The sequence below is a fragment of the Ascaphus truei genome, chromosome 1 (assembly GCF_040206685.1).
Source record: "Ascaphus truei isolate aAscTru1 chromosome 1, aAscTru1.hap1, whole genome shotgun sequence".
NCBI lineage: Eukaryota > Metazoa > Chordata > Amphibia > Anura > Ascaphidae > Ascaphus > Ascaphus truei.
This window is the reverse complement of record NC_134483.1, coordinates 471,068,309-471,212,487: the sequence shown is the minus strand read 5'-3', so window position 1 is coordinate 471,212,487 and position 144,179 is coordinate 471,068,309.

Below are 144,179 nucleotides of genomic sequence, written 5' to 3'. Positions count from 1 at the left end.
TTAACCTTGCCATTTTGATTTTTTTATAACTCCTAAATGACATTACATCATTACAGTGTATACATATACATACACACACACACTATATATATATATATATATATATATATATATATATATATATATATATATATATATATATATATATATTGGATATTACTCTGACAAACCCCACTGACATTGCAAATGCATTCAATGATTACTTTGTGGGGTGTGCCACTAACTTATTAGCTAAACGCAGCACAAACCCCAAACCTGAATCTTATCCTGGGAGTACCCCTATAGTCCCACCCTCTCCCAACACTGCCCACAATTTTCAATTTAGCCCAGTATCTGAAGAGGAGATTACACAAGCGCTCCTCAAACTAAAACTAAGCAGCCAATGTGGACCCGACTTACTACAATCTAGGTTCCTACGACTTGGTGCCCCAGCCATTGCCAAACCAATTGCGTCCATAGTCAACTCTATCCTGTCTGCAGGCCATATCCCTAAGACCTGGAAAACTGCCAGAGTTGTCCCAATCTTCAAAAGTGGGGACAAAAACACTGTCTCAAACTACAGGCCAATCTCACTTCTCCCAATTCTATCCAAAGTTATGGAAAAATGTGTCCACTCCCAATTAAGCGATTTCTACACCAAGACAAATTTCCCTAGCCAATTCCAGTCTGGGTTTCGTCCCAAACACTCCACCGTAACTACCCTGCTAAAAGTTTCAAATGAAATCCAGTGTGGAATGGAACAGGGACAACTCACTGGTGCAGTATTCCTAGATTTTGCAAAGGCTTTTGACACAGTTGATCATGTTATCCTGCTTAACAAACTCCAGAGCTCTGGAATAGGGAAACATGCTTTAAACTGGTTTCAGTCCTACCTATCAGGAAGATCCCAACATGTGTCCATCTCAGGCTCTAACTCCAACCCCCTGGATATCACCTGTGGTGTCCCGCAAGGCTCTGTTCTGGGGCCCCTACTCTTCTCAGTGTTCATTAATGATCTTCCCACAGCTTGTAAGGAAGCCTCAATACACATGTATGCAGATGACACAATCCTGTATGCACACAGCCATAGCCTCTCTGACCTTCAACACATACTTCAGTCTGACTTTTTGAGACTCGAAAACTGGATTTCCCAAAACAAACTGTTTTTAAACACTGACAAGACTGTAACAATGGTATTTGGGACCAAGACTAAATTTGTAAAGCTTCCAGTAGAGCTCCTGTAGAGCTCCTGATAAGAACCAACGCTAAAACTACCCTAACACCTGTCACTAGTTTTAAATACCTGGGCTTATGGTTTGACTCCCACTTAACATTCGGGATGCACATTGATACCCTGACAACCAAGACCTATGCCAAACTAGGGGTACTTTACAGGAACAAATCCTCCCTAAGTCTCCTGGTCAGAAAGCGTATTGCACAGCAGATGCTAATGCCAATTATTGACTATGGAGACATACTGTAGAATATGGCTCGGCTCCTCAAACCCACCTTAGCAAACTTGACACCCTCTACAATTCAATTTGTCGTTTTGTTCTCCAATGCAACTACAACACACATCACTGCGAAATGCTCAAAGAACTAGATTGGTCATCACTAGAGTCTAGGCGCAAAGTTCACCTTTCCTGTCTCACCCTCAAATACTTTCTGGGCAAGCTACCCAGCTACCTGAACAAGCTCCTCACCCCTACCACATGCAGTACCTATCACCTGAGATCAGACTCCAAAAGACTATTCATGGTCCCAAGACTTAACAAAGTATCCGGACGTTCCTCCTTCTCCTTCCGTGCACCCCAAAACTGGAACAACCTACCAGAGACTCTCATATCCACCACCAGCTTAAGTTCTTTCAAATCTAAGGCTGTCTCACACTTTAATCTGGTCTGTAACTGTTTCATACGCTCATAATATATATTTTCTTTAACTGTGCATGCAATGTCTTGTATATAATGTACACCTTGTTCATTTATGTAACTGTATTTGTAACCATGTATTATTTTGTTTTACTCTGTGCCCAGGACAAACTTGAAAACGAGAGGTAACTCTCAATGTATTACTTTCTGGTAAAATATTTTATAAATAAATATATATATATATATATATATATATACATGTATCTGTAACATACTGTATTGTATCAAATCAATTACAATATACTGATGATGTATACAGCAGCGGCAGCTCTTATTCGAGCAAAAGCCGCTGGCTGTATGTGGCTGGGAAGCGGGTAGCCGCGGCGCGTGGCGGCGCACTGTGACGTCACAGTCACAAGCGCGCCCGGCTTCCCCGTCTTCCCTGGCTTCCCCAGGCTTCCCCGACACCCCTGGAGATCAAATCAAGGTAAGCGGGGGTGCGGGGAAGCAGAGGGGCAGAGCAGAAGCCGGGCTCGGGGTCCGGAAGCATAGTAAATTGCGCGCGAGTTGGAGGGGGGGTGCGTGGGGGAAACGCGGCGGCGCGCGGTTATTACTGGCGGCAGCTGGGGTAGATCCCGGCATGCCGCCGGCATTTAGTGCGATAAAGTATGTCGCTACTGTACCTAATTAAAATAGATGTTACTTTGAATGGAAGTGTATCATTTGTATTACTTTAATGTTTACTATATGTAGTCATGCATAACAATGCCTACAGCCATCTCTCCTGCTGGCAGCAAAACCTGGTAAGTTACAGGAATGCCAGCAGTAATTATGGAGGTTTTCCCTCACACCCTGGTGAGGTGCCTGTGTATGGAGTCCCATGCTCTGAGTCCCTAGTAGTGACATCAGAGATGTGCCTGCTTCCTGAGGTATATAAGGCACTGCACTGCCTAAAGTTAGTGTGGTTGCTGCGGGTTGATGTTACAAGGTGAAGCAGCAAGTTCAAGGTGCCCACTAGTGCAGTAACTAGTGGCACCAGTCGATCTCCAGCCAAAGAAGGCCATCTGTGTCCAGGGACATGGCACAGAGGTGATCTCCCTGCGGGGAGAGGGAATCCCACTTCATTGGGAGGGCGTACCTTTTAAATGTGCAGCTGAGACAATGACTGTGAGGGGCAGCTGGCCCTTATCACCATGCACAATAAAAATGGCTTGTTCAACGAGAACCCCATGGTGTGTCTGCAATTACTCTCAAGGGGCCCTCACCACCAAGAAGGAGTTCCTCATCGGGACCATCTACCTGCATACGCATAGATCCTGATGAGGTGGAGGCGCTGCATGTGATGTAAGTAAGACTCGCACCCACTACCTCAGATACCTGTCTGGCGTGACATCCCCGAATACCATCATGTGGGAGACTCAGGAGTCCTGTTGCCTACAGGTGCACCACCAGACACAGACATGTAATGGGGCTGGATAGACCACAGGGGCCAATGTGATTTTGGGTGGGTCAGACCAGACATGAACACCCGTTACATATATTTAATAGTAAGTCAGAATACTTTAGACTCCAGGGTCTTAAATAGAAGCCAGTTACTCCCAGCCAATGCCTGAGAAAAGTATTCTAACCTTTGTAATCCCAGACCCGGTCTGTTTTGTTCCAGTGTTCAGTACTATTTCTCTGACCTTTAGAACCGTGACCCCAACTGCACAGCTGTCTCTTACCCTGACCTTTAGATCCGTGATTCCGACTTCGCTGCCTCACCATGCCCACGATCCCGGAATCTAACCTGACTATTCTTTCCTATCTAGGATACAGATCAAAGGTCAAGGGTAATTTATTATACTCCTTACCACTTACCTGCGGGTCCGTCTCCAAGACTTCAGTTAGTAACGTACACAAACATTAAATATTGAGAATATGCTCATGAATTCGCACTTTTATTTTCCTTTTAGTTCATCCCACATACGTAATACCAAAAGGTTCACTCCAAAAGATAAACTACAAATGTAGATGAGCATTTACGAAACTGTTTTATATCAAACGCTTTCTACTCGTTACTTCGATAAAACTTCTTATTGTCTGTATCCCGCTTAATTAATCCTACAGGGTCACCACCAGACTCGAAGAGCTGGTCAGAGACAAAAAAGAGAACATTCCCTCTTTCCGTGTCTCCCCACATAGCTTGGACTTCTTCACATAATGTTGCTGAGGATCATTGCGTCATGGGGCAAGAGGTGGATGAATGGACATCCCAGCAAAGGTAAGAAACACATGGATTGTATTTTATTTATTTGTGCATTTTTTTCTTTGGATCTTAATTGACTAGCATTGTGTTTATCTATGCCCCTTTCAGTGTATAGATAAGAACATTTACAAGCGATGTATTTATTGGCAAATTATTGTTTTAATGTATATGTCATGTCTTTTATTTGCTGGATATTTATTTTAGATTATCCATGTATTACCATTTTTGCAATCAATGCACATAATGCACATATTGACAATCAATGGGTTCATTGGCAGATGATTGCTTTTATTGAATTGTACTGTAATGTATTTTATTTTGTGGTTTTTTTTTTTTAGGTTGCTAAGTCATTGATATTGTGATAGCTTCACACACAACATGACTTCTATAATGTTGTAATCAGTATGGGGCCCATGAACAACTTAATGAAGGGAAAAGCCAGGCAGCAGAAACAAGCAGAAACAGGAACCAAAAAAGACAAAGCACTACTTTCCAGCAGGTAGAAATTATCAAAAAAGCAGGGAGAGCGTTCCCAAAGTGAAAAACAGAGCTAATTTATTAGCATGGATACATACTGTACAGTATACACAGACAAAAAAAAGCCTTCACCTGCAGTACATGTTTCAAGCATTAGCTCTTTATCAAGGTGATTGAGATATGAAATAATATAACAGCATTTATACTTACTATGAGTGCCAGCATCACCAATCCCCTTCACTTCCTGGTTTGGTAAAAAAAACAACAACAACAAATTTATTTAAACTGTGTGTACAAACAACACAGTATCCTATGTTGGAATTGAGTACAGTATAGCCAGCCCTTCCATTACTTCCCCGCCTACAAGGGACTAACCCTTGTGCAATGTGCAAGGAGTGACGACAAGCATGATGTCAGCACATAACAATAACAACTATGGGCCTCATGCACTAAGCGCCGAAAAAGTGCAATCACCAAGTGTCCCCTATCGGCATGATTTTGGCGATTTGCCCTCGCAGTATTAACCGCTACGGTCGTGAAGGGGTTAAGCCCTCCCGCTACCCATCCGCAAGCCCTAAAAAACCACCATTGGGGCCAAATACCCCCTTCACCCACCCCCGCTACCCCCAATAAACATGCCACGGCGGGTTAACCCATTCATTGCCTTAGCGGTTAGCCGCTAAGGTAATGAAGTGGGCTTTACTTGCTTTACTTGCATTTTTCCTGCCTCGGATGCATGCCGGGGGGCTCCGGTGCTGGTATTAATGGGTATCAGCTCCGGAGACCTCCGGTATCAATCCCAGGCAGGAAAAAGGCCTGATATTTTCTAAGTGTCGACCTTGCCGATGCTTATACACTACCAACAGTTGGCGTTAAATTCTCAATTCGGGAGTGCCGATCAGCAGCGAAAAGCTGATCAGGGTTACCTGAATTCAGCCGAGTTCAAAAAGTGCCGATAAGTGGCTTATCGGCACCCGGCTGCCGATAATTTTTTATCGGGAACAAAAATTGTCGATTCTTTCCACTTATCGGCGCTTACTGAATCAGGAAGGCATTTTTGTCGAGAAAATGGCGATAAAACGCTTTACGTCGCTTAGTGCATGAGGCCCTATATTCAACTAGTACAAAACCAATACAGTACTCTGTGTTTGAGGTAGGAAAACTGGTTACAAGACTATAAGGAAGTGATTATGTTGTAAGAAAAGTGGTGATCTCACCCACTGAATCTAGGAAACTTTATCAACAAACAATATGAACAAATGCATATATAAAATAAAATATCTCAAAATATGTTAAAACCCAAAAACAATTTTTTTATTAACTCAATAAAATAAAAACATGATAAAAAATGAAAAATAAAGAAGTATAATACAATATCTGAAAACAAATCAACATATGGAATGTATTACAACTAAACTCTAGATAAATCATATATTAAAATAAAAAACTGCAAACTGTAAAATCTTTTTAAACAATTCTAACAAATATGTGTATGTCTGAAGAGAGGAAAACCTATAATAAAAATGAGATGTAAATAACTTTGAAAACCTATAAACTGTCTGAGTCACAAGAGGTCCTAATCAAAGGACTAATCAGAATCCTAACCCACAAAAAATGGTGAAACCAAGTAACTGCTCTATCATGTAAACATCAAAGGAACAAGATTTCTAACAATAGTTAACTTATGCATATTGATTGAATCTTTTGCATATTGATTTAATATTGCAAAAATGGGCTAAGTTCCCAATCAGAATTACATTAAGACCCTCAGGAATTCTAGTTCTCAAGGTAAATATCCAATTAAGTTCACGTTTATCTAGAATATTAGTTCTATTAATAGCGTGACCAGTCGTCCCGATTTAGCCGGGACAGTACCGTTTTTTCATGTGCTGTCTCGGTTTTTTATGTGCTGTCCTGGTTTTCAATTGATTCTCAAAATGTCCCGGTTCTTACTTGGGGTCCCGGCTTTTGGGCTTGCGGGGAGAGGAGGTTGCTGGGAGAGGAGGATGCTGGCTGCCCTCCCAAGCAGGCGGGCGGGGGGGGTTGGTTGGGGAGAAGCAGGAGAATGCCGGCTGTGATTGTTGGAGAATGCCGGTAGGGGGCGGAGTTTTGACGATGTGCTGCAAGCCGGGCCCTTCCCTCAGCACTTCCCCCCTCCCTTCTCTCCTACAGTAATGCCTTGTCCTCCCATTCCTTAGACTCTGCCCCTCTGTCCCTCCCTTTAAGCTCCACGGGCCTGCCAGCCTCATCTGCACACTGGCTACCTATGCTGCTCCAGCAGCCCATCCACGGGCCCCAGGTAACCCACATGCCCCTTATACCCCCTCCCAGGCACCTTACCCACCCCAAGGGGGGAGAGGTCTTATTTTTGTGTGTTTTTGCAGAGGTGGGCTGATTGTGTCTGTGTGTGTATAACTGTGTGTGTGTGTCACTGTGTGTGTTTGTCACTGTGTGTGTGGGTGTGGGTGTGTGTGTCACTGTGTGTGTCACTGCCTGTTGGTTTGTGTGTCACTGCCTGTGTGTGTGTGTCACTGCCTGTGTGTGTGTCACTGTCTGTCTGTGTGTGTCACTGTCTGTGTGTGTGTGTGTGTGTGTGTGTATGTCACTGTCTGTCTGTGTGTGTGTCACTGTGTGTGTGAGCCACTGTCTGTGTGTGTGTCACTGTGTGTGTGTGTGTGTGTGTGTGTCACTGTCTGTGTGTGTGTGTGTGTGTGTGTGTGTGTGTGTGTGTGTGTGTGTGTGTGTGTGTGTGTGTGTGTGTGTGTGTGTGTGTGTGTCACTGTCTGTGTGTGTGTGTGTGTGTGTGTGTGTGTGTGTGTGTGTGTGTGTGTGTGTGTGTGTGTGTGTGTGTCACTGTCTGTCTGTGTGTGTGTGTGTGTATGTGTATGTCACAGTCTGTGTGTGTGAGTCACTGTCTGTGTGTGTGTCACTGTGTGTGTGTGTGTGTGTGTGTCACTATCTGTCTGTGTGTGTGTGTGTCACTGTCTATCTGTGTGTGTGCATAACTGTCTGTGTGTGTGTGTGTGTGTGTGTGTGAGTGTGTGTGTGTGTGTGTGTGTGTGTGTGTGTGTGTGTGTGTGTGTGTGTCATTGTCTGTGTGTGTGTGTGTGTGTGTGTGTGTGTGTGTGTGTGTGTGTGTGTGTGTGTGTGTGTGTCACTGTCTGTCTGTGTGTGTGTGTGTGTGTGTGTGTGTGTCACTGTGTATCACTGTGTCTCTGTGTGTGTGTCACTGTGTCACTGTGTGTGTGTGTCACTGTCTATCTGTGTGTGTCACTGTCTGTCTGTGTGTGTCACTGTCTGTGTGTGTGTGTCACTGTCTGTCTGTGTGTGTCACTGTCTGTCTGTGTATCACTGTCTGTCTGTGTTACTGTCTGTCTGTGTGTGTGTGTGTCACTGTCTGTGTGTCACTGTCTGTGTGTCACTGTCTGTGTGTCACTGTGTGTGCGTGTGTGTGTGTGTGTCTGTGTCTGTGTCACTGTCACTGTGTTTGTGTGTCACTGTCTCTGTGTGTGTGGCTGTATCCTCCCCTCCAAATTCCATCAACATGGCTGCGCGACATCACATAATGCACATTGCTATAACAACGAGACACTCCATGACGTCACGCGGCATCCAGTTGACATGACAACGGGACATATTATGGCGCTGAGGCATCATGTGATGCCACATTGTCATGGCAACATGTCACCGCCTGACGTCAGTGTCTCGTTGTCATGGCAACGGGGTGCGTCACGTGATGTAATTTGTTTTATAAATTATTTTTTAATGTGTCCCGGTTTTTCATTTTGAAAATCTGGTCACCCTATCTATTTCCCCCTCTAATGAGCATAGGGATGTGCTCAAGTCCTATATAAGAAAAATTATTAATGTCACCTGAACTGCAATTGGTAAAATGGTTTGCTTCTGGATGAGTTAGATCCTTCTTAACAATTAGTCGCATATGCTCCATGATACGGGTTTTCAGAGCTCTTGTAGTCCATCCTACATTTTGTTTACCACATCCGCAGTTTAATAAATAAACCACGAATGTGGTAAAACAGTTGATGAAGGACTTACAGTAATGTCATATTGAAAACCCGTAATCATGGAGCTAAATTGAGACTAAGGCCCAGGCCATAGAGCACTCAGGCATGCTGAGGCGTGCTGAGCCGCACTGAACAGATGCAAAAAGCCCCTGTATCTGTTATCAGCGCGGCTATAGTTTCTCCCTGCTCATGCACGCTGATGCACGCTAAGGAGCAGAAACTCTTCCCCGAGCGCCAAACTGATATTTGGTGCTCGGGGAAGCGGAGGAGCGGTCACGTGACCGCTCCCATCCAATGGGGCTGCAGCCGGTTCCCTACAGAGCCGCCATTACCAGACAGAAGGCATTGTGTGTTGTGTGTGTTGTGTGTGTTGTGTGTATGTGTGTGTGTGTAGGAGGGGGGGGAGAGGGTGATGCCCCGATCGCTGCCCCCCTTCTGCTCCGGTCCCTGCCCCCCTTCTGCTCCGGTCCCTGCCCCCCTTCTGCTCCGGTCCCTGTCTCCTGTGTGTGTGTTGTGTGTGTGTCTGTGTGTGCATTGTGTGCCTTGTGTGCGTGTGCTTGCATTGTGTGTGTATGTGTATGCATGTATATGCATGTGTGTGTATGTGTATGCATGTGTATGCATGTGTATGCATGTGTGTGTATGTGTGCATGTGTGTGTGTCTGTGTGTGCATATGTGAGTATGCATGTGTATGCATGTGTGTGTATGTGTATGCATGTGTATGCATGTGTATGCATGTGTATGCATGTGTGTGTATGTGTGCATGTGTGTGTGTCTGTGTGTGCATATGTGTGTATGTGTGTGTGTGTGTGTTTGCATTGTGTGCATTGTGTGTGTGTGTGTGTGTGTGTGTGTGCATTGTGTGCATTGTGTGTGTGTGTGTGTGTGTGTGTATGCATGTTCATGCATGTGTGTGTATGTGTGCATGCGTGTGTGCATCTGTGTGTGTGTGTGTGTGTGTGTGTGTGTGTGTGTGTCTGTGTATGCATTGTGTGTGTGTGTGTGTGTGTGTGTGTGTGTGTGTGTGTGTGTGTGTGTGTGTGTGTGTGTGTGTGTGTGTGTGTGTGTGTGTGTGTGTGTGTGTGTGTGTGTGTGTGTGTGTGTGTGTGTGTGTGTATGTATATATATATATATATATATATATGTGTGTATATATAATGTGTATATATAATGTGTGTGTGTGTGTGTATATATATATATATATATATATATATATATATATAATGTGTGTGTGCATGTGTGTGTGTATGTGTATGTGTGTGTCTCCCTTCTGCTCCGGTCCCTGCCCCCCTTCTGCTCCGGTCCCTGCCCCTCTTCTGCTCCGGTCCCTGCCCCCCTTCTGCTCCGGTCCCTGCCCCCCTTCTGCTCCGGTCCCTGTCTCCTGTGTGTGTGTTGTGTGTGTGTCTGTGTGTGCCTTGTGTGTGTGTGTGTTTGCATTGTGTGTGCATGTGTGTGTCTGTGTGTGCATATGTGTGTATGCATGTATGCATGTGTGTGTGTGTGTGCATTGTGTGCCGTGTGTGTGTGTGTGTTTGCATTGTGTGCATTGTGTGTGTGTATGTGTATGCATGTGTATGCATGTGTGTGTATGTGTGCATGTGTGTGTGCATCTGTGTGTGTGTGTGTCTGTGTGTGCATATGTGTGTGTGCATTGCGTATGTGTATGCATGTGTGTATGTGTGTGTGTGTGCATTGTGTGCATTGTGTATGTGTATGCATGTGTATGCATGTGTATGCATGTGTGTGCATGTGTGTGCATGTGTGTGTATATGTGGGTGTATATATAATGTGTATTTGTGTGTGTGTGTGTGTGTGTGTATATATATATATACAGTGTTCGACAAATCACCCAAAAATCTACTCGCCCAACCAAAAAATCTACTCGCCACCTAAAATAAAAAATATATAAATAAAATACATTTAATAAATTCCTAGTCAGAACAACATTCGTTTTTGACATAAATGTATTTATTGTATTACATTATACTACAATTAGTCGTGTGTGTGTGTCAATGTCGGATCTAGAAATAAAAGCCAGATGTGAATGACTAGTTTCCTGAACCCCTTAACCAGTGTCTGGACGTCGGCGCTTCACAGAGAGAGACAGAGAGAGACAGACAGACAGACACCCACACACACACAGAGAGCGGCACACCCACACAGAGAGAAAGAGAGACACACAGAGAAAGAGACACACAGAGAAAGAGAGAGAATGAGAGACACACACAGTGAGAGAATGAGAGACAAAGAGAGAGTGCGACAGAGAGAGTGCGACAGAGAGAGGGAGAGGGTGACAGAGAGAGGGAGAGGGTGACAGAGAGAGGGAGAGGGTGACAGAAAGAGGGTGACAGAGAGAAGGAGAGGGCGACACAGGGAGAGGGCGACACAGGGAGAGGGTGGGTGACACAAGGAGAGGGTGGGTGACACAGGGAGAGGGAGAGGGTGACACAGGGAGAGGGAGACACAGGGACAGGGAGAGGGTGACACAGGGAGAGGGAGGGTGACAGGGAGAGGGAGGGTGACACAGGGAGAGGGAGAGGGTGACACAGGGAGAGGGAGAGAGAGGGTGACACAGGGAGAGGGAGAGGGTGACACAGGGAGAGGGTGACACAGGGAGAGGGAGAGGGTGACAGGGAGAGGGAGGGTGACACAGGGAGAGGGTGACACAGGGAGAGAGGGAGACACAGGGAGGGAGGGAGAGGTTGACACAGGGAGAGGGAGGGTGACACGGGGAGGGTGACACGGAGAGGGTGACACAGGGAGAGGGTGACACAGGGAGAGGGAGAGGGTGGGTGACACAGGGAGAGGGAGGGTGACACAAAGAGAGGGAGAGGGTGGGTGACACAGGGAGAGGGAGGGTGACACAGGGAGAGGGAGGGTGACACAGGGAGAGGGAGGGTGACACAGGGAGAGGGAGGGTGACAGGGAGGGTGACACGGAGAGGGAGAGGGTGACACAGAGACAGGGAGAGGGTGACACAAGGAGAGGGTGACACAGGGAGAGGGTGACACAGGGAGAGGGAGAGAGAGGGTGACACAGGGAGAGGGAGAGGGTGACACAGGGAGAGGGAGAGGGTGACACAGGGAGAGGGAGGGTGACACAGGGAGAGGGTGACACAGGGAGAGGGTGACACAGGGAGGGAGGGAGAGGGTGACACAGGGAGAGGGTGACACAGGGAGAGGGAGGGTGATACGGAGAGGGAGGGTGACACGGAGAGGGAGGGTGACACGGAGAGGGTGACACAGGGAGAGGGTGACACAGGGAGAGGGTGACACAGGGAGAGGGTGACACATGGAGAGGGTGACACATGGAGAGGGTGACACATGGAGAGGGTGACACAGGGAGAGGGTGACACAGGGAGAGGGAGGGAGAGAGAGGGTGACACAGGGAGAGGGAGACACAGGGAGAGGGTGACACAGGGAGAGGGAGAGGGTGACACAGGGTGAGGGTGACACAGGGAGAGGGAGAGGGTGATACAGGGAGAGGGAGAGGGTGACACAGGGAGAGGGTGACACAGGGAGAGGGTGAGAGGGTGACACACTCACAGACACAGACACCCACTCTCACTCAGACAAACACACACACACACACACACACACACACACACACACACACACACACACACACACACACACACACACACACACACACACAGTCTGTCACTCACACACACAAACACTCACCCGCAAGGCAGGGGGTCGCACATGGCAGCGGGGGCCTCCGCACAGCAGGAGGGCCTCTGCAAGGGGCCGCGACCCCTCCAGAGGGGGACGCCGACACCGCAGTATCCTGCTTAGACCGAGCAGTGACTGATGGGAGGGGGTGGTGGATGGCGCCCGATGGGAGGGAGGGGGGGGGCGGATGGCCCAATGGGAGGGAGGGGGGGGGCGGATGGCCCGATGGGAGGGAGGGGGGGGCGGATGGCCCGATGGGAGGGAGGGGGGGGCGGATGGCCCAATGGGAGGGAGGGGGGGGGGCGGACGGCCCGATGGGAGGGAGGGGGGGGGCGGATGGCCCGATGGGAGGGAGGGGGGGGCGGATGGCCCGATGGGAGGGAGGGGGGGTGACAGATGGCCCTGCAGGGGCCTGAGGCAGACAGGCGTGGAAGGGGCTGGCTGGCGGAAGGGGGAGGAGTGGAAGAGCTGAGGAGGGGAAGTTGCTGAGAGGCGGGGAGGAGCGAAGGCAGTGATCAGAGAGCTGGCTTTTTTTTTTTTCTCCAGCGCGAGCGCGGGAAATTTAAAAAATACACGTGTGCTGCTTGTGCCAATATTTACTCGCCCGGGGGTTAAATCCACCCGCCCCGGGCGAGTAAATGTATACAATTGTCGAACACTGTATATATATATATATATATATATATATATATATATATATACACACACACACACACAAATACATATATATATATATATATATATATATAACATATGAACCAGCCCAAAGACCAGTAAAGAGACAGCAACCAGCAAGGGGTAATCCAAAATAATCTGTATTGAAGTAAACAGCTACACGAAAGCCAACGTTTCGGTCTCACAGGGAGACCTTCCTCAGGGCCGTGCAAACACCAAACTAACAGTGACCATACTTATATACCCACACCCCAAGTGCAAACAATTAAAACATAACCAATCACTAGCAACCTGTCATTAGTGTGGGTATATAAGTATGGTAAAAACAAAAAACAAAACTGTGCGCTACTACCTAACTACCTATAAAGTCTAAATGTATAAATATATACAGTGCAGTGACTATACCGTCAATTTAGTGATAAAAATTTTTATAAAAAATTAAACCACAACTCCCACAGTGAGATAATTATACATTAAATAATAAGTGCCACATAACCGTGTTGGGGATAATGGCGTCTGCAGCTGTAAACGCAGGGGTGGCTCAACACCCCACACACACTAAGAGAATGGAAACAAAAGAAAACAGCGCACAACGCCAAATAGTGAAGCAAATTCAACAATATATTATAGAATTAAAAAGGGGGTAATATATCTGCGTACATGAAAAAAGTTGGTAAAAGGCATGTAGTGTGTATCACACTGTTTACCACTCGGCAGCTGTTAACTGTAGAATCGGGTGCTTGCTTCCCTCTGCTGATGCAGCTCAGTTGATTCTGGGGCAGGACGTCAGTCTTTCACTCCCAAGGGGATTTCCCTTCATGCAGCCAGGTTCAGCAGCTGGTACTGGGGCTCGGTGAAATCGCTCCTGCTTCCTGGCCGATATGAAGCTGCTCCTGTACCTCGGCAGGTGTATCCTCTGCACAGAGGTTAAAACACAGCTTGCTGGGGTGCCCTCAGCGTGCCACGATGCCGCTCCGTCGCGGGACGCTGTGTAGTGACGTCACTGTCTACACAGCAGTGGTGGATTCAATAGGGAAGTTTGAACAGTCTTACAAAGTCTCTCACAAGTGTCCAAAACAGCACACAGGATGAAATAAAAACAGGACAGGCCAAAACATAGACAAAGGCCAATGTAGGCAGATATAAGGCAATAGAATGTTACATCCAACTAGTTTCGTAGAATTAACTACTTCTTCAGGGAATAATTAGGCCATTACCCAGAGGTCTTAAATACCTCACATAGATACCTTATTGGTCAACCAATTAGGGATAGACCAATCATCTATAATAGGTAATGGTCTGCGTGATAGGGAAGATGTGTAGTTTACTTTTAAAACAACAACTTTATTAACAAAAAAAAACAAAACAATACCTATTTAATATAAACTTACATATAGACAAAACCTAGCATAAATACTTAAAAACATGCTGGAATAAAAGAAACACAATATTAGTCGACTTAAAATAGACACCATCATTACTTGCATAAAAAGATGTAACTAGAAAAAAGCGTAGGATAAAGAAAGGAAAACAGAGATACAGAGATAAATGATACATCCCCTAGGTACAGAGGGGTGGTGAGCTAAAGATTCAATAAAGTGCCCAAATATCCACATCCTCATTTAACCCCTTAGGGGACATAGGGCCTCATGCAGAGAGCATCGTTATTTCAAAACTCGCCATTTTTTGTTCAATTTCCTTCAGAAAACGGCATAAAATGGCGAGTTGCGAAAAACGCGCCATTTTTTTATTTCTATGTTTAAAACTCGCCTCGCGGCTGGCGAGAACCTCCATCGCGCCATTTTTAAAACTCTCCGAATGCAGAGAGGTGCGAACGGCAAGTAGCGGCTGTTCGCGCCAAAAAAGGCGCGATTCTCGCATTTTTGCCGCGCCACGAAAATATGGCAAGATGGCGCTGGCCGCCTATAGTAAAGGGGAAAAAAAGGCGCGAATTTGTTTTTACACGTTTCTGAAGCGCGCATCTCGCCAATTTAAACTCGCCACACGCATCCATGTTAAACATAGCAGAATTCGCACTTTTCTGCATATGGAGAATAAAACTCTCCAAAAAAAGCTACTTTTTATGAAATTCGCCATTTTTAAAATTCTATGCTCTCTGCATGAGGCCCATAGTATCTAACTTATGTATCCAATATGTCTCTTTAGAAGACAATGTTTTAACTCTGTCCCCTCCTCTTCTATTTACAGGAATCAACTGAATCCCCTTAAAAGTGAGACTTGACGGATCTTTATTATGGTGTATCAGGAAGTGTCTAGATACACTATGTTTTTCAAAACCATTTTTAATATTTCTGACATGTTCCTGAATCCGAACTTTAAGGCTGCGTTTGGTTCTGCCTACATATTGATACCCACACGCACATTCCAATAGGTATACAATATGTGTAGAGGTACATAGAATAAAGTCATCAATATTAAAAACTTCCTTTGTTATTTGTGAATAAAAAGTGTGTTTGTCAGGATGTTGGTATTTACAAATCGTGCAATTACCACAGATATAGGGCCTCATGCAGAGAGCAGCGAATTTTAAAATTGGCGAATTTAATAAAAAGGAGCTTTTTTGGAAAGTTATAGGGGCCTATGCAGAGAGCAGCGAATTTGAAAAATGGCGAATTTATTAAAAAGTAGCTTTTTTGGAGAGTTTTATTCTCCATATGCAGAAAAGTGCGAATTCTGCTATGTTTAACATGGATGCGTCTGGCGAGTTTAAATTGGCGAGATGCGCGCTTCAGAAACTTGTAAAAACAAATGCGCGCCTTTTTTTTTCCCTTTGCAATGGCCGCGAGCGGCCGCTTCTTGCCAATTTTTTCTGGCGAGGGAAAAATGAGACAATAGCGCCATTTTATTGGCGCGAACAGCCGCTAGATGCCGTTCGCAGCTCTCTGCATTAGGATATTTGTAAAACTGGCGAGATTGAGGTTTTCGCCAGCCGCGAGGCGAGTTTTACAAATAGAAAAGAAAAATTGGCGCGTTTTTCGGAAATCTCCATTTTCTGCTGTTTTCTGCGCGATTATCTCCAAAAAATGGCGAATTTCGAAAATTCGCTGCTCTCTGCATAGGCCCCTTAATCTCCATATGCAGAAAAGTGCGAATTCTGCTATGTTTAACATGGATGCGTCTGGCGAGTTTAAATTGGCGAGATGCGCGCTTCAGAAATGTGTTAAAACAAATTCGCGCCTTTTTTTTCCCCTTTGCAATGGCCGCGAGCGGCAGTTTTTTTTGGCGAGGCAAAACGGAGACAATCGCGCCATTTTATTGGCGCGAACAGCCGCTAGATGCCGTTCGCGCCTCTCTGCATACGGATATTTTTTAAACTGGCGAGATTGCGGTTCTCGCCAGCCGCGAGGCGAGTTTTACAAATAGAAAAGAAAAATTGGCGCGTTTTTCGGAAATCTCCATTTTCTGCTGTTTTCTGGCGATTATCTCCAAAAAATGGCGAATTTCGAAAATTCGCAGCTCTCTGCATAGGCCCCTAAGTTGCCTTTTGGTTTAGGCCCTAGCCAATTCTTTTTCGATGTAGTATTGCTCTTACTTATACAAACATCACTAGGAGCTAACAAGTTTTGGATATTTTTTGCTCTCCTGTAAATAAACCGTGGTTTGACGTCAAGATGTGATCCCAAAATGGGATCATTGCACAATATACCCCAGTGTTTGTTAAAAACCTTTTCAATGTCTCTATGAACCGAATTAAAGTCTGTAATGAAAGCTACATTAAGAGTGTCCTTTTTTGTGTTTTGACCTTCTTTATTTTTTATCGTGGATCTATTTTGAACTAACATATCCTTACGATCCATATTACGTACCCTTATGATCTCTCTTTCTAGAAGTTCCTTAGGATATCCCCTCTCTCTAAATCTCCAAAATAATTTGTTAGCCTGTTGGTTGAAAACCTCTAAACTACTACAGTTACGTCTGAGTCTCACAAATTGCCCCCCTGGTATGTTGTTTATCCATGTCTTTTTGTGATTACTATTCGCCATCAGCACATTGCTGGTATCCACCTCCTTAAAGAAGGTCTCAGTCTCCACGGTGCCATCCATTTTGGAAGTTAGTCTTAAGTCCAAAAAGTCTATCTGGGTGGCATCCACCTTGTGTGTGAACTCAAGGTTGTAGTCATTCCTATTAAGGTTGGCTACAAATGCACTGGCTGAATCGTAATCACCATCCCACACACACAGGATGTCGTCTATGTAGCGTCTCCACACAACGACATTCCTGTGGTATGGTTGGTCGGGCATGATAAACTGAGACTCCCACCTTCCCACGTACAGGTTTGCGAAGCTGGGGGCAAACCTAGTACCCATTGCAGTTCCGCAAACCTGTAGGTAGAAAGTGGAGAGAAACAGAAAATAATTATGTTTCAATATGAAACTGATAGACTCTAGAATAAATTCCCTATTTAATGGATGCAAATCAGAGTCTGATTCCAGAAAGGAATTAACAGCATCCAACCCTTTCTGGTGAGGTATATTAGTATACAGGGATTTTATGTCACATGTAATCCATACATATGAACTTTTCCATTCAAAATCTTCAAATAAGTTTAGAACTGCTGTAGAGTCCTTCAAATAAGAGGTTAATTTTCCAACATACGGTTGGAGAAAAAAAATCCACATATTGACTAAGGTTGGCTAACATAGATTGTATACCTGACACAATTGGGCGTCCAGGTGGGTCAACCAGAGCCTTATGAATTTTCGGCAGGTGGTAGAATATGGGTATCCTAGGAAATTCAGAAAAAAGAAAAGCAAACTCTGTTGTGTTGATGACGGACAGGGCTACTGCGTTGTCTAATAGTGCTTTAAGCCTATTATTGGCCTGTCCTGTTTTTATTTCATCCTGTGTGCTGTTTTGGACACTTGTGAGAGACTTTGTAAGACTGTTCAAACTTCCCTATTGAATCCACCACTGCTGTGTAGACAGTGATGTCACTACACAGCGTCCCGCGACGGAGCGGCATCGCGGCACGCTGAGGGCACCCCAGCAAGCTGTGTTTTAACCTCTGTGCAGAGGATACACCTGCCGAGGTACAGGAGCAGCTTCATATCGGCCAGGAAGCAGGAGCGATTTCACCGAGCCCCAGTACCAGCTGCTGAACCTGGCTGCATGAAGGGAAATCCCCTTGGGAGTGAAAGACTGACGTCCTGCCCCAGAATCAACTGAGCTGCATCAGCAGAGGGAAGCAAGCACCCGATTCTACAGTTAACAGCTGCCGAGTGGTAAACAGTGTGATATACACTACATGCCTTTTACCAACTTTTTTCATGTACGCAGATATATTACCCCCTTTTTAATTCTATAATATATTGTTGAATTTGCTTCACTATTTGGCGTTGTGCGCTGTTTTCTTTTGTTTCCATATAAGTATGGTCACTGTTAGTTTGGTGTTTGCACGGCCCTGAGGAAGGTCTCCCTGTGAGACCGAAACGTTGGCTTTCGTGTATCTGTTTACTTCAATACAGATTATTTTGGATTACCCCTTGCTGGTTGCTGTCTCTTTACTGGTCTTTGGGCTGGTTCATATGTTATGTGGATTCCTATGGGACTAGCAACTGCCTTTTGCCTTACATTAGAGTGCTGACTGCTTGTTTTATATATATATATATATATATATATATATATATATATATATATATATATATATATGTATATATTATGTGTGTATATATAATGTGTGTGTATATATAATGTGTGTGTGCATCTGTGTGCATCTGTGTGTATGCATGTGTGTGTATGTGTGCATTGTGTGTGTGTGCCTAAGGCCTCGGACATAGTGCACTGAGCGTCGCTGAGCAGTGCTCTCGCTTGCTGACGCTCGCGCTACCAGGAGCTTTTTGCTGTCCTGACAGAGGAGACAGCAAGCGCGCTTGGGAGGCGGGTGTGTGTGTGTGTGTCACTATGAAGTGTTCTGTGTGTTTGTGTGTCACTGGGGAACGTGTGTGTGTGTGTGTGTGTGTGTGTGTTTATATTATATAATATTTTAAAAATGTAAAAAAAAAGACATGTGGTGAGAATAAATTATTTATTAACATTGTGCAACATTGATAAATATATTCACGCACGCACGCAAACACACACATACACATACACATACACAAACACACATGCATACACATGCATACACACATTATGTATATATATATATATATACACACACACACACACACACACACACACACACACACACACACACACACACATACATTATATATACACATATATACACACACACACACACATACACATTATATATACACACACACACACACACACATATATACACACACACAATGCACACACACATGCACACATACACACACATGCATACACACAGATACAGATGCACACACACATACACACACACATTATATATACACACATATATATATATATATATATATATATATATATATATATATATATATATATATGCAAATATAACTGTATGCTCATCTGCATGTCTTAGGCAGGTCTGCAACCCCGCCTTTCCCCATTATCACCCAGCATACAGCACTTCCACTGCAGCAAGGGATTCTGGGAAATGACATGCAAATGAGCACACAGTGTCACTTTTTGCCTCAATAACCATTTTTAACATGGTTCCCTATAGGCTTAAGCTTGCTGCATGGTCACAGCTTTGAGCACAGCCAGGGTTAAGGTGCATACCCAGAAAACCACCCACAGACAGCCGTTTCGACCTTGATGGGTCTCATCAGTGTGGGGTTGATTTTACTGGGAATGCAAGAGAGGCTATGGGATAGGCTAAACCATAATACTGAGTTAAGTTATGGTGAGTAAAAAAAAGTGACACTGTGTGCTCATTTGCATGTCATTTCCCAGAATCCCTTGCTGCAGTGGAAGTGCTGTATGCTGGGTGATAATGGGGAAAGGCGGGGTTGCAGACCTGCCTAAGACATGCAGATGAGCATACAGTTATATTTGCATACTGCTGCGGCACAGTTTATTCGAGCATTTGCCCGTTCTGTGCCGCAGCAGTAGCCTGGCGCGCGCCCGAGTGTGACGGGCGCGCGCCGAAGCAGCGGAAGAGCGCCCTCCGATCGGGGCGCTCTCCATCCCGCTGCCGGGTCCGCCGGGTCCCCCGGAACCCCCTGCCGCCGTCCCGCAGATCGCGGGACACCAGGGCTCCCTCGGGGAGCCCTGGACGCGCGTGCAGGGGGCGCAGGCTCCCGAAGACGCGTGACCGCGCGTCTATGACGCGCGGCACGCCGAGGGGCGGCCACTAGCAAGCCGGGAAATCTCCCGGCTTGCGGATCTGGCCGCACTGCGATTAAGTGTGTCGCCAGTGTATTTGCTTTCCTGTGGAGGGTTTTTGTCACTTTTTTTACTCACCATAACTTAACTCAGTATTATGGTTTATATATATGTATATATATATATATTGTGACAAACGCCCCTCTTTTGTAGTGCTGACGTCTGTCTGGGTTCTTCCCGACACAGTCTTCTAGGGTTATTTAATACAAAAACAGGATCATGCAAAGTATTAAGCTGCTTAACTCAGGCTTCTGCCTGCTTTATTTTCATCCAAGTAAGGTACTGCAGCTTTAACATGTGTAGGTTAGAGGTACTCAGATACTTTCATTCAGCAGTTCACTCATTTCATTGTTACAGTATTTCCCACACTGTTATTTCAAGTAAAAAGAAACCAAATTATATAAACAAAATCCTATCCCTTTCAGGGATCTAACTACACATAGAATCAGTCTCTCTAACAGCTGCTGGCCAACTAAACTGGTTCCCCAGCTTAAAACAATGCTCTCTCATTTAGGGTCACTTAGATACAGCACAGTCTTTTAGCAACAGCAGTAAACATTTGTTTGGTCTTATCTGTTCGTGGTGGGAACTCGGTCCCGTGTCCAGGCAAATCCTCTGGTACTGTGATACGTGGAGGGGCCGTCAACCCCGATACTGGATGCAGGGGAGCAGCGATACCCCCAGCCTCCAGGCTCCAAGGAGAGAGAGAGAGAAATGCAAAACCTCTCTGCTCTAAATACCTGTGCATGTGATTAGAAGAGCAGGTGAGGGAGAACTAGAGCCATGGTAATCTGTGGTCTGGATTTTCCATCCAGCTGCCTGAGTTAATGGGAAGCTGTGGAACGGATCATTTGTAACTATTCCTGCACTTTCTGCTCTAAAATGGGGCAGAAAGCTGCCTAACATCTTTGGACTATGTCACATATCCCCCTCCCCAGCTCACACCTACTGGGGTGAGCGGCCATGGACCTCACTGGGGTGAGCATCCTACCTGAAATACTTGAGCTAACTCCTCAGTACAACATTAAGTATTCACATGACACGAATATGAACTTTTTCCACGGCAATTATGGACAATAGGTTTCGTCATAAGAGACTATACTTGGCAAACATATTTTTTTGTTGCTCTCTATTAGGGAACTATTTTGAAAAATAAATGTCTAGCACACATTCTTGCAACCCAGGATCTGCTAAATATATTCACAAAACCAGACAATTTCTATTACCTCCCTGGGTTTTTCTACTCTAGAATATGAACCTCATTATAAATTTACCAACCGAAAAGGGCATTTTTTTTTTTTTTTTTTTTTCCCATATTGTAAGCAACCAATATTTTTTTTTTTTTTTCTTATACTACAGCCTTGTAATCTTAAGGGCCATCAACCCTGTATATTAATTTGTAGTTTAGCTACATTTTCAACACAGAGAACCAATATAACATTGTAATATTGACAAAAATGCTTATTTGCAAAGTTAAGTGTCCGTGACATAGTCCACACGTGTAATAAAAAAAATAAATCGGTCAGTTCCCCCAAACATTTTTTTTTTTTTTTTTTTGACTTCCAGTCTATTGCATCCTTTGACTTTATTTCATAGTCCGCTGCAACCTGCAAATGACTGGACTGTTTCTTTAGCTTCTGATGAGACCCTTGGACCGGATTCTCCTTGGCTCCACAGTGTGGTCCAGATTGGTGAGATATGGAACTATTCAGGCGCCGTGTTAACCTTCGTTGTTTTTTCTTTTCAATCTTTGATTTCCCTTTTGTGGCCATTATCAGGCCTTTGGGTTTTGGAGACCTAGTTGCCTCTGTACAAACGTAGTCCATATTAACCATGTCATCAGGATCTGTCAACAAGTTTGTGTTTTCAGGAACTGCCACCCACTTGGCTAAAACATCTTCTGTGGTGTCCTGGGTGTGTCCACTGGTTTGATAATCTTCTGGACAACGTAAATGAAATTGAGGATCTGGATTTTTGAATCCCAGATCAGGGAGAATATTCTCAGGAGGGTGCCTATCTGTTTCTGGAATAACAGCAGCACAATCAAAGTCAATTCTTTCTCCTTCCTCCTTGTCATCAGTGAGGGCATTGAGTTTACGTTCCCTGGTCTCCTTTTGTGACCGTGTCTCTTTTAGCCTTGGAATCTCTTTCTCCAACTTCATCTTTATAGCAAATCGTAATATTGCAACAGCATTGAAGATACACGTATAGGAACGTACAGCTTGCTTGGTTAGGAGGTAGGATTGATAGCCCGACTGAACCACTTTAGCCGCTTCTCCCATGTCCGTCATCTGTTTCAGAGCGAGGTTTAACTCTGTTTCGTTTTCTCTATTCTTGACCTGCAGCTGCAGGTGCTCCTTCCGGGTCTTGTCCAGCTCCAGCTGCAGCCGGGCCCCCTCATTTGCCGTGTGGTCCAGCTGCTTGTAGATATCGGCCATCTCGCTTTTATAGCGCAGTGTCAGGCAAACCACCTGACGGACGGACACCTCCTCTCTCTTGGCGCACTGTATCTCGCGCTCAGCCATCTGCTTCTGCAGCTCTTCAACCTGATCGTGCCAGACCTCCCTCAGGGTCTTCACCTCTTTCTGGTGCTTGCTCTGGGTTTGCATCAGCGCCTCCATTTTTTGGAGCTCTGCAGTTTGTGTCGCCTGGATCTCCGCTGATTCTGTATTCTGCAGTGCTTCCTGCATTTCTAACTTTTCCTGGATCAATTGCTTCTCCACTTTTTCTGCTTGGTGAAGCTTCTCATCACCTTCACTGATCTGGTCAGTCAAGTCTGAATTTTTCTGTGTCAGACTTACATTCTCTCTTTTTACAGTCTCTAAATTACTCAGGGTATTCTCAAAGGTTTTCTTCAATGTACACAGCTCTGTGCTGCGAGCGTAGACCTCATGGCGTGAGAGTTCCAGCTCTGCTTTAAGCGCGCTAGCCTCTTGCCGAGAAACCCCCAACTCTGTGATGAAGTTTTGCACATCTTTCTGGGACATCTCATAGCATAGTTTCCAGTCAGTTCTTGTTTTCTTTGATTCGCTTGGCTCTCTGCCTATGATGGTAGCAGTAGCCTTTGTCATCTCTAGGCGTGTCGTCATTCCTGGGACGATTGCGCCAGGCCCTATGGGCTGTTGCTCATCTCGGCGCCTTTCTGACGCATGTCCTGACAGTGCAGGTTCAAGTGGCTCGGTCACTTCCCCTGTGACTTGAGGAACAGTTTTCTTTCTTTTTGCTTTATTAGCTCCAGAGATATCAGTGGTCCTGGGCACACACTCACTGTTATCAGCTTCCACATCTTGCTTGCACTCACAGGGCGTTGCTTGCTTTTGCAGCTGTTTGTCTTTGAAAATTTTGGGGCACACATCTTCCATGTGACCTACTTCACGACAGGCCCAGCATACTAAATTCATCTGTGGGTACGGCTCTCCTCCAGGGTCGTGATCATAGTATGGCCTGAAGGGACACTGTTTTGTATGGTTACGTACATTACACAACAAACATTTCACGTCGGCCATTTTAGAAACCCGGCAGGGACAATTTGCTAGCTGCAATTTCACTTACTTCAGCAGCTTACATACAGCACTTGCTAGCTGCAAATTCACTCACTTCAGCAAAAGGCATAAGCTTTACAAACAGCGCTTGCTAGATGCAAATTTTTTTTTTTTTTTTTTCATCAGCAAAACATTTTGGTTTTCTGTTTGGGTTCAGGGTGCTATTGCATCCACACTTCGCACATTCTCTGTGTATGCTAGAAGCACAACTGATATACACAGCGGGACAGACTTCACTCATAGCATCTGTACTTTAGTTCAGCTGGGCGGCCATTTTAACCCCCCGCATTTATTTGCAAACCCACAGACTTTTTAGTGTCTGCCCGCATTCTCCACCATATGTGACAAACGCCCCTCTTTTGTAGTGCTGACGTCTGTCTGGGTTCTTCCCGACACAGTCTTCTAGGGTTATTTAATACAAAAACAGGATCATGCAAAGTATTAAGCTGCTTAACTCAGGCTTCTGCCTGCTTTATTTTCATCCAAGTAAGGTACTGCAGCTTTAACATGTGTAGGTTAGAGGTACTCAGATACTTTCATTCAGCAGTTCACTCATTTCATTGTTACAGTATTTCCCACACTGTTATTTCAAGTAAAAAGAAACCAAATTATATAAACAAAATCCTATCCCTTTCAGGGATCTAACTACACATAGAATCAGTCTCTCTAACAGCTGCTGGCCAACTAACCTGGTTCCCCAGCTTAAAACAATGCTCTCTCATTTAGGGTCACTTAGATACAGCACAGTCTTTTAGCAACAGCAGTAAACATTTGTTTGGTCTTATCTGTTCGTGGTGGGAACTCGGTCCCGTGTCCAGGCAAATCCTCTGGTACTGTGATACGTGGAGGGGCCGTCAACCCCGATACTGGATGCAGGGGAGCAGCGATACCCCCAGCCTCCAGGCTCCAAGGAGAGAGAGAGAGAAATGCAAAACCTCTCTGCTCTAAATACCTGTGCATGTGATTAGAAGAGCAGGTGAGGGAGAACTAGAGCCATGGTAATCTGTGGTCTGGATTTTCCATCCAGCTGCCTGAGTTAATGGGAAGCTGTGGAACGGATCATTTGTAACTATTCCTGCACTTTCTGCTCTAAAATGGGGCAGAAAGCTGCCTAACATCTTTGGACTATGTCACAATATATATATTGTGACACACGGCTTACTCCGGGGCTCCGTCGTTTGTCCGGGACTGTTTAGAACACGGTCTTTTAGGGTAGGTTAAATGATGAGGCGTCACGTACTGTTCCTTTAAACAGGCTATGCCTGGTTTATTCAGTCCCAGGAACTGAGACTGCCACAGTGCATACAACAGAAAACAGATCAAAACAAAAGCTGCTCACCTGAGCGATAACTTAACTTAGATATCCCTGACTCAGGGTTGGAAGTGGCTTTTCCACTTCCAACATCAAAACACTGTACTTTTGCAGTCTTACACAAATGAACAGAAAGATTGAACCTGTTTGGGGAAGAGGCTTCTCCCCTCTGTAGTTCAGCAGCCTTCCAGCCTCCTGGCTCTTGTGGGGAAACCAGAGCAAACAGGAAATCAGTCTTTCATACCTGATTCCTAATTAGCATGACAGGTGACAGAAATCAGGCAGCAGACAAACTCTGGTCTGGATCTCTCATCCCTCAGTTCCAGCGCTTGCCAAACTGTGGGATGGAGTGTATGTATTATAAGGCTGCACTCCCAGGCCAAACAGGATAGAAACTGTCTAGTATGCTGGGAGCCCTATATACGGAATTTATTACCATGCCCTGGTTTCTGTCACATATCCTCCCCCCCAGCTCAGACCTCGAGGGATGAGCGACCATGGATATTAGGGAGTGCATCCTTGACAACCCGTCAGCATTGCCATGTTTGTGCCCTGACCTGTGTTCCACAGAAAATGTAAAGGGTTGTAGGCTTAGGAACCACCTGGTCACTCTAGCATTCTTTTCCCTGTTTTGACACATCCAGGTAAGGGGTGCATGATCTGTGACCAACCGGAATTTTCTCCCCAACAGGTAGTATTTGAGCGTCTCTACAGCCCACTTTATTGCGAGACACTCTTTCTCTACTATGGAGTAATTTTTCTCCTGGGGATTTAGTTTCCTACTTAAATAAAGGATGGGGTGCTCCTCACCTTGAGACTCCTGGGAGAGTACCGCCCCCAGCCCTACCTCAGATGCGTCGGTTTGGACTACGAACTCTTTGGAGAAGTCAGGTGTGACCAACACTGGTTGGGCACAGAGAGCTTCTTTCAGGCTTCTAAAGGCCTGTTCGGTTTCGGGGGACCACTTTACCATTAGCGGTCCTCTTGCTTTTGTGAGGTCAGTTAGTGGGGTTGCCTTAGTTGCAAAATTGGGAATAAACCTTCTATAGTACCCAATTAACCCCAAAAAGGTCCTTACTTGTTTTTTTGTAACTGGCCTTGGCCAATTTTGTATCGCCTCCACTTTGAGTGTTTGGGGTTTGAGTAAACCTCTGCCAATAGAATATCCCAGATACTTGGCCTCCTCCAGACCAATAGTGCATTTAGCGGGGTTAGCAGTTAGTCCAGCAGACCGGACTGCGTCAAGCACAGCTTGGACCTTTGGAAGGTGGGATTGCCAATCTTCACTATGGATTACCACATCATCCAGGTAGGCGGCAGCATACCGAGCATGTGGTTTTAAAATTTTATCCATCATTCTTTGGAATGTGGCGGGAGCTCCATGTAAGCCAAAAGGCAACACCTTATACTGAAAGAGGCCGTCTGGGGTTGAGAAGGCTGTCTTTTCTTTTGCCCTTTCTGTGAGGGGAACCTGCCAGTACCCTTTTGTTAGGTCTAGGGTTGTGAGATATCGGGCTTTGCCCAGTCTCTCTACAAGTTCATCTACCCTGGGCATAGGATAAGTATCAAATTTTGACACCGCGTTTAGTTTCCGGTAGTCATTACAAAACCTTGTTGTACCATCTGGCTTTGGGACTAAGACTATAGGGCTGTTCCACCCACTTTGGGATTCCTCAATTACACCTAGTTTTAGCATTTTTTTAACCTCTAAACTTATAGCCTTTCTTTTGGCCTCTGGGATTCGGTACGGTTTAAGGTTAACTCGGACCCCCGGTTCAGAGACTAGGTCATGTTCAATTACGCTAGTTCTACCTGGCCGTATAGAGAAGATTTCTTTGTTTCTTCTCACTAAATTCTGAACCTCTCGTTTCTGATGAACAGACAGGGTTTCAGCTATGCTAACCTCTGGGTCAGTTTCTTGATTATCTGACGGACCTGGGGGTACTAGGGTTAACAAGACTTCTCTATCTTTCCAGGGCTTGAGTAGGTTTATATGGTAAATTTGCTCAGGTTGCCTCCTACCTGGCTGTCTTACCTTATAATTTACTTCTCCCACTCTTTCCAAGACCTCATATGGCCCATGCCATTTAGCAAGGAATTTACTCTCCACGGTGGGAACCAGAACTAGTACCCTATCACCTGGAAAAAAAATTCTGACCCTAGCACCCTTATTATACGTATTCCTCTGTGCTTCTTGAGCTTTCTCCATGTGTTCCCTCACTATGGGTAGGACTGCAGCAATGCGGTCCTGCATCTGGGCAACATGCTCTATTACACTTCTGTAAGGGGTAACCTCGTGTTCCCAAGTCTCTTTGGCTATATCCAGTAAGCCCCTTGGGTGTCGGCCATACAATAGTTCAAACGGGGAGAAGCCTGTGGATGATTGGGGAACTTCCCTAATGGCAAATAACAGGTACGGTAACAAACAATCCCAGTTTTTCCCATCTTTATCAACCGCCCGGCGTAACATGCTCTTTAAGGTTTTATTGAACCTTTCCACTAAACCATCTGTTTGTGGATGATAGACTGAGGTTCTGAGATGCTTGATTTTTAGGAGTTTACATAGCTCTTTTGTTACTTGGGACATAAATGGTGTTCCCTGGTCAGATAGAATCTCTTTAGGAATCCCGACCCGGGAAAACAGAACTACTAACTCTTTTGCTATGTTTTTAGCTGAGGTGCTACGTAGGGGAACTGCCTCCGGATATCGGGTGGCATAATCTAATATTACCAATATATGCTGATGTCCCCTAGCAGACTTTATTAGGGGTCCTACTAGATCCATAGCAATCCGGTCAAATGGTACCTCTATTATGGGAAGGGGTACCAATGGGCTGCGGTATGCCTTGAACGGGGCGGTGATCTGACTTTCTGGGCATGAGGAACAATAATTCGTAATTTCTGCCAGAACCCCAGGCCAATAGAAGCTTCGGAGAACCTTTTCTTTTGTCTTTTCCACCCCTAGGTGTCCCCCCAATGGATGACTATGTGCGAGGTGTAATACTACGTTACGGAATGTCCGTGGTACCAACAACTGTTTAGTTGTAACTGATTTCCTTTTATCAACCCGATAAACTAGGTCGTTCTCTACCTCGAAGTAGGGGTAAGCAAGTGACCTATCTGGTTGGCCAGGAGTACTATTCTGGTCCCGTATATTTCCCCTTGCTACCGCTAATGTGGGGTCCTCCCACTGGGCCTTCTTAAAACTCCCAGGACTGACCTCTACTGCACCGACACACTTTATTCGAGCAAATACCCGGTATGTACCTGGCAGATACCTGGAATGCGCCACTCCTCACCTCTGACAAGCCCCGTTGCATTTGCCTTCCCAGCCTGGGTTCATGCCTGGCTGATTGGCGGCTGATCTGTTAAATGATAATGATTAGGATTTAATAGGCTGCAATGCTTCGCGTGTCTACCAGATGGCATAAATTCATGAATTGTAATGCAGTTTATATATCTATACTGTGCAGTATTGCAGCCAGCGGGAATAAAATGCTTCAATCCCTGCTTGGAAAATAACTCAATGCACTCGGGCAGAAAACAGTCACAAACCTCAATACACCCGGGTATACCCGAATTCGTGGGACTAGCCAAGCTCGAATAAAGTGTGTCGCCAGTGTAGGTCAGCGAGGGTCTTATCCGGTTCTGGGGTGGTAAGTGTCTGCTCAACATCTTGATTTGGGGTATTCCCTACCAAAGTAGTGATGGGGAAGGGAATTTTACAGCACTCCTCCTTTTCCCCCTTCTTATTTGGGCCCTCGTCAACCTCCATTTCTGAAAAAGGGAAAGGATTTGTTTCTTCTAATACTTCGTTATGGTCCGCTATTGAACTCTGGGCGCTATTCTGAGCGGGGGACCACATTTTTAGAAAATGGGGAAAGTCGGTCCCTATTAACACATCATGTGCCAGTTTGGGTACAATACCCACCTTGAAATCTAAAGAACCAAACTCTGTTTCAAAAAAAACATCAACAGTGGAATATTCATGATTATCCCCATGTATACAACAAATTGCCACTCTTTGTGAACTGTTTCCCTGTTTCTTCTTAATGGGCAAGAGGTATTCAGACACTAGTGTGACCATGCTCCCAGAGTCAAGAAGTGCCCGAACCCTCTTACCATTAACCTTTACAAATGCCCACAGATGGTTATTCAAGGGGTCCTCTGGGCTAGGGCCCATACATTGGGACAACAGCGAATAAGGTTCCACGCTGTTGCATTGCATGGGCTCATCATTTAGTGGGCAGATTTTTGCTGTGTGGCCCCTCTCATGACAATTTACACATTTAGGTACATAGTCTGTTGCTGGTTTGCATTCGCCTGTTGCTGGTTTGCATTCGCCTGCTGCTGGTTTGCATTAGTTTCTTGCTGGGCTATTAACAGCTGTTGCTGGGTTTCATTCGTGTCTTTCTGGGCAGCGACATTGCGTACCAGCGCACCCACCACGTCTTCCATCTTGTTTGCAGAGGATGAAAAAAAAACTTTTTTTTTTTTTTTTTTTCTTTCAAAGTTCTTCAACCCGCAGACCCCCTAGTGCTCTGCCCGCATTCTCCACCATATGTGACACACGGCTTACTCCGGGGCTCCGTCGTTTGTCCGGGACTGTTTAGAACACGGTCTTTTAGGGTAGGTTAAATGATGAGGCGTCACGTACTGTTCCTTTAAACAGGCTATGCCTGGTTTATTCAGTCCCAGGCACTGAGACTGCCACAGTGCATACAACAGAAAACAGATCAAAACAAAAGCTGCTCACCTGAGCGATAACTTAACTTAGATATCCCTGACTCAGGGTTGGAAGTGGCTTTTCCACTTCCAACATCAAAACACGGTACTTTTGCAGTCTTACACAAATGAACAGAAAGATTGAACCTGTTTGGGGAAGAGGCTTCTCCCCTCTGTAGTTCAGCAGCCTTCCAGCCTCCTGGCTCTTGTGGGGAGACCAGAGCAAACAGGAAATCAGTCTTTCATACCTGATTCCTAATTAGCATGACAGGTGACAGAAATCAGGCAGCAGACAAACTCTGGTCTGGATCTCTCATCCCTCAGTTCCAGCGCTTGCCAAACTGTGGGATGGAGTGTATGTATTATAAGGCTGCACTCCCAGGCCAAACAGGATAGAAACTGTCTAGTATCCTGGGAGCCCTATATACAGAATTTATTACCATGCCCTGGTTTCTGTCACAATATATATATATATATACACACACACACACACACACACACACAAATACACATTATATATACACAATGCACACACACACACGCATACACATACACAATGCACACACACATATGCACACACAGATGCACACACACATGCACACATACACACACATACACACACACACACACACACACACACACACACACACACACACACACACACACACATGGCACACAATGCACACACACACACACACACACACATGCATACATGCATACACACATATGCACACACAGACACACACACATGCACACACAATGCAAACACACACACACACACACACACACACAAGACACACACAGACACACACACAACACACACACAGGAGACAGGGACCGGAGCAGAAGGGGGGCAGGGACCGGAGCAGAAGGGGGGGCAGGGACCAGAGCAGAAGGGGGGCAGGGACCGGAGCAGAAGGGGGACAGGGACCGGAGCAGAAGGGGGGCAGGGACCGGAGCAGAAGGGGGTAGGGACCGGAGCAGAAGGGGGGTAGGGACCGGAGCAGAAGGGGGGTAGGGACCGGAGCAGAAGAGGGGCAGGGACCGGAGCAGAAGGGGGGCAGGGACCGGAGCAGAAGAGAGACAGCGATCGGGTCATCACCCTCTCCCCCCCCTCCTACACACACACACACACACAACACACACAACACACACAACACACACAACACACACAACACACACAACACACAACACACACAACACACACAACACACACAACGCCTTCTGTCTGGTAATGGCGGCTCTGTAGGGAACTGGCTGCAGCCCCATTGGATGGGAGCGGTCACATGACCGCTCCTCCGCTGCCCCGAGCACCAAATATCAGTTTGGCGCTCGGGGAAGAGTTTCTCCTCCTCAGCGCGCATTAGCGCGCATGAGCAGGGAGAAACAATAGCCGCGCTGATAACAGATGCAGGGGCTTTCTGCATCTGTTCAGCGCGGTTCAGTACGCCTCAGCACGCCTGAGTGCTCTATGGCCCGGGCCTTAGATATCATGTCTACAAGATCGACAATGTAGGCATTTGAAACTCCCTTTTGGTAACATTCTATCAACAGTATCCTTAGATTGAAATAAACTTCTAAAGACAAAGTTGTCCACAGTTTTGGCCCTCTTAAAAATGAATCGGGGACCTTCCAAATAGATCTTACTAAGGGCTGGATCAAATGCAAGTACCCCCCAATATTTTTTACAATATTTTTAATTTGTTGACTCTGTGTGTTGTATTGTGTAACAAACATTGGGGCCCCTGCTATGTTAATCCGATGGGCCATTAGGAATCTCACTGAAATGTTGAGGCATGTTGAGGCATTTACTATGAGATTGCCCCAGATTTTCCAAGGCAAATGATCTAATACTGGTGGCTGCATCTGTAAGTGGTGGGTGGCAGTGAGTATGGAGGGGCTTGGTGAGTGTGTTGGGTTGGTATGTGTATGTGTGGGGGTGGTGGAGGTTGTTGGCTGTTGATCGGGTTGTGGCAGGTAGTGCTGGGGAAATAGGCTAGGGGGAGAGGGATTGGTGAATTTTGGGTGGCGGCGGTGATGAAGGATTGGTGAGTGTTGGGTGGCAGTGGGAAGGGAGGGAGATTTTTGTGGAAACGTAGTCAATAACATTTATATGTAATGTTAATAACCTGTAAATTAAATTGTAATAAACATTTATGAAAATTTGAATGAATGAAAGAAACTGTTCATTTACACATGTGGACCAGTATTAACCCAATAGTATATATAAACATAAATGAGCATCCTTTTTTAAACTGGCACCAACACTGATTGGAATAGTAATAATTCTCAGAAAAATTATTCTTTGGATTATTTCTCACAGTAATATCAATACTAATAATACATGCTGCTAAATATTCTAGTTTATATACTACAATCACAGTAACATGTGCACCCGGAGGGCCAGAGGCAGACCACACTTTACTGAAAATCCAGTTATTCATTGCTGGTTATTTGTTAATTCCTACTTGTTGTTTAATGGTTCAGATAGGTACTCATTATCTTGGGTATATACCAAGGTATACTTTTTAAACTATACATTTGTTTTATTAGTGTAACAAAGCATTAAAGCAGCACCATTTGTCAATTGCCAATGTACAAGTAGAAAATGATGATGGAAAATAAATCTGTAGTACAGCACTGGATATATAATACCTTAGTGTCCTTGCCAAACAATTGTCAGTTACAATTAAACTATTCAGGAAGCTTAATAATTATTCTTGGGTCTATTTTTCCAGTAATATCAATAGTAATAACTGCTGCTCCTATATTCATGTTTCTATACTACAACCACAGTAGTAAGGTGAGCATGAGGGCCAGAGCCCACTTCACTGAAAGTTCAATCACAGCAGGTTAAAAATGCAAAAACTATCATTATGTAAATTATTGTTTTCTTTATAAGCTATAATAGTACAGGAGCAACATACATCCTAACAAACCCCCAGCTAAACCCTTAAACAAATGGCTTCAGTTTGAGACTGCACCTTGAAAATAAACATGTAGTATCCAGTATGTGAAAATACAGATTCTTTGTTCCAATAATTATTGGTTTGAGACAGGTTTCTTTGCAGTTCCAAATGATTTATTCTTGCAGAGACAGTTACAGATAATAAACTTCAGGAGAATTCAGGCAAAGACAGGTGGAGAATAGTGAACAGATTTTTGGGCGATATATTTCTGTTATGATGTACTGATGCAGCCACAAGTATCCGAACACTTGCCTTGGAAAATCTGGGGCAATACCCAGTAATGTTGCAACATTTCAAACTGAATGAGACTGCCAAGGACCCCCGCTGGGGTAATCCGATGGGCCATTAGTCTGTTTGCAGAAATGTCACAGAAATGTTGCAGCATTACTGGGAGATTGCCCCAGATTTTCAAAGGTAAGTGTTCGAATACTCGTTGCTGCATCTTTACTGTATATAATCTAAAATATGATTCATATAGTTATTTTGTAGCTACTAAATTAATCTGTTCATGGTCTATTAAACAGTGATAAGATTATAACGGCTGAAAGCTACATGTGATAACAAAAATAATTAACAAAAGCCTGGGTGGAAAGCCCATATTCTTATCTAAGCCTTGGATACATGAGATGTTATATATCAACTCATGTTCTGGTCTGTCTCATAAACAATAACATATTTACCCTAACTACTGTAAATGTGCTTCTTTCTACCATTCCACAATCAGTATTTACAAACTAACATTACAGAATAGAGTCTGGGTAACAAAATGGATTGAAGCAGACAGCATGGATTCCGAGTCACTTGAATTATATTTATACAGCTCTATTTATACTCTTCCTTGGCTCCTCATCCGTAGATCATGGATTACGATATTTTTGTTCAAATTATTAATCTGTTGCGCGGATTGTCAAAGATAAAAAAATTAAGAATATTCGGATTACCGTTTTTGAGACTGATCCACAGAAATCTGGAGGAAGCTTCTTCTCTCCCCAGGTGCTTCAAGTAATACCCAGATTCTTCAAACCTCATAAAAACCATCCTGATCAATCAGTGACAATGAAATTGTGCCTATTACCCTGCCCCCCTCTCCCCATGCTAATGATACTGACCTGCAAGAAAGTGGCATCCTGGGGCAGTTACCTGTTCCTGTTGGCCAAAACACACCTGTGGTAACTGAAACAGGGAGCAATAGATTCTCCTTTATCCAAGTCACTGGAGATTGAGTAGTCAAAAATCTTCTTCCCATAATACCCAGGGAAATTTTGGAAATACTGTATATGTTACACACTGCTGTGGACAGACAAATTATTCTGCCCAGTTAATATTTCAACATGCTCTTTTCTCTGTACACACTTTCTCTAGGTAACATAATCACATCTCTTGGGTTTAAATATCACCTCAATGCTAACGACACACAAATTAAATTTTCAATCCCTGACCAGACCCCTGCTTTACAGACCAAAGTTTCTGAATATCTCTGCGATATCATCCTGGATGGCCCTCTGCCGATTAAACTTAACATGGCAAAAACAGAGCTCATCATACTTCCTCCCAAACCTGTCCTACTTCCTCCTTCCACATTACTGTTGGAAGTACTATCATTCACCTAGTAGCCCAAGCACGCTGCCTCTCACATTCTCCTCTCACATTCAAAACGTATCTAAAACCTGTCACTTTTTCCTCTGCAATACTACAAAAATACACCCTTTCCTCTGTTGCTCGACTGCTAAAACTCATTCACTCCCGTCTCGATTACTGTAACCTCCTGTTGTCCGGCCTTCCTGCCTCTCACCCGTCTCCCCTACTATCTATCCTAAAAGCTGCCGCCAGAATCATTCAACTCTTTCTAAATCTGTCTCACTGTCTCCTCTGCTGAAATCCCTCTCCTGGCTTCCTATCAAACCCTGCGCCTCACACTCAATTCTCCTCCTCACTTTTAAAAATTACACTCTTCTGCCCCTCCTTACATATCAGCCCTAATTTCTCACTATGCACGATCCCGTCTCTTGTGTTCTTCTCAAGGATGTCTTCTCTCTAACCCCTTAGTATCTAAAGCCCTCTCCCGCCTTAAATCTTTCTCACTGACTGCCCCACAGCTCTGGAATGCACTTCCCCTCAATATTCGACTAGAACCCTCTCTATCCACCTATAAGACAAACATGCGCAGTACCATCGCGTGCATGTGCAGTAGCCGTCGGCTTGGCGCACATGCACTGTAGCCATCGGCTCGGTGCACATGCGCAGAAGCTTACTCAGCACGAATGCGCAGGTACAACACTTGCCCCCCCCACTCTGGAGAAGTGAGACACACCGACACACACACCCATAGACACACTGACACACACAGAGACACACACACACACATAGACACACGCACACACACATAGACACACACACACACACACACATAGACACATACACACATACACACAGAGACACATAGACACAGAGACACATATACACAGAGACACATACACACAGAGACACATACACACAGAGACACATACACACAGAGACACACACAGACACACACACACAGAGACACACACACGCAGAGACACATACACACAGAGACACATACACACAGAGACACATAGACACATACACACAGAGACACATACACACAGAGACACATACACACAGAGACACATACACACAGAGACACATACACACAGAGACACATACACACAGAGACACATACACACAGAGACACATACACACAGAGACACACACACACACACACACACACACACACACACACACACACACACACACACACACACACACACACACACACACACACACACAGAAACACACACACACACACACACACACACACACACAGAAACACACACACACAGAAACACACACACACACACAGACACACACACACACACACACAGACACACACACACAGAGAGACACACACAGAGAGAAACACACAGAGACACACACATTTAATTTTAAAAATCACTATCACAAATACAATTTCTGTGACGAAACAGTGACAAAAGACAACGAAGTTTCAATTAAAATGCATGTGCTTGGCACACACGCAATTTTTTTCCAAGTATTTGTCATTTCTGTTACTGTAAAAAGCAATAAATATTTTCATTCATTTTACTCCAATTTATAGTAAAATACATACACAAACAAATCCGTGCTCTACTCAAGTGAAAAGTTCTGCTGTCACGGCCCCTTTTATTCTCCAAAATCTCCGATTTTATTTGAGTATATTTTTCGAATGCCACGCACTTCACCGCGTTCATGCTGCGTTCATGCCGCATTCATGCCGCATTCATGCCGAGACAGCACTAATACAAAGCACGCGGCCGCGGCTTTAAATACCGGAACATGCCGCATCAAACACTGCATCTGCCCGTGGTTTTCAGAGTTGCGCTGAAACGGCCGCACAAGGCTAAAGGCGGCTGCCACTGTATATTCAAATGTCTAATCAAAACAAAATAGTCTGATACTTAATCCTCTAAGGCTTGGTTGCTAAGCTTTTCAGGGCCCCATATATACAAAACAGACAAAAGTTGGACAAACACAGCCTTTTCTTAGTAAAATGTAAAATATATTTTTTGGAGATATTAAAGCCCCCAATTCTTACTTATATCTAGGGTAAAAACAATGTGCACAGTAAAGAGACAGAAGACAACGAGCTAAGCTCACGGAGACATATTCACTGCTGTTCAGTTATTTGGGGAATGGAAGGCACACCAGAGATGTACTCGCTCCTTCAATGTCCTGCTTCAGCCTACTTAGAGCAAGACTTTGGGCGTTCGTGTTCGTGTACTGTACATTGCCCCATTCTCTTCTAGTTCCTCCTCGAAACACCTCCGTGTGCATCTGAAGTCTCAGATCTCTCATGTCTCCATAATGCCTGCCCAGCACCCCCAAGCAACCCTAAGCATTTTACTGTGTTCAACTCCATCAGGCAAGAGTGCAATAAATGTTGACAGTACAATACGTGTTTCTCTAATTTACTTAAATAAATATGTCAAAATGTATAAAGAGTGACTGTGTCTATTATCTGAAGTTTCCTAGCATTGTCAGTGTTTATGGGAGTAAGGGGTGCATAGCATCACACAGAACAGTTCAAAAAGTACATTACTATAGCAACAGCTTCAGAATACTGTACGTATATTGAATTTCGGATACAGACACAGTAGCACTGCCTATCATTATTGCAAAGTACTATGGCAGTCGCAGAGCACTATTTGGCAGCCTTGGCTCAGCTGTGGTCAATGAATCAAGACATACAATGAAGTTATGGGGAATTACACCTAGTTTTGCAGGAACAGTAAATCTAACTATATCTGTATATTTGTCTCAGTACTTATGGATCTCCTCATTTAAACACCATCAAATTAGCCTGGCATGCTTTAAAGCACCATCTGCACAAGTATGAGAAGCAGCAAACATAGTGGAACTAGTTAAGGTGATAAATACATACAGCCAAGGCCCCTTTTATTCTACGTCATCTCCGATTTTTTTCGGGGATTTTTTCCGAATGCCACGCACTTCACCGCGTTCATGCCGCATTCATGTTGCATTCACGCCGGTGTCACCCGCGGTTGATGTGTTTATTGATGTGTTTATTGATAATGGTTCGGATTTAATTGGTTGCAATTCTTCGCGTATCTGCCAGGTGGCAGATATTCATGAATTGTAATGCGCATGCGCTTCAGTAATGTGTCGACTTGCAGGTGTTTAAAAAAATACCACAGCGGCGGCAGAGAGTATGGCTGTGTGTTCTGAGTGCTCTGTGCCCCGCTCATAGACAGTGTCAATAATAAACCTCAAAAATCATTAAAAAAGCAGGTCAACCACTCCAAGTACTCCAACAATAAATCAGGATGTCAAAGAAACAGACCAAAACCCTGAGAACGAAGGGGCTCCCCCAATACTTCGGCAGTACAAGAAGCAGCGTGGCAGACTCTGCAATGGCGCCGATTTCGAATCAGGGCTCTGATTCAGAACGGGAAGGAGAGAGGGAGGAAAGCGAAAACCCTGAGCTCCTACCTGTAAGGATCTGCGATTTCAATTGCCTGTACAATGATCTAAAAACCTTACTGCAGGCCGAAATTAAAGCACTGGGGAGAGAAGTTGTCAGGCTCGGGGAGCGCACAGGACAAGTTGAGACGAAACTCGACCTTACCACCAAAGCCACTAAAAGGAATGAAAAAAAAATGGCTGAGCTGCAAACACAAATAAATGAACTGAGGGATAAACAAGAAGATGCCGAAAATAGAGATCGGCGCAACAACGTTCGGATCAGGGGAGTCCCCGAGGTGGTAGGGGATTGCGAGGATTTTATATTAAGATGGCTGGGGGAACTATTGCCTGAGACCCCTAAGGAGCGACTGGAGATGGACCGCTGTCATAGGGCCCTAAGATCCAGGCCCATGCAGACGGAGCAACCGCGAGACATAATAGTGCGGATGCACTACTATAGTACCAGAGAGGCCATCCTTCACAAGACCCGCTCCATCCTAGCACTCGAATTCGAGGGGGCCAAAATGATTATCTTCCAGGACTTGTCCCCTACGACCCTGATGAGGCGTAGAACAATACTCCCGATCACAAAGATCCTCAGGGAGAAAAACGTCCAGTACCAGTGGACCTTTCCCTTCAGGCTCCTCGTGAACAGAAATGGGAGACCCATCTCCATGAAAGAGCTGGGAGAGGGAGAGGCATTTCTGCAGAAGCTGGGTCTCAAGGGGGCCCCGACTCCTAGCGAGGACACAGAAGAGGCCCCGGGCCCCAGCTGGGCAACAGTGGGACACACTCCCCGGTCTCCGACTGCTAAACGCTGAGGGTCGGAAGGAGGGGGACCCCTAAATCAAAAGTACTCCTACAAGGTTAATCTGTTAAAGTTTAGAGTTTTTACGTTGTTGTGCTACGACCCCCTCTCAGCTCAAGTTAAGCATAGCCTAGAGGGCAACATGTCCGTAGGGAGCCGAAGTAGATAAATAAGAGGGACCCCCAAAGAATCGATCCCAGGGAAGAAAATCCCATGGTAAGAAAACCCATTCGGCGATGCCTGCAAAATAAGGTTCACTCACCTGGGAGTCTGGAACACGAGGCCCAAAGATGGTGGCAGCCACGAGGGAGCCAGAGACCCAGGCTGGAACGCAGGAGCAGGAAGCCCACGCCAGCCAGGAGGTGAGTGAGAACGCACCCGCTCTGGCTGGAAGACAATCTCAAAATGGCGGTGGCCGGATGTCCGGGGACCTGCAGCGGAAGTGATCGGGCGGCCATCTTGGCTGGGGCAGATTGGATGGTAGCGGACGTCACAGAGCAGCGACGGGAGAGGAGTCCCCTGCAGCAGTCTCCGGAACTAAGGAGAGCCGGAGCAGAGCAACCCCTGAGCGGCCCGGAGCATATGCGGAAGCCTGGACAAGGGACACCGGGCTCAGGGGGGAAAACAAAGAAGAGTAGCCCAACGCTGGGGGAGGAGGATAGCGGAGAGCCGAGAACTGGATGAGGAGCCAGGTCGAGGAAGTCAGGGAAGGAGAAGGGGAAGCTGAGGGAAGGCAGGGGCAAGTTAGCAGGATAGGAGAGTTAAGGCAGAGGAGTTGAACGGAAGGGGGAAGTGATAGAAGTAGATGTAAGGGTAAAGGGAAGGATTGGAGTTAGGCAGTGCAGGGAGGTAGCAAAGTGAAAGAGAGGTCAGGCAGGAAGTATGCAGATGGGAATTGACAGTAGAGAGAGAAATGAGGCAGCAGCGAGCAGATTGAGGGGTGGTTAGTGAAGAAACAGGAGTGGAGGGCGAATTTAGGCGGGTAGAAGAAAGCTCAGTGGCACCAAGAGTGAGGGAACAGCAAGTGATAGGAAGACGGCGGGAAGTAGAGGAGGGTACAGCTTGTAAAGGGAAGGGAACATAGTAAGTGATCAAGAAGGAGGTTGCGTAGGGAAGATGAGGGCCAGGAGGGGGATGAGGAGCAGAGGAAGGGAACAGACGGAAGAGCGCCGCGAGAGGGGCAGAAACCAGGTAGATGGGCTCACCAGAGGGGGGGATAAAGCAGGAGCCAAGCTACCATACGCCAGGAAGAGTGATGGCAGCGTGGAGAGGGACAGGAGCCCACAGAGAGGGGGGCTAGTATACAGAAGGGCATTGCGTTCAACTTAGAAGGGGGGCTAAGAGGCAGGGGAAGCTATAAAACCCTGACCAGGAGGCTAGGAGTAGCACTGGGTAATGATTAGAGTATAAGTTACAAGTCATAGAGGTTTAATTAGTTTGATACAGTTAAGAGTGGGGCGGGGGCTACAGGAGCCGTGCCTGCTCTGCGGTCCACATGGGCCAGGGGCTGGAGTCAGGAAGCTCCAGCAAAGTTCTTTGGGAACAGGGGGGGAAGTGGGGGAGGAGCGCTGGAGGTGGGCACCCCGCAGCGGTTTCCCAGATCCCAAAGGCGATGGACTTGGAACCAAGATGGCGGGGCCACGGTTCTGAGGACATTAAATGTGGGTTATGTGTGTGGATGTATATGTGTCTCCCCCCCGGTTTCCCTTATGTTTCCTCCCAGTCCCCAGGTATCACCAGACAAGGAGATCCGAGGGTTCCCAAGCGAAGACAGAGACCCGTACCGGAGAAGGTTAGCGGCAGAGTCGAAATCACCGCTTCTCTTGGACGCAGGTTCGAACCATCATCCAGATGAGTAACGAGTTGATCCTTATATAGCACAATGTTAAAGGATTTAACAACCCCATTAAAAGTAGGATTGCTTTCCGGGATTACATCCGCAAAAAGCGGATATTGTTTTCATTCAGGAAACACACTTCTCCCAACTCAATCACCCGAAATATCTAGACAAACACTTTAGAACAGTCTTCCTAGCCTCTACCGCGTTTAAGAAAAGGGGAGTGGCCATATTAGTCCACAACAGACTACCCTTACAGGTGGTAAAGACCCATATAGACATTGACGGGCGCTACGTTATAGTAACGGGGACGATACGCAATCAAGAAGTCACCTTAGTCTCTATCTATGCCCGTGTGAACAATCCCCGCAGTTTTTCATTAAATTTTTTGATAAGCTACATAAGTTAGCACAAGGCTGTGTAATACTAGCAGGCAATCTCAATCGAACACTAGACCCAGACCTGGACAGATGCACGGGGACTAACCAACCACAGAAACATGACATACTAAACATAATACAAGGATTAAGAGACTGTCAGTTGATTGATATATGGAGGGAGCAACACCCCACTATGAGAGCATACACCTTCTATTTGCACCCTCACAACAGATACAGCAGGATAGATTACTTCCTGATCTCTCATAAGGCAGTTTCCATGGTCTCCCACTCTGGGATACATGATGTTTCATGGTCGGACCACGCACCAATTGAGCTGCGGTGCACATTACGGTCGCTGGACAGGCCCGGAGCGAACTGGAAATTAAATGAGCTGCTATTAAAAAACCCAATATCAGAGCGGGAAATAGGAGATAGAATCAAGGAATATTTTGAGCTTAATACCGGGAGCGTGTCTTCACACTCCATGCTCTGGGAAGCCCATAAGGCGACCCTGAGGGGACTCCTAATGAATCTAGCAGCAAAAACAAAAAGAGTAAAGGAGGCTCAGATAAAAGAATTACGAGAGAGACTAGAACATCTCTCCGCACTTCATATAGTCAATAAACAGGGAGACACCCTAAAGGAGCTCTCTGACACTAAAATTAAATTTAATCTGTTGCTAACCTCCAGGGCCGAGAGGGAGTTGGCCTGGTCTAAGTGAAAGTTCTACGATAAAGCCAACAAGCCAGATACCTTACTTGCCAACAAATTACGTAACAGACTACCTACTGCACCGACACACTTTATTCGAGCAAATACCCGGTATGTACCTGGCAGATACCTGGAATGCGCCGCTCCTCACCTCTGACAAGCCCCGTTGCATTTGCCTTCCCAGCCTGGGTTCATGCCTGGCTGACGGGCGGCTGATCTGTTAAATGATAATGATTAGGATTTAATAGGCTGCAATGCTTCGCGTGTCTACCAGATGGCATAAATTCATGAATTGTAATGCAGTATATATATATGTACTGTGCAGTATTGCAGCCAGCGGGAATAAAATGCTTCAATCCCTGCCGGAAAATACCTCAATGCACTCGGGCAGAAAACAGTCACAAACCTCAATACACCCGGGTATACCCGAATTCGTGGGACTAGCCGAGCTCGAATAAAGTGTGTCGCCAGTGTAATTATAGTATCTCATCAATACGAACGAAGGGGGGGGACCTTACCTCCAATCCTAGACGAATAGTAGATGAATTTAAACAGTACTACGAGATTCTCTACGACAGAGATAAGGTCAGCCACACACAAAAAATAGGAGAGAAATTAAAGAAATTCCTCAAAGAGGCACACCTTCCCAAATTGGGTAGAATGGAGAGGGAGACACTACAGGGAGACTTCACCATCAAAGAGTTAACCGAGGTAATAAAATCCCTCAAACCAGCCAAAGCCCCTGGGCCAGATGGCTTCTCAAATTTATATTACACAAAATATCTTAAAATACGAGCGCCACAGCTCTTGAAATTATTTAATGAAATCCTCGCAGGGGGCTCCTTCCCAACTCAAATGCTACAGGCCTCAATCTCCCTGATCCACAAACCAGGCAAGGACCTGGTAGACTGCAAGAGCTACCGGCCCATTTCCCTGATCAATTCTGACATAAAAATCTTTTCTAAACTACTAGCCAACAGGGTGGGTATCGTCCTGCCCAGGTTAATTCACCCGGATCAGGTGGGGTTTATCGGAGGAAGGCAGGCAGCAGACAACACTAGACGGATAGTAGACTTGATTGATCTGGCCAACAAAAAGAATATCCCGTCTATGATACTAAGTCTGGATGCAGAGAAAGCCTTCGATAGGATAAACTGGACCTATCTGAGAGCAACACTAGGGGCATTTGGTTTCGAAGGACGTATCTTGGAGGCCATCTTAGCCCTATATAATGGCCCCACGGCGAGGGTGCGCCATCAGGGCTACCCCTCAGAACAATTTAAGATCTGTAGTGGGACGCGACAGGGTTGTCCCCTGTCCCCATTGCTGTTTGCCCTATGCATAGAACCCCTGGCGGTGCATATCCACCTAAGCCCAGATATAGCAGGGATAGACGTAGGGGACCAGTCTCACAAGGTGGCGCTATATGCAGACGACGTCATCCTGGCGCTGTCGAAACCTCCTACCTCTCTGCCCAATGTCTTTGAGATCCTGGGAAAATTTAATCAAATTTCGAGGTTCAAAATTAACCAGACCAAATCTGAAGCCCTCAATATCAACCTACCGGTAGAGAAATTAATCGAACTAAACTTTAATTTCAAGTGGCAAGCCTCCTCTATCAAATACCTGGGAATATACATTACTAAGGACTATAGTTCCCTTTATAAAGCCAATTACCCCAGACTTTTCCAGATTCTGAGGGAGTATCTCAGGGTGTGGGCGGGGTATGGAATTTCCTGGTTCAGAAGAATTAATAGCATCAAAATGAATCTCATGCCAAGGGTGCTTTATCTGTTCCAGGCCCTGCCGATACCCTTGGTGCGAGCTGACATCCTCGCCTTACAGACGAGAATCATGAAATTCATATGGCACAATAAGAGCCCGCGAATTGCGAAAGGCATACTAACAAGGCCAACGATTAGGGGAGGACTAGCGGTACCTTGCTTGATGGCGTATTACAAAGCAGCGCAATTAGGCCAAATTATCCAGTGGCATTCAGACCCGTCCCTGCGGAGATGGGTGGCACTGGAGAGAGTCTGCTGTGCACCAATTGAATTGCACAACTTAATCTGGCTGCCAAAACGATGTGATGACACGGTGGGGATGCTGCTGCGGGCTATGGGGAACACTCTAGCGGTGTGGAGGAATACAAAATTGAAACATAACCTAACGACGAAACACTCTTTAATGACCCCGTTATTCGATAATTCGGATTTTGCTCCGGGGATGTCCGGCGACCACCATTTTAAAAATTGGATACAGTCGGGATACAAGCAACTGAAAGATCTGGAGGGGAGTACATTTATCAAAACTTTTGAACAAATCAAATCAGAGAAAGGCTTACCAAATACCGAACTATTCCGCTACCTTCAGATCAGAGCATTTTACAATAAATTCCCAATTCGACCGGCAAGGACCAATTTCGAGCAGCTGTGTTCTAGAGATACGGACACAAGGGGACTTACCTCTAGAATGTACAGGGAAGTAGTCTGTCCGGATGGACCCGAAGAATCCCGACTGAACTACATGACAAAAAGGGAGACGGACATAGGGGAGACTTTAGAGGATGACGACTGGGCGCTCATGCTACAAGCGGCAGCCAAAAGCTCCATCTGCTCCACGTTAAAAGAGAACGCATATAAGGTCCTGATGCGCTGGTATCACACCCCATTAAAACTATATAAATTCGTCAGCGGATACTCCCCGCTCTGCCCAAAGCAGTGCGGGGAGGTAGCTGACTTACTACACATGCTGTGGTCCTGCCCTAAGGTGGTCCCGATTTGGGAAGACATTAGAGAATGGACACAAAGGATTCTCAACTTGGAGATCCCCCTGGACCCGTGGCTGTTCCTTCTGGGCAGGCGGATCCAGGGTTTACCAAAGTCGGCACACAAATTGGTTGCACATTTTGCGACCGCCACCAGGCGCGAGATCGCAGCAGTGCGGAAACAGCAAGATCTACCAGTAATTCCCAGAATTCAAAATAGAATTTGGTACGTCTGCCAGATGGAACAGTTGACGAGCTGGGTCAACGACACTGGCCGCAATTTACTGAAAGTATGGGCTCCATGGATCGCCCAGACAGACAACCCCGGGCGGATACCAGTACAATTTTGCAATAATAACTGTAGATGCGTTCTCTGGTGACTAAGCAGGACTTACGACAACCTAGCTACGAGACGGGTAGGACCCTTCCCTATAGCAAAAGAAGAATGAGCGATATCACACAGGCGGCATCCGGAGAGCAACCACTAAGTAGGCAGATGCCCACCGACTCTCAGTTGAATCTCCCCCCCACTCTTTGTGTCTTCACCCGTTGTTGTCTTGTCCTGGTCATGTCGGTCTAGTTTGTCAAGTCTTGTGAGTAAATGTTGTTTGTCCAGTGCAGATTATGATCGATTTTAACCCCCGATGGTGAGAGCTGGAGGGTAAAAATCTATGTGGGTATAAGGATGTTAAACAATGGGCTGTGTAACAATGTTCAAGTTGTATAACCCAATAAAAATCTTGAAGTTGAAAAAAAAAAAATACCACAGTGGTCCATTGTAAATTGACCTTGGTACTGAAGAAGTTACAATAATGTATCAATTTAGGCTTTTCATAATAAAAAATAAATGCACAATGTCTGGTCTTGTTTTATTGTCCTGAGAGTCCTGACATGAGTGCACAACTGCAGTCCGTGTTCCAAAAACCTGACAGAACGTACGCTTATTTAATATGGGCCACGATTAATGCAACGGATCATAAGATGGCAACAGTTGGTCAAATTTATCAGTATTTTATCGAAAACTATGACTTTTACAAATTTTCACCAGATGCTCATGTGTGGAAGCGTGCAATAAGGAAAAAGTTATGTATCGATCCGTGTTTTTTTCGTATTGATCCCGCACATGGTGTTAAAGGAGGGTATTGGTGTGTAGCACCAGATTTTTCCCGTATCTTTGATCATGAAGACTTCAAAAGGTCATGTTAAAACCAACTAAGAAACGTCAGTCACAGCCAAGCAATGCGCCAGCGACAGCGCCAGCTTCCAATAATGGTCCGACTGTCAGTGAAAACCTGGTGACCGGCAACCCTTGCTGTCTGTCCCCGCCCCGATACCTGCAGCCTGAGCCGGATTCCCGATACCTGCAGCCTGAGCCGGATTTCGCATACATATTCCAGCAAGCTTGCATGTACCAAAGCGATTTCCAGCCTCATCAGCTGACTACAGGTGTAGTAGTCCCGCTGTCACCTGTCAACTATGTGTATAATCAAGAATACGGGACTGGCAGTGGCTCGGCGCCAGCTGATTGGCAAAGTCTATTGTGAGTAATGTTGCCATATTTTATTCTGTTTTAGAAATATCTATATCAATGCACAGTCAAGCGATTCTCCTATAAGCAATATCATTGGCTGAGCAGCTTCTACAGTAGATACTAAATAATTTGTGGAAAGCTAGGCGCAGGCGCATTGGAACCTTCTTGACACGCATATGCGTGTCATCACATCGACAGTAGGCGCATGCGCATGTGAACAGGAGACGCCCCCCGAGAAAATTATTGGTGTGACTGACTGTGGGAACTTCTTTAAGGGACTGACTGACCATTACAGTAAAACTTGTACTTTTGTTTTTCCTCAAAAAGAAAACTTTGTCTTCTAATGCGGAAAACGTCAAATGGAGGGATTTCGATGGATAATATCGCTTTGTGTAACAATGCCTGCACATTGCTGAATCGGATTTAAAAAAAAACACGTACCGGAGTCAACAGTTTAGTGGCCGTTGTTATTGATTAGGATAGAATACTGTAACTGAGAGCTTCATAGAAAATCTGAAACAGTATGCTGTTGTTTTCAGACCGTATACAATACTTTTTTATATATATACTGTATAATAAACGCGAAAATAAAAAGTATGCATTTATTCTACATGTATTCCAGTACATATGTGTATTGTTTTAATACTCTTGTGATGTACTGAGCATGCCTAAAGTATACAGTACAGTACTGTACAGTATTCCTGTACAGAATGCCTGGACAGTACTGTACTGTATGTTCTAGAAACACTGTATTTTGTTACAGTATAAAAGGAGACAATGAAACAATTTAAAACAAATCAACATTTTCTTTTATTGGTGGAGTAAGTACAAAAACATTTATTTACAAATACAATTTAAAAACATTTAAAGTGTACATCAATTCAAAACATTTACAGGTGTATGGTGTACTGCTAGTAAAGGTCCAGAAAATATAGAGTGTTGCTGCACACCTCAAAATAGAACTAACATACAATTACCGGTGCTCCAATGTTTGCACGAAAGCCTGCAATCAGTCCAAGACAGATGAACAAAGGAACAAAGGGCACTGCGGATTTAAGCAAAATAAACTCATTTATTGAGCTCAATAAATGAGTTTATTTTGCTTAAATCCGCAGTGCCCTTTGTTCATTCGTACTGCTAGTAAAAACATTTATGTACAGAAGTCAAAACATTTACAGGTGTATGGTGTACTGCTAGTCAAAACATTTACAGTAGGATGGTGTACAGAGATGCAAACATCAACAGGGTGAAAATGCCAGCGGAGTAAGTGTGGTAACCGTGTCTCATTTTTTCCCACTGTTTTTACTGTGTATCTCTTTAACTAATTGTCCTTTTTTTTCCCTCTCCAATGACAGATAGCCAGACTTCAATCCTATCGAAATGGTCTGGCATCAGCTGAAGGATCATATACGAAAAGTCATGGAACCCTCCAAAAAGGATGAGTTGGCGCAAGGCATAATGAGTTTTTGGAACGATGTACTCACCTTGGAACGATGCAATAAATATATTGACCATATTGCGACTGTGTTGCCCATTGTGATCGAGCATAATGGGCAAGCATCAGGAAGGTAGTATGGTATAGTACAGTATGATACAGGTAAGTATGGCAAAGATTTTTTTCTTTCCTGAGAGAGCAGCACTAGCCATCCGGTTACAGAGTATTTAACAGTAGTTACAGTATACAGTAGTTCCAGTATAGACTAGTTTGACAGTACTATCTGCATACTGTAGTCCAATATGGAGTAGCTATACAGTACACAATGCCATAATATGCACCTAACTGCACACATTTTTTCTTTCCTGAGAGAGCAGCACTAGCCACCTGGTTACAAAGTATTTAACAGTAGTTACAGTATACAGTAGTTCCAGTATAGACTAGTTTGACAGTACTATCTGCATACTGTAGTCCAATATGGTGTAGCTATATAGTACACAATGCCATAATACAGTATGCACATAACTGCACTAATTTTTTATTTTCTTGTCTTTTCAGAGAAAAAAGGATGGATTGGGGAAGAGGGGGGTATCATTTGTAAAGTTTGTGAACTGTGTGTACAGTTAAGTGTATCTAAACTGCAGTCATGATTTACACAAAACCTCCCCTCTCTCAATGAACTACACAGAATGAGGAAGATGATAAAGACAGAAAATTTGTATTACTGTTTTTATTATTATCAATGTGCATTATTCATGATTATCCACCGGCCCTCAATTTTCAACCCCCCCCCTCTCAATGATTATTTGTATTTTTCTTTCCTGATAAAATAAAATACATTTTTAATTACATTAAGATTTTATTTCTTTGAACTTTAAATTCACAGTGAAAGTGTGTGTGGAGGATTCTTCAAGAAAACATACAGTTTTAATAATTGGTTACATAATCAGATTAACATAAGGGAAAGCCAACAATAGGAAAATTAACGAATGGTCTGAGAGAGGTTGAAAAGCACAAAGACAAGCTTTTGAAAATGAATGGTTTTGGAGAGGTGTTGATAAGAGGTTGAAATCCTTGAGCGAGCCTTGTGTGTGTCTGCGGGGGGGAAGGGGGGTAAAGCTGCATGAAGGATTAGCTGTACTGTAGTTCAAAGACCTGACATATTTTCAACAGGCAGGTCATCATAATAATTTGATCCCCACACCCCCAAATACATAAAAATCACACAAATCAATCATGTGCAGTCAAACGCACAGTGTCGCAGTCAAAAGCTACAGCACAGATTAATTTCGTAATATCAAGATGGTTTAGGCAGGCCTGTGGAGAAAGAAAAAATAAAAAATGACGAGAAAAAAAATATTTATTTTTTTTGGTCACACACTCTTGAACTTTTTTTTTCCCAATGAGCATTAATAGTCAACACAGAATAAATCAAACCAGGCTCTGCACTGCTAAGTTACATACACAGGAATGTGATGACAGGAATGTGATTGAAACCAGAAAGACACTCATTCAAATGAATGGTGTGGGAGAGGTGTACAGTAGATAAGATAAGAAGTTGAAATACTGCAGTGCAGTAAATTAGCCTGTGTGTGTGCAGGGGCGAGCGAGGGGAGAGCGCTGTATACGCCGAAATGTGATACTGTTACAGTACACGCTTATGCATTTTAACAATGTTTAAATGAGACATACAGGCATACCCCGCTTTAATATACGCAATGGAACCGGAGCATGTATGTACAGTGAAAATGTACTACTTTTTTTTCCACTTTACAATGCATGTACTGTACTGCAAACATTATATACATGCATAACTGATGTAAATAATGCATTTGTAACCAAAATAAATAAAGTAGGCTTTATAGAAAGAAAATCTTTAATGTCGGCTGATTTATTTCTTACTAGTGCTGGCAGATGCAAAATGGATGAACGGAAAATTATGTAAAAATGATCTAGGAAGGATGAAGGAGAGGGCATATCTTCTACTGTACAGTATTTTTACTGTAACACAAAACAAAAAGCGATAAACAGCACCCAAAACTGGAATAACAAGGAGGACCCTAATTCCCCCCATAGCAGTAACCAAATATACACTACCTTTGCTTACAAAGATGAATTTCACAGCCTCTATGTCAGTGATTCCAAACCTTTTTTATTAAGAGGAACCCTTGAAGTATTTTGAAAAATCTCGGGGAACCCCTATCTGGCTGACACATATTAGGCCACGCTAATATTGCTGGCAACGTCGCATCAAAACAAATGTATTGACGCTGTCGTGTGCGCTTATAGTTGGAGCGACAGGACGGCGAGACGGCTTGGTCGCGATCACTGGAAGTCACTTCAATTTGATTTTTCCAGCAACCGCAGCCTGACGTCAGCGTCGCCGGCACTATAAGCGTGGCCTTAGGTTAATTTCACACCTCACGAGCCACCTCTATTTCCCACCCTCTACCCATGTATTTCTCTACCCTCCGTCTCACTGACTCTCCTCCCCTCCCGCCTCGCATGTATTTATCTCCCTTGTGTCTCACTCTTACTCCGTCTTTTCCTCACTCGCTCCCCCCTCTCTCCTCTCACTCGCCTCTACCTTCCGTCAATTACCCCACTCACTCAATCCCCCCCACAAAATATATACCAAAACCCCCCACCACTCTAAATACATGTATCCCCACCCCGCAATACATAATAAAAATTCCCCACCAATACATTTTAAAAAGACCACCCCCCCCCCCCCCCCATACATATTTTTAAAAAATCGGGCCACACGGGTAAAAGCATCACATCTTCTCCAACACCCCTAATATCACCCCCCTGCATCTCCCATATATCACCCTCCCTGCATGTCCCTCACATCATCTCCCCCGGCATGTCCCTCACATCATCCCCCCCTGCATATCCCTCACATAATCATCCCCTGCATGTCCCTCACATCATCCCCACCTGCATGTCCCTCACATAATCACCCCCTGCAAGTCCCTAACATCATTACACCCCCTGCATGTCCCTCACATCAACCCCCCTCCCTGCATGTCCCTCACATCATTCCCCCCTGTATGTCCCTCACATCACCCCCGTCCCTGCATGTCCCTCACATCACTCCCCCCCCCTGCATGTCCTTCACATCATCCCTCTCCCTTCATGTCCCTCACATCACTCCCCCCCCCGCATGTCCCTCACATCACCACCCCTGCAAGTCCCTCACATCACCCCCAACCTGCATGTCCCTCACATCACCCCCCCCATGTCCCTCGCATCAACCCCCCATGTCCTTCACATCAACCCCTCCTTGTCCCTCACATCAACCACCCCATGTCACTCCTCCCTTTCTTCCCCTACCTCAAGCATAGTGCAGGTTGCGGGCGGCGGAAGCACGACAGTAAGCGGAGGCTCTGAGCGGACTCGGGGTGTGGGGGGTGATCGGAAGAGCCAGGGGGGTGGAGGTGATCGTAAGAGCCAGGGGAGGTGGGGGGGTGATCGTAAGAGCCAGAGGAGGGATGGGTGGAGTGATCGTGAGAGCCAGGGGGGGTGGGGGGTGATCGTAAGAGCCAAGGGGGGTGAGGGGGTGATCGTAAGAGCCGGGCATTGGATGAGCCAGGGAAAGGAAGAGCCGGGGGGATCTGGGGAATGGAAGAGCTGGGGGAGCCCGGTAAAGAAGAAGAGAGATCACACCGCCGCAGCATGCGCACGCTGCCCCCTGGTGTCCATACTCGCGAAGTATGTGTACGTACACAGGGGGTAAGGTGCAATTAAAAAAAATGTACGTACTTGTGAGTGTACTTAAAACGGGTGTACTTAAAACGGGGTATGCCTGTACAGCACTGTACATGCATGGTTAAATACTGTCCCGGCCAGCTTTATTCTAAAGCTTGCCGGGATAAATGCGGGGCTTTTCTTTGATTTCAACAGAGTTTCTCGTGCGGCGGCCGCTTCAAAAGATAAGCGCTAATGGCGCTTATCATTGAAAGCCCCCTAGGCCCGGGAAACTGGCCGAAAAGAGCCACGCGCCGTCCGCGGGTTAAAAATTCCCGCGGTGGTAGCCGCTTTAGAATAAAGCTGGCCGCCACTGTATGCAAATTTACTATTACTGCGCGCGCACACACAGACGGTTTACCGACGTAGGTTGAACTGCTACAATATTAGACTTTGAAAACAACAGCTCGCGAACGCCCACCTGAGTTTTTAGACGGTATTGCAGTATTGCAGACAGCGCTAATAATATGCTAATATTACGAGCGCTAAAATACCGGAACATATTCAGGAAAAAAAATATATATACTGCATCTGCCCGCGGTTATCAGAGTTGCGCCGCTACGGCCGCATTAGGATAAAGGCAGCCGCAGCTGTATTTGGAGAAATGTCTACTACATCAACCATCTAATCTAAGGAATGTGCTACCAGCGGTTTTTGACAGAAACAGATGTAAGTATGTAAATTATTTTATTTTGACATGTCCTGAACAAAATGTACTGTATTCAATTTTGTTTTTCTGACGCTAAAATCAAGTAAAGGGAAAGTGAAATGTTGAACATTGAGCACCCAGTTTGTTTTTTTATGTGCCACACCACGATTTGCTTTGTTTTTCTTTAAATCTAATTAATTGCTTACTGTGTCCCACAGCACAGTTTCAAGCTGTGTACAATTTTTTAGCGAAGGAATCAAGCAGTTGCAACAGGATTTGTTTGCTTAAAGACCTTGCCTCGGTTTGCTTTGTTTGCTTTAATCTCACCATGAGATTGAGTGTTGCTCTAAACTACAATATATTTGTTTTCTTTAATTGCTGCTGTTATAACTCGGATCTAAGACTGATGTCGTGTAAACGGTACATTCAGATTTGATATTTCTATGACATGGCTGGTAGAAGGAAAATGGATTGTTAATGGCCAAGCAGTTTAAAATGTATTCACATGTGTTTCTAAAAACCGAAAACAAAGGCAGAGGGCTGACAGAGTGTTAATGGATCTGTAAAATGAATGTACAGTATTACATGTGTAGCCCTGCTTCCCCCACCCCTTTGTTAGATCAGGGGGGTGGCTTTAAATAACTAGTGGTGCTACCCTTTTACCTGTTAGCTCGCAGGAGCCTAAGCCTCTGCCACAATACCACCTTCACCCACCCCCACTACCCACAATAAAAACACTATACAGAACAGCCCCACTACCCACCTCCTAGGCCCCACAATAAACATTACCATATTTAATAAACATTAATACTTAATAAATAACCCACCCCCTTTGCCCACCCATAAAAACATGATTTATTATTTTACATACAGGCTTAATACCTCAGGCCGACAGTAGTCCCCGGTGGTCCCGACGGGTGTCCGCAGGCTCCACAGTGCACCATAGGGGAGTGCCCACAGGGTCTGGGGGTCTCCAGTTGGTCCCTGCTAGGCACCGTGGGCCTCCAGGTGGTCCCCGTGGATCACAATGGGGTCCATGGTTGGACCTGCGGTGTCTGGGGGTCCCTGGGTCTTCCCCACAGGTGTCTGAGGCCCTAGGGTGGTCCCTGCAGGTCCGCAGGTCCTCCACAGCTGTGGGGTCCCTGGTTCTTCCCCGCAGGTGTCCCCCGTGGGTCCGCAGGTGGTACCCATGGGCGTCCGGCGGTTTTCAAGTGGTCTCCATAGATCCCCGCAGACCTAAGGTACCAACCCTGTATGTAAAAAATTAAACCGTCCTACATTTACATAAATCAATATTCCCCCCCCCCACACCACCACCAAACACATACAGTACAGTAATGTGCAAAATAATGATTATCCAGATATGGATAATAGATTATTTGCCCATTATTAAACACATAAACCAGCATAAATAAAGTAAATACAGTTCTACTTACCACATCAATATGATGTATGTCCTCATCAGGATAGCAGCTCCCTGTCCTCCATTGCCACAAAAATACATTGCAAATACATTCTAATGTCCCCTAACCCCTTAATTAGCAAATCACAATCAAAACATCACATACCAAATAAAAATCAAAACATACCATAGCCAATTAAATATCTAACAAATGCCAATCAAACAATTGAATTGTACAGTGTGTTCATGATGCAAATAATCTGTGCATCATGTAACACTATGCCAATCAATGTTAAAACTAAAAGAACTTGAGCCAATCAGAGCGTGGAAACGAAATCCCCAATCTTATTGTACCATTTGACTCCTTAAGTACCATTTGACTCCCTTTGGATGACGTCACATCCTTTCTCCCCCAAACTTCTGTCACATGGCCAACTACAGCCAAACCGATTGGGGATTTAGTTCCCATGCTCTGTACCATGGCTCAAGTACCATGTGACAGCGGCCATCTTGCATTTGATGACGTCATCTTAAAGGGAAATGAAGCACAGCCATTCTGATTGGCTGGCTTAATTTCCTTTACATGACATCATCAAAAAACAAAAACAAAATCACATGGTTTTCACTGCCCAATCAGGGCCATGGGAACCATTTGATGGAAATGGGACGTTATAGGCTTATAAAATCCTATGTCTCCTCATTTTAGTACAAGAAGCCGAGGTGGACGGACCTCCTCCAGCAAGAAAAGGACCAGGGTGTGCCGGAAGAAGTTACAGATGAAGAGGAAGAGACAGATGAAGACCCCAAAGACCCCAGAAGATCCCTGAAGAGTGATGGTATGGCTTACAAATGGAAAGAGAGAAGAAAAAGACTGTATTGGTTCGTGAGTATGCAGTGTCCCTGTGATACGGTGTGTGAGGTCATCTAAAGGTAAGTAAACAACATAATTGTGTTATTTAATTTTTACAGGTTTAATTTTTTTTTGTGTGATTGGGTTTTTTTTAAGGCAAAGTTATTGTCCCTGTATTTACTGTTTTGCCCATGGCTAATCTAACACAAACCAGTGGCAATCGCCAAAAAGACCCAGGTACACCCAGGTACATGCTGGATACATGCCTTAAACTTGCCTTAAACTAGACCCAGCATTTCTGCATTGATTAATGGCCCATTAAATCAACAGCAGGGGTCCCTGGCTGTCCCATTCAAACTGAATGGGACTGCCAGGGACCCCTGCTGTGTTAATCCTATGGGTCATTAGTCAATGCAGAAATGCCTTAAACTTGCCTTAAACTTGCCAGGTTACACACAGCACATACCCAGAATGTAACCAGGCTAGTTTACGGCAAGCTTTAGAATAGTCGTGGTCTCGTCTCGTCTGAATGAATGTTCCTATGGCTACTGTATATATATATTGTGACAGAGTCACTGACTCAGTAGGCTGTGACAGTGAATGGAGAGATGCTGCAGCCAGTTCACCGAGTGTTAATCTCCTCAGACAGAGAAAGCACAGCTGAGGACTGATTAAACAGGGGCTGAACTATCAGTGAAACAAGTGCTTTAAAAAGCAGGAAGTCTTGTTGTTTTTCCACGTGAGGGTGGAGAGAAATCTCCCGGCTAGGAAGCCGTAGCTGCTGCTGCTCTGGTCCTCCAGTCCTGCGAGGAGCTTTGCTGCTGGGACCAGCTGGGACCCCAACCCAGGATAAAGATAAACATTGCTGCGAGGCTAGACACAGCCTGCTCCCCAGAACTGTGTTCCTGTTTGCTACTGGAGCTGCAAAAGTGACCAGTGTGTATGTGCCCAGTACCACTAATGTCGCTGAAACTAATAAAACAAAGAGAAAGAAGAAAAATATTTTTCAAGTCACCGAGGAAGTGACCGAACCACTTGAGCCTGCGGTATCAGGACAACAGGCGTCAGCAAGCCACCGAGATGTGCTGCAGACCGGAGTGATTGGCAGAATTGTCACAGGAACGGTGGCAAAGGAAAAGGAGGAGCAGAGGGAAGCTGAATCCTTGATCCAGGTAAAAGAGGCCTTAATTTCTGCACTCCAAACTGACCACCGTGATTATGATGTTTTGCAGGAACAATTGAATAGGGAGCGAGAAGCAAACGCCGAGGTATAGAGGTGTATACTCCCAGCTATACTTGAGTATGAGGCGTTAAAGAAAACAGAGTGTCTTTTACGGAGTGAGTTGGAGGAGCTGAAGACAAGTTTGGATAAGGCCAACACCGCATATGCTAACATGTAATCAGAGAGAACAAGTCCTGACTGGAGACTGTGCTATCAGATGTCCCAGAGAGATGTGCAAAACTTCATCAAAGGCTTAGAAGTTTCTCACCAAGAAGCTAGCGTGCTCAAAACAGAGCTGGAACTCTCACGCCAGGAGGGCCACTGTCTAACTACAGAGCTGGGTACTTTGAAGAAAGCCAATGAGACGGTCCTAAGGAATATAGAGACTGTGAAAATGGAGAATATAAACCTGAAAGAAGAGGTTTTAAACCTGACTTGTCAGGTCAGTGATGGGACTGAGAAGCTTCACCAAGCACAGAAAGTGAAGACGCAATTTGCGCAAGAAAAATTAGAAGTACAGGCTGCACTGCAGACTGCAGAGAAAATGCTGGAAAAAGAATGCCTCGCCCTGGAGCAGCTGAAGGTCACGATGAGCGCCACAAGAGCATCGCTGGAGGCGGAGCTTAGAAGCCAGGTGACTCTGGGTGAGAGGGAACATGAGAAGGTCCAAAGACTGAAGCAAGAGCTGGAGAAGCAGAGAGGCAGCGCCTTCCCAATGAGTCATATACCAAGGAGAAAGACGCCTGGAAAACAGAAGCAGCAGCGATCCTAGCAACAAGAACTGCAGAGCTCCAAAATATGAAGGAGGCGCTGATGCAAACCCAGAGTAAGCACCGGGAAGAGGTGAAGGCCCTGAGAGGGGACTGGCAGCATCAGATTGAAGAGTTGCAGATGCAGATGGCTGAGCGCGAGATGCAGCGCGCCAAGAGGGAGGAGGTGTCTGTCCGTCAGGTGGCCTGCCTGTCATTGCACCATGAAACCGAGATGGCTGATATCCACAGGCGGCTGGACTTCACGACCAATGAAGGGGCCCAGCTACAGCTGGAGCTGGACAAGGTCCAGGAGGAGCACCAGCAGCTGCAGGTCCAGAATAAAGAAACAGAGACTGATTTAAGCCTTGCTCTGAGTCTGCTAGGAGACGTAGAATCGCGACTCAATTCTAAAGAAGATGAACTAGCAGCCGCACTGAGTGAAAGAAGAAAGGCAGAAGTACTGCTTCAAGACCTGAGGAAGGACCTGGAGTCTGAGTGTGCTGGCCGCAAGATGGCGGAGAAACAAAAGTGTGACCTAGTCAAGGAGCTTGAGGCTCTGAAGACTGAGCGGGACGCTACGTTGTACTCTACTGCTGCCCAGCAGGAGGTTTCTCAGATGAAGCTGGAGGAAAAGCTTACAACCCCAAGACAGACTTTTGGGTTACTGAAGCAGTCCAAGGAAAAGGTGGTGGTCGAGATAAAATAAGGGAGGCACTCCAGGAATCATGACCGTGATACCGTTGCAGAACTACAGTCTACTTTCCACAAGGCACGGAATGCGAAGGCCAAATTGCGATGCACTGGCACAGTAAGAATCCAATCAAACTACAGTGCCCAGGGAACATAAAGTGGATTCCTTGCCATGAGGGCAGCCACTGTGAAGAGACAGCCGCGAATGAGACGGAAGTGTGCCCGGGATCATAAGGGGAGAAAGACCACACAGATTTTAACTTACTCTGTTGAGAGAGTTGCTGGAAAGAGTCAAGACAGAAAGGCCCAAGCCTATGAGTCTGCTGATGGTAAAAGAGAGGTGCCATGGGGTGCACTTCGGGTTAATAAGAATCCCGACCCAGTTGATGTACTAAAGATAAATATTGTGGAACCTAACACTGAAGGTACACTGAGGGAGAAAGGTCCAAAAACCATCACCGCTAAAACAGAGTGGCAGTCTTCACAAGAGAAGGCCAAACAGTCACTGGCGAGTGTATGCAATGAGCTGACCGAGGTCAAGGCTCTTCTACTGGGTAAAGGAGACTCTGGACACAAGGAGATAGTGAGGTACCAGTCCTCAGGCCCAGATGGCCTGGTAATTACCCCAAAAAGAAAATGCCTAAATTGGAAGGCAAGAAAAAAAAAGGGGGGAGGGAAGGGCCGACGTCAGACATTTTCGACAAAGATGCTGGTGCACGGGAATGGTGCATGGGCCGCTCCACAGGACAATATTTCGCTGGGGAGAGGGATATGTGACAGAGTCACTGACTCAGTAGGCTGTGACAGTGAATGGAGAGATGCTGCAGCCAGTTCACCGAGTGTTAATCTCCTCAGACAGAGAAAGCACAGTTGAGGACTGATTAAACAGGGGCTGAACTATCAGTGAAACAAGTGCTTTAAAAAGCAGGAAGTTGCTCACACAAGGTGAGCTTGTTTTTCCACATGAGGGTGGAGAGAACTCTCCCGGCTAGGAAGCCGTAGCTGCTGCTGCTCTGGTCCCCCAGTCCTGCGAGGAGCTTTGCTGCTGGGACCAGCTGGGACCCCAACCCAGGATAAAGATAAACATTGCTGCGAGGCTGGACACAGCCTGCTCCCCGGAACCGTGTTCCTGTTTGCTACTGGAGCTGCAACAGATAAGACTTTATTATTACACTTATTGGTTATCCTTTGTGTTGCATATGTTTTGGGCATAACCAGATTAGCTGGCTGTCCTGTTAGTAAGGGCTCAAGAAGTGAGTTAGTTTCCCTAATGGGAATAGGCTTTAATTTCTAGGAAGTACTTTTTTAAAGGGACAGTGCACCCGTACTTTATTTTGCTGTGGCTAATAAACCACTATAGTTTAACATTTCCCAACGTGTCTAGAATCTTACTGACCCATCCGCGAGGCCGTCCTGCCACAATATACATACATACATACATACATACATACATACATACATACATACATACATACATACAGGGACAATATATTGTTGTTATGTATTTTTCTTTATAATGTCATTGAATTCTTTTTTATGCCCATTTATTGCGCCTGTATTTATGTATCACAATAGGGATATACAGTACATTCAAACAAGAAAAACAATGCTTGTATTGTAAATGCTTGTTCGATTTCTTTTAAATTTTTTATATGTTGTTTGCTTGTTTGATTTGAACTGTTTATGCAATGTAATTTGTATTTTTATTTACTTTGAGCTTGCATTTATTTCTGAATTGTTTGGTTTTGGGATTTTAATAGTGAATTGTGTAATTGATTTTGGATTGTATTAATTGATGGTAATTTATTTCGTTTTACTTCTTGCTTTGTTTTTATTTTCTTATTGTTTGTATGGCATTGTATATTGTTTGAAATTGTTTCTTTTAGTTTGAACATTGATTGGCATAGTGTTACTGTACATGATGCACAGATTATTGTTTGATTGACATTTGTTAGATATTTAATTGGCTATGGGATGTTTTGATTTTGAGATAAGATGGATTTTACATTTTGCTAAGTCATGATTTTATTTGGAAATGTGCTGTATTTAATATTTGGCTCTGTGATGTTTTGATTTTTATTGGCTCTGTGATGTTTTGATTTTGATTTGCTATGTGATATTTTTATTTGACATGTGATTTTTTCATTTTGGTATGTGGTGTTTTGATTTTGTCATGTTTTGTTAATCCTTAACCATTTCTTTGTATATTGGTTAATCATGCCCATATGATATATATAAATAATATATGGGCATGATGAAGCCACTGTACAAATGAATGGGTAAAGGGTGGGGGTAGTTGCATGGGGAGGGCGGTTAGGGCTCGTGGGTGGGTATCGGGGCAGGGTGGGTTAACCCCTCAATTACTTTCACGGTTATTAACCAATAAGGTAATTAAGGGGTTAGAGGACATTAGAATGTATTTGCAATGTATTTTTGGGGCAACGGAGGACAAGGAGCTTCTTATCCTGATGAGGACATTGTAACGCCTGTATGCCCGCAGACCTGGCCAATCCCCAGTACTGAGGTGGGTAAGGGTATAACATGCACCCACAGCAGTGAGGGCGTGCCTGGAGTGCGGTAATTGCATTGCTGGGCCTGGTGAGTAAGGGTTAACATTATACTTGCTGAGCCGGGACGCCAGAGGTCGGAAGGTAGTTGCCCAAGAGCCAGAGTCCAGGGATAGGAGAGAGTAGTGTAGTGATGTCCGAAAGCCAAGGTTCAAGGGCAGGAGAAGGCAGCATTGTCAAAGTCCAAAGCAGAGTTCAAGTTCAAACCAAGGGAGCTGGGCATAGACACTGCACACACAGGAGCTACAGGAAAGCTATGCAGAGCGAGGAAGTAAAGGACTGACTGGGGATATAAAGGAGGGAGGACAAATAGCAGGAAGGGGTGGAGAAGGGGTTTGTCTGGGAGCTTGCAGGGATAGGTGTGTGAGAGTAGGGGAGGAGAAAGGGAGGTAGTCTAGGGTAATGGCCTGTAAGCTCCTAGGGGCGGAACCAGTATCAGGGGAGGATTGGTAAATAAAGCGGGTACGCGCGCCCTCTGTAACGCGGTCACGTGCACGCAATACGCGAGTGCCAGGGCGTGGGGGAAGCATCGCGGAGGAGGTGCTCGGCTGAAGGGTAAGAGAAGGGGAAGGAGCGGAGGAAGCAGGTGAGGGGACGGAGGCACGCCGAAGGGTGCGAGTCCCCTGACAGGAGACCAGGGACTGGGAACGTGCGCGCACAGAGGGAGAACTGCACGAGTGCGCGGACCGTGAACGGGAGCGCGCCGAGCGCGCCGCAAGAAAGCGGGGCAGGGGCCGCAAAAGCAAGGAAAGGGAAGGGTTAGCCGGAGGGACCAAGTTGAAGGGGACACGCTGGGAAGAGCGAGTCCCCTGATCCGTTACAGTATCCCCCCCTTGAGGATCGGACTCCGGACGATCCTCCCAAGGTTTTTGAGGGAACTTCCGACGGAACTACCTGAGGAGAATTGGGGCATGGACATGGAGAGAAGGTATCCAGGAGCGCTCCTCTGGACTGTATCCCTTCCAGTGTACGAGGAACTGAAGTTTGCCCCTGGACCAGCGAGAATCGAGTAAGGATTGAATTTCAAACTCTTGCTGTCCTTGTATAACGACAGGATTAGGCCTCCGAGGACGGTCCGGAAAATGAAGATTCTGGATCACAGGTTTCAGTAAGGATAAATGGAATACTGAAGGGATCTTCATGGTAGAAAGAAGTGCAAGTCGATATGCGACCGGGTTGATCCTTTCGAGAATCTTGAAAGGACCTAAGAATCTTGGGGCCAGTTTCTGGGAAGGGGTCTTGAGTTTGATATTCCTGGAAGATAGCCAAACTCTGTCTCTGGGTTTGAACTCTGGACCCACTTGGCGTCGCCGATCCGCTTGCGTCTTCTGTCTTAGAACGGAATTTTGTAAAGTTTTTATGATCCTTTTCCAGGAATTTTGAAGACTGGATATGTGAGAGTCTGCTGCGGGAACACCAGAGGGGAGGGAGGAGAGGGGAAGACTGATGGGGTGGAATGCATAGTTAATGAAAAAAGGCTACTCTTGCGTGGATTCGTTTTTTAATGAGTTAATAGCAAACTCAGCCCAGGGTAACAGATTCACCCAATTGTCCTGCGATTCAGACATGAAGCATCTAAGATACTGTTCCAGCGTCTGATTAATTCTCTCCATCTGCCCGTTGGTTTGTGGGTGATAACCCGAGGAAAATAGAAGGGAAATGCCAAGTCTTTGAGAAAAAGCTCGCCAAAACTTAGAGATGAATTGAGTACCTCTGTCAGAAACAATGGAAATAGGTACACCGTGTAATCTGAAAATTTCCTTGGAAAAAACGTTGGCTAAAGTAGCTGAATTAGGAAGACCCTTGAGGGGTATAAAGTGTGCATGCTTAGAAAACTACTACTACCACAAGGATCGTATTCATCCCTTTAGAATTGGGAAGCTCCACAATAAAGTCCATGGAGATATGTTTCCAAGGTTGTTCCGGAATAGGAAGAGGCGTGAGAAGACCAGAAGGTTTATGATGGGCGGATTTGCTCTGGGCGCAGACTGGACATGCCTTATTCATTTTAGGCCACCAAAACGTCCGTTTGATGAGGTCTACAGTTCTCTTGTAGCCTGGATGACCAGCAGCTCTAGACGAATGTCCCCATAGAAGAATTGTGTGGTGGAAATGCGGGACAGCGTATAACCGTTCCTCTGGTACCTTAAATCTCCTAGGAATATGAGCCTGAGCTTTATTGATTTCATCCAAGATATCAAAATAGTTGGCGGCAATAATGCACTTGGCAGGAAGAATTGACGTTAGATTCGTTCTCAGTGGAGAACTGACGAGATAGAGCATTGGCCTCGATATTCTTGGTGCCCGGAATGTAAGAAATAGTATAATTGAACCTAGAAAAGAACAATGCCCAACGAGCTTGACGGGATCCCAAACGACGAGCCCCCTCGATGTACAATAAGTTTTTGTGATCGGTGAGGATGGCTACTGGCTCTTTGGTACCTTTGAGGAGATGTCTCCATTCCTGGAGAGCCAACTTGATGGCCAGCAGCTCGCAGTTCCCGACTGTAATGCCTGTATGCCGCAGACCTGGCCAGTCCCCAGTACTGAGGTGGGAAAGGTTTTACCACGCACCCACAGCAGTGAGGGTGTGCCCGGAGTTTGGTATGGCGTTGCCGGGCCTGTAGAAAGATGGTTAGTTAATACTTGCAACGCCTTGGGGTTCAGAGTAAGGATAGTGATGTCCGTGTGCCAGAGTCCAGGGGTATAGAGAGCAGAATCGTAATGTTTGTAAGCCAGAGTCCAGAGATCACAGAAGTCAGCAAAGTCGTGTCCATAAGCAGGGTTTCAAGGGCAGTAGAGAGCAGGGTAATCCAGTACAAGCAGAGGTCAAGCCAGGGAGATCCAGGGATAAGCAGGAGCAGGAACAGAAGCTGGAAAACACAGGAGAGCCAAGCATAGGACTGCACACACAGAGGTTATAAAGAACTATGCAGAGCAATGAGTGAGAGGACAGACAGGGGTTATAAAGGAGGGAACACAAATGGGAGAGAGAGGAGGAGCAGAGGGTGAAGTGGGAGGCAGCAGGGATAGGTGAGAAGGAGAGAAGGAGGAGACAGGTGGGCCAGAAAGTGAGATAGCCTGAACAGCCTGAGAGGGGGTCTAGGAAGGCCTATAAGAGGAGCATGTGCGCGCGCCCTCTGTATGGTTAGAGTGCGCGCGCACAGGCTGTGTCAAGAGGTGCGTGGAGCGCCGCGGGAACACCCGCCGAGGGCGGGGGGAGAACCGGAGTTGAGTCTGCAGGAGGTAAGGGGACCGGAGCGGGAGCAGAGGGAGGCAGTGAGCGGGGAACACTGTAAAGGGAAACGGGAGACTGAGAGGATGCGCGCAGACGCCGGGACAGCGTCAGGGACTGCCGCAGAGGGACGGATGCGGGAGGAGGAAGGGAGAACCGAACGGGGAGGCGATGAAGGGGCATGAGAGGCAGGAGGGAGCACAGCACCAGGAACACATGGAGGGGAAGGAATACCCTTAACCGTTACACCAACATCATAATTTCTCTCGGCCGAAGAAAATTTTCTGGAAAAGAATCCACACGGATAGAGTTTTTCCTGTGGGGAGGATCTCTGAGAAAGCACTGCGTTGGCTCCCCCATCCGAGGCATCTACTTCGAGAGTGAAAGGAAGGGAAGTATCCGGAAGCTGAAGGATATGGGCGGACACAAAGGCTCTTTTCAGAAAGTCAAAGACTTCGATGGCTTCAGGGGACCAAACAGTCTTATCAGCACCTTTTTTGGTGAGAGCAGTGATTGGTAGAGCAATAGTAGAGATTTACGGATCAATTTCCGATAGTAATTGGCAAAGCCAAGGAAGCGCTGCACGGCCTTGAGAGGGTTCGGTAACGGCCAATCGAGTACATACTTCAATTTCTCGGGGTCCATGGTATAGCCTTTGTCAGAAATTATATAGCCCAAGAAGGCTGTGGAAGATTGATGGAACAAATATTTCTCCATTTTCGCCTAGAGGCGATTAACATGAAGCCGAGAGAGAACCAATTTGGTATGGTGAATGTGCTCCTCCAGGCTTTTGGAGAAAAGGAGGATGTCATCCAAATATACGATGACGAACGTACCCAACAGGTCCCGGAAGATATCATTCATGAACTCTTGGAATACAGCAAGGGCATTGCAAAGGCCGAACGGCATCACTAAGTAATCGTAACGTCACGAACGCGTGTTAAACACGGTTTTCCATTCGTCCCCCTCTCTTATACGAATGAGATTGTAGGCTCCTTTTAAATCGAGTTTGGAGAAAATGGAGGCGCCTTGTAAACCAGGCCTGCACAACATGCGGGACTGGTCTCTCTGAGCGGCCCGCGAGGACCGGGCTCCAGTTAATTAAATAAATAATAATAATAAAAAAAAAAGTTTAAAAAAATGGCGGCGATTCAGCTCTTCCCCCCCCTCCCTCACCGCCCCCGGGTTTTGCGGTGCGCGGGGGCAGCAGCAGCATGAGGAGGATGCGGCAGCCATGAGTATTTTTTTTTCAATAGCAGGATGCCGGGGGGCGGGTTGGAGGTCAGAGCATGCCGGGGGCAGGGCTTAGTATCGGGGAGGATGTGCTGAGCTGGTGTGTGTGTGTGTGTGTGTGTGTGTGTGTGTGTGTGTGTGTGTGTGTGTGTGTGTGTGTGTGTGTGTGTGTGTGTGTGTGTGTGTGTGTGTGTGTGTGTGTGTGTGTGTGTGTGTGTGTGTGTGTGTGTGTGTGTGTGAAAAATGGGCTGGTGGGGGGTGGGTGTAAAAAACGGGCTGGTGGTGGGGTGGGTGTGAAAAACGGGCTGGTGGGGTGTGTGTGTGAAAAACGGGCTGGTGGGGGGTGTGTGTGAAAAACGGGCTGGTGGGGGGTGGGTGTGAAAAACGGGCTGGTGCAGGGGTGGGCTGGTGCAGGAGTGGGCTGGTGCAGGGGTGGGCTTGTTGGTTTGCTGACATGTGAGGGGGGGCTGCTGACATGTGAGGTGGGGGTGGGCTGCTGACATGTGAGGTGCAGGGGGGGAAGTGATGTGAGGTGCAGGGGTGGAGAGAGTGATGTGAGTTGCAGGGGGAGGGTGTGATGTGAGTTGCAAGGGGGGAGAGAGTGTTATATTGAGGGGAGAGGGAGAATGTCATATTGAGGGGAGGAGGAGAGTGTCATATTGAGGGGAGGGGGAGAGTGTGTCATATTGAGGGGAGGGGGAGAGTGTCATATTGAGGGTAGGGGGAGAGTGTGTCATATTGAGGGGAGGGGGAGAGTGTCTCATATTGAGAGGAGGGGGAGAGAGTGTCATATTGAGGGGAGGGAGAGAGTGTCATATTGAGGGGAGGGAGAGAGAGTGTCATATTGAGGGGAGGGGAAGAGTGTGTCAAATTGAGGGGAGGGGAGAGTCATATTGAGGGGAGGGGGAGAGCGTCCTATTGAGAGGAGGGGGAGAGAGTCATATTGAGAGGAGGGGGAGAGCGTGTCATTTAGGGGAGGGGGAGAGAGTGTCATAATGAGGGAAGAGAGACATGGGGGGGATGCTGACTTGTGGGGGGCGTGCTGACATGGGATGCTGACTTGGGGGGGGGGGCTGCTGACATGGAATGGGCTGGGGGGATGTGGAGGGGGTATTGTGTGTTTGATGTGGAGGGGGGTATTGTGTGTTTGATGTGGAGGGGGGTATTGTGTTGGTGAGGGGGAGAGATGGGGGTATGAGAGATAGATGGGGAGTATCGTAAAGGGTGATAGTGAGGGGTTCTGGGGGAGATATGAGGATGATGATGATGATGATGATGATGAGAGGTGCTGGAGGAGAGATGATGATGATGATGATGATGATGATGATGATGATGATGATGATGATGATGATGATGATGATGATTTAACCCGTGCGGCCCAATTTTTTTTTCCTTGGAGCAGTTCAGCCCCTCTCACTTTACGAGTTGGGCAGGCCTGTTGTAAACGGTTGAAAAGTTCTGAAATCAGCAGCAGAGGGTACCGGTTCTTTACAGTGATTTTGTTCAGCCCACGAAAGTCGATACAGGGTCTTAGAGAGCCATCCTTCTTCTTCACGAAGAAGAAGCCTGCCCTGGCGGGGGTGGTAGAATTCCGGATGAACCCTTTCTTAAGATTCTCCTGGATGTAGGCTGTCATCGCTTCTGTTTCGGGCACAGATAAGGGATAAGGTTTAGATTTGGGGAGAATGGTTCCAGGAATTAAATCAATGGGGCAGTCGTAAAGGCGATGAGGAGGTAGTACTTCGGCCTGAGTTTTATTGAAGACATCTAAGTATTCATGGTATACCTTCGGCAAAGCAGAGTGAGAAAAAGAGTTAGTGGTGTCGAGGCCCGCTAGCATGGCAACAGAAGGAGAAACCAACTTCTCTGGAGAGTCAGCCCATTGGATCAGCAAAACATTGGTCCAATCAATATGCGGGTTGTGAAGCTGCAGCCACGGCAATCCCAGTATAACCTGGACAGTAGGGGAGTGGAAAACATCAAAGATTATTACCTCGGTATGACCATCCGCGGTGGTCAAGGTAAGTGGCATGGTCTCCCAAATGATGAATGCTGGTTGAAACGATCGACCGTCAATGGCCTCGAGGCCGATGGGTGACTTCTTTTGACTTGTGGAATCCTTTTTTTCAAGCGAAGGCGTGATCGAGAAAGTTGCCACCAGACCCGGAGTCGATGAAGGCTTTAACTTCTTTTTGGAGATCAGGACCCACAAGGGTTATGGGGAGAAATATCTTCTTCAGTAGTTCCTTAGGGAGAGAGGGGTAAAGAGAAATAGTACCCAGTAAAAGCCTCTCTACCTTTACTGGGCATTCCCGTTTCCCGGTTTCAAGCGGCATTGACGAAGTTGGTGTTCAGGGAAGCCACAGTAATTGCAGAGACCCTTCTCCCGACGTCGTGCTTTTTCAGCGGCCCGAGGCTGTTGGTTACCAATTTGCATCGGTTCGGGAGCGTCCAACGTGGGAAAGGGCAGTGGTGGATACCTAAGAGAAACAGGCAAGGAGGAGAGAGAACGAGAACGATGACACTCGTGGCGTCGTTCTTGAGTGCGCTGATCCATCCGAATACTGAGAGCGATGAGTTCCTCGAGAGATGAAGGCCGGGCGTGAGCTGCAAGGTCACCCTTGGGAGATTCGACAATCCATGCCAGTATGCTGCAGCCAGAGCTTCGTCGTTCCACTGTGTCTCTGCAGCGATGGTGCGGAACTCCACCACATATCTTGCAGCCGACCTACGAGCATGAGAAAGGTGAAAAAAAGAGAAAGCAGCAGTCTCCCTACGCGCCGGTGTTTCAAAAACTAGTTGGAACTCATGCCGGAATTTGAGATAATCCTGAGTTAGGTCTGATCTGTGTTCCCAGAGGAGAGAGGCCCAAGCGAGGGCATCGCCAGTGAGTAGGGCATATACGTAGGCCAACTTGGAACGACCAGTAGGGAAGTGGGACAGGTACATTTCGAATTGGACCTCACTCTGGTTCAGTAATCCACGACAGGCGAGGGGGTCCCCGTCATATCGGTTGGGGAGTGGAATACGTGGTCCCGGACTGCTTAGAGGTATAGGGGCCGGGGTAGGTGGTGTCAAAGGAGATTCCCGGAGAGATAGGGTAGAAAGTTTCTCAGTGACATCAGTGAGTTGATTGCTTAGGAATTGCCAGTGTTCCATAGTAACACCTTGGCCCACCTCAGGGGGTTCTGCATTTGTTGGGCTCTGCATAATGTAACACCTGTATGCCCGCAAACCTGGCTAGTCCCCAGTACTGAGGTGGCTAAGGGTATAACGTGCACCCACAGCAGTGAGGGCATGCCCAGAGTGTGGTAATTGCGTTGCCGGGCCTGGTGAAAAGGGTTAATGTTATACTTGCTGAGTCCGGGGCACCAGAGGTCGGAAGGTAGTTGTCCAAGAGCCAGAGTCCAGGGATAGGAGAGAGCAGCGTAGTGATGTCCGAAAGCCAAGGTTCAAGGGCAGGAGAAGGCAACGTAGTCAAAGTCAAAAGCAAAGTTCAAGTTCAAACCAAGGGAATCCAAACAAGGGCAGGGACAGGAACCAGAGCTGAAATAGACAAGGGAGCTGGGCATAGACACTGCACACACAGGAGCTACAGGAAAGCTATGCAGAGCGAGGAAGTAAAGGACAGACTGGGGTTATAAAGGAGGGAGGACAATTAACAGGAAGGGGTGGAGCAGGGGTTTGTCTGGGAGCTTGCAGGGAGGGATAGGTGTGTGAGAGTAGAGGAGGAGACAGGGAGGTAGTCTAGGGTAATGGCCTGTAAGCTCTGAGGGGCGGAACCAGTATCAGGGGAGGATTGGTAAATAGAGGGGGTGCTCGCGCCCTCTGTAGCGCGGTGACGTGCGCAATACGCGAGTGCCAGACCGTGGGGGAAGCATCGCGGAGGAGGTGCTCGGCTGAAGGGTAAGAGAAGGGGAAGGAGCGGAGGAAGCAGGTAAGGGGACGGAGCCACGCCAAGGGGCACGAGTCCCCTGACAGGAGACCCGGGAACGCGTGCGCACAGCGGCAGAACTGCGCGAATGCGCGGACCGTGAATGGGAGCGCGACGAGTGCACCGAAAGGGAGCAGGGCAGGGGCCACAAAGGCAAGGAAAGGGAAGGGTTAGCCGGAGGGACAAAGGTGACGGGGACACGCTGGGAAGAGCGAGTCCCCTGATCCGTTACCGACATACATCATATTGGTGTGGTAGTAGAACTGTATTTATTTACTTTATGCTGGTTTATGTGTTTAATAATGGGCAAATAATCTATTATCCATATTTGGATAATAGTTATTTTGCACATTACTGTACTGTATGCGTTTGGTGGTGGTGGTATTGATTGATTTAAATATAGGACATGTTTTATATGTTTACTTACAGGTTTGGTACTTTAGGTCTGCGGAGACCTATGGAGACCACCTGAGGAACCCCAGGCGCCCACGGGTACCACCTGCGGCCCCACAGTTGACACCTGCGGGTAAGAACTTGGAGCCCCGGAGCTGTGGGGGCCCGCAGACCCACAAGGACCACTGAGGACCCCAGACCCCCATGGGAACCACACGAGGGCCTCAGAAACCTGTGGGGCACAGGGGGTGGGTAGTATTTGATATAGTAATGAATAGTAATGTTTAATGAGGGCCTAGGAGGTGGATAGTAGGGCTGTAGTGTGTATTTTTTTTTATTGTTGGTAGCGAGGGTGGGTGAAGGAGGTATTTGTCCCTTGGTGGGTGTTTAGACCTTGCGGGTGTGTAGTGGAAGGGGTTAACCCCCTCATCTTAGCGACATTAAGCTCTAAGGTAATGAAGGGGTTAACTCCACCGCAGTCCCCTCGCAAGGCCTAAACACCCACCAAGGGCCAAATACCCCCTTCACCCACCCACGCTACCAACTATAAGCCTGGCACGGGTGGTTAACCCCGTCATTGCCTTAGCTGTTAGCCGCTTGGTTAATGAACTGGCTGTAAATGCATTTTTCCTGCATCGGATGTATGTCGGGGGTCTCCAGTGCTGATATTAATGGGTATCAGCTCCGGAGACCACCGGCCTCAATCCAATGCAGGAAAAGGGCCTGATTTTTTATGTCCCGTCTTGCCACTCCTCGCCGCTCATCCCCAGCTTCTTGCCAATTTTTTGTGCCGGGACGATTTGGAGAGGAATTCTCAATTCTAGAATGGCGAGAAGCTGATCGGGGTTACTAGAGTTCAGCGAGTTTAAAAAAGTGGTGAAATGTGGCTTTTCGCCGCGCGTCTGCCGGAAAAATGTTTTCGGCAAAAAAAAGTCAACTTTTTCTGTTCTCACCAGTTTCTTGCTGTTTACTGAATTGTAGCATGCATTTTTGGTGAGAAACTGGCAAAAAGTGCCTTTTCGCCGCTTGTTGCATGACCCCCATAGTCGGCAAGGAAATAGCCAATGTCACGTTCCTGACACCCGCCTGCTTGCGGAATCCCCGTGGCCAGACTAATGGCCCATCAGGATTAACACAGCAGTGGTTCCTGCTTCTGAATGAGACTCCTGCTGTGTGACCCCTACCGGGCTGCATCAGTCAGGAGGAGACGCACAGTGAGAGTACAGGGAAAAGGGAGACCAAAAAGCGCACCAGCACAAACGGAGCAGGAAGAACCCAAGACAAAAAAATGATTAAAAGGGCACTTTAATGTGGCAAAAGACCCATCCAATGCATTTCGAACGTCGCAGCGTTCTTTTTCAAGGATAAAACACAATGTGATAACATCCATTATATACCCTCTTACCTGTGGGCCATTTCGCGCCAAAAATCAGAACCTGATGACGTCATAACAGAGCGACTCAGTGCCGATCTAAGGGCAAAAGGAAGTACCAAAGGCAGTGTGGCCATCTTGGATGTGGGCAAACATAGGAACACAATAACAAAGCTTTATTGACCATTCCAACAGAACAAAATACATTGCTGCTAACTGGACAAGCATATTTAAACGAAATAAAGCTATATTAAACTAAACTAATGCTTAATAAAGGGTACTATTATATCAAGAAAAAACATGAACAAGGTGGATTAAAAAACTAGCTGTGTTGCAACTAAGTTATATACAAAAAAAAAGAGGTTAAAAATAAAAACCTCTAGACATGATTAAAAAAATGTGCAAGAAAAGTAAATTTAAAGACATATTACACATACATACTGCATAACACAGATTGTGTACCTAAATCATAGGAACCAGGGAAATACAACCATTATAAAATATGAAGTATTATCCACAAGATACATCAAAGAACAATTTAAGCTTACATATTAGCATAATATTTGCATGATAAGGCATAGGTTCAAAGGTTATAATGATAAGAATATAATGTCCAATATAATGACAATTGTCTTATTTAATCTGTATTACCAACTAATTACACCATAATACGTCTATCACAAAAATGTTTACAAAAAATGTGTTAGTTGCCAGTCAATGTTCAAGCCCATAGGGAAGCGCGTTTGGAGAGTGAAGATCCAATACGCCTCCCTACGGTCCAGAAGGTTGATATGATCACCTCCTCTAGATTTAGAAATAACTGATTCAATCCCCAAAAAGGAAAAATTATTAATTCCTCCCTGACCACATTCAGTGAAATGTTTTGAGACTGGATGATTAGTGTCTCTCAATTTTATGAGCCTTAAATGCTCTAACATCCTGACCTTAAGGGCTCTAGTCGTCCTCCCCACATACCTCTTGCCACAACCACATGTTATTAGATAAATCACAAATTGACTTTTACAATTTATAAAACTGTTAATCTTAAATTCCTTATTTGGTAATATATTCACACCATGTGAGCGCTTCAGCTATTTTCCATATTGACCTGCATTTGAGCGCTTCAGCTATTTTCCATAGCACAGTGAGAGTAGACAGAATCAGTCACTCTGTGCATCTCTAACAGGCGATCGCACAGCTTTTATTTTATTTCAATAACATAATATTGAAGCAGTAGGTCTCTGGAGCTGTACCACATTCATTTCAGCCCTGGGGAGCTTCCTGAGTTACAGACCCCGGTATGTGGTACCAGTATCTCTACCATGTTTAATGTCCCGATAGCGTGGGCCACGATGCGGGAGAGTTAACCATCCAGGAAAAAGTAGCACTGTACCTCGAGTAGAAGGCTGAAATTAATGTGGTTCAGCATTGGAGACCCCTAAGTAATATGTCATTAAAATAAAATAAAAACAGTTTAATTACCATAGCGGCTAGCCCCCAAGGTAATGAAGGGGTTAAATCAAACTACATGGTTTGTTGGGGGAAGAGGAGGGGAGGGAAGGGGACAGTTACCCCAGGTAGCTGGTAAGGCCTACAGGGAAGGTTGCAACAGGGGTTAACCCCTTCATTACCTTAGCGGTTACTGCAACTAAGGTAATGGAGGGCTAAATCCACTACCAACCCGAGAGGCCTAATCACCCACAAAATTGCAATTACCCCTTCACCCACCAGTTCTACCCCAAACAACCCATGTTGTTAATTAATGGTTTCATTAATTCCTTGTTGAGCTGGTTAGTGCTTTTATTAACTGCATTAGCTGGCAAGTGTTTTTATTTAGAGCATTGGGGTGTTTCGGTGGATTTGAATGTTTTATTATTGTGTGTTTTGTGCATTAATTTATTTTGATTAGGGTGCACATTGAGTGCTATAGTGGCTTATCAGGCCCATATTATTATCTCTCAATGGGTACAGGGTGTGTATAGTGGGTCCGGGGTGGGTGGTTAGGCCTTCCGGGTGGGTAGCGGGGCAGGGTGGGTTAACCCCTTAATTACTATAGCGGTTTTTAATATATTATCTATGTATGTATGCTTTCTGGCAACAGAGGACAGGGACCTGCAGTATCCTGACGAGGATGCCACTCATATAGGCTGTGGCAAGTAGAACTGTTTTTATTAACTTTATTTATGCTGGCTAATGTTGTGTTTAATAATGGGCAAACAATCTATTATCCATATCTGGATCATAGTTATTTTGCCCATTACTGTACTGTACGTATTTGATGGGGGAAAAGGGGTGTATTGATTTAAATGTAGGCCATGTTTAATTTTTTTCAAAACAGGATTGGTACCGCAGGGCTGCGGGGACCAATGGAGACAACCTGAGGTCCCCCGGACGTCCCACAGGTACCACCTGCGGACCCACGGGGACACCTGCTTGGAAGAACCCTCAGATCCGTAGGGACAACCCAAGGGCCCCAGACCCCTGTGGGAACCACCCGTGGGCCCCCAGACCCCTGTGGGAACCACCTGAGGGACCCCAGACACCTGTGGGGATGACCCGGGGACCCCCAGACACTCGCAGGGACATCCCATGGGCCCTATTGGGGCCCGCGGTGACCCGTGGGTACCACCTGGAGGCCCACAGTGCCTAGCGGTGAACACCCGGAGGCTCGCAGACACCCGTGGGTACCTGTGGGGCCTGCAGAAACCCATCGGGCCCACTGGGGACCCCCATCGGCCTGGGGTATTAATCCTGTGTGTTAAAAAATAAATCATGGTTTTACAGTATGGGGAGGCATGGGGGGTGGGTGGTGTATTGGTGTTTATTAGATATTGTAATGTTTATTGGGGTCCTAAGAGGTGGGTAGTGGGGCTGTTGTCTGTATTGATTGTATTGTGGGTAGTGGGGGTGGGTGAAGGGGGTATTAGCCCCAAGCATGCATGTTTAGGCCTTGCGTGTGTGTAGCGGGAGGTGTTAACCCCTTCATTACCGTAGCGGTATTAACCGCTAAGATAATGAAGGGGTTAAGTCCACCGCAATCCCCCAGCAAGGCCTAAACACCCACCAAGAGCCAAATACCCCCTTCACCCAACCCCATTACCCACAATAAGCCTGGTACGGGTGGTTAACCCCCTTCATTGCCTTAGCGGTTAGCCGCAAAGGTAGGTAATGAAGTGGCTCTAAATGCATTTTTCCTGAATCAGGTTCATGCCAGGGGTCTCCGGTGCTGGTATTAATGGGTATCAGCTCCGGAGATCCCGGCATCAATCCGATGTACTGTAGGAAAAAGGCCTGATTTTTTCTCAGTCCCGTCTCGCTGCCTTATCGATGCTTCTCACCACCCTCCCGCCAACTTTTCCTGGCATTTGGATTTGGGGAGAAAATCGCCATTCTAGAGCTGCGATAGGCGTCGATAACCTACTCGCGGCTACTAGAATTGCACAAGTTTATGAACATTCCAAAAAGTATCGATAAGTGGCTATCGCCGCTCACTTGGCGATTTGGTTTTGAACAAATTTTTGGGGGCGATTCAGGCCTATTTTGCCCACTTTATAAATGGCTTATGACCGCTTACTGCGAAGGCCCCAAAGTGTTGTCATTTTTGGCACTATATAAAAAACATTATTGTTATTGTAATTTTAGTAAAAACAATAATAATTCTAATAATAATGCATGTAAGTGAACATTAAAAAAGTTCAGAGTTTAAATATATACAGTATATAGGGGAACACTGTATTTGCAGAAACTACAACATAGAGCTGAGAATTAATTTAATGTCCACCTTGTAGCCATAGACTTATTTATATATTAACATATATTATTTTGAAGATAAAACTTACCTTTATAGTAGCAACACACAAGATGCACATTCATATTATATAGTAAATGGTAACACTATTGATTGATACATAACAAAAATAATAAGAACGTTTATTTTTTATATTTTGTTGCATTTAAATAAGGAGCATCTTACACGTATGTGAAACAAGATTGAAGATATAAAAAAAAAGAAAGATGACTTGTCCTGAATAAAAATGCAACAGTATGTAAAAAAAACCTAGCAGCAGTCAACTTATTCTACAATTATAGTACCATGATGAGAAAAACAATGGCAAATGAATCAATGTAAATCCACACAGAGAAAACCTATACATTCTATTGGGATTGAAAAGCAATTTTAATGTTTATCTAAAAGTAAATAAGAGGAAAAAAACATTTAACCCCTAGTGGGTAAGGTGTCAAGGGTGAAAAACAATATGCTGTGAGTATAGAGAGAATAATAGCCTAATCTTTTTTCAAGCATAGGTATTTTGATGGAAACTGTCTCTATGGGGTGTGATAGAAAAGGGTGTTGTAGGAAAACAGCATGGTTCATTATTTTTTGCTGTTGGAATAAAGTATAGTATTTGGAGTGCATTACAGTACATTAAATATTTGTGGTTAGTGTTACCAATTATTTTGTTATACATTCTTTAAAATAAGGAATTACAGATTAAATTACAGATACATGACCTGTGCAGGCTCTAGACACCCTGCCCTCCATTTGAATGAAATAAACACTGAGCTCTTCTTTAGGGAAACAAGGCCACAGCTTAATATTAGCAACCAAATGACCTTGCCTTACTACCAGTCAGTGTTCTGTAGACAATGACATTGTCACAGATTTTGCTTCATTTATCATTAGTCACTGGAAAATCTCTTTCTTCAAACTAATGATACAACATCACTCCAGAATGAGTTATTAAAGGTACATTGAATTTGCACTGAAAAAGTATAAGTATGGTAGTTTTTGCACTTTGAAGATATTGGACCAAACGTGCTTTCTTAATCAGTGTGGCCAATGTGCAGCATGATTGGTAAGGCACTTGCATATTACTGGTGCAAGGTGGGCCGCACAATGGAGATTGTGCACTCATTTGTGTTTTTATGAAAATTTTAGGAAAGGGTAAATGCAATGGATTTAAAAAAAAAAGATACACACAGCAGTCAGATCTAACTGTGCCAATAGTAACTTCATCTTTAGTCTATGGAATTCACCCTCCACACCTATGTCCCACTGTAATTGCTGGTCATCTTAGTCTCTTGCTTTGGCACTTATGAAATGTGAAGTCCCACAGAATATATACAGTTACAGGACCTTTACACCAAGATGTATTTATATCCAGAAAAGCAATGCACATGGGGTGTCCCCAGATTAAAGTTTGGAAGTCTTGCAAACAATTTTTTTTTAAGTGGATTAGGTGTCAAATTCCCTGCAGTCATTTACTACAGTAGATGGAACATGCATCCCCTACAGAGCAAAAACCATGGTCACCGTTACTCCCTGCCATCTCTACCCAAGCTGAAACATAGCCCTCTTGTCACATGGGTTGCTTTTGAGATAAGACACTAGGCAGTCAATTTTCAGTGTTGAGAACTCTCCGCACTGTGGCTCTCTAATACTGTAGCTCACAGATGCAAGGGGTTGGGTCAACCAACTATTTTGCTACCAGAAGGACAACATTATAACATCTATCCCTTCAATGACCAAACCACCTGCTGTATTGCTTTTCTATGCTAAAAGATCATTACAGGGACAGTAGCTGTTTCTGCTGGAGTATTTCAACCTTGGGTGGTCTCTCAAGATCAACAGGCAAGTAATGACACCAACATTTTTTTTAGTTAGCTCAATTCCCAAATGTTTTAGTGGACTACAACCAAACAGCACTAATGCCTCCACTGATGGATAAAGCCATGTACAGAAACAGGACAGTCTACCATTCCATTAATGTCTACATAATTTATGCTTCACTTCTTATGATCAATCTGGTTGTAAAATAACCTGGCTGCACCAATGATTCCTTTATATTTCCCCACTCTGCCATTTCTGACATGATAAAGGCAAGACAACCACAATATTAATGGCTTCTAGGTACAGTATGTATAGTTTTCAAAAATGACACATTTTGGTTATGATTTTGGACATGGGGTTGGTTCAGAAAAGACCAATTTTGCTTTGATTTTGGATTTGGTTTCACAAAATTTGATTTGGTTTTGGTTTGGAATTTTTACAAAATTATTGCAAAAATAGAATAAATAATATGGTAACATAACATCCTACAGTAAAGAATTAAATAAATAATGCTAAGCCAAGTGGTCCTGATTGATAGTATACTATCAGAGAGCAGAGAGAGAGGTTGGATTGTGTGCCTTGCCAACCATTGTACCAAATAACGATGTTATGTAATGGTGTTCTGCAACTGGAAATTATTGGCAATGGCTAGTGTACAGTAGAGGCAACTCTTATTCGAACAAAAACCAGTGGCAATTCCCCAAAAAACCCAGGAAACACCCAGGTACATTCTGAATACATGCCTTAAACTTTCCTTAAACTAGCCCCAGCATTTCTGCATTGATTAATGGCCTATCAGATTAACAGCGGAGGTCCCTGGCAGTCCCATTAAAACTGAATTGGACTGCCAGGGATCCCTGCTGTGTTAATCCTATGGGTCGTTAGTCAATGCAGAAATGCCTTAAACGTGCCTCAAACTAGCCCAGAACATACCCAGCACATACCCAGCACATACCCAGAATGTAACCCGGCTAGTTTACAGCAAATGTTAGAATAAACGTTGCCTCTACTGTATTACTTGCAGAAAGTGGATGGTGTTATCTACTGTACATAGCAAACACTTTACCCAAACCAGTTTAATGTAAGTGTTCATCATGCCACAAAGTATTAATTATTATACTAGAAGAGATTAGTAGATGGTGCTATCTGTATGCCAACCACTTTTTGCTACACTGGTGTAAAGTAACAGTGTTAAAAAAAACCACAAACATTTCAAAAACATTAAATACCAAATAATTGTATAATTCAAGACCCAATGGCTTACTTTACTCTGAGGCCGATCGCCTAATTCTAATCCACATTGCTGGTTTTTTTTAAATGTTGTTATACTGGCCCATAGCCCTATTAGTCACCTTGTGCTAATGTAATAACTCTTATTACATAAGCCTATGGTAGAAGTATATGACCCGACTGCCCTAATTCAGCACTAGAAGTAATTAACTCCTATTTATTGGTGTAGTACTGTATTACAATCAGAATTTTTAAATTGCACAGGGTGGATTATGATAACAATGTTAATGATTTAGGCTATAAGGTTGCATTAAATCACACATTATATATTTGTTTTACCTGGTGCAATATTAACTCCTGTTTAATGGACTTTGATGTACTGTACAGTATCTAGGCATATGTTCCTTGCTGCCACTTTCCTCTGCCTGCTTTGTATCTCTTGTAGCAACTTTTTAACTATAAACTCTGGTGCAGAGTCTAGATTCATTTCTATTTGCACCCTTCCGCAAAGCAATATAGTGCCAAAAGAAGGGCAGGGGTATATACTGTATTATATATAAAATAAAATAAGAAATTATATTTTGGTTTCATGTCGGAACAGCCAAGTACCGTAGTTTCAGTTACGTGATCTGACACAATCTGGAAAGCAAAGGTTGCAAGGTCTCTGGTTTGGGGAATACGGTCAATCTCCCTCTCCCCCGCGCTCTCCCCCCTCACCCTCCCTCTCTCACCTATTATCCTCCCTCTCTCTCCATCCTCTCCCTCCCATCATCCTCTCTAACCCCCGTCCTCTCTCTCCATCCTCCCATCCTCTCACCCTCATCCTCTCTCTCCCTCTTATGATCCTCACTCCCTCCATCCTCTCTCCCTCCCCCATTCTCTCTCCCCTCATCCTCTCTCTTGCATCTCGCTCTCTTTCCCCCATCCCTTATCTCTCAGACCCAAAAACATACCTCCTTCCAAAAAGCAAAATAAAGCTTGACTGACACTCCCAGAAAATCAACACCCCAAAGCAAATCCCTGCTTTAGATTCTCATCAATGCATGTCCTCATAGCCTTAGTCTCAGGCTCGGAAAGAGGATACATATGTCCACGAGAAGGAGTCATCCCAGGAAGAAAATCAATAGCACACTCACAGGGATGAATGTTCGTTCATAAGCCTGTCCTTTGTCGGAGACCCATTTGAGATCAGAGTAACAGGCTGGGAGCCCGAGCAAGCCTTCCAGCTCAAGTATTAATAGAGTCCCCAAATGACAGCTGGATGGAAGGCATTTCCCATGGTAGGCAGGCCCCCAAGCTATTATCTGTCCCGTGATTCAGTCATCCAGGGGTGATGAGTACATAGCCAAGGAAGCCCCAGCATGACATCAATGGTTGGGGAATGGATAACGTCCAGCTGGAGTAGCTCATGGTGCAGAACACTTACCGTGACTTTGAGTTGAGCCGTCTCTTGAGAAACCACCCTGGATCCCAACAGTCTACCATTAATGGAGGAGATGCCCAAGGGCATATCTTTTCTCTGGGAGGGATATTTACTGTGACGGTAGGGGTAGCCGGTCTTCATAATAAAGGTGAATCCCGACTGGTTAACCCTGAAAACCGTGACTTTGAAGCACCATAAGCCGGAGACACTGTATGCATAAAAAACATTTACTGTTGTGCTATAAACCTGGGATTTCGGGAGTAGGAGTTTAAGGGTGGATATTTGGGTGCAAATGACCTTAAAACATATGTACAAGATTGGGGGCAAAGTTGCCGGTTGTCCCCCCATTCTACACGCAGACAGCATCTGATCTGCAGGTACGCGGCTGCATATTGTCCCCCCTGTAACTTCGCTTTAGAATATTGTATTTTCAGCCCACAATGCTTAATATAACAGTTGCAGTCCCAAGCCCAGGTTAGAGTAAAAAAGTTATGTTTTAAATGATGCATTCATCTCTATACAGACAGTCCTTGTAATCCGAGAGATAGCCAGGATGTATGCCTAGAGATCAGGGATAAAAGAGGAGAAGGGAAGTTGAGAGGTGTCAGAATATTTGGTGAATAGAGATTGGAGGAGTACCAGGTCTGGGGACAAGGGCTCCCCACGGGGAGGACACATTTTCACCCAGACTTGGTGGAGCCTACCCATAGGGCGGTATGGGGCTGGCATTGGGAATGTGTTGCTGGTAGGCATGATTCCCATTGGCTAGTTCAAATTTCCCGCTTGCCGGCATCCTCACATGCCTCCTCCTCTGATGCATACAGCCAGACGAGCCACCAGCTCTGATTGGCTGGTACAGCTATGACCAGTTCTCTGATCGCCAGCAACCTTCTCCAGTTGAACATAGAACTGCAAGGTATATGTAAGGGACTGGCTGATCAGAGAACCAGATAATCTTGAGTTTGCTCTGGTGAAGCGCTGGCGGGCTTTTTAAAAGTGCTGTGCTCCAAATAGCAAAGCACCTGGCACGGAGTTGCTGGAGAAGCCTAGCTTAAACGAGGACAAGTTCTGAGATCGCAGCAAAGTTCCAGATTTTGCCTTGCTTGCGGTTAGTAGGTATAGCTTGGTACCTTCCCCGAAAAGGGTACCTGTGAAGTTTCTGGACGTGGAGCTGACAGGCGCCCTGCATTTAGTTGAGCTAGAGACTCTACCATGACCCCCAGTTAAGTGTGTATTTCTTGTGTTTTGTGTATCATTGTGCATCCGCTGGTCTCACCAGAATAAACCTAATTTTATTTCACTATCTTGGTCTGCCTAGAGAATTGATCAAGGTAAAGGTGTTAAAAGTATTGGTCTCCCATGACAGGCTTTTTTTCTGGTTGCAGCGGTGGGATCGCTAGGCTTTAAGGTAGGATTTCTTGTAGGGAATCATAGCTCAAAGACGGTCTTAAAGTTTCAAGATCTCAGAACAAGTAGTGTCAGAAACACATTACACAAAACAGGGAATCACACTGTTTCTTGTCACAGTAGTTACTGTGAAAGACTCTGAAGATGTCACTATGAGCAGAACGGTAAAGGACCTGGGACCGAGTGTGATTGTTATGGACTGCCGACAGTCAGTCCAGCAAAGGTACTCCTCCCAGAGGACCTGGAGAAATATGATGCTAACCTAGCCCACACTATCAAGGCATAGTGGAAGGGGTTTAGCATGAAGAGGCAGTGGGGAGGAGGATGAACAGCCCAGTGAACCACCGGTGGTTGCCCCAGTGCCTGCAGCTACCTCTCCTGGTGAGTTTGCAGCCCTCTTTGCAACCCTGGGTCTAGACTCCATGACGGCGCAGCGTATCCTGTTTTCCCAGCTTGCCCTATGTGTCTCAACCCCCACTGTGGCTACCCAAATTTCCGGCTGTGACGGTACCCATGCCCGTCCAGCTCGAGTGTCCTACCACAGCTTTGGCACGTTTGTGGACTGCAACGATAACATCAACAGGTTCTTGAGGTCCTTTGAGAACCAGTGTGTGCGACACTCGTTGTCAGAGTGGGTAAAGTAGCTGTCCCCCAGCTGAGCGGGAAGGCACTGAAAGCATTCCAGGAGATCGAACGAGAGGATGGGCAAGACTACGAGCATGTAAAGTTGATCCTGCTGTTCTCAATATGTCATCAATGTCGAGGCATACCGGGAACAGTTCCGGACCGAGGACAAGACAGCCCTGGATACTCACGTAGGGTTTATCTCCAGGCTACCCCCCACCATAGTCGCTGATGGATAGAGGGGTGAAAAGCCCAAAAACAAAGAGAGCATCTGGATCTGCTTATCTGAGAGCGGTTCTACCAGAAGTGTATGCCTGATGTCCGTGAGTGGGTGATCGATCACAAACCCACCAACTGGCATGAGGCTGCCATGATGGCAGGCAAATATGTAACCACCCGGCCACAGTGTAGAAAGAGAGTCCTACTCCCTTCTGCAGTGCCTGCAGTCCAGGCACCCAAAACTGCTAATCCATCCTCAGTTACCCCAACGTGGAGGACAAAAACCCCTGCCGGGTGGAGGGCAGCAAAGCCAGCAGAGTTGGTGCATGAACTTACACCTGCCGTACAGATCAAAGTTTCTGAATGTCTCTGTGCTATATCATACTGGATGGCCCTTCGCTAACTTCAATTTAACATGGCAAAAACAGAGCTCCTCATACTTCCTCCCAAACCTTGCCCTATTTCCTCCTTCAACATTACTGTTAGAAGTACTATCATTCACCCAGTAGCCCAAGCACGCTGCCTAGGGGTCACACTCAACTCCTCTCTCACGTTCTCTTCTCACATTTAAAAGATAGCAAAAAATGTCGTTTTTTCCTCCGCAATATTACAAAGATATGCCCTTTCCTCTGTTGTTCGACTGCAAAAACTCTGGCACAGACCTTCATTCTCTCCTGTCTTGACAACTGTAACCTCCTTGTAACGGATTGGGGGACTCGCACCTCTCAGCGTGTCCCCGTCACCTCAGGCCCCACTGCAGCTAGCTGCCCCGGTTCCCTGCTTCCTCACTCTCTCCCCTCCTCCACACCGAGCCATTCCTCCGCAGCACGGGCCGCACACCCAGGCACACGATTGGGGCGCGTGCACGGCAGCCTCATAAAGGCGCACGCTCCCGATCACTTGTGACGGATCGATGGACACGCGCCCCTCTGCGTGCCTTCATCACCCCAGCCCCTACTGCACCTAGCTCCACCACTCCTCCTTCCCCTCTGCCTCTCACCTCTTCCATACCGAGTCCTTCATTCGCGCCACACGCCGCACGCCCAGGCACACGGTCGGGGCGCGTGCATAACAGCCTTACAGAAGGCGTGAACAACCAATCAAGTTATCAGCCATCTCCATCTACTGGCTCCGCCCCCCGTCAGATGCAGGTGATTGCTCTGGATTACATCCCTGTCTCCTCCCCTGCTCCCACAGACCCATCCTTGCAAATATCCAGACAAACCTCTGCTCAACCCCTCACTCCTATTGGCATTCCTTCCTTTATAACCCCACTCTGTCCTCTCAGTCCTTGCTCTGCATAGCTTTCCTGTAGCTCCTGTTTGTGCAGTGTCTATGCCTAGCTCCCTTGTCTGTTTCAGCTCTGGTTCCTGTCCCTGCCCCTATTTGGATTCCTTTGGTTTGATCTTGGCTCGTTTGGACTACGTGTACCTCGCTACCCTTGGACTCTGCTTTGGACTTGAATACGCTGCCTTCTCCTGCCCCTGAACCCTGGCTCTTGGACATCACTACGCTGCTCTCTCCTGCCCCTGAACTCTGGCTCTTGGACATTAACCCTCCGACCTCTGGCACCCCGGACTCAGCAAGTATAATGTTAACCCTTTCTCACCAGGCCCGGCAACGCAACTTACCACACTCCGGGCACGCCCTCACTGCTCTGGGTGCGTGTTATACCCTTACCCACCTCAGTACTGGGGACTGGCCAGGTCTGCGGGCATTCAGGCGTAACACTCCTGCTTTCTTGCCTCCCTGCCTCTCACCTGTCTCCCGTACAATCTATCCTAAATGCTGCTGCCAGAATCACTCTACTCTTTCCAAAATCTGTCTCAGCGACTCCCCTGCTGAAATCCCTCTCCTGTATTACACACTTAATTCTCCTCCTCACTGTTATATAGCGTTACACTCTTCTGCTCCTCCTTACATCTCAGCTCTAATTTTTCGCTATACACCATCCTGACTCTTCCGTTCTGCTCAAGGACGTCTTCTCGCTACCCCTTTTGTATCTATAGCCCTCTCCTGCCTTAAACCCTTCTCACTGACTGCCCAACATCTCTGGAATGCCCTTTCCCTCAATATTCGACTAGCACCCTCTCTATCCATTTTTAAGACCCACCTTTAAACACACTTGCTTAAGGAAGCATATGAGTAGCTCCATGGCTGTTAATTAACACCTCATACATTAACCTTGGCCCTTTGCAAACGCACTTACCAGAACGCCCTCCTGTTTGTTCTTCCTACCAACATATTAGATTGCAAGCTCTTTGGAGCTGGGACTCCTTTTCCTAAATGTTGCTTTTATGTCTGAAGAACTTCTCCCCCTTATGTGTTATTTATATTATTTATTATTTAAATGATTGTCACATATATATTACTGCTATGAAGCGCTATGTACATTAATGGCGCTATATAAATAAATAAACACATACATGAGCGCCGGTGCTGTCAATGCAACCGGACAGGGCATCTGCGGCTAGATTGCCCCAACCTTCCCCGTGCCAGAAAACCCAATCCGGGGCAACATGCCCCAGCAGCTAAGCCAATCACCTACGTGGGATTGGCACCCACAGCGAAGAAGCAGGCATCCGTGCAGCAGGTACAGCAGTGTACCAAGGCTGCAGTCCCTACAGCAGGTACCAGCGGAACGGCAGAGTATGCAGACAGGTATCATGTTGCAGCTATTGGCTGTAGGTTTATGATGTGTGGAGGAGGCACTTGTGCCTGGTGATCATAGGAGATCCGCAGGCGGCCAGCCTGATGGATATAGGGGCTATGGTAACTCTGGTGCAACCTGATATGGCCAACCCAGAGCACCTGCTCCCAGGGACGGGGATGCAAGTGACAATGCTGGATGGTGCACCCAGGTCTCTACAAGTTGCCTGGATGGGGCGCTAGTTGAGGAGTGAGGGATGTCGGTGTATTGCCCGGATTAGACACCGATATCTTGCTCGGCAGGACCTGAGCACTTAATCTGCTCTTATGCAGAAGAGGATGCTCCTGTGGTAGAAGTCTCTCTGAGCCAAAGTCAAACAGTTGCCCAGACAGAGGAGCCTTTGGTACCTCTGCCCACGAGGAGATCATCTCTCCTCGGAATGATTCCTCTGGCACTGCGGGCTCTTGTACAGAGAGTAAGCCCCTGGAGCTCCAGTCAGAGTGTGGACAGGTAGGAGATAGCTAGTAGTGTGCAGGGAGTATAGGCAGCAGTTTCTGAAGTTAGCCCATTCCATCTCACTAGAGGGTCATCAAGGGGTCACCCGCACCAGAGCCCGGCTACTGGAGAATTTCTACTAACCGGGGGCATCTCAGGAGGTATCGGTATTTCTGCCGCGCCTGTGATGCTTGCCAGTGAGTCGGCAAGTTGGGTAATCGTGTGAAGGTCCCTCTGAGACCACTACTGCTTATGATCCCTAGTTGGTCGGGAAAGCATTACATCCTCACAGTGGCTGAATTTGCAACCCGGTACCCTGAGGCTGTGGCACTGTCCTCGATCGAGGCAAGAAAAGTGGCAGAGGCTCTGATTGAAATTTTGAATAGAGTAGGTTTCCCAAGTGAGATCCTAACTGACCAGGGGACACAGTTGATGTCTGAACTGCTCCAGTGTCTCGGGGCTACATACAGGGTGAAAGCCCTCCACTCTGACCCTTACTCCCTTCCCACCACTAAACTAATGGACTGTGTGAGGGGTTCAATGGGACATTGAAGCAAATGCTGCAAGCATTTGTAGGAGCTCACAAGGGAGACTGGGATGCTCATTTGCAGCACTTGCTGTTTGCATACCGAGAGGTACCGCAAGAGTCTACCAGCTTTTGCCCTTTTGAGCTTCTGTAGGGGTGCTGTGTCCGGGGACTGCTTGACCTGTCCTGTGAGGAATGGGAAGGGGAGACAGTGGTGTTAAGGGGGTAACCAGGCTCAATAATAAAAGTTAAGCACATCTGGTTACCTCTGATCCTTGTATTGGGGTTCTGGAGTATCAGCTCTTTGACCCAATGATTGTCTATGCATTGTAAATAATTATGCGACAATAAAGAATGTATGTGTTTTTACCTTTCCAGGAGTGCCAGCAAGCAGAGATTGCAAGGCTAAAAGTTTCAAGGGGGTTTTTAGGGAGAAAATCTTGTCAGAATGTGTCTAGCAAACCGGATTGCAGAGTTGCTGGAGACCCCAAAAATGTACCCGGGAATCAGGTCGGATTCCCGGATACATTGAGACACATTGCTCCGTCAAAATCTCCCCTTGAAAACACTTACGTGACTCGCTTCTAGGATTCCCTGCTTTAGCACAGACCAGAGAGGTAAATGGGGCATAGGGATGTGAGGTATCCCTGGAACAGTAAAAGAGTCCATAGTTTAAGAGGGGATGCACAGTTAATTCCCAGGTCATTTAAAACCAGAGACAGAACATGAAACACAGACAGAGACCAGTGCTACATCCAATGACACAGATACACAGTACAGTGCCTAAATATATATATATATATATATATATAAATATCTTATGAATAATAATGAAACCTGCATAGGTAAAACGCTTAGAGTATGATCTAGCATCGGTTAGTAGAGGGACACACTAGCTGAGACCGGTGTGCTCTACCTTTCCTGATTCCACGCTGTTGGAAGGCGCCTCCTGGAGACATGAAGATTCGGAGAGACGTCAGAGGAGGGCGTATCCAAAGATATCTGTCTGCTTACAGCTAGATCTTCAGTCAGCCTGAGGGATTCCCTTCCAGACACGTGAGAGCAGGCGTCACACGCCATACAGATTGTGGAAGCAGAGTTCTGTTGGTGCGGATATTATATCCTAAATCCGTGATTATATTTTGGAAAATGTGAGTGCATTTTTAAACTTTGTATTTTAAGAAGATAAAATTTGAACAGTTTACGCTATCTCCTCTATTTCTCTTCTTTTCCGATAAGGTTCCAGTATATACAGTACATACATACTTACATCTTGGTGAAAGCTGCTGTTTCGGGATAAAAGAAACCTTTATGTACAAGTGTATATTGTGAAATTTGTAAGTACAACTTTCTCTGGATTCTACTAAGAACTCATTGAATATCAAGCTTTTGAAAGACATATTTGCACTATTTTGCTTGTGTTTTTCTTTCCATGAATGAACTCTGAAAGAAACCTTCAGCCAATCCGGAGAGCAGATTCTAAGCACCAGAACAGCAGCGGCAAATTTGAAACGACCAAAAGATGCTCTTGGAGAAATAGCAGCGAGCTGGCTTCAGAAATTTCAAGGCCGAATATTCCCACTTTTTAGGGCCAAGTTCTGAAAATTGAACATGGCGGTCTCGGCTAGGATTGCAAGCTGAAAACATTTCCAGGACATTTGGGACTAACTCCCGGTCAAGGGATTTCAGCACCTCCGGAATAAAGAGAGCAGTGGCATCAGGAACTTCAAGCTGATTTGCGTTCAATGACATTTTGGACCAAGTACCGGTCAACTAAAATCTTTGTTTCTTTTTGTATTTCAACCCGGAAAAGCTAATTCTTTGCTCCAGACCCACAGTAAGTGTGTCTTTCTAATGTGTTTTGTGTTTCGCTGTGCTTTAGCAAATGTTAAGTGAATAAATTACTATTTATTTTACCAATTTGTTTTGCTCAGTGTTATGATCCCAGTATAAAGGTGGAAATACCTGGTCTCCTGTGACAGAGACTACAAATACTGATGCTTCTGTGCAACAGTATGAGGTAGAGCTCAGAGACCGGTTAGAACGACTGATGGAGTTAGCACAGGCTAACCTTCAGGAAGCTCAGACCAATCAGAAGGATTGGTATGATAGAAGTTAGAATTTGTAGCAGAGAATTCATCCCAGGGCAGCAAGTGCTTGTTCTGAAGTCCACTCAGCAGAAAACATTGTTAGCTACCTGGGCTGGCCCATATACAGTACACTGACAGGGAAATGGATGTAATTATATAGTGAACTTAGACAGATAGGCACAGGACTTATCACATAAATATGTTGAAAGCATATCACACGAGTGAGCCGACTGAGCTGGCTTTCTGTAGCCCACCGTCGTGCTCTGCCCGATCTCCTGGAAGAAGCCCGGCAGGGGGGCACTGGAGAGCAGGTAGAGCAGCTTCCCAGTGGGAGCAAGTGAGAGCTATGCTAGAGGAGTACCAGGTCGTGTTCATTGATCAGCTAGGCAGGACCCATCTAACCAATCACCCGGTCCACACCGGGAATCAGAGACATCTGCAGAGGTGAAGCAGAGCATGAGGGGGAGCTAGAAGTTATGCTGGCCCTAGGGTGATAGTTTGATCTCAGAGTCCTTGGGCTTCAGTGGTAGTCTTAGTGCCTAAGAAGGACGGAACTACTTGGTTCTGGGTAGTTTACCGGCAGCTAAATGCTCAGACTGTGTCAGATGCCTATTCCATGCCCTGCATGGATGAGCTCTTAGATGATCTTCCTGGGGCATGGTATATTACTACAATGGATCTGTCTAGGGGGTACTGACAGATCCCAATGACCCCAAATGTATTTTTTTATTAGAGGTTTCTTAGATTGGCAGGGTGCATGTTGCCTGGCATAGTGGCAGCTCATGCCCACAGGGCATGGTGTGCCACCTTGCCAATCAATAGTTTTTTTGGTCTTTTTATATTTTATGCAGTGCAATGTGGTTTTTATTTTATGCATGTTTATCTTTTTTGCGGGTTGCCCATTGCCTGGCATAGTGGCAGCTCATACCCACAGGGCTTGGTTGGGTGTGCCACCTAGCAAATCAATAGTTTTTTGCCCTTTTATATTTTAAGCTGTTCAATGTGGTTTTTATTTTATGCATGTTTTTATTTTTTGCAGGTTACCCATATCCTGGCATAGTGGCTGCTTATGCCCACAGGTGGGCCACCTTGCCAATCAATGTTTTTGTCGGCCTTTTTTGGGTTTTAATTTGAATGTGTTTTTTATTTTAGGCCTGTTTTGGTGATTGGCAGTTTGTACTGTATATTGCCTGGCATGGTGGCAGCTCATGCCTACAGGGCATGGGATTGCCACCATGTCAGTCATTTGTTTTTTGGGCATTTTTAAGATTAAAATTTAATGCGCTTTTTATTAGAGGCTTGTTTTTAAGATTGGCAGGGTGCATGTTGCCTGGCATAGTTGTAGCTCATGTCCACAGGGCATGGGAGTGCCACCATGCAATTCAATTGTTGTTTTTGTTTTTTTGTCATTTTTAATGGGTTTTTAATTTCTATGTAATACTCTGTTTTATTTTGGGACTGTTTTTTTTTTTAGCTTTCCCATTTATTGCTTTAGTTTTAATTCATGCCCATATTATATGGGAATGCGTTAATACTGTGCCAATCAATGGGAAGCAGGGGTGGTGTCCCCGGGTAGGGTGGGTGGTAAGCGGTGGATGGTGGGTTAACCCCTTAATTACTGTTGCAGTAACTAACCACTAAGTTGATGATGGGGTTAGGGGCCATTAGATTGTATTTTTTTTTATTGTGCTGTTGCTGTTGATGCACATGGAGGACAAGGACGATCATGAGGATGAGGACAGCTTTCATCCTGGTAGAGGTAAGTGCCAGTTTAATTTACTTTATGCTGCTGATCTCTGTTTTTTTTTAAATGGGCAAATGGGCAAATACAATACTGTAGTGGTAGATTTTAAATAAAACCCCCGTGATCGCCTGTTAGAGGCGCGCATATAGAGTGACTGATTCAGCCTCTTACTGCACGTCTCTTACAGACTGGTAGACCCACGCAGGATTAAGGGAAAAGCTTGTGGGGAGCGCAGATGTCACCATATGTGGGAAAAGAAATATAAATATAGTGTAGTATGTTCTATAGATTCAACAATCAATTCAAAGAGTCACGATTGGGAACTCACACTTTCCCAGTAAGAGATCAGCAGTGGAGATAGTAATGCAGACTTGATCAGTGTGGAGTATCAGGAATCAGCAGCATAATCCCTCAATGTGAAAACATAACACACTTAGTGCAACATTGCATGTTCCAGTATATTATTTATCAGAGGCAATAGGTATTGCGATTACATTAGGCACTTTGTGCATAGACACGTAACAATAGTGATGCGCAGCTTGTGTATGCCTCCAGCCCTGCTTCCAAGGTAGCGTCGCGTCACTTCCGGTCGGTCCGTCGTGTCACTTTCGGGTGCGATCGATCGCAATGATGGAATCACCAGGGAGAGGGGAAGATGCTCTTCCGGACCGACCGGAAGTGACGCGACGCTACCCAGGACATACTTGGAAACGAGAGGTAACTCTCAATGTATTACTTCCTGGTAAAATATTTTATAAATAAATAAACCTTGGGAGCAGGGCTGGAGGCATACACAAGCTGCGCATCACTATTGTTACGTGTCTATGCACAAAGTGCCTAATGTAAGTGCAATACCTATTGCGTCTGATAAATAATATACTGGAACATGCAATGTTGCACTAAGTGTTTTATCTTTTCACATTGAGGGATTATGCTGCTGATTCCTGATACTCCACACTGATCAAGTCTGCATTACTATCTCCACTGCTGATCTCTTACTGGGAAAGTGTGAGTTCCCAATCGTGACTCTTTGAATTGATTGTTGAATCTATAGAACATAATACACTATATTTATTTTTCTTTTCCCACATACTGTATGGTGACATCTGCGCTCCCCACAAGCTTCTCCCTACAATCCACAACAGGAGGAATTGGATCTTCTCCACAGAGGGTTGAGCAGCGAAGTTCACTTCAATATATATAATTTATTTATTATTATTAATGAGCACTTTTTTATAAAAGGTTTTTATAAGGTTTATTATTCACATTTATTGCACCTCTATTAGAAGCACCTCACATTTTCTTTTTTACACCACGCAGGATTAACACAGCAAGGACCTGCTGTATTAATCCGATGGGCTATTTTGTCTGCAGAGGACTATCCCAGACTACCACACGGTATAGTGTATTATTCACCCAGGTAAGTGATCGGTTAATGGCCACTGAATCTGTAGTTAAACAAATGTGAACTGATTTTGTACCAGGTAGGTAGACAAACTGGTTGTGTACCAGGTAGGTAGACAGTAACTCGTTGTGTAACATATTTTCTACACCTGGTGGAGAGTGACCACCATGCTCAATCATGGCCAGCACTGTAGGTAGGCATGGTTGCACCTACAGTGCAGTATAATAATGTTATAATGTAGAACATATTACTCTATGCTTTATAACAGCATGGTAGGTGTTATAATTGAACATCTTGATATGTACTGTTATACGCAGATGGAACGTGATTGATTGCTGACATGAGATCTGGGAGGTTCGGCGTCACAGTAGCATCATCACTTTTTTACCTGCAACCACACTGCGTCTTGGCTATGGTCAGCCGGAATAATTATATGTCTCGTTATTGATGATACTGGAGTTTACTACATAGTCTGCAGGTGTTACACTGAATATTTATGCCTGGTATACTGTCATTAAAGGCTTCACTACAGTTATATGCAGGTATCAGAATCCAAAATAGTAAAAAATGTAGAAGTCTCTCTTTAAAGAGTTTTTTTTCTTTGTTAAATGACCTTTGATTCACTTAACTAAAATAATTATGCATTTGAAACAAAATTGTCTCATAACGCTTCAAAATTAAATGCAGCATGTCACTCTCTACATTACTATACAAAACTGACCATTATTAATGCTTATATGATCTTTTGTGCCATACAAGACAGAACAGAAGACAACTTTCAATGATATGTATAATGCTATTATTACCAAATACCCATTCTGCACAAACAACCAAGAATGCTGGAAGAATTCTATTCAACACAACTTAGGCCTCGGGCATGGTCAGCGCTTAGGCGCTGATCAGTGCTGAGGCGCACTGCTGCTCGGCAGTGAGCCCCTGCAGCTGCAATGAGAGCGGCTTTAGCAGGGGCTCGCGCACGCTTCTGTCCGCTTGCGGAAGCGTGTCTTAACAAATCTTTCGTTTTCTGAGCTTGCAGGAGCGCAGGGCCGGTCACGTGAGCGGTTCGCCCAATGAGGGTGAACCAGCTCTGTGACATCACAGCCCCCCCCCCCGACACGCCCACGGATAGCGCGCGGTCTAAGGCCAGGGAAAGCACCCGTTTTCCCTCAGCCTCCGCGCTCCTCCGCACGGCTGAATTCTCTATGGACTCAGCCTTAACCATTAATGATTGCTTTATTAGACTTCCGTGTGTCGGCAAGAATGAAGGGTACTGGAATATTCACATGTGCTGGATGGGTACAGTATGTTGGATTATGACAACTTTCAAAGTAGAAAGATAAATAGATTGAAAAGATGTTATAAAATATCACACTGATATGGTTCTACCCGCGTACCTGTTCCAGCCCAACTACATGATGTTTTCTGACTACTTAATCCCAGCCGACTACATGATCCCAACTGAGTACTTGACCCAATACCATGATGGACCAATGAACCCCAAAAACAACATGATTCTACATCTACATGATTCAACCTGACATGGTTCGTGGCACTGTGCCTACGCTGTTCTGGCCTCACAAATATTCTTCCATTTTTTGTTTTTGATAGTCATTAAAGTTCTGGCTTGCATCCAACCCAATATTTGGTGGAAGCATGGTGCAATATTATTAAGAACTAGGGGCTCTATGCACTAGGCGCCAAAAAAGTGCAATTGGCAAGTGTTCCTTATCAGCATGATTTTGGCGATTTGCCATCGCAGTATTCAGTAAGGGCCGAATCCATGCCGATCCCTGCCGAATCACTGCAAAAGCAAAACGCCGATGAGCCGGTGATAAAAGAGCCTGGCTCCCGATAGCCTGCGATAGGCCGTTTCTGCCGATATGTGTTTGCAGCAGAGAGAGACCCGCCGCTCTCTCTGCTGCAAACACCGGCAAAATAAAAACATATCAAAACAACTTTAACTCATAGTGTACATGTGCAGGGGGTCTCCTGAGCTGAATCGCATTGGTTTGAGGTGCGGGGAACCCCTGCTTCCTGAGATACAGGCCCCTTTATGAGGTGCCGGTATCCCTCTGCTTTGTTTACTTTCCGCGGTCACGTGATCGGGACATTTAAATGCAATGCATGTGCTGCAGTGCGTCCTCAGATGATATGGTGATGTTCAGGCACCTCTCAACCCTGGAACATAGCACAGTAAAGCCACCCGACAGATAGTCTAACATAGGTGCTATCTTTCAAGACCTTCCCTAATAGGCATACCTTCTGAGGAACCTGACATGATACAGTGTGGTTCCGACACCTCTCCGCCTTCGGAAGTGGAAGGGAATAAGCCCTGATACAGTGTGAATCAGACACCTCTCAGACTCTGCATAATGTCCCAAACAAGGTAAAACGATGGCCTTGATACAGTGCTTACCAGGCACCTCTCATGTGTAAGTGGGTGAGGTTGCATCGCGAGCGGTTACCATCTGGGGGTACCTTGCGAGCAACCAACTGGGAACACTCTGGCCTGGATGCGGTGAGTGCCCCTATTCACTTCCCTTCAGCGGGTTTCCCAGCCATACTTTGCTGCCCCTGTCGCTTATCTCAGCAGCGCCTCCAAATGTAGCACCTGTTCCCTCATGCCACGGAAGATCTGGTCACTACATGGGTGTTTCGATTGGAACTGTAGCTCACCTGCTGGTTCAGGAGGGCTGGTTTGCTCGCGGTTGGAGTTTGGGAGCAGAAACAAGGCAGGCTTTCTCGTGCTTATTACTGTGCAGCGCCTCCATCCCATTAGGATCCCGCTGGATGCAGGATAGTTCCGACAGGCAATACACTGTTCCAATAATAACATACACCATAGTTGGTCCAACGGCAGTTTTATTGTTCAACAGCATGATCATCCTCCAGCCCTAGAGCAGACCACCGGGGCTTGAGGCCCCAAAAGCCCCTTCTAATATCCTTAACCCTCTGATAGGGAAAAAGGGTATCGCACTGTCCCATAATCATCAACAATCAATTTGGTAGTGTCAGCTTTTATACCAAGGGGAAGGGCTTGTAACCTCCATAACAGGGCAGGTCCAGGTACTGACAGGCATAACACCATATACATGTGACCAAGTCAGTAATCTCCCCAGGTAGGACACTCCAACTGCTGGTTTAGGCCTGCCCCTGGATAAGGCAACATAGTACCCATTCCAGGCTGCAACTGCATGCTAGGCCCTACACAGGAGATTAACCCCAACACTGCTTGTTCCTAACAGGACTTAATGTATTGAGATCAGTAAAAGTCTATAGCCAGGGGCACTAGGCAACATCCTCCATCTGGTGAAAATCTCCTCACGACAGGGCATGAGGAGCATAATTATGCACCATCAATAATTATGCCAGACAACAGAATTATAAAACACATAGCATTACAAAAGCAGGGGCACTAGGCTACACAAGCATACAGTAAGCTAAAGTAGAAATCTAGCCAACATTTTCAACATTTTCAGGTGTTGTAAAGAGGGTTTAAATTAGAGATAAGGGGATGAAACAAACAGTGATAGATTGCAAAATACACGTGGGTAATGGCAAAAATAGTGAAGAGGGCAGCAATGTCATACAAAAGAAAAGCAACATCTAAAAATCAATACCAATGGAAAAATGATATGCCAGAATATTGATGTCAAAAGGTTAAACAAAACAGAAGAAATAGAAACCATGACAAGAATTGAAAATAAGTTATTTTGTATTACTGGTACATAACAAACTGCAATACTTAATAATTAATGTGTAAAAGAAACATGAGAAATTTCAGCATCTAGGCATACGTAATAGAATAGAAAATTCCTTAATTTTTTTAGCTAAGTCGCGATGCTGAAATTATTACAACCATTAATAATGCTTTAATTACTGCATTGTGATTGCTTGAATAATATTTATATCAGATACTTCTGTAATATCTATTATTACAGAACCCTATGGTAGAAATAACATGAACTCCTTTGATGATTGTGGTTATATGTATAAATATAATTAATTTGTAATTTCCATACATTATATTAATTTATGAAATTCATTAAATTCATTAATTTATTCTTTCATTCATTCATATCCATTTAAATAATGGCGTTATTAATATTTTTCTATACATATGGGGCTTAATATCTCCCTTTTTGTGCATCATCATGTGTGTGTTGTTATACTTATATCAAGGGCTATCCCCTAAGGGATAATTAAGAGATATATTGAACTGCGAACATCTTCAAAGAGGGTGTACTTTTTTCCCCCCACACAACTGTATATATATATATATAAATATATATATATATACATAGTATAGTATGTCTTTATATATATATAGCGCCACTGTGTATATATATATATATATATATATATATATATATATATATATATATATATATATACATAGTATATATATATATATATATATAGTATTTTATGTCTTTATATATATAGCGCCATTTATTTATTTAGCGCTTCACAGTAGTAATACATGTGGTAATCAAATAAATAACAGATAATATAAATAAAAGATCATGGGAATAAGTGCTTCAGACATAAAAGTAACATTAAGGAAGAGGAGTCCCTGCTCTGAGGAGCTTACAGTCTAATTGGTAGGTAGGGAGAACGTACAGAGACAGTAGGCAGGAGTTCTGGTAAGTGCGTCTGCAGGGGCCAAACTTTATGTATCATGTGTTGAGAATATCCAAAGTGCTATTCATATGCTTCTTTAAACAGGTGTGTCTTATGGTGGGTCTTAAAGGTGGATAGAGAGGGTGCTAGTCGGGTACTGAGGGGAAGGGCATTCCAGAGGTGTGCGGCAGTCAGTGAAAAAAGTTTAAGGCGGGAGAGGGCTTTAGAGACAAAGGGGGTAGAAAGAAGACATCCTTGAGAAGAACGCAAGAGTCTGGATGGTGCATAACGAGAAATTAGGGCTGAGATGTAAGGAGGGGCAGAAGAGTGTAAGGCTTTAAAAGTGAGGAGGAGAATTGAGTGTGAGATGCGGGATTTGATCGGAAGCCAGGAGAGGGATTTCATGAGGGGAGATGCTGAGACAGATCTAGGAAAGAGTAGAGTGATTCTGGCAGCAGCGTTTAGGATAGATTGTAGGGGATGTAGAAAATAGCTGAAGCGCTCAATGCAGGTGTAATAAACCAAAATAAGCCAAACCACTAAACCAGGGTACGTAGCGTAGCGTAGCGTCATGACGTCATCAGGTTCCGACTTTTGACGCGAAACGGCCCACAGGTAAGAGGGTATATAATGGATGTTATCACATTGTGTTTTATCCTTGAAAAAGAACGCTGTGACGTTCGAAACGCGTTGGATGGGTCTTTTGTCACATTAAAGTGCCCTTTTAATTATTTTTCGTTTTGGGTCCTTCCTGCTCCGTTTGTGCTGGTGCGCTTTTGGTCTCCTTTTTCCCTAGAAAGTAGGGGAGACAGGTGAGAGGCAGGAAGGCCGGACAGCAGGAGGTTACAGTAATCAAGACGGGAGAGAATGAGGGCATGATTCAGAGTTCTAGCAGTCGAGCAACAGAGGAAAGGGCATATCTTTGTTATATTGCGAAGGAAAAAGCGACAGGTTTTAGATATGTTTTGAATGTGAGGGACGAATGTGAGAGAGGAGTCGAGTGTGACCCCTATGCAGCATGCTTGGGCTACTGGGTGAATGATCGTAGTTCCAGCAGTAATGTGGAAGGAGGTAGTAGGGCCAGGTTTGGGAGGAAGTATGAGGAGCTCTGTTTTAGCCATGTTGAGTTTAAGGCGGCGGAGGGCCATCCAGGATGATATAGCAGAGAGACATTCAGAAACTTTGGGTTGTACAGCAGGTGTAAGGTCGGGTGTTGAAAAGTACATTTGTGTGTCGTCAGCATAGAGGTGATATTTAAACCCAAAAGATGTTATTAGGTCCCCTAGAGAGAGTGTGTACAGAGAAAAGAGAAGAGGTCCCAGGACAGAGCCCTTGGATACCCCCACAGAGAGATCAATAGAGGAGGAGGTGTTAGCAGAAGAGACACTGAAAGTACGATGGGAGAGGTAGGATGAGATCCAGGATAGAGCTTTGTTCCGAATACCAAGAGTATGGAGAATGTGAAGGAGAAGAGGGTGGTCCACGGTGTCAAATGCTGCAGAGAGGTCGAGTAATATGAGCAGAGTGTAATGACCTCTGTCTTTGGCAGCATGGAGGTCGTCAGTTATTTTAGTGAGGGCTGTTTCCGTGGAGTGAGCAGTGTGGAAGACCGATTGTAGAGGGTCTAGGAGAGAATAGGTGTTGAGAAAATGGAGCAAGCGAGAGAATACAAGATGTTCAAGGAGTTTAGAAAGAAAAGACAGGAGGGAGACAGGTTGATAGTTAGAAAGACAGGTAGGGTCAAGCTTGCTGTTTTTGAGTAATGGTATAACTGTTGCATGTTTGAATGAGGATGGAAAGGTTCCAGTGCAGAGGGAGGAGTTAAAAATGTGTGTGAGCGTAGGGATTATAGTAGGAGCAAGAGGTTTTAGGAGATGGGAGGGAATGGGGTCAAGAGGGCAGGTGGTAGAGTGAGAAGTGGCATCAACAGTGACACATCCTCCTCTGAGACAGTGGAAAAAGAGTCCTGGAAGGCAGGAGGAGAGTTAGGAAGAAGTGTAGAATGGGAGAAAGAAACCGAGGGGATGTTCTGCCGTATGGATTCCACCTTTTCCTTAAAATATTCAGCAAAGTCCTGAGCAGGGATGGAGGAAGGAGAGGCAGCTGAGGGTGGTTTGAGTAGAGTATCAAAAACAGAGAACAGTCGGCGTAGGTTAGACTTATGCATGTTGATTAGTGAAGAAAAGGATGCCTGTTTAGCTTGTGAGAGGGCAGAGTTGAAACAGGATAGCATAAATTTGTAGTGAAGGAAGTCTGCGAGAGTATGAGATTTCCTCCAGAGGCATTCAGAGGAACGAGTGGAGCAACGTAGCATGCGCGTGTGGGAATTTAGCCAGGGTCTAGGGTTAGAAGGGCGAGGGCGGCAGAGAGAAAGCGTGGTATGTTGATCAAGAGAGGAGAACAAGGCAGAGTTGTAGTTCCTGACCAGGTTGTCATGGTCTGTATCAGAGCTGAGAGAGGAGAGGGAGGAGCGCAAAGTGGACTCAAAGTCAGGTAAGTGAATAGAGCGCAGGTCTCTGCAGAACCAGGGGGGTAGATGTAGGTGGAGAAGGGGAGAAGCGAGATAGAGAGAATGAGATGAGGTGATGGTCAGAGAGAGGAAAAGGGGAAATGGAGAAATCGGAGAGATAGAAGTTTTTAGTGAAAACCAGATCTAAGTAGTGGCCATCCTTCTGGGTGCTGGTTGCAGTTCACTGTTGAAGGCCAAAAGAAGAGGTTAGAGTGAAAAAGCGGGAAGCCCAAGGGAGAGAGGGGTCATCAATGTGGCAATTGAAGTCCCCAAGGAGAAGAACACACACACATATATATATATACATATATATATATAGTAAATAGATGAGAACAAAGGCACTCCGTCGGGTAAACAGTGGTGGGTGCAAATCCTATAAGAGCAAAATAGGCAATACGACACCGTGTGGACGAATATCAAAGGCAGCACTCCAGAAAGTAGTAAAAAAATACGCTACCGTATGGACGAATATAAAGGGCAGCACTCCAGAAAGTAGTCAAAAAAAGAATTGTATTAATGAGACATCATATCCAACGTTTCGGTCCTACATGCGGGACCTTTCTCAAGGTGATGTGAATACAGAGGGCAATATAACACATATAAATACCCTCCAAAGCCATAATAAACAGGTGCAACACATAATTAAATTCAAATGATACCTTACATGCACCTACTGCGCATGCGCGGGTCAGGGGTTAAAGGCAAAAAGTCATATAATCTCCGTCGCGTGTCTCAGAGCAGAGGGGGCGCCTGCAGTCAATGGCACGCATGCTGGACTGACAGGAGGCCGTCTGCGCATGCGTAAACCGCGATAATTAAATAAATAATGAGCGCAACCCCAGGCTAGCAAGTGCTTCACGAACTGAGTGTGACTGCGCATGTGTAGCAATACTGGTGCGTGCTGCATGGTGAAAAAGCACCCTGAGAGCAATTAAGTTGTGTTTAAGCAGCTAGCTAAAGAGGGAAATAAAGGAAGGGGGGATAAGCCTAAACAGGCTAAGCAGAGGCATATACACATGCCTAACGTTATCTTTATAGGTCAAATAAAATGAGCCCTATAGTGCTGCATGTGTACCTGATGGCATCCCTGGTTGACATGACAGTCCCCTGTGATGATCAGGAGCATAGGTGAGCACATGTGCGTCAAAATACTGCAATTAAATGTAAAGTATATTCAAATCTGCCCCTCTCCGTCATAGGCTATGGGGCGCATTCCCACGCGGCTCCAGCAATGTATGATGGTAAGGACGTGCAAGCCAATGTACTGTAAATAACCGTCCGTTTGTCCTATACTGTAGCAATACGTATGTGCACCCGATGGCGTCATTGGTTAGCATGACAATACACTGTCATGATTGGGAGCATAGGAGTGTGCATACTTACTGCAATTGTAAAGCAATTGTTAATGCTACATGTATCGCATATAATTAAAGACACAGTTGTACAAGATAGGGGAAATCAAACAAAGCCCCCTTATTGAAATTCATACCATGCCGATATTGCCACCATAGTGTATCATTCTGCATCTGCTAAAGTTTACATCCACATACAGCACAAAGTGCTCAAGGAGGGCGACCCGTGGGTCAATACTGACAATCGCTAACCTCATTATACATAGGCAGAATATTGCGTCCCAGAATACCATAGTGATCTGCTATTGTTGTCATAATGACAAATATGCGCATGTGCACTAACATAGTGCAATCTCAATATCAGTACTAAGCACAAGTACCGGGCATATACATGCATGCCCACAGTATTTAGGCATACATTGCCAGAAGTATACGCACTATAGTTTGGTCATAGCATATAGACATCATAAACACATCTTATAGGGGAATACACAAATTAACTCTTAATAGCAGAGCTGAAAAGAGCAAGAAAGGGAAAAACCCCACTTGTGTAAAGTAGATGAAAAAAGACAGTGAGCCATAAAGGATACACTATGCCGTAATGGAATTAAAATGAATGTAACTGGTACATAAAATGCAATCATTTACAAAAAACACCAAAGCTTGAGGTCGTCATTTAGTTCATATGGTGCCATTGTTTTGAGGTCCTGTATGAATCTAGCCTCTTGCTGGAGCAAGATTTTACCCCTGTCACCTCCGCAGGGTATTGGTTGGACCTGAAATATGGGCATGCAGCTCATAGTTGCCAAAAAGTGATGTTGTTGTTTAAAATGGCGAACATCAGGTAAGTACTTGAGATCTTCATCAACAGTATTGCTTTGCAGAGCTTTCCTAATGTTGAGCAGTGTATAGCAATCCGCTTCTTCAGCATCCGTGTGGTCTTGCCAATATAATATAATCGGCATCGACATTTGATCATATGCATTACGAACCTGGATTCACAGGTAAAGGGATACTTGATTTTAATTTGAATACCACATGTGGATAGGAAAACGTGTGGCCTTGCTGCATGAACTGGCAGTTTGTACATCTCTGACAACGGTAAGATCCTGTTTTTTTAATTAGCCATGTTCCACTTGATGCATATTTATCGACCGGTTCAACATCTGTGAGCATATCACCCAGATTTGGTCCCCGGCAATAGCAGAACAACAGCGGTACTTTGAAATATTTACCAATCTTGTTGTCATTTGACAAAACATGCCAATGTTTTCGAACACTGTCCTTGATGAAACTTGATGCAGTAGCATATGAATAAATTACATTGAATCGCGTTGTCTCTTCACTTCTACTGGCCGATTTCAAGAGTGTACATCTGCCTGTCTTTTTTACTCTGGATAATGCATCCTCGATGTCAGCTGAGCCATAACCACTCTCATGGAACCGCTTTGCCATTTGCAGTAAAGCTTTATCCGCAAGTTCCGGATCACTTGTGATTCTTTTGACTCGCAACAGTTGCGAGTAGTATAATTCCCTTTTGAGAGGTATCAGATGATGGCTGGATGCATGCAATAATGTATTCTTATCCGTAGGCTTATGATAGACTCTGGTTGCAAGTGTACCCATTTCTTTGTAGACCACCGTATCCAGCAACGTAGGGCCTCATGCAGTAAGCACCGAAAAGCTGTTTTTCGCCATTTTCTCACCAATATTGCCTCTCCGATTCAGTAAGCGCCGATAAGCTCCAAAAATCGGTATTTTGGCAGCCGGGTGCTGATAAGCCACTTTTCGCCACTTATCGGCACTTTCTGAAACGCGCTCAATTCCAGTAGCCCCGATCATCTTTTCGCTGCTGATCAGCACGCTAGAATTGAGATTTGTACGGCAATCCAGCCCGCCAACTAAAGTTGGCAAGTTGCTTGGGGAGAAGCATCGGAAGGTTGACACTTAGAAAAAATCAGGCCTTTTTCCTGCCTGGGATTGATGCCGGGGGTCTCCGGAGCTGATACCCATTAATACCAGCACCGGAGCTCCCCGGCATGCATCCGAGGCCGGAAAAATGCATTTAAAGGCCACTTCATTACCTTACCGGCTAACCGTTAAGGCAATGAAGGGGTTAACCAGCCGTGCCAGGTTTTATTGTGGGTAGCGGGGGTGGGGGAAGGAGGTATTGGCCCCAAGGGTATTTGGGTAGGCCTCCCGGCTGGGTATTGGGAAAGGGTGGTTAGGCCTCATGGGGTGGGGGGGTAGTGGGGGATGGTATTTAGGCCTCCCGAGTGGTGGGTGAGGGTGGATTAACCCCTTAATGACTGTAGCAGTTCCTCCTTCTCTTACCGTGTACCCCAAAACTTGAACAACCTACCAGAGACTCTCACATCCACCACCAGTTTAAGTTCTTTCAAATCTAAGGCTGTCACACATTTTAACCTGGTCTGTAACTGTTTCATACGCCCATAATATTTATTATCTTTAACTGTGCATGCAATGTCTTGTATATAATGTATAACCTGCTCATCTGTAACCTGTAACTGTATCTGTAACCATGTATTATTTGTCTTAACTCTGTGCCCAGGACATACTTGAAAACGAGAGGTAACTCTCAATGTATTACTTCCTGGTAAAATATTTTTAAAATAAATAAATAATAAATAACCGCTATGGTGATTAAGGGGTTAGGGGACATTACATTGGCTGTTTTTATTCTTGTTTATGTTTTGCAGCATCGGAGGGGGCATGGACGGTGATGAAGATCGTCCTTCACTCTTCATCGTGGCAGCCGGACATGGGTGAGTGCATATGTATTTAATGTATTTATTGTTCTTTATGTATTTTAAATGGGCAAATTTACTATTATCCATATGTGGATAATAGTAATTTTGCACATTACTATACTGTATGTGTTAGGGGGGTGTATTTATTGTAAAGTATTTGTGTTGTTTAATTTTTTGAAGGGCACAGAATTGGTACTGCAGGCCTGTGGGGAACACCCGAGGGCCACCGCCGGCCTATAGTATCATTGCTGTGCATCCCAAAAATGTAATATATGTAATGGGGGTATAGGGGTTGTTGGGGGCACAGGGGATGTATGTTGTTTATTGCAATGTTTATTGGGGGCAATTGTCCCCAATAAACATGCTATTATGCCTTAACCCCTTCATTGCCTTAGCGGCTATCCGCTATGGTAATGAAGCAGCATTAATGTATTTTAATAATATTGAGTGGGAGCAGGGGGTCCCTTGAGCTGAACCGCATTGATTTCTGGCTCAGGGACCCCCTGCTTCCCAAGTTACAGGCCCCGGTATGTGGCATCGGTGCCAGTGTCAACGCCATCTTTATAGCCGGCACGTCGCGTATGGGATGCTATAAAGATGGTGGCGACACTGGCACCTGATGACCCATACCGGGGCCGGTAACTAGGGAAGCAGGGGGTCCCTGATCCACAAATCAATGCGGTTCAGCTCAGGGGACTCCCTGCTCCCGTACACTATTATTAAAAATACATTAATGCTGCTTCATTACCATAGCAGATAGTCGCAAAGGTAAGGAATGATTGTTTATTTATATGTGTGTTTTCGATGAGGGAAGAGGAGGAAAAAACGGAGCACTACGTCCAGTGCTGTCTAAGCCAGAAAATAACAACAATGATGCGTTCCCACAATGAAAGATAAAGCTGATTTAATGAATCAAAAACAAACAAAAAACACACCAACGCGTTTCGGACTATAAATGGCCCTTTATCAAGGTGAATAACTACTTACCCTCTGGAGTGCCATTTATATGAGATCGGGGTGCAGTTTGCGCCAATCGCCAACACTTCCTTGTTGTTATTTTCTGGCTTTGCCAGCACTGGACGTAGTGCTCCGTTTTCTCCTCCTCTTCCCTCATCGTGTTCATCTACAGGCGGAGGCACACTTAACCCTTGGATCACTGGATACATTTGGACTTACTGTTTATCGTGGACATTACCCCATGTGCATTTATTCCAGTTGACCTACATATATTTTCTGGACATTGTTCATGTCATTGTGTTCCATAGAATTGGATGTGTATTAGTACTGGTCACCGGCAGGTGTCTATTATTATATCCTTACTACTGTGCTACGTGGAATTATAGTCAACCAGTCATACATCTATTGGGACAACTTGTTATATCTACATCTACCAAATGGGTTAATTTCCTGAATAAGAAGTTTATTACTATTTTTTAGTATTGCTTTTTTATTTTGAGCACCATACAACGATTTTTTATATGTGTGTTTTAGTCATAGTGTATATGTGCAGAGGGTCTCCTGAGCTGAAATGATTGAGTTTTAGGTCCGGGAACCCCCTGCTTCCCGAGGGGTGCCGGTATCCCTCTGCTTTGTTTACATTCCGCGGTCACGTGATCAGGACATTTAAATGCAGAGGGATACCGGTACCTCATAAAGGGGCCTGTATCTCGGTAAGCAGGGGGTCCTCGGACATGTAACCAATGCGGTTCAGCTCCGTAGACCCCCTGCACATGTACACTATGAATAAAAATGTATTTTATTTTTATTTTATTTTGCCGAGGTTTGCAAAGAGAGAGCGGCGGATCTCTCTCTGCTGCAGACACGTCTCGGCAGGGGACACTTCTCGCCAGCGGCTACTCGGCGTGTTGCTTTCGCAGTGATTTGACAGGGATTCGGCCCTTCCTGCATACAGCGAGGGCAACACGCCAAAATCATGCCGATATTGAACCCCTGCCGAGAGTGCTTTTTCCGTGCTTACTGCATCGAGCCCGTAATCTCCTTTGGACTGAAGCTCATGATGAATCTGATGATGGAAGGTATATGGTTCAGATAATCAACGAACTCCAATAGCTCCACCTCATCTATATAGCAAACGTATTATTAAATGCACTGTGCATGAGGTGAATCTTGCAATATGTGTGTGTGCTCATACACGTCCACATAGAGATTTGCGTATGATGGCACCATATTTGGGCCCATGGCTGTGCCCATGAGTTGTAGAAAAAAATTCCTTTCGAATTTGAAAAAATTGTTATGCAAGATTATTTCAATAAGGAGTAGTAAAAACTCAGATGGAGGACCCATATGGTCTTGGAATTCGCTCAATCGTGTCCAGATCGCATTCAGTCCCTCGTTGTGTGGGATGTTTGTATACAAACTGGATACATCTAAAGTCCCAAGTAGACTCTCAGTAGGGTCAAAGGAGAGATTAGTGATTTTGACAATGAAGTCTGTAGTGTCTTTTGCAAAAGTTCCATGTGAGCCACCAACAGTTGTAAGAAAAAGTTAACATACTGTGATAATGGATGAGAAAGAGATCCCATGGCGGATATAATGGGCCTTCCTGGTGGCTGTGTCTTGAATTTGTGTATTTTTGGAAGAGCACACAGTACCGGCATTTTTGGATGGCTCTGTGTGAGGAATTTTGCTGTATCTTCCGAGATCCAATTATGTGTTAAACCAAGTGATATAACAGCATCTATCTCTTTCTTATAGGAGATGGTCGGATCTCCCTGTAGACATCTGTAATGATTGATGTTAGCTAGTTGTTTCTCAATCTCTTGCCTATAATAGGCATATGTCAACACGACTATACCGCCACCTTTGTCTGCTGCACGAATAATGGTAGATTTTTTCGGTGGCTCCTAATCTTACCACGGGTGTCATTTTGTAGAAGGTTCATGAAAGTAGAGATATTAAATTAGTAGATTGTGGGTCAAATGTACTCTTGGCCTTAAATTTCTTAATACTTGTAATGCTAAGAGTTGGTATGGCATCTGATTTGCTATAGAAATATTTCAATTATACAGTAGATGACAATGAAACTTAAACATGTCTATTTCCCAATCAAAGGGATTTTGTTTATACGTGGGAACAAAAGAGAGACCTCTTTGTAATACACTTATTTCTGTCTCTGTAAGTGTATTTTTTGAGAGGTTGAAGATTACCATTTCTCCGTTGGTTTTTTCATTCCTCTTCCTCGCTTGTTTCCTCGCTCGGGATACAGACGACTTGTGCCCGCCCCTCCAGATCGCGTTGCGGTGTCTGCACCACGTAGTGGTGGTTTTGTTGCTCCATCCGCTGCCTGTCCTAGAAAAGGCTCCGCAGATGTATTATCAGTGGTGTCAGACAAATCAGTATCGCTAGTAATGTACCCCATCTGTTTGCGTGTTTCCCATTGGGACCGTAACATGTTTCAACAATTACCTCCCCTGCCAGTGGCGGTATCATTAAGGCCCAGGACCCAAAGGTAGACTCTACGATCCTTGTAGTCTGCTGTTTCTAAGCGTAATTTTTCTTTTTTATATTTAATTAAGTTACTACGATAAGGCTTCTAAAGGCCTGTTCTATTTCGGGGGACCAATTTACCATTAGGGTCCCTCTTGCTTTTGTGAGGTCGGTTAGTTGGCTTGCCTTAGTTGCAAAATTGGGAATAAATACAATACTGTATCTACATAACCCAATAAAAAAGACTGCTTAATCTGACTCAATATGAACAGTAATTATATAAGGTGCCAGTGAACATTCATAGCCTTTCCAAATAAAGAAAATGTCATCTACTGTATAAATCTGCACCACAGATTGAGACCTGTTACACCATAAAAAAACTGTTTTTGTAATTAATGGTATGCAGTTTATTTTAGAGAACAACTATTTTTAGTTTGGTGAATAGTTTAGTATTTAAATATATGGCACGCTATGGGCACAAAGTTTGCTCCAAGTTATGCTAATCTGCTCTTAGAAGCTTGGGAATTTGGCTAATAAACCATTTGGAGAAAACCTGGTGCTCTGGTCAGATTTATTGATGACATTTACTTTAATTGGAAAGGGGATGAATGTTCCTTTAATTTTTTTTTAAATGTTCTAAATGATAATGATCTGAATCTACAGTAGTGTTTATGTCAAATTATAGCAAGACCATTGTGAAATTTTGAGATCTGAATATATTTAAAGATATTTAAAACCAGAGACAAAACATAAAACACAGACAGAGCTCAGTGCACATCCAGTGAAATTCATATACGGTACAGTGCCTAAATACTCAGGGGAACTTGCTTGCTTGCAGTTTGGTTGTGACAAATCTAATACAGAGTGCTTTTCCTGGTAATGTACAGGTTATTAAAAGCTTCAATCAGACTTAGAACTTTGCAACTAATATTGACAGATTTATTATAAATTATTCTTCCTGGTATTGCACAGGTTATTAAGAATTTATATTAGTGTTAGGGACCCCTGGAATTGTGGTCTGCTGTGCAGTGGCTCAGGGGCTTACAACAATTTTGGCCAAAAATGTTAAACTAAAAGACCATTTTATTTTATTTAATAGATATTTATACATATATATTTAGGCACTGTACCGTATATGAATTTCATTGGATGTGCCCTGAGCTCTGTCTGTGTTTTATGTTTTGTCTCTGGTTTTAAATATATATTGCCATGCTCAGTAGCACTCCTCTGTGACACTCATATGCTTATATATGTTGTGGTTATTTTGGGGGTTCAATAGGAGCTTGTTAGGTGTCCAGTATGTTTTACAATTCTTGTTCAGCTAGTCTTAGCTGATTGGAGGGTGGCAACCTCCTACCTAATTGAAGCTTACCCCCTTCCCACATTTAAATGGTTAAAAGCTCACTCCATAGCATCTCCCACTCAGGGGAACTTGCTTGCTTGCAGTTTGGTTGTGACAAATCTAATACAGAGTGCTTTTCCTGGTAATGTACAGGTTATTAAAAGCTTCAATCAGACTTAGAACTTTGCAACTAATATTGACAGATTTATTATAAATCATTCTTCCTGGTATTGCACAGGTTATTAAGAATTTATATTAGTGTTAGGGACCCCTGGAATTGTGGTCTGCCGTGCAGTGGCTCAGGGGCTTACAACAATTTTGGCCAAAAACGTTAAACTAAAAGACCATTTTATTTTATTTAATAGATATTTATACATATATATTTAGGCACTGTACCGTATATGAATTTCACTGGATGTGCACTGAGCTCTGTCTGTGTTTTATGTTTTGTCTCTGGTTTTAAAGATATATTGCCATGCTCAGTAGCACTCCTCTGTGACACTCATTTGCTTATATATATGTTGTGGTTATTTTGGGGGTTCGATAGGAGTTTGTTAGGTGTCCAGTATGTTTTATATTTAAAGATATTTACTCTAGATTGAAAAGAAAAAAACTTAAAAATAAAAAATAAACTATCTATTAGCTACTGATGGGACGGCCATTATTTGAACGGATCTCAAATCAGTTTTCGTGTTGACCGCTGTATTCCATTCGGTATTTCCGCGTTTTGACCAATATTCATGCCGCGTTCACCCAATCCGGCACCGGGCAGCCACACGCTGTTGATGTGTTTAATTTAATGGTTTATTGTTTCTTTGGATGCAATTTTTCACATATCCACCATGTGGCAGAAGTTAATGAATTATAATTTGGTTGCTTTTCTTTGCATATCCGCCAGGTGGCAGAAATTGATGCATTTAATGAATTGTATTGAATTGTAATGTGCATGGTACAGTGCTACAGTATACAGTATTTTGCTACAATGTAAGGGTGCATGTGTTTAAAACAGATAGCACCCACGTCTATACTGGTACATACTTACAGTGGCCCATTGTGAATTGACCTTGATTTTTCAAAGACGTTAGAAAATTAGGCGTTCTTAATAAAAAGCTTTAAATACTCAATGTGTGCCTTTTTCTTTCCCCGCACAATAGCTGAGCTGAGTGGACATTATGGCTACACCACAGACGTATAAAAAAAACCTGACTGTAGTTATGCATTTTGAATATATTCGGCAATAAATGTTGCAGCTGATAAAATGGAGACTGTATCTGAAATGTATGAATATTTAATTTCGATCTATGATTTTTACAAGTTTTCACCAGACGTTCAAGGGTGGAAGCGTGCGATAAGAAAACCTTAAGTAACGATCAGTGGTTTTTTTAAAGTGCCTCTCCTGCCGGAGAGATTTGCGGGTATTGGGGTGTCATGGCAGAATTTCACAGTATGTTTGATCATGGCAATTTCAAAGGAAGAAAGTTCGGTTTTAACTCATATAAGAATCGTCAATCCCGATCCAGCAATGTGCCGGCAACAGCACCAGCACCGGCCGGTACGACCATCAGTGATAACCTGGTGAACGGCAATCCTTTGTACCTGTCCCCACCTGAATACCTGGAAAATTTGCTGCCTGAGCATGATTTCGCGTACACGTACCAGCAAGCTTGCATTTACCAGTACCAAAATGATTTCCCGCTTCATCGGCTGTCAACTACAAGTGTACCTGGTCAGCTGTCACCTGTCAATTATAATGCAGACTTGAGGAGTCACAGTGAGTAATCACCTCCCGTTTGGCAAAATTTATAATGAAGTTAAATATACAGTACAGTAATGTACTACTCCGTATTGCACTATACTGTACTGTGCAGTACATGACAGTATTACTGTAAGTTTAGAGCTGCAGTTCAAGCTTGCGTGTCAAAACAAAATTATTTTTTAAACAATACTGTACGTACCAGTCAATGAAAGTTCAGTCCGCACTCTTGCTTCCTAGTGTTGCAGAAATTAATTCTTCTCCCTCGTCTTGCTGCTCCTATGACTTGAAGTGTTTCCCCTCACTCCAAGAAATGGACTCCGGTGGAAGACACTGCCGGCGAACCAAACGACCAAGAAAAGAAGCACAGGAGAGCACCAAGGTAAGGTAAATTGTAAAATGTATTAAACAACAAAGCAATAAAATGACTTAAATGTAAGTAAGGGTAAGTGCATGTCTGAGTCCACGAAATGTCCAACTGATCGACATCATCATCAGTCAAACCAGGGGGCAGTTGTAATTCCGTTCATGTGGAGGTCACACTGCTGGGACTCACTCTGTAGCACTTGCTGCAGGAATTGCCGCCGCGTGTATGTGTTTAGTGGCGTGGTATCCAGAGCTTGTGCGCATATGTGGAAGGAAAGCCCCCTGTAGACGTCTGTTGATGCTGGTTACGGTGGAAAATCGTGACCGGAATAGGTACACAACAGTATAAACTGGCCCCCAAGGATGGAATAGGGAAGCTAGTTACACAATTCATTTGCGACACATTTTGTATAGTCAATATACTTCATCAATACTGTACGTACTTTACAGTGCATCAATACAATACAGTATGCTAGTTAAGGGGATGTTTCTCTGTTGAGTGTACTTTGAAGAAAGATTTGATTGGCCGAAGTTTGTGTCGCTGCAGCTTAAAAATGTAGGAAGAGGGTGGGGTTGAAGAGTCAGAGCCAATAAGAAGTTTGTTCTCATCCTACAGACACAGATCTTGGATATTGCTTGAACGGCTGCTTTAATTCCCAATGACATGACATGACGCATGCGCAATACCGGTAATAATAGCATATTTGTTTCTTTTTACCCAGAAAAGAAACTTTGACATCAAGTGGAAGAAGACAAAAGAAGGGATTTGGATGGACGTCCAATATTGTTTGCCATGTACAGTAGTCAAACATTTAGTGACAGTGCCATTTTTATTGATATAACAATTGTGAGCTTTATAGAAAGCTGCTTTTTTAATCTTCAAATCTTTTTTTTACATTGTACAGTACTGTCATCTTCACAACTTTTCTTATAAACACCAAAAATAAAAATGTATATCTTTTATTCTATACAGTATGTATTATTTACTATTCAATGCTTTCAACTTTTGCAAGAGTACTACTGTTTTTCTTTTGCTGGTATGCGAATGCGTGTACTGTACTGTGCTGTATGTCTAATTTTGACATTTTTTTTAATAACAGGTACAGTAAGGGAAATGCCCTTGCATTACATTACAGTCTGTGAAGTGCATTGCTTTGTTGAACTGTTAATAAGAATTTCAGGTCTGCAATAGGAGGTTGGTCAAAAATACATTTTATTTTTTAATTCAAGTTTTCCAAATGTATATTTTTGGGGGTTATGAGATTCAAACAGCACTGTTGCTTTTTAATTCCACTCTAGTCATGTACGTTCTTTCTGAGGTGGGTAGCATACTGTATTACTGTGATTTTTATTTGGGGGTGTGGGGAGCAAAACATTATGATGACCTGTTGAGAATATGTCTTTGAACTACTGTACAGCTTGGAACTTCATAAAGCTAGCACAGCTCGCACCCCCTCACCCCCCCCCCGCACACACACGGCTCAATGATTTCAACCTTTTATCAACACCTCTGACAAACCATGCCACGCATGCGCAAGTGCGATAAGCTAAGCCCTTCTAGCTTGCCTTTTCTTCAACACAACACTCCCCCCCCCACTAGTAATAAGATTAACATGTTGCGTGAGATACAGGCCTAGCTAAGCAAGCCCTTCTAAAACTGCTATTGTACTGTAACAAAATAAGTCAACTTGAAGTTCAAAGCTTATCAACAACACAACAAAAGAGCCCTCCAACAGAGCCATTAACATAAATGTACTGTTGCATGATTATCATGAGCTGGGCAGAAGACATGTTGGATAATCCTTAATGCAGGAAAATAGTATTTTTCTATAGCATTTTATTGCATTATTAACAGAAATTATTGATTAAACAATAAAAATATAATAATTTTTATAAAGCATTTTTTGTTTTTATATATATTTTTTCCCCAAACTAATGTGAAGTGCAATGCTTTGTTTGTTGAACTGTTCATAAGAATTTCAGGTCTTCAAGAGGGGTTTAAAAAATAGATGTTATTGTTTAATGCATACTGTTATACAGTACAAAAATAAATACAGTAGCTCTTGTCTTTGTCTTCATTATGGCATTGCGAGATGGGGAGAGAGGGGGCTGCAGCTCTGAAAATACTGTAACGCCTGTATGCCCGCAGACCTGGCCAGTCCCCAGTACTGAGGTGGGAAGGGTTTTACACACACCCACAGCAGTGAGGGCATGCCCGGAGTGTGGTATGGCGTTGCCGGGCCTGTAGAAAGATGGTTAGTTATACTTGCAATGCCTTGGGAGTCAGAATAAGGATAGTGATGTCCATGTGCCAGAGTCCAGGGGTACAGAGAGCAGGATCGTAATGTTCGTAAGCCAGAGTCCAGGGATAACAGAAGCTGGAAAACACAGGAGAGCCAAGCATAGGACTGCACACACAGAGGTACAAAGAACTATGCAGAGCAATGAGTGAGAGGACAGACAGGGATTATAAAGGAGGGAACACCAATGGGAGAGAGAGGAAGAGCAGAGGGTGGAGTGAGAGGCAGCAGGGATAGGTGAGAAGGAGAGAGGGAGGAGACAGGTGAGGCAGAGAGGGAGATCACTTGTAAAGCATGAGAGGAGGAGCCAGAGGTCTGGGAAGGCCTACAAGAGGAGCGTGTGCACGCGCCCTCTGTAAGGTTAGAGTGCGCGCACACAGGCTGTATCAAGAGGTGCGCGGAGCGCCACGTCGCGGGAGCACCCGATGAGGGTGGAGGGATAACTGGAGGAGGGTCTGCAGGAGGTAAGGGGACCGGAGCAGGAGCAGAGGAAGACCGTGAGCGGGGAGATCTGCAAAGGGGAATGGGAGCTTGGGAAGACGCGCGTGCCCTGCGGGGAACGCGTGCAGACGCCGGGGGAACGCCAGGGGCTTCCGCGGAGGGACGGATGCGGGAGGAGGAAGGGAGAATAGAACGGGGAGGCAAGGAAAGAACATGAGAGGCAGGAGGAAGCTCAGCGCCAGAAACACATGGAGGGGAAGGAATCCCCTGAACCATAACAAATACAGTTTTTCAAAAGATTTTTTTTTAAACTATTTTTTTTTTGGCAAACGAATTTCTATACAGTAACTACTGAGAGAGGTGGGAGAGGGGGGGTTTGTGTAAAATACAGGCTGGTTTGTACATGAACATTGTACTATTATCTTACACATCCCCCCCCTTCCTTGCTTGCGGCAGTTCTGAAAATGAAAAGAAACAATAAATGCAGACATGGTTAGTTTGACTGCCAAACAGTACTTACAGTGCAGTAAAGTGCCTGTATCATACTTACCTGTATAGGAGAGAAGGGAATACAGCACCAAAACCCGTGACAAAATCCAGGGCACTTCCGGTTGATTTGAAAAAACTTTATTCAACTCACAAACGAACAACAGGCTACGCCACAGTCTCCCCCTCAACGCGTTTCACGCTCGAATCAGCGCTTTGTATTGGGAGCGTCCAAGACGAAGCGCTGATTCGAGTGAGAAACGCGTTGAGGGGGAGACTGTGGTGTAGCCTGTTGTTGGTTTGTGAGCTGAATAAAGTTTTTTCAAATCAACCGGAAGAGCCCTGGATTTTGTCACGGGTTGTGGCGCCGGATTCCCTTCTCTCCTATGCAAGTCACACAGAAGGCTGCACGCCAGGATTGGAACACAGAGGAGAATAGGACCGAGGTCTGCAAGTGAGCTTTTCATAGGTAAGGTTCCCTTCCCAAGGTCTAACCTCCTTTTGGCCCATTATAGCTCCCTGCTCCTTCCTATGTGACTCTTTCGACACTATTGTGCTGGATGACGGCCGGAGCGCAGGACAGTTCTCTCTATTATTATCATACTTACCTGTGCCTGATTGACAGAAATAAATGGTTAAAACAATAACAATACAATATTTATTTCAAAATATTTTTTTAAAAACAATTTTTTTTGGCAAACACGAATTTCTATACAGTAACTACTGAGAGAGGTGGGAGAGGGGGGGGGGGGGTTGTGTAAGATACAGGCTGGTTTGTACATGAACATTGTACTATTATCTGACACATTCCCCCCCTTCCTTGATTGTGGCAGTTCTGAAAATGAACAGAAACAATAAATGCAGACATGGTTAGTTTGAGTGCCATACAGTATTTACAGTGCAGTAAAGTGTCTGTATCATCCTTACCTGTGCCTGATTAACAGAAATAAATGGTTAAAACAAAAACAATACAGTATTTATTTCAAAAGATTTTTATAAAAAAAAAAATTTTCTTTTTTTTTTGGCAAACACGAATTCATACTTACCTGTGCCTGATTAACAGAAAAAGATGGTTAAAACAATAACAATATTTCAAAACAATAATAAAAAAAAAAAATGATTAAACCATTAATATATGGGTTTTTTTGGTTAACTTTTGCACTACAGTAGAGTTTGGGAAAAGTCGTTCGCAAGAGGGTTGCCACTCCAAGCACGAGCCCTTGTATGCCTCAACAGGCCATTTATAGTGTCTCTCACAGCTCTCATATATGTTGGGGTAACACAGAAATAACGCTCTACTTTATCCAAAATGGTCTTTCTTAAATTTGCTGGCAGAGCCTTCTTTCTTTTGTTACCTTCATAATTTACATTGTGGGTCCAATGGCTGTTTAAATATTGACAGGGCAAATTTATGGGCTGCACCAGCACTTCCAGACTTGTATTTCTCCCGGGCGTGCTGGGTCAGGTCGGTCAAGATGATGTCTGGCAGCATTACAATCCTGGGTTCTGGTGTACTTCTGGCAGTGGGCGAGGTAAGGCGGTCTGGGAGGATGCTTTCATCCTGTCGTGGCCTCACCGGAGTTGTCGTCTCGTCCTCAAAGGCATACTGGTACAGACGATCTGGTGACGGATGGGGTGAGCATTAATGGCTCTGTTGGAGTGCTCTGTTGTTGTGTTATTGATAAGCTTTGAACTTCAAGTTGACTTGTTTTGTTACAGTACAGTAGCAGTTTAAGAAGGACTTTCTTAGCTTGGCCTGTATCTCACACAACATGTTAATCTTATTACTAGTGGTGGGGGGGAGTGTTGTGTTGAAGAAAAGGCAAGTTAGTAGGGGTTATCTTATCGCACTTGTGTATGCGTGGCATGGTTTGTCAGAGGTGTTGATAATCAACAATTAATAATCAACAAGGTCCCACGTCCCAACCAAAGAGAATTACACGCAGGCGCAGAACTGTGAGAGCAGGTTCGGGAAGATTAATGCAACCACAAAGCCAAGCATTTGAAAATGAATGGTTTGGCAGAGGTGTTGATAAGAATTTGAAATCCTTGAGCCGTGTGTGCAGAGGGGGCGAGGGGGTGCGAGCTGTGCTAGCTGTATGACGTTCCAAGCCACCATCATAATGTTTTGCTCCCCACACCCCCAAATAAAAATCACAGTACTACAGTATGCCACCCACCTCAGAAAGAACGCACATTACTAGTGTGGAATTAAAAAGCAACAGTACTGTTTGATTCTCATAATATCCATAATTGCTACGGTATGCAAGCCCATGATGATAACCCCCCAAAAATATATACTGCATTTGTAAAAGTTGAATCTCAGAATATCCATACTTGCTATGCAAGCCATGGAGATAACCAAAAAAAAATTTTTTTTTAAAAGCAACAGTAGTGTTTGATTCTCATAATATCCATAATTGCTACAGTATGCAAGCCCATGATGATAACCCCCCAAAAATATATACTGCATTTGTAAAACTTGAATCTCAGAATATCCATACTTACTATGCAAGCCATGGCGATAACCAAAAAAAACCTCAAATTTTAAAAGCAACAGTACTGTTTGATGCTCATAATATCCATAATTGCTATGCAAGCCCATGGTGATAACCCCCAAAAATATATACTGCATTTGTAAAACTTGAATCTCATACTTGCTATGCAAGCCCATGTCGAGAAAAGAAAAATTAATACTGTAAAAAAAAAAAAAAAAAAACTTCTACTGGGAAGTCATACAGTACTATATATGCATGCGCAGGAATGTACTATAAGGCCACGCTCGGGAATGGGTATTCCTATCTACATACCGCGTAAAATGTTTGAATAAACGCCGTCCCATCAGTATTAATAACAATGACAGGAATTGTATCTCCAATATCCCAATGGTTTAGTTTCACAAACTTAAAAGACATTTTACTGATGATGAAGAATTTAAAAAACAAGCTACATGTCTGAAGAAAAAGTGTAAGGAAAGGAAATATGTATATATATTATAGAGAATGATTATAAACAAGTGAATAACATGCAGAGGACAGATTTAATATCTTTAGTGAAAAAACTAAAAACACTGGACAAGGAACAGAATTGATACTGTTCATAACAGAATATAATAATGCTATATTAGCAAGTATAGAAACCAAAAAAAAATAATGGTCCTCAAGCTATGGAATGCTTAGATACATAAATAGCAGTATTAAATGTATATGTGTAGTCCGGACTGATTAAAATAACATATTGATAGGCTCATATAATACTATAATTGTCAGAAAAAAACAGAAGAAAAAATGCCTAGTGAGACAAACCCAGCACTCACAATTGTTGCAAACCTTTCAAAGTTTATAAGGCATAGTGCAGGACAATAAATTAAAAAGTGCACAAAGCCAATTCATTTAATTTTCTTCTGAAGCTTTTTGTCCTTAATGAAGTCCAATCCAGTCCTGGGTGTGCTAATCCGAAGCAACGATAATCAAGGTGTATTGATAAAGCACATTTTTAATGTGAAATGTATAGGTAGTGCATTTTTTTATGTCTTGGTCCATGAGACTTTAATAAACATTTTTCTTATTGGTGTCACCTCGTGATTGCTTTATTTTTTGCGCAGTTATGCTCTGTTTTTTTACCTATTCATTCTGGTCATATTAAAAAGATTTTAAGAAAGCATTTGAATATCAGTCTTATTAAGTGATCCCATTCTTGAACCTAAACCTTTATCCACAACTTTTTTTCAAACTTGCTCCAAATGTGAAACAAATTATATATCCTATTGTAACAAAAGAGGGTATGCAAAGCAATGGTGCTAACTGCTTTAAAAAATTAACGTTTTTATGAGTGTAAAAAACCTGTAAGAGGAGATAAAAAATCATTTTTAGTCAATATCAAAAAAGAATTATTTCAAGAGAAAAAATGTACTTAGTTTTAAAGCAAAATTGTAGTCTACGTGGACTTAAATATACTGTATAGAGAGAACTTTGAGAATGTTGAAAATTAGAATCCAAGAGCACCTGAGAAACATAAAGAAAGAATTGGAAACGCAAAGTGTTTCAAAACATTTTAAACACAGATATAATTAAAACCCAGAAAATGTAACATTTGTATGGATCAGTATGGTCGATTAAAACTGACGAGGTGGAAACAGCAGAATCTAAGTATATCGCAGAGGGAGACACAGTGGATCTATAAAATTAAAACTTTAGTCCCTTTGGATTTAGATATTGACATTGACCTGGGATGCTATTTATGAAGGAATGTTCATTCAGATTGTCTAGTTCTATACAGTATGATTTATGTTTTAGTGCATCTAATTGGAGTATACATCTATGTAATACATTTATTCTTTGGAAATTAAGTAATTAAAAAATATATATTTTTTTCAATTTACATATAGTAAATAACTAATATAATTTTTATATATAGAGACTTACTCCTATTCAGTAATGTATCACAGGTATATTGTCTGAATTATTGTCTGGTGTAATATGAAGTCTTTGCACATTGTAGAATTAATGTACCCATAGAGTCAGCTTAAGTACTCTAGTCTGTTTTTTGGGTTATGTGCATAAATGATTATGTTTTTATGATTAATTTGTTGTTATGCTGTATTTGTACTAAAACTGAAGTAATAATTTACTCTGCGCTCCTTGGAACTGGATTAAAATGGATATTTCTATTTAATTCGTTACTTAGGACAGGGGTCTCCAAACCTGTCCTCAAGAGACGCACACAGACTTGACTGAGCCACTGATTGAGCCACCTTGCTGAAACAGGGATATCCATAAAAGCTGGCCTGTGTGCGGCTCTTGAGGACAGGTTTAGAGACCCCTGATTTAGGACTATAATATATTGTATTTTTGTAATTAGGTAAAGAACTATATGGTATTAGACATTAGTATAGTCTGTCCAATAAGGGTAAAAACAATTGTAGCAATAGGTAGGAGGCGCCTACTTATTGATGGGACTTTAAATGGTTAACACTTGATGTAGGAGGAGATTCTCTGATGATGCCAACTACCTAGTTGAAATGCGTAGGAATGAGGTTACTGCAGAGCCAATCAGTAAGAGGTCGGAGGAGCGTTTGGTAAAAACACCCAGAGAGGAGGATGGGGCAGGATTAGAAGTAATGCCGGAATTCTCAAATACAAGAAAAAATGGGTGTATATAGCGCTAAAAATATAATACAGTGATAATAAAAGTGAAGTGATAATACACAAACATTAATGACTAGGCTGCCAGGTAACAACAACTCCAAGACACAGTTGGTAAAACAAGATAAATATTAAACAATACAGACCGGCGCCGATTAGTCCAAAGGTGGAAACAAAATGTCCAGCACTGAAAGAGTCTCAAATGGTATATAGCTGTAGATGTATCTTCCCAGCTTGACTTCAGTATGTAGACTCCGTCAACATAATGCAGAGAAAAAAAGACAAAAAGAACACATCATAGTGCAATAGGCAAAAACTACCATCTCAAGGGTTGTCAAGCAGTATCACGCATGTTGGAATCGGATACCACCATTTCAACAGTCCGCAAATCATTTTTGCTAGACAGTATACATTTTATTTTAAAACATAACTATTTTCAGTTCAATTCACAATTTTATCTACAGGTGTGTGGAACGGCGATGGGCACCAGGTTTGCCCCAAGTTATGCTAACATATTTATGGACAGTTGGGAAGAAGATTATATTTGGAACAACTGTCCTCTTGGGGCATACCTGGTGCTCTGGCGCCGTTTCATAGATGACGTGATTTTTGTTTGGTCTGGCATCTCAGAACAGTTAGAACTATTTTTTGTTTATTTAAATAATAACGACAGGGATCTTTCATTTACATTTAATCACAACAAACATCACATAGAATTCTTGGACCTTAATATCTCAGCTGTAAATAATACAATTCAGACTAAGACCTATTTCAAATCTGTACAGGCGAATAATTACTTACGAGCGGACAGCCAACATGATCCCAGCTGGATTCGCAATATACCAAAGGGACAACTCACACGCCTGAAGCGAAACTGCTCCAATCAGGAGGAGTATGCGATCCAGGCGAATGAATTAAAAGATAAATTTAAGGCTAGAAAGTACTCAGAGAAAATGCTTTCAGATGCATCCCAGCAGGTAGATCGGATAGATAGAAATAGTCTCCTAGAATATAAAAAACCAGCAAGAAACAACGAATTTAATGGTAGTCTGGCCTTTGTGACACAGTATTACGAAATGGCCCCAAAAATTCGGCATATCATAAATAAACATTGGCCCATTCTTCTGTGTGATAACACGTTAGCACAATGTCTTCCAGCTAAACCTAAAATTATTTTCACCAAAGCATCCAATTTGAAATCACGGTTGGCATCCAGTTGTCCATTGGATCATGGTGAATCTGTGTCAACAAATGCGACAAAAGGTTTTTTTAAATGTACCAAGTGCACTGTTTGTTCATATAGTGATAATTCTAAAATATTTAGATCAAATGTGACTTTAAAAACTTATAACATTAAGTCTTACATTAATTGCCAAACTTCATTTGTGATCTATCTACTCCAGTGCCCCTGCGGCCTTCATTATGTGGGCCGTACAGGGAGGTGCTATCAGAGGAGAGTATATGAGCATATATATAATATAAAGAGAGGTCTCATTACACATAGTGTTTCACACCATTTTTTAACTCATCACAATAAAAATCCGGTTGGGTTGAAATGCAAGGCCATCGAAACGGTGCGGGCCAGTTGGAGGGGGGGGGGCGATCAGCTCAATCAGATCAGTAGGCGAGAGTCATACTGGATCTATGAGCTGAAAACCCTCTCTCCGAACGGCTTAAACATTGATTTCGACCTAGGAGCTTTTTTAAATGATCATATTTTTTGTATATTAATTGTCTTAAACTTATTAAATTTTTTTTTTTTTTAAATATATATTTATATTTACACTTATATAACTTTATTGTAATATGTGATATTAATAGTTTGATTTATATGTTGTGTCTAGTTTACGATTTGCAAGTATTATGGATTTTCATATTATGTATAAGTACACACCTAAGTAGGTAACATCATCTATTGCATTAGGATCTTTTAGAGATATATTAGATTTGTTGTAATTGTTTGTTATGTATGTGTTAGTGAGGCTGATTGTTCATAGGGCATGACTGACGGCTGCTTAAACCAATCATGTAACAGTTTTTTGTTACACAATCCAATAGCAATAGTCCTGTCAGTATATAAGTAATCCATGCCTAGTATCCTATAGCCCCTGAAGAAGTGCGCATGCGCACGAAACGCGTTGGGACGATTTATTAATACGTGTTGAGAGTGGCAGAGAACGTGCAAGTTTTGCAGCAGCAGTTCAGTTCTGTGAGAGGGACTTTGGCGATTGCACCCGCCCCTGTGAGGGCATTTCTGGAGACAGCTTGACGGACAGCTCCAGGAGAGCCGCCGAGTCGCTCGGTGTGACGCGCTTCCGGTCACGGAGCGGAGGAGAGCCCTGGATGTCAGAAGTCTAGACGGAGCTACAGCCGGTCACCATTCACCTCTAAACCCCTGCATTTGATCTGTGGCAGTCTTGTAAGTAGGATTCCGTTTTTTTTCCACCGGATCCCATGTCTGCTACCTCATTGTTATTGTGTATAATACATTTATCTTTTAGTAGTAGTCAGCCTTGCTTGTTCTATGTAGTGTTTGACTTGTCTTGTTGGTCCTGAGTATTTGCCTATTGCACTATGATGTGTTCTTTTTGTCTTTTTTTCTCTGCATTATGTTGACGGAGTCTACATACTGAAGTCAAGCTGGGAAGATACATCTAGAGCTATATACCATTTGAGACTCTTTCAGTGCTGGACATTTTGTTTCCACCTTTGGACTAATCGTCGCCGGTTTGTATTATTTAATATTTGGAATTCTCAAATGGCAAACTACCACAAACTGCCTACCCAAGCCACTGAAGTGAATCTAAAAGGTCACCGCTCCTCCTCACAAGGAACAGTACTGTATGTGATTTTATGTGATGTGTTTGTGATTTTTACTTGCTGTGAATTACATAATACTTTTTTTACATATTACACTATGTTATCTTTTTTTCTCTCTCTTGCTGTCTCCCGTTATACCATATGTATATTTTTTGTATGTCATTGTACAGTATGTTTGTTTTTATTTGGTTGTCTGTGACATCAGAGTAGCACACTTTTTATTTTTCTTGTGGGAGGAATCATCCAGCAAAGCAGGAAAAATAGCGCTGCACGGCCATAGAAAAACAGGGTGTAGACAAGGGTGGTGACTACAAAAAGGTTTATTTAAACAGACATGTGTAGCTGGTGGATCCTCTGACGCGTTTCAGCCCTCAGGCCTTCATCAAAGAGGCCTGAGGGCAGAAACGCGTCAGAGGATCCACCAGCTACACATGTCTGTTTAAATAAACCTTTTTGTAGTCACCACCCTTGTCTACACCCTGTTTTTCTATGGCCGTGCAGCGCTATTTTTCCTGCTTTGCTGGATGATTCCTCCTGCCTTTTAATTGCTGCTATGCACGCCGGATAACCGTTGCTCACGGAGGAGACAACCGCTGGTCAGGTGACAGCCGTGCGTGAGGCCGCCAACACGCCGGGAGTAGTGGAGCCGTATTCATACTCACAGCTGAGCTGAGGCGCAGTATCGGGCATTTCCCACCTCGCTTACACTGGAGGAGATCACCGCCGGTCACTTGACCGCCCCACGTGACGCTGCAGTCACGATAGGGTTGGCGGTGCAACATTGCGGTAATACTACTGAGGACTCCACACCAGGCTATCCACTCTCCTCAAACCGTGAGTTTCAAAGCAACCATTGGTGCCTATAGCTAGGCCAGTTGCTATTTGAATTTCAAGGACTGTTATCTTACACTATGCAACGGTTATCTTATGCTTTCTGATGCACCTGATAGGATATACACTTATATCCATATCTACTTATTTTTCTTGTGGACTTCGGACATCGCCCTAATTTAAGGGTTATGAAACAAAGAGCAGCGCCTGGGGCATATAAGTATACATATATAGTCTTATTTGTTATATTTGTACAATATAGAGTGTAAGATCTTCACTAATAATTGAGTACAGTTATACATGCTCGCTGATATTCTATCTGATCTGGTTTGTTTACCCTGAAATCAACTGGGTTTAGATCTATCTCACACATTACTGGTTATTAGTAAACTCTAAGAGTAACGCTATCATATAAGTTCACTCCTCCCACTTTTATGTACATCGGTACCTACAGATGTATCCAGATATATTGTCGAGTATTTCACCAGGTAACCGCAGTGGAAATGTGCCCGACAACTACTTGCACGCGGATTCACCGCTGTCAGACTAATTGCCCATTAGGATAAACACAGCGGGTGTCCCTGTTTATGAATGGGACTCTCGCTGTGTTAATCCTATCAGTCTGCACCAATCTGGAAGAGCTGCGCAGTGAGAGAAGACAGAAGCAGTCCCTCTCCTTGCGCATCTCTAGCAGGGGATCGCATTGTTTTTATTTTGTTTTAATTACATATTATTGAAGCAGGGGGTCTCCTGAGCTGAAATGAATGCAGTTCAGTTCCGGAGACCCACTGGATCAATAATATGTAATGTAATGTAAAATAATTAAAAAAGCAGAGCGATCACCTGTTAGAGATGCATATGGAGAAGGACTGCTTCTGTTTGCTCTCACTGTGCAGTTCTTCCAGACTGGTGCGACCGGTAGGATTAACACAGTGGGAGTCCCATTCAGAAGCAGGGACCCCTGCAGTGTTAATCCTGATGGAAAATCCCCCCCTGCCCTGTACTTGGCTGTGATCACTCCATGTTTGGTCCGGGGTTCACCAGTACACGTGCAGAGCATGGTAGAGATAAAGCCTGCTACATCTGTACTGTTAATTCTCATATTCTTTAGACGTGCAGCCCACTTACATAGCAACAGGTACTGCAGTTGCATTAAGAAAAAACACTCAGTTATATAACCCAGTAACCATTGTAGTAGTGCCCTGATAAAAATAAATACAAAAATATAAAAATAATATTCAATTTTTTAAGTCAATGCATCTAAAAAAATTGTTCCATAACATTAAACTGCCAGAAGTTTCCATGGTGAAATACAGCCGCGGCCCCTTTTATTCTAACACTTCACCGATATTTCCCGGTGACTTTTTCCGAATGCCACGAGCAAGAAGCCAAGGCTGCACTACAAAGCTGTCTATCTTCAGCAATTGCTAAGTGTGTTCTCCAGGAGAAAGAGAAAGAGCAGTTGGAGAGGGACAGGGTGATCCTGTCAAGTAAGCTGGAGAAGGCCTATGTTGATAATGCCCAGTACCAGAGTTTCATGGCTCAAGTTGGCGCAAAACTGGAAGCCTCTGAGGAGAGGAATTGCCACTTCAACACAGAACTATGTTCATTGAGAGAGATCTTCAAAGGGTTAAATAGCAGTTTTGAAATGGTAACCAAGGAGTGCAATAATCTCTATGTCCAAGTCAGTGAAGGAGATAAGAAACTCCATAAATTAGGAGAGGAGAAGAAACAGTTGGCCCAGGAAAAGTTAGAATTGCAGACAGCACTGCAGAATGCAGAGAGAGTGCTGCAAGAAGAATGTGTCTCCCTGGAGTGGCGCACACAAGCAGAAAATATGCTGCAGAGTCAGCTGCGAGAACTGCGTACACATCTGCAGGACACCAAGGAGAAATGGGTGAATGCTGAAGAAAAGCAGCGAGTACTGCAGGAAGAAAGTTTCCAGACTGCCTACAAAATAAAGATGCTGCAAGATTATTTGAGTACCCAGTGTGTCCCCAAAGAACAGCATGAGGAGCTAAAGGCCACACTGAGCATAACCAGAGCCTCGCTGGAGGAAGAGCTAAAGTTAGCAGCTGAACACACATCTCAGCAACTCACAGCGCTGCAGACGCAGATCGCTGAGCTCAAGACACAGCTTGCCAAAAAGGAGGAGAGAGAGAAGGTGTCCGTCTGTCAAGTGGCTGGCCTGACACAGCGCTATGAGGTAAAAATGGCCGATGCCTGCAAATTATTGGACCACACAGCCAGTGATAAGGTCCGGCTGCAGCTGGATCTGGACAATGCCCGGGAGGAGTACCGGCAGCTGCAGATCAGAAATGAAGAAGAGGAAACATATTTAAGCTTTACTCTGAGTCAGCTGGGAGATATGGAGTCACGACTCAACTCCAAAGAAGCCGAACTGACAACTGCATTGAGTGGGAAAAGAAGTGCAGAAGGACAGCTTCAAGAGCTGAAAACTCAAATAGCTGGTCTTAATGAGAATTTAGGTGATACCACGAAACGGGAGTCACAAAAAGAGACCATGGAGCGTGAATTCTATGTTCCCACTTACCCATGTGAAAAGTTTGCACCAGTCCTTGATGCCCACATTCCTGATGTCTATGCCTCTGCAATGGAGTTGAACGTATTCATTGGGAAGTTCCAGATTCCAAGACTAAAAGAGATATATTGGTCACAAAAAGAGACCACGAAGAGTGAACTCTGTGTCCCCACTGACTCATGTGGAAAGGCTGCACCCGTCTTTGATGCCTAGGTTTCTGATGTCTCTGCCCCTGCATTTGGGTTGAACGCACCCATTCGGAGGTTCCTTGCAGCACCCAATGTACCTGTGGAGTACCCTCTGCCCGCTGACAAACCACCAGAGGTGGGTCACCTTGAGTCCTCTTTTCACCAAGACCTCCGGGAAGAGCCTGGAGGATCGTCCGGAGAATGCTCTTGAGAGGGGGGAGTAATGTCAGGATCGCCTAGACTTCCTGCTTAGCCATAGTTCTTCTTTGTCCACTGGGTGTGCTGCTGTCTTCTGTTTCCTCTGGGTTCCTCTGTCTGCCTGTCTGTCTTCTTGTTGCTCCTGTCTCTGTCCTTTATAGCTTCTGCTTCCTGGTTGGTTCAATTGCCTTTGCTTGAAGTCAGACTCCTAATGCACATGCCTCTGATTCCTGATCTGTTTCTGTACCTGTATTATAGAAGTCTGTTCACGGTAAAAGCCCTTGCTGGTAATCTGGCTTGTCCCTGTTTGTTCCTGTTTTCAGTCCATGCCCCCCGACCTGTCCTTGCTCCCCTGTCCTGTTCCAGTCTCCTCGTTGCCGACCTCTGCTTGTTACCTGACTTCGCTACCTGCCGCCTGCCTCAGACCTCTGCTTGTTTCCTGACTTCGCTACCTGCTGCCTGCCTCGGACCTCTGCTTGTACCTGACTTCGCTACCTGCCACCTGCCTCGGACCCCTGCTTGTGACCCCTACTATGCTCGTGCTGTTCCAGCCACCGAGATCCTACCCGCCACAGGAGTCTCCCGTGACAGTACCAAAGCGATTGCAAGCTTCATCAGCTGTCAACTATATGTGTAGCAGGCCCGCTGTTACCTGTCAACAACATGTATAATCAAGACTACGGGACTGGCAGTGGCTTGGCGCCAACCGAATGGCAAAGTCTATGGTGAGTACAGCTGCCGTATGTCATTTTTTTTTACCATATCAATATCAATGCACAGTAAAGAGATTCTCCTGTAATCAATCGCTTTGCTTATGGTTATTTAGTTCTTGTAGTCACAATTCGCCAAAATGTAGTCCAGCAATATCATTGGCTGCGCAGCTTCTATAGTTAGGCGCATGCGCATTGGAAACTTGTTGAAATGCATACAGTATGCGTCTCATCACATCCAGGCGCATGCGTGTACTGTATGTGAACAAGAGACGGCCCCCGAGAAAATAATTGTTGGGACTTTCCGAGGGGACTGCGGGGACTGACTGTAGGAACTTCTTTAGAGGACTGACATGTTTGAACTAACCATTACAGTATTTACAGTATTTATTTTTCTTCCTCAGAAAAGAAAGTTTGTCATCAGGCTGAGAATGGCAAATGGAGGGATTTCGATGGATAATATTGCTTTTTGTAACGATGCTTGCACACTGCTGAATCTGAATCAGTGCCATTTTTATTGATTAGGATAGAATAACTGAGCTTTATTATATACTTTTTTACATACTGTACTGTACTGCAGCGGTGCGCAAACTGGGGGGCGCGCCCCCCTGGGGGGGCGCAAGATTGTTTAGGGGGGGCGCAGGAAGCAGCGGCGATTTTGCCAGGAGCAGAGGGAAAAAAGCCGTCTGCAGCAGCAATTTTTCTTTTGGCCATTAGGTGGCGCTGTGCTCCGCTGTGCTACAGTACACAGCAGCATCTCGTTGCTTCCTGCATCAGCGTGTGACATGGGGAGAGGGGATGAGAGAGACACTGGCAGGAGGGAGAGAGACACACAATGGCTGGAGGGAGAGTGTGAGAGAGACACCGGGGGGAGGGAGAAACAATAGCTGGTTGGAGAGTGCAAGAGAGACACTGGAGGGAGGGAGAGACACTGGGGGGAGGGAGAGGCAATGGCTGGAATGAGAGTGAGAGACAATGGAGGGAGGGAGACACTAGGGGGAGGGAGAAAGAGAGAGAGACACACGGGGAGGGAAAGAGAGTGGGGGGAGACACTGAGGGGAGGGATAGAGAGGGACTGGAGGGGGAGTGAGAAATACAGGGAGTTGGAGAGATTGGAAGAGGAGTGTGAGACTGGAAGAGGGGAGAGAGTGAGAGACAATGGGGGGAGGGAGAAAGAGACACACTGGCTGGAGGGAAAGAGAGTTGGGGGGATGGAGGGGGAGACACTGAGGGGAGGAAAAGAAAGGGACTGGAGGGGGAGTGAGAAATACAGGGAGAGGGAGAGACTGGAAGAGGGGAGAGAGGTCCTGAGAGGTTCTAATGTGGCGGGAAGAGAGAGATTAATAATACAGCAGAAATGGGAACGCTATTAGACAAATATTATAATATTTATTTTTAAGTTATGTAGTTTCAGCTATAAATACTTTTTTTGTAGACGCGTGGCGGGGGCGTTACAAAGCTGGTTCGCCCTCAATGGCTGAACCAGCTCACGTGCGCTGTCATGTGATTTTGATTACATAAGGCAGGGGGGGCCCGAGAAATTTTATGGATTAAAAGGGGGGCTCGGCATAAAAAGTTTGCTCACCCCGGCTGTACTGTATAATAAACCCCCAAATAAAAAAGTATGCATTTATTCTGTACATGTATTACAGTACAGTATGTGTGTTCTATTGTAATAATAATAAAAATACAGATAATGCGTTTTAATACTGTTTTGATGTACTGTAATACACAGTAAGTAAAAAACATTAATGGTGTACTGTAATTAAAACATACAGGTATATTTCAATAAAGCAGCAATTTATTTTATTGGTGGGTGCAGTAAGTAAAAAACCATTAATGGTGTCCAATACAGTAAACACATTGACAGTATCAATACAATCTACAACAATCAACATTATTTTTATTGGTGGAGTACTGTAAGTAAAAAACATTAATGGTGTACTATAATTAAAAACATACAGGTATATTAAAAAACATATTAGAATACAATTTAAAACAATGAACAAATCAGAAATGAATCAACATTTTAACAGACGACCAATCACGAAGCAAATTCGATCCCCAGCAGATTGTCCTTCCACGGCCGATGCCTTGTATGCCGCAAAATGCCATTAATGGAGTCTCGCACGATTTTCATTAAAGGAATGGTAATTGAAAAATAGCGCCGCAATTCCTCCACAATAGTCTTTCTTAAATTTTCAGGAATAGCCTTTTTCTCGCAATTCCCTTCGTAGTTTACATTGTGGGCCCACCCTAAGTACAACGGGTATGGCATGTGGTGCTTGAAAATTAACAAGGCATGCCTCTAGGGTATACGAGCACTTGCAAACCTATACTTCTCCCTGAGTGGCTGGGGCCGCTCGCGCAGGAAGATGTCGGGCACCGTCTCAATGCAAGCATATGTGGGTTGGATTCTGGGAGCGGGTGTTCTTCTGGGAGTGGTGTGCTTGTTGTGGCAGGTGAGGGTAGGTTGTCTGGGAGGATGCTTTCCTCCTGTCTTGGTCTCCTTGTCAGTGTTGCCTCCTGGCGAGGGGCATGAACTCCGAGCAAATTATGTATCCCCGCTATGTCAGTCTCTATTTTCTCCATCCGTTGATCCATCTTCTCCATACGTTGATCGATCTTCTCCATCCATTGATCCATATTTAGCATGGTCTCTAAAAGAAGATCAATCTTTACCAGCATAGAGTTCCCAGGGATATCGACACTTAAACCATTCAGCATGCGGTCTAACAATCTGGATCTTGTGCATGGGGTGCTGTGGACATCTGGGTGGATGGGTACATAAGAGGATGAGATGGGGGTTCCCTGGAGATAAGCGTCAGAGTCGTCGAGGAGTGATGGAGGAGGTGTCCTGTGGATTTCCAGGAGAGAAGCGACAGAGTCGTCGAAGAGTGATGGAGAAGGTGCTCTGTGGATTTCCGAGAGAGAAGCGACAGAGTCGTCGAGGAGTGATGGAGAAGGTGTCCTCTGGGTTTCCGGGAGAGAAGCGGCAGCGGTGGCGAGGAGTGATGGAGAAGGTGTCCTCTGGGTTTCCGGGAGAGAAGCTGCAGCGGCGGTGAGGAGTGATGGAGAAGGTGTCCTCTGGGTTTCCGGGAGAGAAGCGGCAGCGGCGGTGAGGAGTGATGGAGAAGGTGTCCTCTGGGTTTCCGGGAGAAAAGCGGCAGCGGCGGTGAGGAGTGATGGAGAAGGTGTCCTCTGGGTTCCGGGAGAGAAGCGGCAGCGGCGTCGAAGAGTGATGGAGAAGGTGTCCTCTGAGTTTCCGGGAGAGAAGCGGCAGCGGCGGCGAGGAGTGATGGAGAAGGTGTCCTCTGGGTTTCCGGGAGAGAGGTGGCAGCGGTGGCGAGAGCTGATACAGAAGGTGACCATTTGTTTTGCTTTGAGTGTACATCACCTAATTTCTTCTTGACATAATAAGGCTTCTTTAAAACCTTACCTGTAGCCTTTGGAGTCGTCAGAAGGTTTTCTTTATTAGCCTTTTGCTTTGGCCTTGGCTTGGAAACGGCTGCCGCCTTTCGCTTTTTCTGCATGACAGGTACGGTAGAGGCGAGTGGGTTCCTGCGTCCGTAGAATCGAGGTTGATCCATGGAAGCAGATGGCACAATGCAGTATCTGGACAAGGGCAAGTTCAGATACAGATCATCGAGTGGGAGGCTATGCAATGTGTGTCACCTTTTATGCATGGCGATGGCAGGTGTTAAAAGTGGGCATACTCTAATGTGAGTCATTAAGGTACAAATACTGTACACCATCCATTTTGTGGATTCACTGCACATTGAATACACATCGACTAAACATCGAATATACATTCTTGTGCTTGTATTTCTTTCGACACGCAGCGATGCCTGTTAAAAAGATTTCTAAGGATATCAGCATGAGAATAAAGGAGATGTACACGAGAGGACAACGAATTGCGGATATTCAACGCTGGCTAAGTACTTCTGGCCTCGTTGTGCCAGCAGCAACGTGAGCTATCATGCCCACGGTAAGACCAAAAAAGTAAAGAGCACACCAACGGTAACTACCACGTAAGTACTGTACTACTGTATACTGTAAAGAAATTGTCACTCACTTCATTAATACTCATTATGACTCATGCACTCACAACCCCCCATTACAGTACACAGTTTACTCACATTATCACACACACACACACACACACACACACACACACACACACACACACACACACACACACACACACACACACACACACACACACACACACACACACACACACACACACACACACACACACACACACACACACACACACACACACACACACACACACACACATAAAGTACCGTTAATATTACATCTGTTATATATATGTATTATACTATATATATCTGTTATACTGTATATATATACCTGTATACACTACAATATTGTTATTGCTGTATATTTATACATAACTCTATTCTATACAGTATCTATCTATTATTATTGTTATCGCTGTATATTTATATAACTCTATTCTATTCAGCAGGCCTGCACAACATGCGGCCCGCCTGGCCTCTCTGTGCGGCCCACCTGGCCTCTCTGTGCGGCCCGCCTGGCCTCTCTGTGCGGCCCGCGATGACTCCAGCCGGGTGCCAGTTAATTAAATAAATGTAAAAAAAAAAGTGCAAAAAAAAAAAGTTTAAAAAAATGGAGGCGATTAATCCCCCCCCTCCTCCCTCCCCGCCCCCAGGATTTGGGTGTGAAAAACGGGCTGGTTCGGGGGTAGAAAGAGGAAGCATAAGGGAGAGAAGAGGCAGTAGGGAGAGAGGGGGGGCAGAAGGGAGTAGGGGGGGAGAAGGGAGTAGGGGGGGAGAAGGGAGAGAGAGGGGGGGAGAAGGGGTGGAGAGAGAGGGAGAGGGGTGAGAGAGGAGGCAGAAGGGAGAGAGGAGGCAGAAGGGGGAGAAGGGAGAGAGGGGGGGCAGAAGGGAGAGAGAGGTGAGAGAAGGAAGAGAGGGGGGCAGAAGTGAGAGAGAGGGGGGGCGAAGGGAGAGAGGGTGGGTGGAGGGAGAGGGTGGGAGGAGGGAGAGGGTGGGAGGAGGGAGAGGGAGAGGTATGAGGAGTGGACGGGTGTGGTATAAGGAGGGGGAGATGTAATGTTTTTTTCTTTATCACAATAAGAAAACAGTTAAGTAAAATTTGCGCGCTAAAATATATTTTTTTGTGGTAGGTGTGCAATGGGTTCGGGGGGGGGGCCTGCTCCTTTCATTTGTCTCGGGCCCCATGATTTCTGTTGGCGGCCCTGTGGGTGATGTGAGGTGCAGGGGGAGGGTGATGGGTGATGGGAGGTGAAGGGGGGGAGAGGGTGATGGGTGATGTGAGGTTCAGGGGGTAAGGTGATGGTTGATGGGAGGTGCAGGGGTGGTCATTGGAGGTGCAATGGGGGTGATTTGAGGTGCATGGGGGTGATTTGAGGTGCAAGGGGGGTGATGTGAGGTGCAAGGGGGTGATTTGAGGTGCTGGGGGGGTCATTGGAGGTGCATGGGGGTGATTTGAGGTGCAAGGGGGGGATTTGAGGTGCAAGGGGTGTGATTTAAGGTGCAGGGAGGGGTCATTGGAAGTGCATGGGGGGTGATTTGAGGTGTATGGGGCGGTGATTTGAGGTGCAAGGGGGGAGAGTGACGTGAGGTGCAAGGGGGAGAGGGATGTGAGGTGCAAGGGGGGAGAGTGATATGAGGTGCAAAGGGGGAGAGTGATGTGAGGTGCAGGGGGGAGAGTGATGTGAGGTGCAGGGGGGAGAGCGCTGTGAGGTGCAAGGGGGGAGAGCGATGTGAGGTGCAAGGGGGGAGAGCGATGTGAGGTGCAAGGGGGAGAGGGATGTGAGTTGCAAGGGGGGAGAGGGATGTGAGGTGCGGGGGGTGTGATGTGTGTGCTGTGCAGGGGGGTATTGTGTATTTGAAGTGGAGGGGGAGTATTATGTGTGTGGGTGAGTGGGAGAGATGGGGGTAAGAGAGATAGATGGGGAGTATCGCAAAGGTTGATAGTGAGGGATTCTGGGGGAGATATGAGGATGATGAGGAGGGATTCTGGGGGAGATATGAGGATGATGAGGAGGGGTGCTGGGGGAGATATGAGGATGATGATGATGGGATGCTGGAGGAGAGATGATGATGATGATGATGATGATGATGATGATGATGATGATGATGATGATGATGATGATGATGATGATGATGATGATGATGATGATGATGATGATGATGATGATGATGATGATGATGATGATGATGATGATGATGATGATGATGATGATGATGATGATGATGATGATGATGATGATGATGATGATGATGATGATGATGATGATGATGATGATGATGATGATGATGATTTTACCCGTGCTGCCCATTTTTTTTTCCTTGGAGCAGTTCGGCCCTTCTCACTTTACGAGTTGTGCAGGCCTGCTATACAGTATCTATCTATTATTATTGTTATCACTGTATATTTATATAACTCTATTCTATACAGTATCTATCTATTATTATTGGAAAAAGGTGATGTAGCAATAGCACTAAAGAACCATATATATATAATTGGCCTTAGATGAGGGTAAACCACCTATTGGGGTACTAGGCTGCCTGGTGGAACCTGATAGTACAACCAGACAGAGATACAAAAACAAAAGAGATACCGGCGCCTTATGAGTCCAATTGGGTGATAGTCCTGGGAATTCCAGACAGAAGGATATACAGTATGTCCAAAAGAGGTCACTTAGCAATTCCTCGATCTTAATGTGTCCCGTGCTCCTCAAACCGGAAGTGACGTCACCGGTGGGCGGGACTTTTGGGCGAAGATCCTTCCTACTACTGCTCCAGAGCCTCAGCACTCAGCACTCCTCTTGTCAGCTTGTCCAGACAAAATGATGAAAACACCCTACGCGAGGAAGTGTGACATCCATTGCTTTTATTCAGCAGCCATCGTGTGTGTAGCGCTTCGGGTTTTACTCCACCGGATTAGCGTTCTCTGAGCTCTTCGTCCATTCATTTTTTATTGTTTTAGAGTTGTGTTAAACTAACTTTTACTTTCAGCTTTGCCACTGTGTGTCTCATGTTAGTCTTGTCTGTATTGTATTTTGTAGGTCTGTGTCAGAGTGATTTTTGATAGCTGTGTTGCACTATATTTTGTTCCTTTCTCATTGCATATCATACTCCACACGGATTAAGTCGCATCTGATCACCTTAAGATCGAGGAATTTCTATGTCACCTCTTTCGGACATATATCCTTCTGTCTGGAATTCCCAGGACTATCACCCAATTGGACTCATAAGGCTCCGGTATCTCTTTTGTTTTTGTATCTATTATTATTGTTATCGCTGTATATATATATACAGTATAACTATTCTATTAAAGTAATATCTATATTTGGCCATACTGTAGGCCTGAGCATAAAAATACCTGTACTTGTGGCCCACTGTAACGTATTGTTGTTTTTCCTTTAAACTGTAGGGAGACAACTGTTCTGGTTGACAGAATAAGTGAAGAGAATGATGAGAAGAGTGCCTTAAGGGTCAAAGACACTCTGCAGAAAAATCACAATCTAGCTGTATCAGAGACCAGCATTAAGAAGATGAGACGCAGAATTGGATGGAAATATGGACGTGTGAGGTTAGTACTGGACAGTACAGGAGGTGAAAAGTGTTGTTTAATAAACTGTACTGTACCTATAAAATTATTCCTTGTCATTACAGAGCGTACCCTATGATAAGGGACGTCAACAAGATAAAGAGAGTGGTCCAGGCACAGGCATGGATCGACAGTGGCGAAACGTTTCAGGATTGCATCTTTACTGACGAGTCTACTGTATCTTTGGAGAGATTTGCCACCTTTGCATTCCAAAAATAAGGACGCATATCTATGAAGCCGCGTCCAAAACACCCAGTGAAGATGCATGTGTGGGGTGCCATCTCAAGGATGCATCGTCATCTTTGATGGTACAGTATAATAATGCACAAAGTCACATGCTGTAGCCTTAAGCACTTTACTGTACTACTGTAGTGTGCATTATTTTGAGCAATTTTCTTTTCTTGTTACAGGAATCATGAATAAAGCTTTTTTTCCAAGATCAAATAGTGCCTGAGATTATGGAATACATTACAAGTGAATTCCCAGATGGTCACCGTTTCTACCAGGACAACGATCCGAAGCACACCGCGTCAACTGCGCATATTCTTGCCTGCAGTATCAACTGGGTGAAGACGCCAGCGGAGTAAGTACGGTAACCGTGTCTCGTTTTTTCACACTCTTTACTGTGTATCTCATTAACTAATTCTCCTTTTTTACCCCTCCAATGACAGATCGCCAGACTTCAATCCTATCAAAATGGTCTGGCATCAGCTGAAGGACAATATCCGAAAAGTGGTGAAACCCTCAAAAAAGGATGAGTTGGCGAAAGGCATAATGAGTTTTTGGAACAATGTGCTCACCGTGGAACGATGTAATAAATATATCGACCATATTGCGACTGTGTTGCCCATTGTGATTGAGCGTAATGGGAAAGCATCAGGAAGGTAGTATAGTACTGTACTATAGTATGGTAAGTTCAATGACACCAAGTACAGCATGATACAGGTAAGTATGGCACAGATTGTTTTACAGTATACAGCATGCAATTTACTGCACTAATTTTTAATTTTTAGAGAGAGCTGCACTACCAATCTTGTTACAAAGTATTTTACAGTACAGTAGTTCCAGTATACAGTAGTTTGACAGTAGTTACTGCATAGTCCAATATGGAGTACAGTAGTTATACTGTACACAATGCAATTATATGCACTTAACTGCACTAGTTTTAAATTTTTAGAGAGAGCAGTACTACCAATCTTGTTACAAAGTATTTCACAGTATAGTAGTTCCAGTATACAGTAGTTTGACAGTAGTAACTGCACACAATAGTCCAATATGGAGTAGTTTTATTGTACACAATGCAATTATATGCACTTAACTGCACTCATTTTTTCTTTCCTTTTCAGAGACAGCTGGCTGCACTATACAAAAGGACGGGTGGGGGATGGGGGTATCAGGTGTAAATTGTGTGAACTGTGTGTATAGTGTATCTACAGTCATGATTTACACAACCCCCCCTCTCTCAATGAACTACAGAATGCAATGTGGCCATGACGAACAAGATAAAGACTAAAAAATTGTATTACTGTTTTTATTATTATAAATGGGCATTATTCATGATTATTTGTATTTTTCATTCTTCCATTATTATGCACCGGCCCTAAAATTTAAACTGACAGAAGAACTACAGTACACTACTGTACACTACTGTACGTGTACAAAGAAGATAAACACTGAAAATGATTATTTGTATTTTTTATTCCTGATAAAATAAAATAAATATTTTATTACATTCACATTTTTTTTTTTGAACTTTAAATTCACTGTGAATGTGTGAGGAAATGTATTCTTCAAGAAGGCTTACATTTTTATTCATTGGTTACATTTTTATTCATTGGTTACATAATGAGATTAACATATTCAATTCGAGAAGGGTTTAGCACAAGTGCGCATGCGTTACCGTAAACAAAGTCTCAAAGGGTTGGGGGGAGGGTTCATCATAATGGATTAGCATAAGGGATTATCCAAGCATTAGAAAATTATTGTGATGTTATACACGCATGTGCATTAATCATCAACTAGGTCCCAAGCTTTTGAAAATGAATGTTTTTTCGAGAGGTGTCGATAAGAAGTTGAAATCCTTGAGCCTTGTGTGTGTTTGTGGGGGGGAGGGGGTAAAGCTGCATGAAGGATTAGCAGCACTGTAATGTAGTTTAAAGACATATTTTCAACAGGTCACCATACAGTAATGTTTTGATCCCCAGACCCCCAAATCAATAAAAATTACATAAAGCATGTGAATGACCAGTGTCACATTAAAAAGCTACAGTACCGATAGAATATCAGAATAACAAGAACTTGTATGCAGGCACAAATATCTGGAAATGAAACATTAAAAAAAATATATATATTTTTCCAGACTTGAACTTCCACATGATTTTGAAGTTATACACGCATGCACATTAATCATCAACTAGGTCCCTTCCCAAAGAGGATTACACGCAGGCGCTGAAATGTGACACCAGGCTCTGTACGTTATACAAGCAGGAATGTTATGACAGGTTCGGGATGATTGAAGCCAGAAAGCCATCTGGCTGGGAGAGGTGTACTGAACTGTAGATAAGAAGTTGAAATAGTACTTTAGCCGGGTGTGTGCGGGGGTGAGAGGGAGAGCGCTGTATGCACCGAAATATGATACTGTAACACGCCTATGCATTTCAACAATGTTCAAATGAAACATACAGTATTGTACGGTACAAGCATAATATAAAAAGAGTATGAAAACAAGTAAAAGTACTGATTACAAAATACTGTAATACAGTACATACAGTATTGTATAGAAATGTGATAATTTTATATTCAAAGAAGACGCAACGCTATATTTTTGTAATACTGTATACTGTAAATCCTCCATTTTACAAATACTCTGCGTGCACACACAGACATAATGCATTAGACATGCATTAGACTTATTAGACTTTTAAGACAACAGCTCCCAAACGCCCACCTGTATTTTTAGACAGTATTGCAGTATAGCGGACAGCGCTAAAAATCCGAGCACTAACATACCGGAAAGCGATACGGAAAAAAAGAAAATATACCGCATCTGGCCGCGGTTAGCCGAGCGCCGCGAATCCGGCCGCATTAGGATAAAGGCATCCGCAGCTGTATAGTATATGTTTTGCTTCAACTAATGTAGATGTATTAAAGTGGAACTGCACCTTTAAAAATCTTATGACTTAATTGTTTTGTTTCGTTTTGGCATAGAATTAATGAGTTTTCTCTGTGCTATACAACAATCTATAGCACTATTGTATTAATTAAAGCAAAGGTCAGGTTGCTTGGCTTTGCAAAGCTCAAATGTGTAATGCACTTTAAATCATTTATATTGATCTCTTATTCTGATTTCCTATTAAACTACATTGGCTTAAAGGCCATCTCATTACTTTCTTAAAGTAGTCACTAGCATTTACATTTTTAAATGACTTTTGAAAAAATTATTTAACAGTTTCAAAAAAAATTGTCGTTTCATCTGCTACATTTATATATTTGTTTTGATTTTTTTTTATATCAGTGTCTACAAAAATGCAAATATTTCATATAGGGCACAGAAAACATTATCATAAGTATAGTATATTCATATCATGCTGTATGTGATTATCCTTTTAATAGAACATATTACAGTACTCTGGACCTTCAGTACTTGGGAAATGTATATATTATGATAAGAAAATTGTCTGTCCATTTATATTTGATATTCATACAGTACTGTACTTTCTACAGAAATTAGAGCTGTATCAATATTTATAGCTTTAAATAACTTTTTTGCTAAAAGTTTGTAGAATAATAGCAAATGCTTAATGTTTGAGAAAACTAAAAGTCTTTCAAAACTACTCACAAAGCAGTACACTATTGGTATCAAAACAAAAAGAAGATGATTAAAGAAAGAAAAAAAAAAGATCATCCTGGCAAGGGTAAGTAACACATTTATTTAATGAAGGCTGTCCACTGATGACTGTGGGAGAACGTGCGCAGAGGTATGCAAGGGAGACTTGTTAAGGTGACATTAAAGAAGGCTTTTATTGCGCCTGTTTCCTTAACATAAAAAAATCATTCAAACAAGGGGTCAAACAAAGCTTCTGTTCACTTGGGAGTATGTCTAGTGAAACCTATGCAGTCCACAACTCCCTTTAGATTAGCATGTCTCCCAGCCCCAAACATATATCTTGATATGTGCAGATACAAAGTCTTATAAAGGAAAGTCTTATCTGTTTTCTTGTAGGTGGAGGGAAAGTCTTCTCTGTTCCTGGGTTGCTGCCTTTTAGCTCAGGCTATATCGGGATTCAGGTTCAGAAGTGTTTTCCCCTGTGTCTTGCAAGCAGCATGCAGTTTTTATTCTGGCAGGCTCAAGACATCTGTTCCTATGGTCAGTCCCACTACTTGTGATACTCAGGAGCAATCTCACTTCCTGCCTCAAAGACAGGCTTTTCTAAGGAACCTAATCAGGCAGGAGGTGTTGGTTAATTGACTACAGCAGTTAACCACCACACTGCTGGATTAGAAGCACATTTCTTGAACAGGGATAACTCCCCTGTTACATAACTCCCCTGTGTGTGGGAAGCTCGGGCTTGCCACGGCCAAAGCCCATCCTTCCACTCTCATTCTAGATATCTCTGTGACTTGAATGACAGTGGATGGAGGAAGAGAACCCTCAGTCCCGCTGGGATTGGAGCCCTTTGTCCAGTTTATTCGTGTCTCCTCCCGAAGGTGCTTGAGATCAGCACTCCTCAATCGCTCGAGGAGGACTTTTTCTAAGTATAGTCTTTTTTGCGCGGTCATGAGATTTTCCTCGCGTCGGGTGCTCGTCTTATTGTAGGCAGACTGTATGGCAGCAGTTGCAGAGCGTTTAAAAACAGCCGTTTGAGTTTTCCGCTCTTGAAGCTGTCTCTCTGCACTTTTCCCACTCAATGGAGTTGCTAGTTCAGCCTCTTTGGGATTAAGTTGCAATTCCACATCCACTTCCAGAGAATGTCCCATCTTTTCAGCTTCATCAGCTAAGGATTCTTCTGGTTTTGCTTCAGCACATGTACCTTCTTTTATTGCCTGTTGGGTGGCTGAAGGTTTTGCTAGTGCTTGTTTACACTGGCGACACACTTTATTCGAGCTCGGCTAGTCCCATAAATTCAGGTATACCCGGGTGTATTGAGGTTTGTGACTGTTTTCTGCCCGAGTGCATTGAGTTATTTTCCAGGCAGGGATTGAAGCATTTTATTCCCGCTGGCTGCAATACTGCACAGTATATATATATGTACTGCATTACAATTCATGAATTTATGCCATCTGGTAGACACGCGAAGCATTGCAGCCTATTAAATCCTAATCATTATCATTTAACAGATCAGCCGCCCATCAGCCAGGCATGAACCCAGGCTGGGAAGGCAAATGCAACGGGGCTTGTCAGAGGTGAGGAGCGGCGCATTCCAGGTATCTGCCAGGTACATACTGGGTATTTGCTCGAATAAAGTGTGTCGCAGCAGTAGGTGGTTCAAATTTTGCAACCTTGTTTTTCAGACGAGCGGTATTCCCAGCTCTCACTGTACCCTTGTCTTCATGGGTTTTTGTGGCTGTGGGATACTGACGCTTAGTCAGGGTCAATACTTGTCCTTGTAGAACTGTAATTTCATCCGCGAGAGATCCCTGTTTTTTAAGTGCGTCTTGCAAGTCTCTTCTCAGGGAATTTATCTGCACACTTTGCTTTCTCTGAGCTTGCTTCCACATTTTCCATGCATTGCTAAGCAATATGAATTTCTTTGCTCGGGCCACATTTACTTGTTTCAGTTTCTGGACCTTCGTGTGCTCCCTTTTGTGCCGAGTCACCTGGGTTATAAGCTTGGCCTCTAGCGATGCTTTGGTGATGCTCAGGGTAGCCTTCAGTTTCTCATGCTGCTTTGCGGGGACATACTTGGTAAACAGACATTCCTGCAGCATTTGTATTTCTTTAACAGCCTGCAGATTGTCTTCCTGCAGAGTTTGCTGCTTCTCCTCTGCCTTTTGGAGGTGCGTACGCAGACCTTGCAGTTGGTTCTGCAGTCGGTGCTCTGCTTCAAACTTCTCATCTTCCAAAAGCTTATTTATTTCTTTAAGGTTGTGCAGCTTTTCATTATTTTCCGTGACGTAGTCTGTCAAATGAGAATTTTCTTCTTTCAGTTTTAACAGTCTCTGTGCTCTTCAGGGCCTCCTTGCAGTCCGCCTTCCATTTTTGTACATCTGCTTGGAGGCGGGCTGTCTCCTGGCGTGAGTCTTCCATCTCCAGGTTTAGGTTCTGAAGCTCCTTCTGAGAGACTTTGAGATCTAAGTTAAGATGGAGGATAGTTTTCTTTGCAATGTCCAGCTCCTCGGTGAGATTGTGAAGTTCCTTTCTGGAGACTTCCAGGTCTGTGTGGCAGCTGTTGGTCTCATGATGTGAGGTATCCAGTGCTCTGCGGAGTGTATGAACCTCTTTCTGAGATATGTCCACCTCTGTCTGGACACTGTTGACCTCCTGTTGTGAGGCATTCAGCTCTACGCGAAGAGTGTGAACCTCTCGCTGAAAGACTGTCATCTGCTTCAGTGCCTCCTCATACTTCCGCTTCAGCTTAGCCATCATTTTATCAGATTGGCTCTGCTTTTCATCCATGGCGAAAATAGTAGTGTTTGCAGTATCTACTGTAGCTCAGTCTTGAGATCGTCCAATTCTGTCCTGGCCGAAAAGTACATTTCGAGCACATATTCCTGTAGCTTCACGTTATTTTTCTGTAGCTCTGTGTAACGATCTTTCTTTTGTTTCAATTGTTCATGGAGCATATCACAGTCATGCCTGGCATTTTTCAGGGCATCTTTAGGGCTGGTCAAGCGATCGACACTCACTGGTTCCGGCTCCGCTTCCCTGGGATGGTTGGTTGAGGGTTCCTCACTGTTGGCATCAGACAGACACTTCTTTGGAGTACACGACTTCTGCCTTGGGCCCTGTGGATATTCGGTTGTCGGCGGGACAAATTCTCCATTTTCTCTAGGCTGCCGAGCAACTCGGTCCCCCTTTTTCTCCACAGGATCTGCGGACGTGTCTGTTCATTCTATGGTAAGTGAAGAACCGCTTTTCTTTTTCCGCCTTTTTGTTTTGGATTACTCCATCCCATCAGGAATACTGGGGTCTCCTTCTTTATTTGATACTTCAGCGGCTTCATTGTATATGCCAGGCTTTTCTTGCAGTTGCGTTAGCTGACAGAGATATTTGGTGATCTGCTGCTCCTGCTCTTTCTCCTGCCGATCATATTCGTCATCATAGAGAGCGGTCTTTTCAGTTCGTGCTGAGTTCAGGCACCCCCACAATTCTTGGGGTGTTTTGTGGGTGTGACTCAGTTCGGGTTCCCCGTAAGAGATGTCTTCCTCTTTATTGGACTGGAAGGGCCACTCTTCCGTGGGGTAGGGTTCATTACAGGAACGCTGCATCTTGTCCTCCATTTTGGGGCTATGGTGTAATTTTCTTCCTGACCTCAGGAGGCACTATTGCAGCTGTTGCCACTGTATTTGCTAGAACCCCCAATTGTGGTAGTCCTACAGGTGGGCATGTTTTCCTTGTAGAGGTCGTAGCTCTCACAGGGATCTCTGTAGACTTTTTCTTTTTCTTGGGTAAGTTTTACAATATCAGCAGTGCTGTGCACGCATTCTCTCTCAGGTATACTGGATGTACAGTTGCTAGGTAAAAACTTCTATTTGCTTTACACCATTTACTTGCTAGGTAAATCCCTCCGCTTCAGCAAAAATGTGGTTTATCTGCTTGAGTTCAGTAATTTTCAGTCTCAACTTTGGGTATTATGGCATTCACTCTTCACACTTTGGGTGCCTGTTTTACTCCCAAGATACAGAGACAGATTTTTACTTGCAGAAAAAATATAAATTCTTTGCAGTGGAATATTTATTTCGCTCCCGGCAGGGCAACTCAACACTCAGCAATTGGCTTTGGGATACCTTTTACACAGGACAGCAATTCCTTTTTCCCTTGTAGGGCAATTTTACCCTCAGCACTTGTTTACTGAATATTCCCCTGCTTCAGCACAGTCTTGCATCAATTTTCACACTTTTCTGCATATACTCCATTCACAGCTGGTAGTCCTATGCGGTGTGGCAGCCTTTACTTGCAGAATCAGTACCGCTCGTGGGTCACCATCTGTATTCACTGCTTCAGCGAAACATTTGAAAACAACAAATGCCTATCCCTTTTAAGGGCCAACTTACTTCTTGAACCCTGACTAAGGCTGGAAGGCAAAACCCCTATTTCAATGACCATATTACACTTTATTGTGATGGCAAATAAGGTTTACCTGCTTCAGCACAGTCTCTCTCTCCTCTTTGAATTGGGGAAAAGAGTAGATTTCCTGCCTGGGTGTGTCCCTTTAACTCTGGTCTCTTCTGCATGAGTTCCTTTGTTTATGTTGCTCAGCAAAAAGAAGGGTGGAGATGTGTAGCACTGCCGCAGTTTCCAACTCCCAGTGAGACCGGAAAAATGATGAGGTAAGCATTCAATTGAGCAACAGGTCAGGTTTTATTGCAGGGTGGTGCAGCAAGGGGACAACGGAGCAACACTAACGCACCCATGCGTTAGTGTTGCTCCGTTGTCCCCTTGCTGCACCACCCTGCAATAAAACCTGACCTGTTGCTCAATTGAATGCTTACCTCATCATTTTTCTGGTCTCACTGGGAGTTGGAAACTGCGGCAGTGATACACATCTCCACCCTTCTTTTTGCTGGATACCTACCTGGATGAACTGCACGCCCTGTATATCGAGGAGTCCTGCAAGCACCAAGGTAAAGGGCCGCAGTGCCCCCACATATATGTATATGGTTACCGGTGCCTTTCATTACTTCTTATTGGTTACTAGGGGGAGGCCATTATGGGGTTTCTTTCTGTGGTGTTCAAGTGGACCTCACTAGACTCCTAGCCCCTACCTGACAAATTGCCATATTATTCATGGACTTTCTCATGTTATCCAGTATTATCTACACATGTCATGGAGGAATTCTGACCGATTTTGATGCATCACAAATATCTTGTTCTGTTTATGTTGCTCAGGCTGTTCGTAAGCAAAAAGCACAAAAAAATTCACAGGCAATCTCCGGGGCCCCTTTTAACTTCAAGGGCCACCTCAGTCCCAATTCTGACACCATATGTAGGAGGACGTGCGCAGAGGTATGCAAGTGAGACTTGTTAAGGTGAAATTAAATAAGGCTTTTATTGCGCCTGTTTCCTTATGATAAGAAAATCATCCAAACAAGGGGTCAAACAAAGCTTCTGTTCACTTGGGAGTATGTCTACTGAAACCTATGCAGTCCTCAACTCCCTTTAGATTATCATGTCTCCCAGCCCCAAACATATATCTTGATATGTGCAGATACAAAGTCTTATAAAGGAAAGTCTTATCTGTTTTCTTGTAGTTGGAGGGAAAGTCTTCTCTGTTCCTGGGTTGCTGCCTTTTTCCTCAGGCTATATCAGGATTTAGGTTCAGAAGTGCTTTCCCCTGTGTCTTGCAAGAAGCCTGCAGTTTTTGAAGTGAAACTTCCTTAGTGGCACCTCATTCGTGATGGGGCAAAAATGGATTGTGGAGACAGAAATGAAACAGATGTGACGTCAGTGCTGGCAGTTGAGGCCAGGCTGTGTTCTGGCTCAGCCCGACCCCAACACTGACATCACACCCGCTCCACAAATCAGATGCGGCGGCGGCGGCGATAGCACCGCACCCCCCACACAGCCGCTGACATGTGGCGCCGCCGCTCCTAACGGCCGCCATACGTCCGCTGCAATGGCGCGCATGCGCACAACTAATGGCGACTACGGCCTTCTGCGCATGCGCAGAAGCGGCTGGCAGCGGCTCCGTTCCCCCAACACGTCCGCTGCCAGGCCGTGCATGCGCAGTAGTCATGGGGACGCTGGGGAAAGACGCATGCGGCTGCCAGTGGCGCCGTTCCCCCTCACGCCCCAGCACGGTAGTCATGGCGACACTCAAGATGCCACGGCTCTCATAGGGACACTGCAGCCCACACTGCTCCAGGCCCTGATCTCCTGCGGCCTCTCCTCTCCTCCCGGTGCATGCCCGTGACCCTGCAGGCCTCCCCTGGCCGCTGCCTGTGGGATGAGCCGCTGCGAGTCAGTCTCAGGCCTGAGCTCCGGGCAGGAGGTGACTGGTGAGGGAGGGGAGACCTTCACCTCCCTGGGCCGGTACCGGGGCGGGGAGATGGAGCTGAGCCTCTCCCCGTCCCTGCAGGGCAGCAGCTTCTGTGGGGTAGAGCCCGAGGGGCTCCTGTGGTCCCTGCAGCCGTGGACTCCCTTCAGGAGGCTGCTCCGGAGGGATGTGCAGACTAGCCGTCCGGCCGCCTGCTGGTCACGGCCGCCTAGGAGAGGAGCTTCATGTGGGAGGGGGTGACACGGAGCCCGGTGCGGGAGGGAAGGATCCGGAGCAGCCTCTTCCTGCCGCCCGGTGAGTGCGTGCCTAGACTGGGGAGATGGGGTGTATCATTAGGGGGAGGGCAGGGGGTATTGGTGTGGCTATATCATTTGGGGTGGGGGACAGGGGTTATTCGGGTGTATCATTAGGGGGAGGGCAGGGGGTATTGGGGTGGGAATCATGAAGCTGTATTGGGGGTGAATAGGTTAGGGGGATGTGTGAGGTGCAGGGGGCTGCGCATACGTCACACGGTCACACGCACGCACACAGTCACACACATGCACGCACATGGTCACGCACACACGCACATGGTCACGCACACATGCACATGGTCAAGCACACACGCACATGGTCACGCACACACGCACAGTCACACGCACACACACACAGTCACACACACACACAGTCACACGCACACACACAGTCACAGTCACACGCACACAGTCACACGCACGCGCACACAGTCACACGCACGCGCACACAGTCACACGCACGCGCACACAGTCACACGCAAGCGCACACAGTCACACGCACGCGCACACAGTCACACGCACACAGTCAGTCGCGCACACAGTCAGTCGCGCACACAGTCAGTAGCGCACACAGTCAGTCGCGCACACAGTCCGTCGCGTGCACACGCACTGTCACGCTCACCGTGCACTGTCACACGCACAGTCACACGCAGTCACACAGTAACACGCACAGTCACACGCACAGTCACACAGTCACACAGTCACACACACACGAGGAATTCACGCTTAGTGCAAATACAAGGGATGTGTACGCATGTTCTAAGTCAAATTTATTTGCGTTTTGTCAATGAAATTGTATTTTGATTTTTAATTAAAACATCACCAATACAAATACAATTTCTGTGACAAAAGTCAAAGAAGTTTCACTTACTATGCGCGTACACAGCACACACAGCTTTTTTTCTTCTTCTGGCAGGCTCAAGACATCTGTTCCTATGGTCAGTCCCACTACTTGTGATACTCAGGAACAATCTCACTTCCTGTCTCAAAGACCGGCTTATCTAAGGAACCTAATCAGGCAGGTGGTGTTGGTTAATTGACTACCAGCAGTTAACCACCACACTCCTGGATTAGAGGCACATTTCCTGAACAGGGATAACTCACCTGTTACAATGACCAATATGAGTATCTATGCTTCCGTTGAGGGCATAGGTAACCACAGTTACAAACAATGGATTAAATGGTGTCTTTGTATTGTATTGGAATTTGTATTTTATTGTAAATTGTATTGTACTTTGTTTTTTATTTTATTGTAATGTATTTTATATGCTTTTGAATGGGCCAAAGTGCTACTGCACCGACACACTTTATTCGAGCAAATACCCAGTATGTACCTGGCAGATACCTGGAATGCGCCGCTCCTCACCTCTGACAAGCCCCGTTGCGTTTGCCTTCCCAGCCTGGGTTCATGCCTGGCTGACGGGCGGCTGATCTGTTAAATGATAATGATTAGGATTTAATAGGCTGCAATGCTTCGCGTGTCTACCAGATGGCATAAATTCATGAATTGTAATGCAGTATATATATATATACTGTGCAGTATTGCAGCCAGCGGGAATAAAATGCTTCAATCCCTGCTTGGAAAATAACCCAATGTACTCGGGCAGAAAACAGTCACAAACCTCAATACACCCGGGTATACCCGAATTCGTGGGACTAGCCGAGCTCGAATAAAGTGTGTCGCCAGTGTATTAACCATATTTGGCTAATAGGGCTATTGCACATTAATGTGTTTTGGGGGTGGTTGATGGGGGGTTTGTTGGGCGTATAGGGTTTTTTGAAGGGGATTGTTGTCCTGAGGTGGGTGTTTAGGCATTCCAGGGGGTCGCAGGAGGGGTTAACCACTTAATTACCTTAGAGGTTACTACACGCTAAAGTAATTAAGGAGTTAATGTCAAGTAGATAGTGTTTTAATGATTGGGTATCTGCTTTTGCTAGGATGTTGTTGCCAAAGAGGATGATGAGGAGTTTGTCCTTCATCCTGACAGGGGTCAGTTACATTTTTTTTTACTGTAAGGTGTCCATTGATTGCTAATGTGGGTATCTGTGCCTATTTTGAAGTTGTAGGCACAGATGCAGCCACCAGTATTAGATCACTTGCCTTGGAAAATCTGGGGCAATTTTTCTGTAAATGCCTCAACATTTCTGTGAGATGCCCAATGGCCCATCGGATTAAAAAAGCGGGGTGTCCCTGCAGTCCCATTCAAACTTAATGGGACTGCAGGGACCACTGTTGTGTTAATCAAATGGGCCATTAGGAATCTTACAAAAATATTGAAGCATTTAATGTGAGATGCCTTAGTTTTTACCCAGGCAAGTGATCGGATATTGGTGGCTGCATCTATAGCCACAATGACAATCAATGGAGTAAATGGCTAGTGGTTGTTTTTATTGTAATGTATATTTTATTGTAACTTGTATTTTATTTAATTGCAAAGTACTGTATAGTATTTTTGTATGGGCAAAGCCCTATTAGCCATATTTGGTGGTGTGGGGTTTGTTGGGGGTAGAGAGGGTGGGTGAAGGGGGTATTTGGCTCAGGTTAGTGGTTTGGCCTTCCAGGGGGTAGCTGGAGAAATTAACCACTTTATTATATTAGCGGTTAGCTGCTAAGGTAATGAAGTGGGGTAATGTCTGTATGTTTAATGTTTTACTGTTTTAATGTTTAATGTGTTTTATTTTTTTTATTTGTATATACTGTACTAAAGTAGGGAGTCTCTAGAGGTGAATCCCAATAATTTCAACTCTGGGGACCCCCTTCTTCCATAGATATAGACTTTCATAGGGGTTGCCGGTAGCCACTCTAGCTGGTAACACGTGATGTTGTGTGGGATCTTTAAACCCCAGCTAGAGTGGCAACTGACACCCATCATTGCTAAGCAGAGCAAAGACTTGACAGATAGCTCCAACTATAGGCCTACAGGTATATAGCTAATTAATCAAAATATAACAAGATCCACCGCTCTCCTATTATAGCAACTTAATAAATAAAAGATATCACAGGTGCACAAGGGAATGATTGAATACTATATACACACATAGGAGGTAGGATTGTAGAAAATCCTATCATCACAAGAATCCCTCACAATTGCACTTATGTGATGTAATTATTGCTAGGATAACAGTGATCCAGGATACTGTAGTATCCTATATAACCAGTCTTAGTGAGTAGAAAAAACAAAAAATCATTTATTAATATCTGCAAAATAACACACTGGGTGTGGAATATATACAAGGGAATTAAAATATTGGCAGTGGAGTGTGACTAAAAATAGGGGAGTACTCATATATGTGAGGAGATAATCTTATTCCCTAAATAGGGGTTAATACTCCCTGAGTAAAGAAACTCCACCACAATTAATCACAGTACAGGGAGCTAGACTGTGCAAGTTTATCTACTGGATGATAAGTGAGGGTTAATACCCACTAAATGTAAATAATTGAGAGACACTTGTACTCTATATGATATATTGGGGAGATGCAAATATCAAAAGTGTAACAAACCTCAATACACCCGGGTATACCCGAAATCGTGGGACT